This window comes from Lycorma delicatula, chromosome 11 (assembly GCF_047948215.1).
Source record: "Lycorma delicatula isolate Av1 chromosome 11, ASM4794821v1, whole genome shotgun sequence".
Classification (NCBI taxonomy): domain Eukaryota; kingdom Metazoa; phylum Arthropoda; class Insecta; order Hemiptera; family Fulgoridae; genus Lycorma; species Lycorma delicatula.
This window is the reverse complement of record NC_134465.1, coordinates 12,968,415-13,112,593: the sequence shown is the minus strand read 5'-3', so window position 1 is coordinate 13,112,593 and position 144,179 is coordinate 12,968,415. Positions and strand designations below refer to the sequence as shown.

Sequence of the window (144,179 nt, the reverse complement as noted above, 5' to 3'; positions counted from 1 at the left end):
TAGAAATAACAAAGATGGACCACTGAATGTGAAAATAGGAGGAGAAAAGATTATGGAGGTAGAAGAATTTTGTTATTTGGGAAGTAAAATTACTAAAGATGGACGAAGCAGGAGCGATATAAAATGCCGAATAGCACAAGCTAAACGAGCCTTCAGTAAGAAATATAATTTGTTTACATCAAAAATGAATTTAAATGTCAGGAAAAGATTTTTGAAAGTGTATGTTTGGAGTGTCGCTTTATATGGAAGTGAAACTTGGACAATCGGAGTATCTGAGAAGAAAAGATTAGAAGCTTTTGAAATGTGGTGCTATAGGAGAATGTTAAAAATCAGATGGGTGGATAAAGTGACAAATGAAGAGGTATTGCGGCAAATAGATGAAGAAAGTAGCATTTGGAAAAATATAGTTAAAAGAAGAAACAGACTTATAGGCCACATACTAAGGCATCCTGGAATAGTCGCTTTAATATTGGAAGGACAGGTAGAAGGGAAAAATTGTGTAGGCAGGCCACGTTTGGAGTATGTAAAACAAATTGTTGGGGATGTAGGATGTAGAGGGTATACTGAAATGAAACGACTAGCACTAGATAGGGAATCTTGGAGAGCTGCATCAAACCAGTCAAATGACTGAAGACAAAAAAAAAAAATATAGCAATAGCGAAGCATTGCCGGGTCTGCTAGTATTTAACAAAAATCGTATACAGCATGATTTACGAAGAATATAACAAACTTTCAGGAAATGTTCAGCTTATGAAGATAAGAAGAAAGTTTATTTAAACGTAGGTTCAGAAATGCTTTATTAGCAAATATCAGCCGGCCAAAGATTTTGCCCTGATTTCTGTGAGGTAAAGATTTTGCCCTGAAGAAGAGGTAAAGAAGATTTTTCAGGAGGACATCGCAAGAGGTCTGAATAAAAAAGATAAGGTAGAAAATGTAGAAGAAGAATGGGGTAATGTTAAAAAGGAAATTCTTAAATCAGCAGAAGCGAACTTAGGCGGAACAAAGAGAACTGGTAAAAAACCTTGGGTTTCAGACGATATATTGCAGCTGATGGATGAATGTAGAAAATATAAAACTGCTAGTGATGAAGAAAGTAAAAGGAACTATCGACAATTAAGAAATAATAAACAGAAAGTGCAAAAGGGCGAAAGAAGAATGGATTAAAGAAAAGTGTTCAGAAGTGGAAAGAGAAATGAACATTGGTAAAATAGACAGAGCATACAGGAAAGTTAAGGAAAATTTTGGGGTACATAAATTAAAATCCAATAATGTGTTAAACAAAGATGGTACAACGATTTATAATATGAAAGGTAAAGTCATAGGTGGGTGGAATGTATTGAAGAGTTATACGGAGGAAATTAATTAGAAAATGGTGTTATAGAGGAAGAAGAGGAAGTTGAAGAGGATGAAATTGGAGGAACAATACTGCGATCTGAATTTAAGAGAGCATTAAAAGATTTGAATGGCAGAAAGGCTCCTGGAATAGACGGAATACCTGTAGAATCACTGCACAATGCTGGTGAGGAAGCAATTGATAGATTATATAAACTGGTGTGTAATATTTATGAAAAAGGGGAAGTTCTGTCAGACTTCAAAAAGGTGTTATAGTCATGATACCCAAGAAAACAGGAGCAGATAAATGTGAAGAATACAGAACAATTAGTTTAACTAGTCATGCATCAAAAATCTTAACTAGAATTCTATACAGAAGAATTGAGAGGAAAGTGGAAGAAGTGTTAGGAGAAGACCAATTTGGTCTTCTCTTTAAATGTCAGGAAATGATTGCTGAAAGTGTATGTTTGGAATATCGCTTTATATGAAAGTGAAACTTGGTCGATCGGAGTATCTGAGAAGAAAAGATTAGAAGCTTTTGAAATGCGGTGCTATAGGAGAATGTTAAAAATCAGATGGGTGGATAAAGTAACAAATGATGAGGTGTTGCGGCAAATACATGAAGAAAGAAGCATTTGAAATAATATAGCTAAAAGAAGAGATAGGCTTATAGGCCACATATTAAGGCATCCTGGAATAGTCGCTTTAAGGAAAAATTGTGTAGGCAGGCAACGTTTCGAATATGCAAAACAAATTGTTAGGGATGTGGGATGTAGGGGGTATACCGAAATGAAACGACTACCACTAGATAGGGAATCTTGGAAAGCTGCATCAAACCAGTCAAATGACTAAAGACAAAAAAAAACAAAACAAAATAACATCCTATGGTCCTTGCATAAAAAGGACCTCCATTGACTACTCTCTTTAATGTTAAATTGCAAAGCTCATAGTGAACATTACTGAGGATGATTATGCCTTCAGTATTTCTCAAGAAAATCTATCTCCATCAAGACTGTAGAGAAACCATTTATATAAATACGGCTGTGTAACGTTGGAAGACATTTTTAAAACAATAGAAGAAGAAAAAATTATTAATATTTATCTCAATAAATTAAATTATTATGAACCAAAAAAAGAACATTAAGACAACAAATTTGGAACTGAAGGATATGCTTTTTGAAACAAAGTAGTAGTAATGAATAAATTGTAGATATATGAAGAAATGTTTGTGTGGGAAATTGGTCTGCAAGATTAAAAGATAAATGGTAGATCCGTAACAATCCCTAAAAACAAGCTGGATTCAATAAAAACACTATTTACATTAGTGAAATTTAATAAAAAAAGCATCAATGAAGATCTAAGAAAAAGAAGACATGTTAAAATAAATTTCTCAATTCACCACATGAATGTCATGTGAAATACCTGTATACTTAATCTATGTTCTGGGAAGAGTATTGTTTATGAAATGGTAAGAAAGACTAAGAAAAAGACACAGACATTTGAGAATCAGAATTGTAAAGTCTGGGTTGTAAGATTAAAGGATCTTCTGTGATTATTTTAAGAAATACATAAGATGTTGAAGGCTTAAACCAAATGCAGTTAAAATTGTACACATATTTATCTAAATCTTTTCTTTACACTATTAAATAAACCCGTTTAAACAAGTAATGAAAATAAAGACATTTTATTATTTCATCAAAATATATGAAGCATTAAGGAAAAATTTTGATTTCTTTGTAAGAAACAAAACTGTTTATAATAGTTAGCACTGTTTACCTATTTTATTTATAATAAGGATAATTTACGTAAAATTAAATTGTTGTTAACAATCTGAATTAGAAAAAAAGAGTTGTTTATCCACAACTTTCAAAAATCCTGATCAGGCTTGGCATTTTTTCACACAGTACAAAATTCATTTCTTATCTTAAAATAGAAAAAGAGGGTTGGGTAACTGCAATTGGGCTCAAGAGAAAATAAAAATTAATAATTACTATGGCTATGCTAGCTGTAGTCAGTACTCAAGGTAGAGGAATTATATTCATTTGTAAATCGAGATATCACAAGCTTAACAACCAGGTTAGATTTATATGTGCTAGTAGAATCTTAATGAATAAGCATACTGTAATAAGTTAAAATCTGATATTTTTGAACTAAAAGTATTTCAGTTAAGTGATTACAGATAATTTATTTTTATTGAAGAAATTAGTAAAAGTAATTTATTTAATTTTGGTAGATCTGATTGTGTTTTGATAGCAGGAAATATGAATTGTAATTTATACAAGTTATATGATGTAGATAAACATATTTTTTTAATACTGTACCCAGGATATCTAAAACTTATATAAAGCAATTGACTGTGAAGTCAAAATAGCACATTGATCAAGTTCAAAAAATGTTGTTTGTGTCCATTTGCACACAACTGATTGTGGTTTTTACTTATATTAATTACATATTATGTACACCGATTTGTTTTGCAAAATTTCAATCGGCAATAGATGAAAAAATAATCAGATTAAAATAAATTACATACATTTAAAAAATAATTTTTATACCTGATTGGAATGAATTTTCTTTATTAAAGATGTTGTACCGTTTCAATATTCCATTACTGTAAAAATAATTAAATATTTAATTGTATTGAGGTAACCGAGAAAGAACGGAACTAGTTATTTTAAACGTCATATGCTCATTATTATAACTCGTAGTAAACTTTTTTGTTGATAAAGAACGAATTAAAATTTTTTACCGCATTTACTGGATATTTTTTGAAAACAAAATACGTGTATATTCAGGTTATGTAAGTCGTTTACGTTCACTGAAATGTAGAAATACTGGAATAGGCTATAGCGTTAGAAATCCGTGCCAACAAAGACAGCTGATTTAGAGGTATCTTTGTTAACAGTCCGTTCAAAAAGTTTGTGACGAAATCTCTCATCACAAATCACAAGTTATCTTTCTAATTCAAGTTATTGTAGAAAGTTTTTATAAAAGCATTTATATGATACAATGATTAACTCAACATTTATTTAATATTCATAAGCATTGAAATTTTTCGATTAATTAAATAGAATTATGAGATTTTATCACTTAATATCAACTACAATTAAGTTTTATGGAATCACTTTCTGAAAGGACGGTACGTTAGGTACAATGCTGCAATGTGCGACACAATGAAAACTATACCTCTAAATCTATTTGTCTCACGTTCGTTTTCCGCTTACGTTGGGCATAGACAGTGTCCATTCCAGTATTCTACATTTCAGTGTTTACTTTGCGTTTAAAGTTTGGTGTGTTTATGAGACTATTATGTTATGTAAAAGTTTCATTTATTAGTTTATTTTATTGTATTAGTTGTGTGCGTTTTTTTTTAAATGGTGATATTTATAATACAGTAATTACAAAACCGATTTGGGATATGTTATCGGTCATAAATTCATCCAATCATTCTGATTTGGAAAGTAGGTATTAATATTTTTGCTTAGGAACTGTTTTTAATACTACCATTACAATGCATTAGATCTAATCCAACATTACTACTAATAGAAATACACATATATAATATCAAACTGGCTTACCTGAAAAGTAATTTATATTAGCCATAAATTTGTTATACTAATTATTGGTTTCTGTTATGAAACTTTTTTAACCAAAAATTGACATATTCCTATTTACGTTACCCATTTGTTTATTTATATATATAATTTATTTTTTTGGTCATAATGTATCAGTCATATTGGGTCACAGAATACTTTACTACCACAGAAATTAGAAAGTTTTTAAAAAACAAATTATTTCATGTTTTAGTGGAATGCACATTGTTTCATTAGTAGTGAAATTAAATACAGTATATTGCAAAACTCCTCCGTATTCTAAGATGTTATAAAACATGCTTTATCATCATAAAATTGTTCTGCTTGATGATCTTGTGTTTCTTAATATAATTTAAAACTCTTGCTGATCGCTTCCTTGCTCCCTCTTCTGATTCTTCTCTTGTATATATTCTTCATGTACCTTCAATAGTTCTGTATAATGCAGTTTTCTATGTTCTAAAGAAGTTGTTCCCTCTCATTTTACTGTTTTGTTTGATTCCTGCTGCCTAACTTATATCTTAATTACCTTCTTTCTCATCATATTTGCTTCCTTATTGCACTCTTCCGTAACAAAAATCCTGGTTCCCTCCAATTTATTTGTGTTCCAGAGAATTTTCATTTTTTTGTATACTCTTGAAAATAGCATTACAGTTTGCCTTATCAAAATAATCACCCTATATTTTTTATATAATTTAAATTATCCACAGACACTTGAACTGGCATTTTACCATTTAATACTGCTGAATAATATCATGTAGAATTTTTTATGCCTTAATTTTCAGTTTTTTCAATTTCATAGAGGATCAAATTTTTCTGTTTCAGTAATCTCTAGTGATTTTTTTTTTGCTCCGCTAGAACGGCTTTTAATTCCTTCAATTCCCTGATATTTATATTTTGCTCATATAGACTTGACAGCATTTTTATATTACTGATTTACTTTTGAACTCTTTGTCTACATATTTTTTTTTTGTATTTGGTTTTAAAATCTTTAAACATTCTTTCCAATACTTTAATATCAACAGCCGTAGTGAAAAATAAGTAAAATAAATAACAAAATTATCTCTTAATATTATGAAAAATCAGTTGGAAACATTATTGTACGATTATAGACGATAAAGGCAAAAGATTATTCCCTGAAAACTAGGAGATTATAAAAATTTTGTAACTGAACCTGGAAAATTAAATTCAGTTTTTTGCACAGTGGACAAAATAGTAAAAATATTTTCATTCTCAACCCCTACAACATTATGTCACAATACATTATCCCCTCAATTGAAATTGAATTAGTTTCGATTAGCCTTAGAAAATTCCTGCACACTTCCACCCTGTATTTTTCTGTTCATCAGTGAGGTTTTTTGGGACCGATTTTGCACAAACTTTTTTCATATCCGATTCGTTTGTCAAAATTTGATAAATTGCGGTACGGTTCAAATTCAATTGTTCTGCAATCATTCTGACAGTTAATCACCGGTCGTACCGTATCAAGTCTCTGATTCGCCTAACATTGTCGTCACTTTTTGATGTTAACGGTCTTCCAGAGCGTGGATCGACCGCAACTGATTCCCGGCCATCTGAAAATGCTTTAAACCACCTAAAAACTGGGGCTCATGTCAAGAGCGCCATCTCCATACGCTCTTTTCAATTTTGAAAAAGTTTCAATAGCATTCTAACCGAGTTTAACACAAAACGTTGCTCATAATTAGTATCACTCATTTTTGTAACGCACAATAAAAACTCATTTCACAAAAAGTTTGTTTACGTCTCACGTGACATCAATATTCTAAAAATATTAATACCTAATATAAATCAGTTGGTCATATAATAACCATATGTTTACTAGTAACTTTAAAGTGGTTGTCAAAAAAATTGTCTCGTTATTTTAGATCTCGTATACCTATTACATAAAGATGAAAAAGGGCTTTGTTTGTTCGGGATAAACAAAAAACCACTCGATCAAATGCAACCAAATTTTTACACATGTTTCTTGGCATAACTGAGAAGGTTTTTTATGTATTTCATTTCGAAAAATCTCGAAGAACCAACCGATCGATTGCTTTCAAATTTTCAGGATACATTCGTATTACACCAGGGAAGGTTTTAAGCCACAGACTGAGGCTCTTGCTCCCTTGAACATTAATATATGTATTATTTCTTCACCCCCAAGGAGTGTGAAGTTGTAAATAAAAGATATTCATTACGGAAAAAAAATATATTAGTTCTTTTACTTCATTATTATGGCAAAGAAATAAGTTATGAATTTTTCGTCATCAAAAGTGTATGTACTTTAGTTACCTTAGCTACTGTTATTCTAACCCTCCGAATCGGTCTAGTGGTTAACTCTCCATCGTAAATGAGCTGATTTGGAAGTCGACTGTTCTAACGTTCAAATTCTAGTAAAGGCAGTTACTTTTATACGGATTTGAGTACTAGACCGTGGATACCGGTGTTCTTGGGTTTCAATTAACCACAATTCTCAGGAATGGTCGACCTGAGACTGTACAAGACTACACTTCAAACCCATCATCCTGTGAAGTCTTTACGGTGGTTCCGAAGGCTACTGTTTTTCTGTATTTTTCAGGTTTCTATATTTTTTTGTTATTTATCAGTATTAACAGTATATAGGTCTGAATATTTGTTATTTATCAGTATTATTCTCACAATAATGAGGATAATGAACAGTGCGCAGGTCCAGGGGAGCGTAGCCTTCTAGGTAGACAGGAATGGCGACCGAAGTTAAGTTAACTCTTTGGGTGTTCAAGGCGCCGTCCCTCTGTAACACAGGAATGGCGAGCACTGCAGCCCTGGGAGGGCCTGATTTGGGTCGAAGTTTTACCTTGGCCTTGGGGGTCCAGGTTCCGACTAGTCTTTAATAAATTACTGAATTATTTGAAAGATAAATTTATATGAATAAAATTAAACGTTTTTTATCCACAAATATTGCTGTTGTACAAACAGCAATTGTTAAAATCTAATTGAAGTATAATCAACAAAAAAATAAAGAACCTTAATTTTCTTCATCTTAAAATAAAATAACTTTACATTAAATGCAATAATAGTTTTTCTCGAATTATTTTTATTAATATATCATAAATTGCAATATTTTATATTTATATATATTTTCATTCTTCAATTATTTTTTTAACTGTTTGCCAGTGGATTAAAGATATTTTAATAATAATTTTTCCATATAAAAAGCTTAATTTGTGACTGTAGGCTTATCCTCAAAGATTCAAATATTGTATCATTTTTATTTTTGCAAGTCGCTTAATAAAATATTAATGAACAAGTTTGTTGTTAAATAAAGAATTTTTGCTCAGGAAATAGAAACTGAGAGTTTTGTACTTCAAGATTCATAATGGCATGACAAAGAAATACACCAACAATCTATAAAGAACCTCAAATGCCTTTATCAGGCATGATGGGTAAAATTGCATTTACTTGTGTAATATAAATGTTGTTATAATGATACTGCAAATTAATGATCACGGTCTGTAATTCAATGGATATAACAGAGGTAGCCAAACGTCTGAATTTATGTAGTTGTAAATTCCATTAAATTAAATAAATTATTACATGAATTTTATGCAAATCTATCATTTATTCCATTGAATGAATTATTCAATTTTTATTATTATTATTTACTGTGAAGTAAATTCATTTGATAAATTTAACTTACTTTTGCCTTGTCAATAAAGCACTTTTTTTTTTCAATAGCAGTGGCCTATATAAGTTATTTGTAAATCTATGCCTATTGTGTATCACCTTACACTAAAAATAGTTAAATGAAAGAAAAAATTTATCGGCTGAGTTATATGAAAAATCCAAACTGAACAAATTACTATATTACAAAAATAAAAATCTCTTAATACAACTTTAGATAATGAAGTAAATTTCATATTGTGTGTATTTAAAATAAAATAAACATGCTAAATGGGTGACGATTGAATGGAGGAGAGTTTTAAACAATAGTGAAACTCCATACACAACAGACTCAGAATTTAAGAACACACAGGAGGCTTCATAAATCCTACAGAGTTGGCAGCCAATATGTAAAGTGATTAAGCTGTTTACTGCTGCAGTAAACATCAAAAAGAACTACAGATTTTTACAAGATGCAGTTTTTTTAAGGTATAAATAACTATTACTAATTATATTTATTTTTTTCATTTGTAGATGGCTTGGTTAAAAGAAGAAGGATTTGGAGGTATCATGGTTTGGTCTTTAGTTATGGAAGACTTCAGAGGGTCTTGTGGAACAGGAAAATTCTTCCCATTAATGAATGCAATGGGACAAGAATTAGATGGTTACACAGTAAAATTGGAATATGATGGTCCTTAGGAAACTTCTAATCCTGTTGGTGGTGGTGGTGGTTATACAACTAAAGATCGTAAGTTCTTTACCAAAAATAAAATAATAAATTATACTGTATACATTCTGTATAACGATAACCAATTTTTAATTTGCTAGTTTAATTTACTTACTTAATGTAAGAATTATCTTATTGTTCCAAGCTGTATGAAATTAGTTTAACTGTGGAGTAGAATATAAATTGTTTTTGTGAATTTTGAGTATCCAAATAACCTTTACTTTTTGCAACACGGTTAAATAATTATTAAAGAAACCATATCCTCCTCATTCTGTATGTTTAGAATTGACACATTTTTAATAACAATCTCATTATCTAATATATAAAAATAATATAATCTCTATAATCATTATGTAGAGTTATTAATGTCAGTTTATAAATATCAACTGAATTTTTTTCCACTAAATTTCTGCTCGCACATCTGTAGTTAAATAAATGATTCTTTACTGAGGATGTCCATTAGCTGCCATAACTTAATATCTGTTAGTTTGCCAGAGTGGCTGTCACAAAATTTAAATTTGAATAAGGCTTGGCATTTTTTATTCACTATAAAATTCAGATATCACTAAGAGACTGTAAGTGAGTATAAAACTGCTGTTGCTTAGAAGATGAATAAATAATCTCATCGGTTGTAAGCGACCTTACATGAAATCCAAATCGTTCATGAAAATTAGTAACGTACAAACATCTCAAGAATGAGCATCCAACACCAGGCAGGCATACTAGGAAAAGAAAGAAATGTTTTTCCATTGTATTTTTCACTTTATCAAAAATATTGTTATAAATCAAAATGGGATTTTGATATGTAACAGACTTCAGCTGTTGAGGAATATAAAAAAATATAAGTGATGTTTTTCATTGTCCATTAATTACAATAAATTTCCCTCATATTTTATTATTTATATGTGAAAACTTATTCACAGTAATTTTATTTATGTAGTTCAATCTCACAATAACTTTAAATTTATGTAATTGTAAAGCTCCATTTGTTTTATTTCTTATAGACTTTTTTATTCTTAATCTTTTATTACTTTTCCTTCATCTTCTGGAATACAATAAATCTTCATTCCCTTAACATCTCCACTTTTACAAATTATTTGAAATTCGGTGTTATTTTAAATACTGTTACTCTGTTAAAAGAAATCAACATTGTTAACAGTTTCAGTTTTCCTAGTACTTGTTTCACAATGCATTCTTTTTCCCTTGTTTGTATTTTTGAGAATATACCACTTACATTTATCTAAAGTGTCCATATCCACAGCACAGACCCAGTTAGAAATCAGATAAAGATAAAACCCATTAGACACCCCAAGGGAAGAATGGATCCAGGATCGATGAAGAGACTGAATAATTTAAAATCTAGTCCATCTATCTGTAGTGGACCACATAATAAGAAAAACAGCCCCATCAGTAGGAGTATTTCAAGCTTCTCTGTGGACACTGAGTTTTCACTTTCATTTCCTGAGAAATTATGGTACCTAGGATGGGTTCTGCGTATTAGTGATCAGCAACCTCAGCTCAGATGTATGCCTCAACTAATCTCTATTCTTTACGTATTAAACAGCTACCTGAAAACAAATTTAACCTTTCTTTATTAAGCAAACCAGTCATCCATTCCTAAAATTGTACGCCCTGTGGAATTATCTGACTGCATTATAAACCATTCACCCAGACCCCCCACTGGAGGGTTAAGTGGTGGTAATCCTTTACTTGAGTGAGTAGATAATATTCCTGATATTGATTTGCGATGCTACTACCTCAGGTTCAAGTAGCTAGCTAAAAGTAGAACTCTTAATCGATTTGAACCCCTTACATGTTACTGTTTTTTTACTTTTTGAACTGATGTAAGTGCCTAATTTTAATTGTGCCTGTATCCCTAACGTAATGTAATTTTTAAGTAAATTGTATTTGTTTTGTATTTGTAATCAGTATTTATTTAAAACAAATGAAAGTGAATTTTCTATTATTTGTGATAAAAAGGTACAATAAATTTGAAATTTAAGATAATTACTTTTTATATTAGCTTTTTATATTCTTTACTAGCAGTAATGAATTACAGTCCTTTAAGCCATACTCAAACACTAATTGTATTTAAGTGTGATTATTTACTTGTTTCTTTTAATTACAATTGTAGATATTATCTTAAAAGCAACTGGATGCAACACAATCTTCTCTATGAATCTTCTAAATGTAGACATACCAAAATAACACGACAGACATTCTGCTCATGACAGCATTCTACATACCTATATAAAACACAAAAATATTCATCCTTCCAAACCGATTATTGAGATTTTCAAGACCTGTCAACACCTTCATCAACAAATACTACAAGGCCACACAGGGGGCCACATACCTTTTAGATAATTGCTGAGAGATGGATGGAGCAATGCAAGTTCACAAACCTATCGGAGTATATCAATTTCCTTCAACGTTTCTATTCCCTGTTCTATAGTTGTTTAGCAACTATTATATTGTCTACCGGCCTGCTTCTTTCTCTTCATATACTTACAGAGAAAGCAAATTTCAGATCAGTTGAGTTGGACTCAACCGATCTGAACAAGAGTTGGACTGTAGTTTAAATTTAAAAAAACGTTTAGATAAAATAATTATATTTCTGCTAAATCCAAAAGCATTTTACGATCTAGGAGTAACTATTTCATTTATGTGTGAGTATTGTTATTGTAATAGGCAACTTAATGTGTGTCACAAGTCACTCACAAAATGACATATATAGCCGTACTCAAAAATACACCTAGTATTTCACGATGGGCTTATTAGGGATTTTCCTGTGCCTTCTTTACTTAAATGAATATACTTTTGCATTTGTCTAAAAAAAATACCGGTGATGTTCAGTACTACACATTACATTTTCACTCTGTTTACTGTGGGGACTGGCCATTGTGTATAGTGAACATCATTATTATCAGAGAAAGTTAGTCTGACAGTGTCTTCTTTATCTCAGTTGTTGCTGTATGTGTATCATAATCATAAAAAAGAATGGAAAAGATAGTATACATCAGGAAAATATGATATAATTTCCTTTTTTAAGCTGCGAAACCAGCAAAATCTCTAAAAATTTTAATATTTTTCTTCAGAGAACTAAGATTATAATGAATATATTTTTTCCACAGGAAATGCAGTGTCATGTGAAGAGGAAGACGATTAAATATCATACCACCCAGATAAAGCAGATTGCACTTTGTACTATATGTGTGTAGGTGAAAGAAAACATCATATGCTATTCCCATAAAATTTTTTGTTCACCCTGAAAATGTCTGTGATTGGGCAGAAAATGTAGAAGGCTGCATGCATCATACTCAAGCAACACTACCTGCTAAGGGGAGATAAAATAATTATTATAATAACATTAAGTTTTCCTATTTTTTTTACAATGAGCTCATTTTCTATTTACTTTACACTGGTACAATTGTTTGTTCGGTCTACCTTTTTTGAATTTTATTTATGATTGGCCATTATTTTATACTGTACCTAATAATTATTATCTTTAATTTATAAATACTATTAATACTTCTGTTTTAATTATGCAATTTTTTTTTAATGTTTTGTATTTTATGTCAAGTAATGTTATTTGGTTTAAAAAGTTATTATGATTACTTTACTGCTTTTTTTACTGTAATTACTTTACTTATTTCCTTTTATAATAACAAATAATTGTTTCTTTATTTTTTGTTTATAAAATAATTTGTTGATTTAAAAGTGTTGATTCCTTTATTGTAATTCTTTCCCGTGTTTGTTTTTATTTGCTTAATAATTTAAAAATTATTCTTAATGTTTTTCCTTTTTTTTCTAGATATTTGGTTCTGGTTTAATAATGACAATCTGTTGCTGATTACTTTACTTGTATTCCCTATTTATATAAAAATGTTTATTTTAATTACAAAGTTTTTCTGTAAATTGACAATTGATATTTTTAGTAGATCATCTGCAAAGATTCATTGCCAACATACTTAATATTCTTGTATCGCTTTGGTATATTTAATAAATCTTTTAAATAAATTGATGGTAAATTACTGGTCATTTTTTGTTAATTTCTTTTAAATATAACATTTTTATGATCATAAACTTTAAATGTGATTTATATCTTCACAATTTATTCTGATATATTTGTATATTATTTTGTATGTTATTACTAATTTTAATAATTATGGTGTCATACAGATTTTTTTTTGTTGAAACTATTAATATTCCATTTCAGATAAAAAAAATATATATATATGTATGTATACATACATGTAATGGTGTTTTTATATTGACATGGTTTTAACCGCTTACAATTACTTTGACATCTTTTGGTAATATTGAACAGTTATACTTGGATAATTTTTTTAAAAGTTATTATAATAAGCAGGCCGTAATGACATATAACAGCGAATATGATAAAAGTTTCTTATAATTTTCTATTGTAATATACAAAATATATATATATATATATATAATTGTAATTGTTATGTAATTGTTAAGTAATTGTTATGTTTATTTTAACTACAGATTGATATCGTTGCAGTTGATCATTGATATGGTGCAGGCCCCTTGGGGTGGTTGGATAGATTGATAAAACAGAACTAATTGATATGTATTAATATTTATTGATTTGTGTTACAAAATGAAATGCATTATGACAAAAGCTGTTTGTTGTGCATGGGGATTGAAAGGTATAGTTTTAACCAAAATATAACAAAATGATTGTTTTAGCTTATATTTTTGTATGGCATTTCAATATGTTAAAAACATTAACAAAAATTAAAAAATATATTAAAAAATTGCCATTTATACATAAATAATAAAAATGTTTGTATTAAATAAATATCATTGTATAAAATATTATTGTGAATGTAAAATATTACTATAATATTATAATTATTTATATAGGTTTTCAACAAAAAATAGGCATCCTATTTTGATGTTTCGGTTTTTGTATCTGATCTTTGCACTCAAATCATCCATCTCACAAAAGATTTTCTTTATTTTGTTCAAAACCAGTTTAAATAGGTTTGGTGATAGTTCATCACCTCGTCTCAGCCCTTTTTTGACCAGGAAAGGTTTGCCTATATTTGCTGTAATTTTAAATTTAGAGAATGTGTTTGTAAGAGTGAGTTTAATGAGGTTCAAATTTTTCTGGTCAACTCATATTCTCTCAAAATTTGAAAAATGTCCACAAAATCATACGCTTTCTGAAATTTTGTAAAAGATATAAGAAAGGTTTGTTTCTGGATACGTAATATTTTAGAATCGATCAGACTTTGTATTTATTCTGAATATGATCGTCCTTTTTTAAATCCTTCTTCACACCCTTCTATATGTGATCTATTTGGGGTTCTAATCTATTCAATAACATTTTCACAGTATTTTATAAGTCACTGGCAACAATGAAATACTTCTATAGTTGTTGACATCTGTCTTGGAGGTATAAATTATAAATAATAATTAATATAGCTTATTTATTTTTATTTATAATAAAATACTTATACAAATTGAATTGAAATCACAGGTATAAGTTACTATTTATTCTATAATTTTATGCTATTTTAATTCACAATAATATAACAGTTTTAAAGTGATTAACATATAATATCTGTACAAAAAAAATCTATTATTTAAAAAAAAGATGTTAAAATTTTCATAGCTTTTGTTTAATTAAATATTGTGATTTTTCCTGAATAATAAATTAAAATATAAAAAATTTTGTACTTCTGATTATTTTAATACGAATTATACCCATTTTATGTTTATTATTAAATTTAAAAATAATATTAATAAAATCTTATCTCGAGGATATTATTATTATTTTTTTGGTTATATGAGCATCAACTGCTACAGTCATTAGCCCTCATCACACTCTTTAAAATAGGGATTAAATCACAATCAGGTTTGTCATATGTAAGGGCGGAAAGGGCCCTTACATTTTATTTAAAAACACCAAACTAAACAAGACAGAAAATTTAGACACAAACACTGAACATACTTACAGGATGCAAAGGACCCCGATATTAAAATTTAAAAAGTAAATAAAACATAAATATATGTGAAAAACAACGGCTTCACAATACCATCATTCCCTTTTTTCTCCCTTAATTTTATTTAAGCACCCCTGGAGCAACCAAAACTGCCATTAAGCAGCACATCAATTGACCCAAGATCCATGGGAGTTGACTGATTACCTCTCTGTAAATTATCCTGTAGGACTTAACCCATCGGGTTCCCCCTGTGTCAGCAGAAATTAAAATAAAAAAATTATTAAAAATATTAATTAATTTAACTTATTTCTGATACTGTTTAAAGGTATTCATAGAATTTCTGTTGTGAAATGAATTTTATTTTGCACTTGGGAGTGATGTTAAGACATTCTGAAGAATTGCCAATTGTAAACAGGTGTGTATCTAAAACGGTAGGCTTATACATTACAGATTCTAGGTGTAAAAGTGAACAGGAAGTTTCTTAAGGAAAAATGTTAATTTCCCTTCGATTTTCCTTCTCTCCGTCATTTTGTATTTATTAATAAATTTATATATGAAAATCGGATTGAGAAGTGAACAATAACTTCAGAGGATGAATGAGGATGATACACACACATTTTTAACAACATTCTAATAAATAAAATATTTCATTTTATTAATTATTTATTTATATTATTTTAGTATTTCACTATATTAATGTTAACGGTGACCGTGTAAATTTTTATCATATTATGTGTTCTTAAGAAAATGCTAAACATTTTTTTTAGAACAAAATGACACCTTAGTTTTGAAAATCGATTGACAAATAACCAACTTATGACAGAAAATGTATCACTATTTTCTGCCAGATTTCATCTCCTTCTCTATTAAGTCGGTCTATAAGTCTTAAGTCGGTCTCTATTAAGTCTATTATTTATTATGTGTGCTATTTATTAATTTAATTATTTTAATTTATATTAGTAGCTTATCCCGGTGTGCCTATGGCATGCCCTCTGAAACTAGGGTGGGTTCCCTTGGCAGGCGATGTCTTGGAATGAGACTATTAGGTGTTCAAAACTGTACATCTTGTGTGAAAAATATTTTTTGAATGATGAAAATTGAAAGCAAAAATATATCAGGAAATCTTCCCGATTAAATCTGGTTTAGATTGGTTCTTAGTGAAGGTAGTTACTTTTATTTTGATTTGAATACTAGATGGTGCTGCTATTCTATGGCAGTTCAGTTTCAATTAACCACACATCTCAGGAACGGTCGACCTGAGACTGTACAAGAATATACATCATTTACATTCATACATATCATCCTCATTCATCCTCTGAAGTTATTACTTAAGGTGGTTCCAGAGACTAAACAGAAAAAGTGAGGGATAGGCGTCGGAATTTGAATTTTTTTTTTGAAGGGGGCTCAGAGAAAAAAAATCATAAAGGATAAGTTATGAAATGATATTATATAGTATAATTTAAATTTATTAATGAACATACAAACAAAAAACCTTGAAATTCTTTTATCGTATTTAATAAACTCTTCTTTTCAATAAAAAATTCACTGTTCCACTTATCGGTCTAGACCATCCAAAATTTCTTTAAAAACAACATTTTCACTCGTTTATTTCTACGCTCAGAAGACAATTTCACTTTCATTCCACTCCATGCTTTTTACTCTTGATAACGCAACAAACAACTGTCCATGCCCAAAAATTTCTCCTCTCAAATCAATACCGACCAATTCAAAACTTTTTTCATACAAAAAGCTAATTGCAGAGGAAACAAGTCTCTTCAATGAAAACCCTTTTGTACTCTCATCGATCAAAGTTATTCTTGGAATAAACATTGTTTCTCCTTGCTTACCTCCAGTCGAAATTTTGCACTTTAAAACATTATTCTCCATTCTTCTAACAGTAAATCTCATTCCATCGCATAAACCATCTTTATGCTCAAATTTCTTAAACACATGACCGTCGAATTCTTCTTTAACTGCAAAACATAATTTAAAAAATATATTAATAACATATGTATTGCGTATATTTTGGTTAAAGAAATAAATATATATTACAAGTATAAATAATAACAAGTGCAAGTAATAAATATATAATAATATAACAAGTATACACTTGACCACCACGGGACATCTACTAACGAATCGGGATTTTCCGCTAGCGATCTATACATTCCAGTGCCTGTTATCTGAGCACATTATTACTTTTTGTATGGAATGACATCACTCGCACTACTGGTGTTTTATGTGCTAACCTAAGCGGGACGGACACACTACAGACAGACAGACACACACAAATGTCAGTAGGGTAGAATTAACATTGTTAATATTATAAAAGTATGCAATTTTTTCAAAATAAAAGTAATAAAAAAATAATTGTCTAAGATAATCCAATAATTTTATTTTCAAAATAAAACTGGAACTGACAGTTGTTGTATTACATAAGAAAGAGCTGCTGCGTGAGTACCATCGCCTCATCTCCTTTATTCACACCTCTTCTACAAGTAGTGTACCATTTTAACCCGCCTACATTTATTACTCTTCTTGTTTGTTTGATTACAGATATTGTTAATATGTATCCTCTAAAACAACTCTAATTTCCCATGAACTCATCTCTTTCTCTTTAATTTTGAATTTCATTTATTTTCTCATACAACAGCACATTTCAAATCGTGTTAAAACATTCGTATTTAATTATTAAAATGACATGCTACCGGTATTAAAAAAATAATAATAACTGCTGTTTAAGAGTTACTTTTGTACATAACTGAAAAAACATTAAATGACCACCATTTTAGTTAAGAGTTACCTATTAGAATAACGTATTACAACTCTAACCTTTCCTTTAAACATTTTTGAATTGGCCCTGAAGAGGAGGGGACCTTGGGATGCGGTAGGTTTTTAACCAAAAATTTTTTTTTTTTAGGTAAAACCATTTGCTGAATCTCATTTTAAGAGTTGAAATTTATTTCAGTGTTACTATACTTCATAATACTGTGTATATAAATTCTCCTTAATTCAGTACCATGAAAAACACGGTTTGCTTAGCGTAATTTTTTATCTTATAATCAAATCAGAATAATATATATTTATACTAAAATATAGAGACAAAATATTACTGAAGATGATGCATACAGGAGAAAATAGGATTGAAATGTCTTTTTATTTTTTATCGAATCAAATGTAGATTTAAAATAATTTATGTTTTGAATGTTATAATTATAAATGAAGATTAGGTTTACGTTACAAATAAAGATTAGGTTATGTACTTGAAATAATCGGCTGAGTTTTCTATCTTGTTTAATTGTAACTGTGTTATTTGAGGATAATAAAGATTTATTTTACTTTTTGACTGGCTTACTCTTCTAACTTTAATTATATTCTGTGATTAACATGTTTGATACGATATACATATATTAATTTTTCAAATATGTTGCTTGCAACAGGTAATAAATTTATTAAGAAAACGAGAATTCTTAATAAATACACATCCTGTGTCTTCCACATCCTTATATGTCTCATCACCCCACATCCTCTGCTAATGATTATTTTAATTATAATTATTATAAATAATTTATTGTATAATTACATGCAATCAGAGTAGCATCACAAAATGCACGATTAGAAAATAAAAATTAGAAGCGATTAAAGTCCATATTATTTATTTACGTACAATATAAAATCATGAAATTATGTTTTGTAAAATGTATGAAGATATTAAATACAAAAGATAATAGCCAAATAATTCAAAAATCAAAAGGCATTAATGAAGATTATTGTAGCACATGTTTATGTGCAAGTTTAACAGTTACAGAAGATTCAGGGTTTTTTCAATTTCTAAATTAGTATTATTTAAAAATTCATCAACAGAGTAATATTGTTTCTGTAAGATAAGATTTTTTACTTGTATTTTAAATAAATTAGTCAGAAGATTTTTTTAATAGATAGATAATTTATTAGATATGGAATAAGAAGCATAATAAGGCCCTTTCTTGTAAGCCCAAGTATTGAGTTAAATACGTAAAGAGGAAAAAGGTTTTGCGGTCGTTTTTTGATAGAAACAATAAGGTAAACGATAAGTTACTATTCTTTTTAACAAGACTACACATTCATAAATATAAATTAAGGGTAAGTTAACATTTAAAAATTTATGTATATATTCACAGTTATATACTGGTATATAATTGTGAATATAAGGACTGCCTAAAAGCACATACCGTAAAACAAACAGAAGATGGTTTCCAAAAGAGTCGATAGACCACCATAAGGAGACAACACTTTGCATATGCCCAGAACTGAAACAATGGTTTCGCCCAGGAGGTGATGCTTTTTGACAGTATTCTAACCTATGATGAGATGTGGATTCACCATTATTAAGTGGAATAAAAAAAAATAGAGCGTGGATTGGAAGAACAAGAGTTCAGCTGTTAAGAACATCATGACAGTATTTTTGATTAACATTGCTGATTGCATAATTTTTCCATCACCTAATAACAGGATTTTTGAGTCTCGTACAGTAACAGCATCTCCTTTCTGGCTATTTTATTAGATGAATAATTTGCTTGGAATGAACAAATTGATTTTGTTAGTTAAAAAAATGAAACTGTATTGTTATACTTGAAGTACCTTAGTAGAATACTGAGTTTATCATCATTATTAAACATATATAAATATTTATGTATATTACTCTCTGAAGTGTAATGTCATTTCTTAGGGCTCCCTCAAAAACTTGAGTATTCAAAATAAAAAATGGCTATAAATATGGATTGTGTATTTAGAAAATTAAAAATGTTAACTAATACTTGTGTTTATAATTATGAAATCAGTCACTAACAGAAAAAAAAATCGCTTGTTAATAAAAAATAACAATTTCCAAACCAGACAAAAGAACATTTTACAGGTAAATTTTCACAATACCTCAGCTTATAAGAAAGAGTCTTACGTCTCTGTTGCCATTTTTAGTGAATTGCTGAACTATTTAAACTATCTTCCCACCAATTTATTTATAAAACATAACGAAAGGTTTTTATTTTACAGAAACAATATTACACAGTTAATGAATTTTTAAACAGTCTTAAAGAATTTAAATTTTTTGTAAGCGTTTAAAACAATTTTTAAATGTTCATTTCTTGCATTTGTTCAAGGTTAGAATTATTTTTTCTAATCTTCTACTCAAGTAACCCACCGGGTCGGTCTAGTGGTGAACATGTCTTCCCAAATCAGCTGATTTGGAAGTTGAGAGTTCCAGCATTCAAGTCCTAGTAAAAGCGGTTATTTTTATATAGATTTGAATACTGGATTGTGGATACTGGTATTCTTTGGCGGTTGGGTTTCAATTAACCACACAACTCAGGAGCGGTCAAACTGAGACTGTACAGGACTACACTCATACATATCATCCTCTGAAGTAATACCTGAATGGTAACTCCCAGAGGCTAAACAGGAAACACAAAGTCTTCTACTCAAGTAGTATTCATTAACACCTGAATTGTAAATTATTTTATAATCGTTTCTTATATTTAGTATTTTCACATTTTTTCTTATCATTTCTCAAGTTTATACATTAAATAATTAATATGGAGTCTAATGGCTTCTATTTTTTTATCTTAGAATTAATTCTGGCTGGATTGTCCCATTCTATTTAGATCAAGGTTTTATCTCGATTCATCGGGTCTAATGCTTGGGAATTTTTTTTTATCAGCAGAGTAATAAACTTAATCGTTCTTGACGTTAATGAAAATAATCTATTACTGTACACCGATCAGAATAAGAGATTAATTTTTTTATTTGATCGATTAATAATGAAAATCTCATGTGGGTGTTTGTTTTCAATTTCAGCAAGACTTATATTCATTTCAGTATATACTACTGTTTCGACAACATTGCAAATTATAAATTTATTACTGTTTTTAGCTACGGTAAAAAAATTTTATGAACATAATAAATTAACTAAAAATGTATTAACCGATGAATGCATGAGAAATTATAATAAAAAAGAAAAAGAAAGGTATATAAATTTCATCGGCTAAATTTTAAGCGAGACCTTAAAATAAAATAAAAATAATCAGAATACTTTAATAACTGCTAAAAAGGTATTTGTGTTCAAATATACAAGAGATGGAGCAAGTGTGTCAATGTTTTGTTGGTAGAGATTGAAGAATAGATCAACAAATTTATGATAGCAACATCTAAGGAGTAAATCTGTATTATACTTAAAATAAAAATGTGTGTTTTCTGATGAAATGACGTAAATTACATTTAAAAGGTATTTAAATATTTTTTCTTGTATCATTATGAAAGTGATCTCTGCTTAACATCTGTACACAGTCTCAGTGTAACGTTCTTTTCTCTACACGATCAGTTTCTTTACTCAGTGTGATGCAAGAGTAGATTTTGGTGAAATTTTTTTTATGAGAAATTGCTTTGTTTTACATTATAATCTTGTACAAAACTGATCGTGTAGTTAGGTACACTTATAATTTAAATATTTTGTTTTAACTTTAAACAAAATTAGATTTGAAACATATTAAATACAAAAAAGTTTAGTCTATTTGGTGAAAACCAATAAATTGGGGTTAAAAGATGCTGTTTTTTATGTTTGACATATAATAACTTTGTAATGGGTTATAAACACATAAAACGTGTATGTGTTACTTTTAATTTGGAAAAATTTGAAAAATCAAAATTTACTATTAAAAAAAACTGGAAATTATACAATTCTTCGTTTATTATTTAATAAAATAAATAAAAATTCATTAGATAATAATTTTTTTATTAATGACAGAAATACAATAAATTATTTGAAAAATTATTATTTCAAAGCTGGCAATAAAATAACAACAGCCGATCAACAATGCGCAATACTATGTCGGTGTTTAAATCATTACATGACAAGAAGTAAATCCTCATGTAACGGTGGAAGGAAATTTTCAACACTTATTTAGTATCAATGTATTTTCTCCTACAATCAGCGGTTTGGACCGTTCATATTATCTAGCCGCATAAATCCTAAGGTCTACTTGTACTTTCTTCAAGAAGAATTGCCACATTTGCTTGAAGATGTTCCTCTAGCATTGAGACACAAAGTATACTTCCAGCACAGTGGTACGTCTCTCTGCTTCTCTTGTGCCGATTCCACACACTAAAGTAATTCTCTGAGAAATGGATCGGTCGAGCAAGTCAACATTCCTTGCCGCAAAGATCGCCTGATCTAACACCTTTAAGTTTTGGCATCAAACATGATTGTGGGGCCGTCATATTTTTAAAAAAAATTAAAATATTATATTTTAAATTTAAAATTTTTTTTAAATTTAAAATTTTTTTAAAAAATAATTATATTTTAAATTTAAAATATAATTATTTTTTATGGTCCGATTTGGTTCATATTCATAATATATATTAGTTATTTGAAACGTGATATTTTTGAAAAACATGGACCTGCTATATGGTGGTGGCGTTGCGATATTTAAAAAAAATATTTATGGTCAGATGTGGTCCATATTCAGAATATATATTAGTTACATGAAACGAGATATTTTTGCAAAACATGGACCTCCTAGGTGGTGGTGGGGTCATGATATATAAAAAAAATGTATTTATGGTCAGATGTGGTTCATATTCAGAATATATATTAGTTACGTGAAACGAAATATTTTTGCAAAACATGGATCTGCTAAATGGTAATGCGGTCGTGATATATAAAAAAAAAATTATTTATGGTCCGGTATGGCTCATATTCAAAATAATAATTATTACATGAAACAAGATATTTTTGCAAGACACCACCTACTAGGTGGTGTTAAAGTCATGATATTTCAAAAAAAAAATATTTATGATCCAATTTGGTTCATATTCAGAATATATATTACTTTCGTGAAAGGGGATATTTTTGGGAAACATGGATTTGCTAGGTGATTGTGGGGTCGTGATATTTAAAAAAAAAAAACATATTTATGGTCTGATTTCGTTCATATTCAGAATATAGTTCCGTGAAACGCGATAATCTGGAAACGCATCTGGGGATGGATGAAAAATATTGTATACAAAACAAAAATGCATTCTCTTGAGGAATTAATTGTCTCTCTCTCTCTCCGTCTGTCTCACACTCTTTCTCTCGCTCTCTCAGCCTCTGTCTCTATCTATCTATCTCTCTCTCTCTCTCTCTCTGTCATTTCGCCTATCTCTGTTTCTCTTTCTGTCTTGCACTCTCTCCCTCTCTATCACTCTGTCTCTCTCTCTTTGTCTCTCTAACTCTCTATCACTATCACTATCCCCCTATCACTATCTCTCTCTCTGTCTCACCCTCTCTCTATGTCAATCCCTAACTCTGTCTCTCTCTCTCTCTCTCTTTGCCTTTCTGTGTCTCTGTCTCGGTCTGACTATCACTCTCTCTCTATGTGCCTCTCATTCTCTCTCTGTCTTTCTCACACTCTTTCTCTCTCTCTCTCTGTCTGTCACTATCTCTCTGTCTCTCTGCCTCTATCGCTGTCTCTCTCTCTCAATCTCTCTCTCTTACTCGCTCTTTGTCTCTGTCTTTCTCTCTCTCTGTGTTTTTCTTTCTCTCGTTCTCTCTCTGTCAATCACTCTCTCTCTGTCTTTTCGCCTCTCTCTATTTTTCTCTCTCTGTCTGTCTCTCTCTATCTCTCTCTCTTTGTGTGTGTGTCTCTCTCTCACTTTCTCTCTGTCTGTCACTTTCTCTCTTTCTGTCTCTGTCGCTGTCTCTGTACCTGTCTCACTCTGTCTATCTCTCTATCTCTGTATCCCACTTTCTCTCTCTCTCTCTCTCTGTCTGTCTCTTTCTCTCTCACACTCTTAATCTGTCTGTCTCTCTCTCCCTCTGTCGCTCTTTCTCTCACTCTCTCTCGTTCTCTCTCTCTCTCTGTCGCTCTCTCTCTCCCTATCACTCTCTCTCATTCTCTCTCTCTCTTCTCTTTGTGTGTGTCTCTCTCTCTCTCTCGCTCTCTCTCTCTCTCTCTTTCATTTTCTATCTGTCCATCTTCTCTCTCTCTCTGTCTGCCTCTCACGCTCTCTCTGTCTCTCTCTCATTGTCTCTCTATCTCTCTTTGTCTCTCTCTCTGTCTTTCTCACTCTCTGCCTTTCTCTCTGTCGCTCTCTCTCTCTCTCTGTCTCTGTCTTTCTCTCTCTTTCTCTTTCTCTCTCTGAGTTTTTCTCTCTCTCGTTCTCTCTCTGTCAATCACTCTCTCTCTCTCTCTCTGCCTTTTCGCCTCACTCTATTTCTCTCTCTGTCTCTGTCTCTCTCTCTCACTCTGTCTCTATCCCACTTTGTCACTCTCTCTCTCTGTCACTTTCTATCTTTCTCTCTGTGTCTCTCACGCTCTCTCTTTCTCTCTCTCTGTCTGTCTCTCTCTATCTCTGTCTCACTCTCTCTTCTCTTTGTGTGTGTGTGTCTCTCTCTCTATGTGGCTCTCACTCTCTCTCTTTGTCTCTCTCTCTCTCTCTCACTCTTTGTCTTTATCTGTGTTTTTCTCTCTCTTGTTCTCTCACTCTCTCTCTCTCCCTGTCTCTGTGTTACTGTCACTGTCTTTGTCTCTGCCTCTGTCTCTCACACTTTCTCTCTCTCTCTCTGCCACTCTCTCTCTATATGTGCCTCTCACATTCTCTCTGTCTGTCTCTTTCTCTCTGTCTCTCGCTCTCTCTCTGTCTGTCTCTTTCTCTCTCACACTCTTACTCTGTCTGTCTGTCTCTCTCTCTCCCTCTGTCACTCTTTCTCTGTCTCACTATCACTGTCTCTCTCTCTGCCACTGTTGTTGTCTCTTTCTCTCTCTCTCTCTGTCGCTCTCTCTCTCCCTATCTCTGTCTCTCACTCTCTCTCGTTCTCTCTCTCTCTCTCTTCTCTTTGTGTGTCTATCTCACTCTTTGTCTCTCTCTCTCCCTATCTCTGTCTCTCACTCTCTCTCGTTCTCTCTCTCTCTTCTCTTTGTCTCTATGTTTTTCTCTGACTCACTCTGTCAATCTCTCTCGCTCACTCTGTATCTCTGTCTCTCTCTCCGTCTGTGACTCTGTCACTGTCTCTGTCTTTCTCTTTCCTTCTCTCTCTCTATCGCTGTTTCTCTGTCTTTCTCTCTCTGTCTTTCTTTCTCGCTGACTCTCTCTCTCACTCTGTCTCTCTTTCACACACTCTCTCTCTCTTCCTCTCTTTGACTCAATCTCTTACGCTGACTCTCTCTCTCTCTTTCTCTGCCTATATCTCTGTCTTTATCTGTCTCTTTCTCTCTAACTCTCTGTCACTGTGTCTCTCTCTATCTCTCTCTGACTCACTCTCTTACTCTGACTCTCTCTCTGCCTATATCTCTGTCTTTATCTGTCTCTGTCTCTCTAACTCTCTGTCACTGTGTCTCTCTCTATCTCTCTCTGCCTATATCTCTGTCTTTATCTGTCTCTGTCTCTCTAACTCTCTGTCACTGTGTGTGTGTGTGTGTGTGTCTCTCTCTATATCTCTCTCTCTCTCTCTCTCTTTGTCTCTGTCTGTGACGCTGTCTCTGTCTTTTCCTTTCCTTCTCGCTATCTCTCTCTCTCTTTCACTTTCTATCTGTCTATCTTCTCTCTCTCTCTCTGTCTCTCATTATCATTCTATCTCTCTTTGTCTCTCTCTCTGTCTTTCTCACTCTCTGTCTTTCTCTATCTGCCTCTCTCTCTGTTTTTATCTGTCTCTCTCTCTTTCTCTTTCTCTCTCTGTGTTTTTCTCACTCTTGTTCTCTCTCTGTCAATCTCTCTGTCTCTGTCTCTCTCTCTGTCTCTATCCCTCTTTGTCACTCTCTCTCTGTCACTTTCTATCTGTCTCCCACGCTCTCTCTGTCTCTGCCTCTCTCTCTCTTTCTCTCTCTGTCTGTCTCTCTCTATCTCTGTCTCACTCTCTAGAGTGAGACAGAGATAGAGTGACTCACTCTCTCTCTTTCTCTCTCACTCTTTGTCTTTATCTGTGTTTTTCTCTCTCTCGTTCTCTCTCCCTGTCTCTGTGTCGGTGTCACTGTCGCTGTCTCTGTCTGTCTCTATCCCTCTTTGTCTCTCTCTCTCTCTCTGTCTGTCACTGTCTATCTCTCTCTCTCTCTGTCTTTCTCTTTCTCTCTCTCTGTGTTTTTTTCTCTCTCTCTCTCTCTCACTCTCTGTTTTTTCGCCTCTCTTTGTCTCTGCCACTGTCTCTCACACTCTCTCTGCCTTTCTCTCTCTCTATGTGCCTCTCACTTTCTCTCTGTCTGTCTCACACTCTTACTCTGTCTCTGTCGCTCTCTCTCTCTCTATATATGTGCCTCTCACATTCTCTCTGTCTGTCTTACACTCTTACTCTGTCTCTCTCTCTCTCTCTGTATGTCACTATCTCTCTCTCTCTCTCTCTCTTTCTCTCTCTTTCGCACTCGATGTCTCTCTCTCTCGTTCTCCCTCCTTCTGTCTCTCTCACTGTATCACTCTCTCTATCTCTTTCTCCCTGTCTCTCTCTGTGTTTTTCTCTCTCTCTCTCTCTCTCTGTGTTTCTCTCTCTCTCTCTCTCTCTGTCTCTATCCCTCTTTGTCTCTTTCTCTCTCTCTGTCTCTTTCTCTTTGACTGACACTTTCTATCTGTCTCTCTCTCTCTCTTTTTCTCTCTGTCTGTCACTTTCTCTCTCTCTCTCTCTCCCTGTCTACCTCTCTGTGTGTCTGTCGCTGTCGTTGTCTCTGTCTTTGTCTGTCTCTTTCCCTCTCGCTCTCTCTCTCTCTCTCCCTCTGTCACTCTCTCGCTGTCTCTCTTTCTCTCTCTCTCTCTCCCTCTGTCACTCTCTCGCTGTCTCTCTTTCTCTCTCTCTCTCTCTCCCTCTGTCACTCTCTCGCTGTCTCTCTTTCTCTCTCTCTCACTCTCTCTCTCTCTCTCTGTCTCTGTCTCTGTCTCTCTCTCTCTCTCTCTCTGTCTCTGTCTTATTCTGCAGTATTGAAAGTTTATTTTCATAAAAATTTTGCCTCATTTAATGTGTTGTAAAACTGTAAAGATGAAAAATCTTACAGTTTTTAAAGTTAACCAAATTAATGAAATATTAAAATACAGCTCAATGAAACATAACAAAGATCAAAATTATAACTCAGTGACTTACGTTACTTAGGTTCAACTTATAGGGTTCATGTTGTCAATAGGTACAGCTGGTGATTAGGTAACAATTAGGAGGATCACTGCATTAAATAGAAAATATTTGAGAATAAAAATCATATAAAAAGTCACTAATTATGCCAGTGATTTAAGAGATGGATTAACCACCCCAAGCTTTCATGTTACTTTTTTACGGATTTCAATACTAGATTGTGGATACCAGTGTTTTCAATTAACCACACATCTTAGGAATGGTTGATCTGACACTTCATTTACATTCATACATATTATCCTCATTCATCCTCTGATGAGGATGGTGGTGGTTCCAGAGGCTAAACAGAAAAGAAAGCTTCCATGTAGAGCAGCTCAAAAATGTTTAATGTAAACTTTAGATTACAACCTTAATCAAAATAGCAGCCATCTGATATTTTTCAGCTAGTTTCAAAGGTAGCCCCCACAGTAGATCCAAATAATAACTCACATTGAAAGCTAGATCGCTTTGAGGTGAAGCATTTGCTGAATTTTATTTTTTTTTATTATTTCACTGTCACTGTTTAAGAGTTACTTTTGTACATAACTGAAAAAACATTAAATGACCACCATTTTAGTTAGAGTTACCTATTAGAATAACGTATCACAACTCTAGCCTTTCCTTTAAACATTTTTGAGTTGGCCTTGAAGAGGGGACCTTGGGATGCGGTAGGTTTTTAACCAAAAAATAGATTTTTTGAGGTAAACCATTTGCTGAATCTCATTTTAAGAGTTGAAATTTATTTCAGTGTTACTATACTTCATGAATACTGTGTATATAAAGTCTCCTTAATTCAGTAGCATGAAAAACATGGTTTGCTTAGCGTAATTTTTTATCTTATAATCAAATCAGAATAATATATATTTACACTAAAATATAGACAACATATTATAGTTTAATAAAATATTATACTGAAGATGATGCATACAGAAGAAAATAGGATTGAAATGTTTTTTTATTTTTTATTGAATCAAATGTAGATTTAAAATAACTTATGTTTTGAATGTTATAATTATAAATAAAGATGTAGGTTATGTACTTGAAATAATCGGCTGAGTTTTCTGTCTTGTTTAATTGTAACTGTGTTATTTGAGGATAATAAAGATTTATTTTACTTTTTGACTGGCTTACTCTTCTAACTTTAATTATATTCGGTGATTAACATGTTTGATATGATATACATATTAAATAAATTATTTAATATATTCAGGAAATACATTCAAATAAATCAGACATAAAGAAATTTTTTTTGAAATATCACGACTCCACCACCACCTAGGAGGTCCATGTTTTGCAAAAATATGTCTTTTCACGTAGCAAAGATATATTCTGAATATGAGCCAAATTTGACGATAAATAAATTTTTTTTTTAATACCACGATCCCACGACATCGCAAAAATATCTCGTTTCATGTAAGAAATATATATTCTAAATATGATCCAAATCGGACCATAAATAATTTTTTTTGAAATATCACGACTCAACCACAACCTAGGAGGTCCATTTTAGCAAAAATATCTCGTTTCATGTAACTAATATATATTCTGAATATGAACCAAATAGGACCAAAAATAAATTTTTTTTAGGATATCATGTACCCTACCACCATCTAGGAAATCCAAGTTTTGCAAAAATATCTGATTTCACATAAATCATATCTGTTGGACTGACATACGCGCCGCCTATGTCAGTCCCAACTGTGAATTTCATGAGTTTGAGGCATTTGTGGGTAGACTCAACGATGTCATTGCCAAAACGCCCAGGAAGATCATCCTGATGGGTTACTTGAATTGTAAGGCTGTTGTCGCCAGTAGTCCTTACAAAAACTGCACGGCAAGGTTCTTTCAGACCCCATGACAGTGAATTGTCTTTACTGCTTAAATGACCACACACCTACCTGTGTGGCGAGGGGACATATCTCAATTCTGGATTTAACCATAATGGACAGATGATGGGAGCGCTCCAAGTGTAACTGGACAGTCCTGCAGGACAAAACGGCAAGTAATCACTTGGCCACACTGTTAGAAATCGAAGACCCATTGTTTTGTGTGATAGCCATTCAGAAACCTTTAAGACTGACATGAAGGCAAGTTGCAACTGTCGTTGAAAATGTTGCCAGACAGAGCAGAGATGGTAGAAATTTGATGCTTTTACTCAGTATATTTGTGGACCGTGCAAATAGTGCATATGCAAAGTGATCTTCAGAGTTTATGATGCCAAAAATAGCGGTTAAGGGTTGGAGGAGGAGATGCATATGAAGAGGCTGCGCAAAAAGATATGTAGCTTCATGACACTTACTAAATTATGAAATCAAGCAGTCTAAAAAAATAAATGGAGAAAATTCTGCAGAGAGCTCAATTCAGATCCATGAGGGCGAGCCTATCAAATCGCTATGAAGCGATTTGGTAGGCGGCTCCCCATCCTCATGGAGGAGAGACTCCCACTGATTAGATTGTTTTCTTGCAAAGATAACGGTGCTACTGAATACATCAAATGTGACAGAAAGCGCTTCACACAAGATGAGGTGACGGCAGCCATCTTCAAACTGAAGGACAAAAAAAGTCCCAGGAGTGACATAGTTGGGCCTTGTTACTCCCTCCTGGAGATTAGAGGCAGGCAAAATAAAGATCAAAGATCTGAACAGGGGGGCCGAACTGCCGTGCCAGATTTACTGCCAGTTGGCAGGTTGGCTGCCTTAGAGTAAAAGGACAAAATAAAAAAGAACAAATATATATTACCCTGGGCTCAGCTTTACTTAATTGTATGTCTGGCCCAGGGGAGTAGGGTGAAAAAAAAATGTAAATAAGTGAAGTTTGTATATATTAGAAGAGTTGCATACAGTGTACAGTAGCATGTGAATGAGATGTATTTTGTATGAATTAAGGTGTGTGGATGCACATATATTGAGGTAATGTTTTAATGGCAATTCCAACACCATATCACATGAGGGAGTGGTTTCTAGTGGGTACCACTGCAGTAGACGTTGAACCCCACACACCCAGTATGTATGGGCTGCTGGGCATTTGGGTTAGGCAAATTTCCCAATTCCAACAGGAAAAAAGTGTGGGATGAATTCAATTAGTTGGATGTATTCAGAGTATGTTGAGCACCCATGACTTTCTATGTAGAAATTCGTTGAAAAATTAAATACGCCATTTGTGATAAACCCATTTCACGATTACTGAACTAAGTGAAAAAACCATTATTCTCAAAATACATGTTTATTATTTATGTTACTGAATAGAGAATATGTTACTGTACTCCTTGAGGAGTACAACCTTGAGGTCCTCTTGGTCCAGGAGCCGTACGCAGTCGCGGATAGGGTGGTCGGCTTCCACGGGGTGAAAGTTATTCATTCTCGTGGGGGACGGCCGCTCTCTGCGATTGTGGTTGGCTCTGACGATTTGGGTGTATTCTGGATGCCCCAGTGGTCAGATGAGCAATTCACCGTCGTGCGGATCACGAGGGGTACGCTCGATGTTGTACTCGTGTCGGGATACTTCCAGCTTGGATGGAGTATCGATGACTTGTTGGCGAAGTTGGGCGGGATTCTGGACAGTCTCCCGGGCACCAGAGTGCTGGTTGCCCTGGATGCTAACGCCAAGTCTACCGCCTGGGGTTCACCACTCACAGACCCCAGAGGCGCTGGTTTCGAACAGTTCGCAGAAGCCAGGAACCTCTACTTGATTAATGATGCGGAGCAGCCACCAACTTTCTCCAGCGAACTGGGGGAAAGTTATATAGACGTCACCTTGGTGACGGGTGGTCTGCTTCGAAGGATAGGTAGTTGGACTGTCTGGCCCGAGGCCAGTGTGAGCGATCATAGGCTTACAACCTATGAAATCGCTTACGGAGGCGGTCCAAGGGCACCAAATCCAGGTCGCTACAACCTAAGGGGCCTGGATCGACACAGGCTTAGGCGGGTGTGCGATGCTGCATTGCAGGGGTTGCGGTGGAGCATGGAGTCGAGGGAGGAGGTGGAATTGATGGCGGAGCTAATCGGCCGGGCCATCAAGACTGGTTGCGACGAGGTCCTACGGCGGCCTAGGCCAATGGACGGACCCGTCACAAGCAGCCAGTCCGCTGATCTGAGCGTGCCTGGAGCCGTCATGACCCCATTTTCCGGGGGGTCGTCTGTGGAAGGCAGACGGAGGCCCGGCAAGAAATGGTGGTCCTCTGACCTTAGTGTGCTGCGCGCAAGAGTGAGGTCCGCTCGGGCAAGATACCAGCGTTGCCCCCTAACGGGGATCACTGTCAACGACGTGCGCGCTGAGCGTCTGCGGACCTTCCGGCGCGCCCGTAACGAATATGTTCACGCCATCAAGGAAGCCAAACTCAAGTTTTGGAAAGACTCCATGCGGGAATTGCAGCGCGATCCCTGGCAGCTCGCGAAGACTTGTTACCGACCGAAGCCATTGCACGTGTTGTCCAGTGTTCGGTGCGGGTTAGGTGGTCGTGACCACACATTAACATCTGTGGCGACTTACCGGGCGTTCCTGGATACTCTGTTTCCAGATGCTCCGGAGGGGGGAGCGGAAATCGGCGTTAGGGCGGGTGAAACACCATTCCCTGGCGTTCGGACCGTGGAACCCGAAGATATAGACCGAGTGGTTTCTCGAATGGCACTAGGGAAGGCACCGGGGATTGACCAACTTGACCCGGATATTTTCCATCATTTATTGCCTGTCATAAGAGAGCCACTGGGCAGACTGTTCACGGGATGCCTAAACTGGGGCTGCTTTCCGGCTTGCTGGAAGGTGGCTTTGGTAAGGGTAATCCTGAAACCTGGAAAGGATCCTGGTGAGGTCGGCAGTTATCGACCCATCAGCCTCTTGCCGGTTCTCGGCAAGTTGCTGGAAAGGCTGGTTGTGGAACGGCTCGAAGAAGGCATCGATATGAGCTGTATTCTAAATCGAGGCCAATATGGCTTCATGAAAGGGGTTGGCAACGAGGATTGCATCTTAAATGCTCTTACCGAGGTGGAAAGCGCCGACTGCAAATATGTTTTGGCTATTTTTATTGATATAGAGGCAGCATTTCCTTCTTTGTGTTGGAGTTCTGTCCTCTATGCTTTGGAACGCCGCGATGTTCCCGAAGCCATACAGGCCGTGGTACGAGACTATTTGTCTAACCGTATGGCCCTGTTTAAAGATGCGCACCTAGTTGTGGAAAAATCCGTCACCAGGGGAAGCCCGCAGGGTTCCGTTCTCGGTCCCCTGCTGTGGAACCTGGTGTTTGATGGATTTCTGGGGTTGACATTCCCAGAAGGAGTCACGGCCCAGGCTTTCGCCGATGACTGTCTCCTTTTAGTTCGTGGAAATTCACGACCACAACTGGAAAGTAGAGCGCAGGCGGCTTTGTCAACCGCCGAAGGCTGGATGGACATGCAAAATTTAAAGATTTCTGTGCCCAAGACGAAGTTTATGCTTCTAAAGGGCGCAGACAAATTATCATGCAGTCGAAACCCCCACATTAAGTATAAAGGCTGTGTAATCAGCCGAGTAAGGGTTCATAAGTACCTAGGTGTTTTGTTTGATGATAAGTTGCTTTTTAGCAACCACATTAAACAAGTTGCGGCGGACGCCGTCTCTGTGATGCACAAACTTAGAAGGATTGCTCGGAAAGACTACGGGCTTTCTGGTCGCCAAATGTACTTAGTGTACCGAGGTGTCTTCGAGACTATGATCGCATACGCGGCGCCAGTTTGGGCGCATAGGTTGGACAGAAATAGAGCACTGCTTCTAAATTTAAGGAGTGCCCAGCGCAGAGCTTTAATTGTATGCACTGGTGTTTTTAAAACAACCTCCTATGAGGCTACTACCGTATTGGGAAAGGCTCTCCCAATCGATTTAGTGGTGAAAGTTCGAGCAGCCATGTGGAAGTTGCGAAGAGGTCGGAAAACCGAGGTATTTGGGATACGGTTTCGGGCCGGGCTAGAACCGGAACGGAACGGTGATCACAATGCACCGGGTCTAAATTTCGAACAGTTGCCCATTTCCCGCCTGCGGAAGAGGCTTTGGGGCCTCGCGATGGAGGCATGGCAGCATGAATGGCACACCACGTCTAAGGGAAGATCTCTGTATAGATTTATACAGGATCTGAGGGGATGGTATGCCTCGAGTTCATTTTTAAGGGCGGCGGGTGCCCAAGTGCTCACCAACCACGTGAATTTGATGCAATATCTGTTCAGGTTTCGCCTAGCGGCTGATGAGTTGTGCGTCTGTGGGGAGGTCCAGTCGAACGAACACCTAATGTTCGACTGCCCTGCTCTTGGGGGGGCCAGAGACCGGGCCACCCTGGAACTTAGAGGTCAGGGGGAAAACTGGCCGCTCATAAACGGCGAGTCAATGTGGCGTGAGCCGCATTGTCGGACCGTGTGGGAGTTCCTCGATGAGGTTGCGATGTTCAACCGTCATCGGTAGTTTAGGTTTAAATTTATGGGGATTTGATGATTCCTGTGGCGTGTCGGTGGAAAACCTTCCTGGAAATAATGGCTGCCATCAGCCAATAAAGCTCCAAGCGCTTAAATGGTGGACAGACACTAGCTGGCAAACAGCGACCGAGGCGTGGCGGTTTAAATTGCCGTCCTTTTAACTTGTAACTTTACTGTTTTAATTGTAACAAGGGGTGCGCCTCCCCGATTTAGTTTTAGTGTGACAAGTGAGCGGTAGGGACACATAGGCGGGTGCTGTATGGCGCCCAGCTTAACCGCTCACGCAAGATAGGAGCTCATTAGGAGCAATTAGGTAACGAGGTCGCAAATCTGTTTCGAGGCACAGTAGCCGTTTATTGGCACAGTACATTTGGTCTATGCTCTAGGGCGACCGAATGGGGTGGTGGCGGGAGAAATGCCAGCTAACCAAATTATATTACTGAAAAGAAATTATATTTATAAATAAGATATTAATTTTAAAAAATGAAGAATATATTTCTGTAATATATATTCAATGCTTTATACAGACTAAGATGTAGATCAGATAATCAGGATTGTACAACAATAAAAAAAGTCAGTTAAATCATTATCATTTATTGACACTAAAATTATATATACAAAACATTAAATTCATGACTAGCTCCATTACTTATATAATAAAATATAATAAATAATTTGTTAAATTAAAATAATTAATTATGGTAATTAATAATTAATTCAATGAACCATAATTAATTTTAAATAATATAATCACTGAAGGAACAATTAACTTCATTAATTATGAATTGCACACTATCTAAATTTTAGGGCACAATTAATTTGTGAACAGTACAGTACATAAGCGTGCATTAAAATATACAATTCATTTTATATTATATAATATCACCACTAATTAACAATAACAATGTTATTAATGTTATTATGTTATTTAACAATAACATTAACAATAACAATTAAAAAATAGTTTATTACTTTAATTTTTTCTGATAAACTTTAAAAAAGCATCTGCTACTAAAATGCAATAATTTCTGCTCTTCTTATTTCATCTGCATGTACTTCTTTTATAATTTATTTAAAACAAAATTTTTGTATATCATCAATACAATTAAATATCTTTATGATTAAAATATATTATTTATTTATAGATAATAATATTTATTTATATATAATATATATATATATGTATATAATTTATTCTACGCATCATGTAACGAATAGACATTAAATAGTTATATTTAAAGTTTTCTGACACATTTTTTACTACCTTATTAACATAATATAAAAGAAAAATTACAACTTTTAAAATTAAGATTATTTACTTCTTAACAACCGACAAATGACAGTTAATCTACATTAATCACATTAATAGACGACACATTTCATTACCAACATGTTATTCTCTCAAATTAAAAAAATCAAAATAAATTATTTTTTTATAAAATACATCTAAAATACCATCAACTTTTTTAAAACAATAGTAAGATCTCTCTCAACTATTCATCTGGAAGTTTGTGGGTTTGAATCCTAGTTAGACTTAGCATATTTGCAAAACAGAATATTTCACCCTCATATTGTAACTATAGGATATAAGTTCTTTTTTTTTTATACATAAATATAAAAGTAGTTTCTTTGTTACACATTAATTTAACTGTATTCCAGTAATAAACTGTCAACCAATTGTTAATAAACATACCTACTTTTTGAAACAAGATTCAACAACTGGCAAGAATCTAGAATTATTTAATCAATCCCTTACCTTTATAATTTAATTTATACATGTCATCATAAAAATATATATATATATATATATATATATATATAAATAATAAAAAAAAAACTAGCCAATCCTTCCCTCCTAATGTTAAAGAAACTTAAACAAAACATGTCAAACAAGAAACGAAAAAATGTATCAATTTTAAATACTGACTGAAAATAAATCCTCTATGAATCATGAGACCTTGCCGTTGGTGAGGGGGCTTGAGTGCTCAGGGATACAGAGTAGCTGGACCGAAGGTGCAACCATATTGGAGAGGTATCTGTTGAGAGTCAGACTAAGGAATGATTCCTGAAAGAGGGCAGCAGCTCTTTCAGTAGTTGTTAGGGGCGTGAGTCAGAATGACTTAAACGGCCATATCAACATCACTCAGTCCTCTGAGTACTGCGCTGCTGAAAGCAATGGAAAACCACAGCCGCTTTTTTTTCCAAGAAAATGTGGCTCTCTGCATTTTCATATAGCAATGATGGAGGCGCCTTCCTTGGTAAAATTTTCTGGAGGTAAACTAGTCCCCCGTTCGGATCTCCGGGTAGGGACTACTAAGGAAGGGGTCACCAGAAAATTAAAAAATAACATTCTACGAGTCGGAGCGTGAAATGTTAGAAGTTTAAAAAAGGTTGGTAGGCTAGAAAATTTAAAAAGGGAAACGGATAGGATAAATGTGGATGTAGTAGGAATTAGTGAGGTTCGGTGGGAAGAGGAAGGCGACTTTTGGTCAGGTGATATTAGAATAATTAACTCAGCTTTAAATAATGGGCAGGCAGGAGTAGGTTTCATAATGAACGAGAAGATAGGGAAGAGAGTAGAGGATTTCAAAACGCATAGCGATAATATCATTGTAATAAGGATAAAATCAAAACCTAAACAGACAACGATTGTTAACGTCTATATGCCTACAAGCACCCATGATGATGATGAGGTAGAGTGTGTATACGAAGAGATTGATGAAGCAACTAAACACGTAAAAGGAGATGAAAATTTAATAGTAGTTGGAGATTGGAAAAGGCAAGAGGTCTGAGTAAAAAAGATAAGGTAAAAAATGTAGAAGAAGAATGGGAGAATGTTAAAAAGGAAATTCTTAAATCAGCAGAAGCAAACATAGGCGGAATAAAGAGAACTGGTAGAAAACCTTGGGTTTCAGACGATATATTGCAGCTGATGGATGAACGTAGAAAATATAAGAATGCTAGTGATGAAGAAAGTAAAAGGAACTATCGGCAATTAAGAAATGCTGTATACAGGAAGTGCAAACTGGCGAAAGAAGAGTGGATTAAAGAAAAGTGTTCAGAAGTGGAAAGAGAAATGAACATTGGTAAAATAGACGGAGCATACAGGAAAGTTAAGGAAAATTTTGGGGTACATAAATTAAAATCTAATAATGTGTTAAACAAAGATGGTACACCAATATATAAAACGAAAGGTAAAGTCGATACGATAGATGGGTGGAATATATTGAAGTTATACGGAGGAAATGAATTAGAAAATGATGTTATAGAGGAAGAAGAGGAAGTTGAGGAGGATGAAATGGGAGAAACAATACTGAGATCTGAATTTAAGAGAGCATTAAAAGATTTAAATGGCAGAAAGGCACCTGGAATAGACGGAATACCTGTAGAATTACTGCGCAGTGCAGGTGAGGAAGCGATTGATAGATTATACAAACTGGAGTATAATATTTATGAAAAAGGGGAATTTCCGTCAGACTTCAAAAAAAGTGTTATAGTCATGATACCAAAGAAAGCAGGGGCAGATAAATGTGAAGAATACAGAACAATTAGTTTAACTAGTCATGCATCAAAAATCTTAACCAGAATTCTATACAGAAGAATTGAGAGGACAGTGGAAGAAGTGTTAGGAGAAGACCAATTTGGTTTCAGGAAAAGTATAGGGACAAGGGAAGCAATTTTAGGCCTCAGATTAATAGTAGAAGAAAGATTAAAAAAAACAAACCAACATACTTGGCGTTTATAGACCTACAAAAGGCATTCGATAATGTAGACTGGAATAAAATGTTCAGCATTTTAAAAAAATTAGGGTTCAAATACAGAGATAGAAGAACAATTGCTAACATGTACAGGAACCAAACAGCAACAGTAATAATTGAAGAACATAAGAAAGAAGCCGTAATAAGAAAGGGAGTCCGACAAGGATGTTCCCTATCTCCGTTACTTTTTAATCTTTACATGGAACTAGCAGTTAATGATGTTAAAGAACAATTTAGATTTGGAGTAACAGTACAAGGTGAAAAGATAAAGATGCTCCGATTTGCTGATGATATAGTAATTCTAGCCGAGAGTAAAAAGGATTTAGAAGAAACAATGAACAGCATAGATGAAGTCCTATGGAAGAACTATTGCATGAAAATAAACAAGAACAAAACAAAAGTAATGAAATGTAGTAGAAATAACAAAGATGGACCGCTGAATGTGAAAATAGGAGTAGAAAAGATTATGGAGGTAGAAGAATTTTGTTATTTGGGAAGTAGAATTACTAAAGATGGACGAAGCAGGAGCGATATAAAATGCTGAATAGCACAAGCGAAACGAGCCTTCAGTAAGAAATATAATTTGTTTACCTCAAAAATTAATTTAAATGTCAGGAATAGATTTTTGTAAGTGTATGTTTGGAGTGTCCCTTTATATGGAAGTGAAACTTGGACGATCGGAGTATCTGAGAAGAAAAGATTAGAAGCTTTTGAAATGTGGTGCTATAGGAGAATGCTAAAAATCAGATGGGTGGATAAAGTGACAAATGAAGAGGTATTGCGGCAAATAGATGAAGAAAGAAGCATTTGGAAAAATATAGTTAAAAGAAGAGACAGACTTATAGGCCACATACTAAGGCATCCTGGAATAGTCGCTTTAATATTGGAAGGACAGGTAGAAGGAAAAAATTGTGTAGGCAGGCCACGTTTGGAATATGTAAAGCAAATTGTTAGGGATGTAGGATGTAGAGGGTATACTGAAATGAAACGACTAGCACTAGATAGGGAATCTTGGAGAGCTGCATCAAACCAGTCAAATGACTGAAGACAAAAAAAAAACAAGTTGGAGATTGGAAAAGGCAAGGAAGGAAATATAGTGGGTGAATACGGGCTGGGCAAAAGGAATGAAAGAGGGGACCGCTCTATAAGTCGGTCAAAACCGACTGTTTTATTATACAAATGTATATATACAAAATGTATTATATACAAATGTAACTGTCTCTTTACATGTGTACTTTTAAATTTAAAGATTTATAAATCTAGGTATAAATTTTATAATAATGATTTTTTTTTTCACAAAATGATTTTATTATTTACATGTAGTCTAATTTCACGACCCCCCATGTTGAGAAACACCGGTCTAGGTTATTAAAATGCTGCTGCATGTTGTTGTCTGCTGAAGGAAACTATGTAAACAAATTGTGGTTTATATTTGAATATCTCTCATAGAATGCCCTTCCTTGTTAAATATAAGTCTATGTATGTAATCAGTGAATTACAAATGGTTTTTGTGATTATCACTGAAACTAAGACCAAAGAATTTCATGCATTTTAAGCCAATGACAAAATGTTTGAGTAGAGTTTAGAAATCAAATACCAAATCAACAGAACCAGGGCACAATTTCAAATTTGGATATCAATGTTATAAAATTTCTAAGAATTTGAATTAATCAGAATATTCATTTGCTTCCTGGTAAAATGAATGATGTAAATTACCAGAGAGAGCAAGTCAAGAAAAGGTAAATATTTCAGGAACATCATTTATAAAGAAAACATAATTCCAAATCTAAAGGATGTCAACAGTACTAACAATCTAAGAAATAAAAGACATTTGTTTTCTCAACAATGAAGTCCAACTTTGTAAGGAAAATGTAACACAGAAACCACAGTGGAAAAGTGATATCGGCTGCTTCAGAAATTGCAAATGGCCAGGTGATGTCCTTTGCAGCTGAGCACTTTGGGCTTTCTTTCAGGAATCCTGTATTGCCTCTGATGATTACAAAATGCGTCAACAACTGTACTGCCATAACTCTGCTATGGAATATCTTACAGCTATTTTTCCAGACAAAGTGATAGCCGCAACAGAATCATTGCTATACATTTCATTGATAAAACAGAGAAAAAGCTATTTATACATAATTATTTACCTGGAGTCGTCGGTAGACCTGATGGACAAGTGATACAACTATGGCTGCTTTGATATGGAAGAGTAGGAGGTACTCCAACTTCACTTAATAGATGACTTACCTTTACACTATGAGCTTCAAACTCAGACATCCTGAAGAAAAAATAAATGCATAAAAAAAGAATACATATACAAGGGATGTTTGACAAGTAAAGAGATCTTAACATTGAGGTCATTAGTTAATATTAACTAATAGCTATTAATAGCTATTTAAGCTAATCAAATACAGAGATTAGAGAGAAATGGGTAAAAAAGAGTTTTGTGCAGTGACCAAACATTACTTTTTGAAAGGCAAAACATCACAGAAAATAAGCCAATCTGGATAATATAATAATAATAATAATTATGGCGAGTCAGCTCAATGATTAGTTGATTAGGAAACATTTTACAAGTAGTTTGGTTATTATTGGAAAGCTGATATGAGCACAAATGAAGGTAAATATCAACAACCTGTTGAGGTTGCAACTGCAGAAACAACTGAAATGGAGATGGAGGATAAAAACTTGAAAATACATGAGATAACTAAAAAAACAGACATATAAAATAAATAGATGCATCATATTTTAAATGGAACCCTAAAACCAAAGAACAGCCAATACAATGAGTTGTTACATCCAAGGAACTTACTCCAAAGAAGATGGAAGCTGTTCCACCAGCAGGAAACATGATATCCATTACCTTAACGATTGCTCATAACTTGATCTTAATTGAACAAGAGAAAAACACAGAAAGAGAGAAAGAAACAGGTAAACAGAAAAAGAGAGAAATTGTCTGGTAGAGAGTAAAATGATGACTGGACAATATTATCCATCCTTTGGCTGAACTATTTAAATAAAAAAATGATAAAATTTGATAAAAAGGAAAATTCTTTTTTACCAAGGTAATGCTCCAGCTCACTCTTCTGTGACTGCAATAGCAAAATTGATTTTGTAACAAAATTCTTGTGATTTCTCCTATTTGCCAGACCTTTGAACTATTATCTGTTCCCAAAAATAAAGAATTTACTACCTGATAAGAGAGCTACAAGAAATGAAGTTATTGCCAAATCATTAGCATATTCAGAAAACTTACATAAGCCACATTAAAATGGTGGAATTGAAAAACTTTAGTATCAATAAACTGTGTATAAACTTGAAAAGAGGTTATGTTAAAAAAATCAAAGTGATCTTTATTTTGGCACAGACACCTTAATTGTGTAAAAACATTTCTGTATTTAATGTTACATAATTTGGATTCATATAATAATACAATATTATTGTTTTGTGGCTGAGCACATATTCAATTCTATTCTTCATGTTCATAATCGATTCTATAGTCTTAATGAATTCAGTACACTTATTCAGAATGAGAACTTATCTTTTTTACAATAATTATTACATTACATATTATCACACATCTGTTTTATACCTATTAGAATCATATTCTTATATTAAATAATTTCATAAATATTTATCTTTTATACAAGTTAAAATTGATTTTTAAATTAATAATTAGATTAATTAACAATTACTATAAGAATCCACTACAAATTGCTTTTTCAGTAATGTTTTCGTATTGCTTTGGTATACGTTCAGCTGGATTTAAAAAAAAACTTATAAGATTGTAGATTAGAGTGTAAATTCACAAATACAGGGAGAGAATTTTTTTTCTCTTAAACATAACTTATTAATTTAGAAAACTGTAATGACGTAAATATACCATTAAACAGGTAATTAACTAATTAAAATTCACAAGTCTAAATTGTAGAATTAAAAATTATACACACACAAATGCTTTTTTAATTACATTAGATTAGTATAAATCTTTTGGGAGTATTTGTTTGTAGTTTAAATGTAGTTCTTGTATCCATTAATAACTTATATAGTTGTTAAGATAATAATTAATATTAATGGTTCTGCTAAGATCACTATAGTTTCATTGTTTAGTACTGCTTACCTTTTTTAGCTTCATCCTTTTTCCATTTGTTGATGCATTAAACTTATTGTACTGAATAAGTTTTGTCAATGGAGTGGTTCCGAAACACGTCAACATATGATAAAAAAATGAAGCTAAGAAAGGTATGCAGTACTAAACTTCATATGATTATAAATTTAGAAACTAAATTAATAATTTTAACTTCAGCTGAAAATTCAGCAAACTTTTACAAAGTTTTTTGCAAACCATTTATTCCAAATTGTCTCTGTTAACGTATTGTTTGGTTCTTTAGGGGTTATCATGCAACCAAATATTTATATAACAAAATAATAGAAAAGGCAAACAATAAGAAGCAGTTTGGGATTCATTAAATTACTGTCGTTATAAATTCATAATTCCACATTATTCCTCTTCTATTTCTACCATAAACTTTCGTTTTACTAATTATAAAAATAAAAATAAATAATTCAAATGTAATAGATAGATGTGCTTATTTCATCTGGAAGAAAAATACCACAAGTTTTTTGCCTTCCAGAACCATTTTAAATGATAATAGTGCAGACTACTCTTCAATTAATATATATAATAATTTGTCTATTCGGTTGAGGTTATGTGAATTGAGGATTTCAGAATTTTTTTTGGTAGTTTTTTGTGGGCAAGAATGTTTTGGTTGTTTTTTTGTGGGCAGGAATGTTTTTTTTTGTATTGCTTTGGTATACGTTCAGCAGGGTAATTTTATGGGTTTTTTAGATTTGAGGTCAGGAGACAGCAGAGGCCCGGATCGGTGGAGATCCGGGGTGGTTTTGGTTTGGGACGAACAGGAAGTCAGAAAAAGTGATCCCCCATTTAATTGTCTCTGTGAGGACTTTGAATATATTTTGTGTTCGAGACATCGATAGGCCGACTCGCCGAATGACACTTTAACTTGAGTATCCTGCATACTTCAGTGGCTTGGAATTCCATCTCCGCCCTTGAGCATCTCCCGACAAGGGGGAGACCACCGTGAGCCAGGTTGTTGTCTTACAGGTGAGTTCTGAAATATTTTAAGGAGTCCAGTCTGAGGGCAGGTAGTTTACTGACTTCTCTACGTGCAAGACCAAAGAAATTGGAGATTTTCAACGATTTTACAAATGCCTCGTTTGGTCACACAGCTGAACTGTGTAATCATCTGGTGGTAGTGTGCTTCCGCTTTGTGGACGAGAATCATAAACAAGAGTATTATCCTAAGAAGTCGGTCGGAACGACTTGTGTTAACTGCAGACGTCTTCAGAAGGACCATAAGCACTCTGTACATAGTAAGAATTGTGCGTGTTATAAGCGAGCTCTCATGATGTATTATAATTTCATATGGTTGGGTGGATCATAAAATTCGGCAATATTTGCGTAGAGAGCTTACATTACACAGATTGAACTTGGCGTGATCAACATGGGTAGGGTGTTGTATGTTGTCTTGCTGCAGCATCCTTTGTTGTATCCGGTGAACTGCCACGTTTGCCTCGTTGGAAAAGATTTTATTTTCGTTCTGTTAGGATATCTTCTGCACTGCGTAGAAAGGAACTTCATTCGACAGTTCGCAAACGATCATCACGTTGTTGTCAGTGTGGATATCAGAACTTGCATCTGTATGTGCAAGTTCATATTTTCAATATAGAGATCCTGCTGATCGTCATCTTGAGGTCTGGTATAAAATCCTACGATTCTCAGGTGCCAGAGTATTCTTTGTTTGTGCGGATGTAAACGCTAAGTCACTTTTTTTTTGCGTAGCGGCTTCACCAATGATGGCGGTGAATTAATTTAGGGATTTTTTGCACAACATAATTTGCAGGTATATAATGTACCTGGAGATTTGCCCACATAAGCAACTGCCGTTATATTTTTGTTTGGTTGATTGAATTCATTGGCAGCCATCAGTTGGCGAAGATACTGAAAAAGGGTTGTCCACAGGGCAGCGTGTCGGTCAGTTATTGTGAGTGGTGGTGGAGTTTGATTCAGTTCTGAGGCTGAGGTTGCTCAGCGGGTGTCGCATTCTGGCTTGTGTAATCTAATTATTGATGAACCCTGTTTTACAAGACATAGCATTTAAATTATCAAAACACTCACGCTTGGGCATAAGAATATCCCCATTTTGACTGCTACAAGTCACTTCCAACGCACTTTTTCATTTAATGTGGTGAGGTCTTCTTGGTGATAATCTCATAAGCCTTTTTTCTTATTACCAAGGCTCAATAGAGAGGATCTTGGATTTTTTGCAAACAAATCAGGATCTTTTGGAAGGTATTCTACTTTATTTACAGATGCGGTTTTACAATGACGCACAACTGCTCACTACTGTACCGAATCATTTAATTAACACATTTTGTAAGTAATGGATTGTTTAAATTGGACCAGTAAAATGGCCACCTCGATCTCCCAATTTCACACCAGCAGACTTTTCTTTAGGGCTTTAATGACTACATTATCTAAGTTGGCACAGAAGGAGAATGAGATGTTGCATAATGGAAGCTGGAGCTACTATTAGGAATAATAGCTGGAGCTACTATTGGACGTGCCTGGCTAAAATGGATTCGCCAAGTTGAACTATGCACTGAACAGAATGACTGTCACATTGACGAAATGCTTTAAAGAAATGTTTGCAGATTTATTTAGTAATAGTTTTGGTATTTAATAATTTTATATAATGAAAAAGAAACTTTATATAGTGGGCAAATTATCAAATGAAAGTTTAATCCGCAATGTAGTGCGGATTCTAAAGTAATATTTGCTCATAAATAAACCTTTATGTAAAGAAAAGAATTATCACTTATTTTGAAAATAAATATGGAAACAAATTTCTGTTTCGAAAAAGCATAGTTGAATGCTTGAACAGTGTTCAATATAAATATTAAATGAATTATGAAAAATACTTGATAGAGTCTGTTTTATATGTATATTCCTAGTATAAAATTTTAAAGCTCAAAAATCTCCAAACTACATCAGTTTCATTAAAATTTAAATATGGATGTTAAAATTTTATGTAAATTGGTTGAGTTGTTCTCGATTGATCAGTACTAGCTGATCTGGGTCGGATCACTTCTGAAGTCTGAATATTTTTATACAAGTTACTGTGGGACTTCAGCGTGCTCCAGAAAAAAGAAAACATGAATGCTAATCGAAAAACTGTTTAGCGCATAAGATTAATTTTTATTCAGGATTCGTACACGTATCGTTCTTATTTATTTAATAAAATAAATTGAATTGTTGAACTTGTGTAGTTTACATTAAGATACGAAACTGGTTATATTTACATGGTAAGCTTAAATTGAACTCCAAATTATAATTTTGTACATTTTTTATGAAATTATTAAAAATAATTTAGTAGATTAATCCTAGAACACAAAGGCATCATCCATCAGGCTACGTGTTGAGTGCCGGAATCAACCCCCACCCCCTTCCCATCAGTCACAGCTCCTCAAACTCCACGAACCTTCAGTGTGTGGCTGGACAGTGAAAGTCACGGATAGTTGCAGTCATTCATCCTTCCATTCTGTATCATTTTTAAATCACATCGTCTGGTGGTCTAGGCCTTTGTGTTTATGTTTCTTTTAACATTGTTTCCATAGTGTAGTGGATGAAGTTTTTGTAACTATTTCAATGGTATTTTTGAGTTTCATTGACATTATATTGGCAATTATTGTATATGTATAAACTCTGTGTTTTAGTTTTTAAGTTGTATTTTTAACATTTTGCAAAGTGGACCTTCAAGAGTTTCAAATTTTACAGTATTTAGAAGAATGTGACAATGACAATATCTCTTGACGATTGCACAAGTGAAAATTCTGACTGTGAAGAAGAGGAAATTCATACTGCTGATCCAGACTTCAATCCTGATGAAAAATATGTGATTTAACCTCAACTTAAATTTCTTATTCCTATCACTGCCATCAGAAAAATTTGGGGCATGTTTGTTACGAGCTGTAAGGATCTGTACAAGCCAGGAAGCTATGTACCACTGATGACTTTTCTGTATTATCTGGAGTTTTATTTTGATTACTTTTTATATTAGACATGTAATGTTCAGGAACAGTTTTAGACTTAATTTTATTCAACTCTGATGATTCAACATTTGGGAAAGATGATTTTATACTTAAACTAGTTTGTTCTGATTCATTTTTATTTGTATTTGATGAGCATGAAAAAGAATTTTTTACCATCTTTATACTAGATTCTTCTGGTTTAACAGTACCAGATGATTTAGTCGTATTTTTAATATCACGATTTTTAACAGATTTCAATGATTCTTGTAATTCTGTTATTTTATTGGATGTAGTTTTAATAATTTCTTTTGCCTTTTCAGTCTCTTGTCTTCCAACAACACCTAAAGTCACTTTATTACCTAGTAAATTTGGACTGATATCAGTTGATATTTCTTTCTTAACATTAATTATCGGCTCTTTATTAGAGACTTCTGTAAAATTAAAATCATCGTGATGTTCTAATGATAATAACTGATTTTTAATTTCTACATCATCAGAAAAGGATGATTTGGAATCAATATTTTTTGGTATATTACTCACAGTGGCAGATGTAGATGGCTGTGAAGAAGAATCTGTATCTGTAAACATTTTTTTATTAATATCAGAATTAGTTATACCGACTAAAGCAATGTCAGTCATAATAAACGAATCACTAACAATACTATCACGGCTTTCAATTTTACATGGTTCAGACGAATCACTACGCGCATCATTTTCTGGTATCACTTCTAATAATACCATCATTGATGATGCATTATTATTACAAGTAGAACTGCTATTTGATGATAATGATTGTGACTGCAATGTTTTTAAATTATTATTTGTTTTCAAACGGCTACCAATATTAACATTTGATGTAATATAATTGTCATTTTCAATGTCAATATAATTATTATCACTATTATTACTGTTACTGATAACATGACTACCATTATTATTCTGTAATTCATTTTGATAATAATTCATATTATTGGAGTTTGAAGCATTGTTAACAGCTGCAATCGATTCTTCATCAAATTCTTCTCCACTTTCACCTCCACCAAGTATTGCTACAGACTCTTCATATAACTGAAATAGAGAATTAAAAAAAAAATTAATAAGCGCAATTTTATAATAATAAAGAAAATCATACATTCAGTTTTTAACTGACCGGCTTAACTTATCACAATGTTGTATGGAAGAAGAAATATTCATAATGATAATATAAACATTTTTATAAATTACGCAAATGCCAGTTGTCAGAAAAAGGGGAGGCATAAACACATCTATGAGTTACATAAATCATAAGGTTTTCTTCTACTAGTTCGTGACTGTGGACTTAACTGCATTAGTATAAAATTCATCAAAACAGCACCACTGATCGAAAATTAATTTAACAATTTCTCTATAATTTCATATTATCAGTATTTTTAATTACCTAATATTTCCTTAATTTTAAATTTTTGTTAAACATATCATAACATGATATGTTTGTTTTACAAAAGTGGTAATGTGCATAAGAAAATATTTTTATCTCGTATTTTCTAATCCTAATTATTATCAGGAAAGATAAAAAATATATAGAAAATTTTGTTTTCTCTATTTTATAATTAAACAGTAATTTTACTTAAATAAAATAAATAATTTTTTCACCTATTTTTAATAACTTCTTCAATATTACAAGTCAATTTGTTTACATTGTAGTGGCATGAAAACAACTGCATATTTTTGTTTTTTTCAATATATTTTAATAATATACTCATTATTTTTATTATTCTACATTAAATGTTTGTATCTTTTAATGAAACTGCATTAATCCTAGCACTCTGATCAAGAAAACAATAGAGATTTTGCATGATTATTTAATCTTTGATTTTTTTTTATTCTCCTTCGATTTCCCCGCCCCTAGGAGCTGCATCCGCAATTAAGAATAAGCTCAGCTCCAACGCGTGCCATCATCTCAAACTACCTTGGAAGAGCACAAGGCCCCACCCAGACAGTTGGGACTCGATCTTTCTTGCATGCTATGCCTCAAATGAGGGGATCACAAAGAGCCACTGGGACTCCAGTCTTAATGCCTCACTTCTAATGAGGAATCCCAAAGGGATCCCCCTCAGGATTACAGTCTTACTTTGTCTACCCGATCATCAAAGCTGAGACACCGGAGTCTCCCACCCCTCCCAGATGAGGCTGTCCCTTACAGATACCACAGTATAGCTGTGCACATATTCATGGCACTGGTGCAAGTGGGGCCACCTTACATCCTCAACACACAGGTGCAAATCCTTGGGATCTACATGACAGACAGTGGGGTTCCTGTTTGCAGTCCCTCTTATGTGGCCGACCATACCGCAGTTAAAACAATGATGACTTTGGTCTGGGCCAAGACAAAACTTGTCCCTATGCCCTGTAACCTAACACCAAAAGCAAAGATCATCTGAGGCAAGTCAAGACACCAGCAAGCCACCCAGCCAATGCGAATAAGCATTGGCTGGGTGGCTTAGATAGTATCAGATAGTAGTTTCTCCGCAAGAAGAGATGGCACCACCAAAGTATGTTCCGACTCATAGACAGTTCTAAATGTAACTTCCTTATCAATTTTGACTCCTTTGCAGGATGCTGCAAAATTTTTCCATACAATAGTTAGTTTAATTTTTACTTCATAAACACAGAAATGCCTTTTTTAAGAGTATTAATTATTATATAATTTTAATGCTTAATAATTTTTTTTTTATCTTAAGTTTACAATTTACATTTTACCTTGGCTGCATCAACAGCAATTAAGTCTAATTTCTCAAACTAGTGTTTGTTTTATTGAGTTTAAATATATCAATTTTCTCAAAAATTTGTTACAAAGTTTTATTTGTTAATTGGCAATCTAATAAAGTTATTTAATTAAAAATAAAACCAAACTATAATAAAACTAAAACAGTTGTTTCTGACTTGCATTTTCTAAAATTTTAATGACTTTAAAAAAAAAAAATATTAGAAATGTAGTTCTAGGGAACTTTTACCATAATTATTAGGGTCAAAAAAATTTTTATTTGCGTTGTATTAATACACAGAGCAAAAAATATTTTGGGAGCTATAGTGTGAACAAAACATTTCTGGACCTATGATTATACTACTTTGTGAGAGTCAGTTTTATCATGTTTATTAATTTGGGATGTAGTCCAAGGTGTCTTAGAATTTTTAGCAAGGATTCTCAGTGGATGCAATCAAATGCTTTCTTCAAGTCAACAAATGTCATCACAATGTCTCGGCTTCAGTTTCTGTTATAATCCATTATTTGCTTGAGACTCATGATCTAGTCTGAACAGCTCCTCCAATGTCTGAAAACCCCTGGTATTTTCTAGTTCTTTCTCAAGTTGTAAACCAATCCTGTTGATGATGATTCTTCAACGAATTTTGTATGTTTTTCTAGGAGTGTTTTCTTCATCCAGATGTTGACAAGTTGTTGGAGAGCGATCTTTGCTGGTCTTCCTGCATGTTTATATCTGTAAAGGTCTGATCTTCTTCCACCGCTTTGTAATTCTTCATCTCAACCATTAGCCTTGGTAGCCTTATTACGGGAGGATTGATGTTTTCCAATGATGTTGCTATTGGGGTCCTGGTGTCCTAAGTTTAATTAAATTATGTTAAAATTTACCTCAGAAAGCAATTTTTTTTAAATGTAGTAATAAACATTAATGAAAATAATGAAACAGCTAACTGGAATTTTTAAAAAACAAAAATCATATTACTGCCACCAACAGAAAATCAAATCATTCTTAGTTACAAAAAATAAATACATTTTATGGTATGATACATAAAGTACACAAATACACACAAAATAAACCAAAATGAATTAAGCATATTTTGATACAAAATATTAAAAAAACTACATTAAAAAGAATATAAAAAAATTCATAATTCCATCTAGAAAAAAAAAATTAAGCAAAAACATCTTAAGTACCAGTGAGCAACTTAAAAAAAAATTGCAAAACTAAACAGTCCCAACTTATTACATTTTCTGAAAGAAAAAATAAGTTAAATTAAATTCAGATATTTAAATTAATAAAATTTTACATATTTAATCAATTTTACCATATTTTTACAAAAGATGTTTGAAGTGAATGCCCTGTGCATCAATGCACTATTGTGCTTGAGAGATCATACTGAGAGTCAACTGATGTAAAACATTGTCAATGCTGTTGCTCTCTTGTTGAATGTTCATTTTCAATTCACTGATAAAATCTATCCTTAAAATAACTCCCAAACGAATAAAAGTGAAGTAGAGAAATCTGGGGAATGTGATGGCCAATATTTAGACTTATGGTTTGTAAGTTCTTTTGAATTGTTTCACAGTTATTAAATAACATGATTTAAATCATGAAGAATCTTACAGCAAGATGTGTATTTTACACCACTTTGATGAGATAACTTGTGTATACATTTTTCCGGGCTGGCAGATTATTTATTAAATTTCAGTTCACATACATAACTAATATGCAATATAATACTATAAAACTGCAGATTGATGAAGTGGGATCAAAAAGTAATAAAATCTTAATTTCTATTAAAAACAATTTTCTTGTTCTTCTATACCGATAAAGTCCTCTTCTAAGTAGACGTGCAGAGATGTGACACACTTATGCCAGCGTTTCTTTCAATCCTAAACCATTTGTAGAGAAATGTTTTTACATATTCTTAAATTGACACAGTAATTTTTTCTTTATTTCAACTACTGTCACAATTTGCAGTCCTTAATCAGTCGGAACAAGATAGAGTTGCAGGGTGCCACGTCTGTATAATACTGAGGTTGCAGCACCAGTATGGTGTTATTTTTCATTACACAATCAGGAATTAATTGAGTGAGTGAGTTTGGAGCATTATCGTAGTGTCAAATTCAAGAATTATTTAACCATATTTATGGTTGTTTCTTCAGGCTGCCTCATATAAAAAGAATAAAACTGCTACTGTTTAAAAAATGGCATAAAACAAATACTGTATGTTTAACTACAATCATATGGAAGAATTCATAATGGACACCACTGTAATAAAAAAAAAATATATATATATATATAGTAAGGAGGAATTTAATATCGATGAAACTTAGTGTCCTTTTTTCATTTTTGGTTCTTTAGGAACTTCTACTGGGATAATTAGACCTTCCATTTCAACATAATAATTGTACACCCACAATTCAACACATATTATGCCACGTTTGAGTAATTCAGTAATGCAAAGTCATCAGCTAACAACTGCTGCAATAGCTGCAGTTTTGAAAATTTTTAGTTTTACAAATTTAGCTACTAGTTTTATATTGAAACTGTCAAAAATTCTTCCACGTGAGCTATAACAAATTCCCAAATCTTCAGCAATTTCTATAATACTGATTTGATGAATATTGATCACTTGTCTTTCATTTTATCAATATTTTTATTGGTTGCTGATGCATAAGGCTATTCAATCCTTTTCATAGTCTTCTTGAAACTGTATGTAACCAGTTGTCGACATACCATCCTGCCAAAAGCTTTTTGTAACATCTTCACCATTTCAATGTAGTGAAAAACTTCCATTTTTGCAAAATTTAATGCACATCCTTTGTTGATAAAACAAAATATTATATTAAATTATTTTCAAACAAAATAAATCTTCATATGTAGGAAAATACATTTTAATTAATTGGTAGCCAAATCTGAACTAAATGTTTTATATAGTTGAAAATTTAATTGAGTCATACTAAATGTATGGCAAATAACCATACATTATAGATATACTCAGTTGAAAGACAGCATACAGAATTGAAAAAAATACTTGTTATTTTTGATCACACTTTATATATAGTTGAAAAATTATTGCAAATGAAATATTCATGGTTATTTTCCACAGTAAAACCTTAGTATAAATCAAGCGACCACTGTTATTTCAATACAAGTAACAGAATGAGTTGGCCATTTTGAATTTCTAATAAAGTTTATACAACCCTTTTTAACTTAAAATAATATATTTCACAAAATTATTTTAACACTAACTGAATAAAATTTACCTCTGTGAAAGGAATATCAAGAAAAAGTTCTTGAAGAAATCTCCTTGATTGTATGCGATGTGATGTTGATGACATTATATTGTAAACATCATAATATACACAAACATCTCGGAATACATCACTATAGGTTTGTTTTAAGCTGGAAAAAATTGCAATAAATTAAAAATTACTTAAAAAAGACTGCTATATACATACTTTTATTTTCACACATAAATCACAAACTTATAAATTTTATAATAATTTCTTTTTTCATCAGTCATTTAACTGGTTTTTGCTTTTTCCCAATACTTCTTTTGGTTTAGCATTAGTCTTTAATCTTCTACATTTACATTCCCAAGTATGTTCTTCTATTATTTATTTTCTTGTACTTTCTATTTTCTTGAACATTGAGACAAAGAAATTTTGAGGAATTAGTAACCAGACAGGTGATTGAACATAAATAATCAATCATCTAGCTGTTAACAAGATAAAGTGATTATTGCATTCTCTAGTGGATATGTATCAATAAGGGCATATGGTTAAGAAATATCATACTGAATTTCTTCCATTTAAGCTAAGAAAAATAGAGGGCAACTTTCCCAGTTTTCTATGCTAAAAGGAAAAAAGCTTTGTTTTCATACTTTTTTCTTCATCTATCAATCTAATTTCTTTTTACTCTTCCCTCCAGAAATAAGTAATCTAACACAGGAGCTTTAGTATACTGCCCACTGATAGTTCTACAATTCCATGAGTAATTCCTCTTTTCAAAATTTTGAAAAAGAGGTCAGAAGACGACAGCACAGTCATCTTCTGACCTCTGTGCTGTAAAGGTAGAGTCCCTTCCTTTTGTTTGGAAAGTTGAATTTGAACCTACAGTTTTCACATACAAAATACTTCACAGAAAAAATACAAGTAATTGTGTTTTCAATCAGTAGTTACTTTATAATAAACGTTTTTTAAAAAGATAGAGAATAAAATTTGATAATTTAAGTATTTTTAATACACACATACTTACTGTAATAAAGCTTGTTCGCAGGTTTTATATAAAACTGGATTAGATAGTTGTTCAACAAATTTTAAAACATCTCTGCGGACCATTGAACGACTTTTTAAATTATCACTTACTGAACGCTGAGCAATACCTGTAAAATAAATAATAATTAAAGAATAATTATCTATTTACAAAAGTAATAAAAACAATGAGAAATAACTGTTAGATTGATATTTAGGATATTTGGACTATTGGATATAATGATTTCTCTAGTCATATATACTGATTATTTGATTGTATCCAGAGGTAGGTTTAGTTGTTTGCCTTCATATACTTAATCAGTGTTGACAGCAAATATTGATTCTGCACAATAACCTATTAACACAGTACCAACAATGTATATTTGGTGAAACTGCAGAATTAGAAGTATTCTTTACAAATACAGATCAACCAGATTTAGAAATTATTTACTCATGCTGGTAATGTTTTTGTTTGAATACTACATTTTAATTCTAACACTCAATATACTCAAGTCAATAAAGAAATTTTCATTCTAAGAAATACTTTTACCGCAAAGAGGTAGTTAATGTATGGATTTGATCGCTATGAGTGATTTTACCATACTGTTGTTATCTCCAAACAGAGTATTAATATCCATTTATAGATAATCAGTTGCATTTGTTCATAGTGTCTTCTAAAATAGTATCATAGCGTCTTACATACCAGATTTTATTATTAAGTAGAGTAATATTTGTATTTCAAGTACTTCATTAGAATTTTATCTAACCTTAATACAGATCAATTAATTGAATCCTGAAGTCAAAATATGAAATGTATTATAAATGTTCGGGTTACTGTACACTTCCACCAGAAACTGGATACTACTTTTACACCAGAAATGTGGGTATTTAATTTAGTTACAAGTAAAATTAGATCTTTAGTTACGTTTTAACCCAGATTTAACTAGATTACCCACATTATGCCATATTCATTATTTTGTTTATATTTAAACTAAATTTCTTCCTTAACAATCTGTCTAATATCTGTAACATGTATACATTTCTAGAATCAACAAATAAAGAATATTATTAAATAATTTTTTCATTTCCTTTTTTATTTTTCTAAACCAAAAATTAAAAATGAAGTGCCATGTACAGGGCTATATTAGTCTTATTCCATTAAAATTGCTTCCTTCTCTACATTTCTACATTTACAGGAAAAACAATTCTTGTAAAAAATGAAAACAGTTTTCCTTTTTCTATAATTCAACCTTACTCTATTTTGTTAAAAAAATTATAAAAATCATCTTTCATGTTCTAGAAATGATCTCATGCAGTTGTACCTTTATGTTTTTTATTATTTTTTTTGTATAATTAATCTGAAAATTGAATTGTTTCTTGTGTACACCTGTTCTTTTTTGAAAATAAACTGGTCTTTAACTAGTTTGAGCATACGGTACTAAGGGCAGTTATAATGCCCCGGTAACAAAACGATAATGACAAAACATTCATTATGTCAGCATTCAGATTTGGACTCTTGGAAGGGATGCAGTGGTGATTTATTTTTGTTTAGGACAGACAAGAGGTTAGACATCAAACTGTGTAAGTCTTTTTTGCCCTGATTACATTATCTTGTATTTCAAACTGATTTTCAGTCGGTGGGCTCTGCTTTGAAACCTCTATGCCAGAGTTAGTTCTAGTCGGACTGATGCAGCGGACTAGATTTTAGACTCAGACAGCCTTGCCTAAAGTCTGCAATGGAGTCAATCCTCAACACAAAGTACATCACTCACAGAAGCCTCTCTGTTTCTAGTAGCTTCATCGACTCCCTTAAGAAGGTCATGTTGGACTTCAGTTGACTTGAAATGGTGGCAATGAATAGCATTAGATCTGGTTCTGAATCGTAAGCATACACAGGTCTTTGACAAGTATCAAGGTGACAGTTATATTGAATTAATCAGATTTGGGTTGAAGGGGTGGGTGTTGCAAGTGATCACACTTAACAGGCATTTGATTGCAGTGACACAATCATAGAGAAGCATGGAGCAGGACATTTTTGGTACAGCCTTACAGAACTAGGTCTTCTTTTCTTTCATTTTGTGTTTAGCCTCTGGAACCACATAAGGTATTACTTCAGAGTATGAATGAGGATGGTATGAATGTAAATGAAGTGTAGTCTTGTACAGTCTCAGGTCGACCATTTCTGAGATGTGTGGTTAATTGAAACCCAACCATCAAAGAACACCAGTATCCATGATGTAGTATTCAAATCTATATAAAAGCCTTTATTAGGATTTAACCTTAGAACTCTCGACTTCGAAATCAGCTGATTTGTGATGATAAGTTCACCACTAGACCAACTGGGTGGGTCTACATAGGTAGGTATGCTCATTCATGATTCTATTTTCTATATTATAGATTCACAAACTCTTAAGAGTAGGCATTCTGGTCTTCGTTTAGCACAAAATTTATTCTAATTTTTTTAATCAGGGAAATGGAATTATTTTATGCTGTGGGTAAATTTCAATGAAAAATGTCATAATGAAATTTTAAGGCCAGTCTTGTTTATGCTCCAATGAAATAATACTCTTATTACTTACGTTATCTCTTTACAAACAGATTAAAAATGTAACAGATTCAACCTTTTAGAGGCAGATCAACCAAGGAAAATAAAATCAGTATTATAATGCAAGAAAATGTAATCTGGAAAGAAAATTTAAGAATTGCTTTATTTTCCTAAAATTACAGTTAAGTAACTATATACTTACCAGATTTAGTGTTCTGTGACTTTTTCTTCTTTCCAAAATTAAAAAGGGTTATTAAGGGTTTTCATTTCACCACGATGATAAATAACTGAAGGATGCAGTGAGTTGTGGATTTAGGAAACACTGCCAACATTATTAATTGGTAGAATGAGAAGACTGGTACACAATTAGGAAAAATAAATAGCTGTAAAAATAACAACTGTTTATGAAAAAATAAATATAAGCTTTTGCAGCAAATAAAATCTACTTTTATGCCATATTTGTTTCATTTGACTATCTCTTGTGAGTTATAAGTAACTGTGCATTACATTTCAGCCACCTCTTGTATGCAAGTAAAATAATTTTCTCAAAGCCTGAATGTTTCAGTATGAAGTCTATCTCAACTATCAATCAGTAAGTGTTCTGAAAACATTTATGAAAAAGGTTGATGTGCCCTTTCATTCAGGAATCATACAGATATCCATATATTATGGTAGCATAAACTGGATGGCTATTTTTGCCTTCTTAAAGGCTTACAAAGAGATAGCTATCACCTGTTAACAACAAAGGTTTCACATGATTCCTAAGAGAATTACTAATTATATTAATTAATTATAATTAAAAAATAATAAATAAAATACTTACTAGTAACGTCAGTGCTAGAACTATCAATACTGTTTACACCTTCTAAACCATCTTTTGTCTGCCAAGGCAACATTATTGGGCTTTCACCTTCACCAGGTGCACCTCCATAACTGCTTTCGGTCTCTAAATATTAATAAAAGAAAGACATAACAAGTTAAAAAGCTATTAATATATATATATATATATATACACATTGAGATCAGTGGAAAAAAAAGTTTCTTTGTTTTCTACCAGTATTTGCCTTTAGAATTGCATAACATATCAATCAAATCTATCAACAGTTGTGTTTTGAAAGGTGACATACCACTGAGTATTTTTAGAAAGTTATGATTACATTATTTAATTATTTAAAACTTATTGCGTTTTGAAAATGAGTAAAGTTAAACAAGAAATTTGATACATTCTGAAATTTTATTACAAATAGTGAAGAATGTGACTCAGGCTACTGAAAATAATTGAAATATGTATGGTCATGATATACAATCAGTACATACAGTACAAAGCTGGTTCAAGTGTTTTCAATCTGTTAATTTTGATGTCAATCCTGTACTTCACAGTGGTCAGAAGATGACTAAAAATAGCAATAAAACTGAGCAAGACTGGACAATTAGTAATTAGTTAGGATATCAGTAATAAATTTAACATCAGCCACAAAACAGTTTTAAATTACTTGAAGAAGGCTGGATACGAAAAAAATCTTGATGTTTGATGCCACATGATTTAACAATGAAAAATTTAATGAACTGAATTTCCATCTGCAATTCATTACTAAAGTGAAAAAAAAATTGAAGCATTTTTAAAAAGGCTGATTACAGACAATGAAAAATGGATAACTCACAGTTAAAATGTATGGAAAGATCGTGGTTGAAGCAAGGTGATGCTCTGCAAATGGCAGCAAAGCCAGAATTGAGGCCAAGAAAAATAATGTTTTTTATGTGTGTGTGTGTGTGTTGGGATCAGAAAGGAGTTCATTATGAGCTGCTGCCACAGGTTAACTATCGATTCTAACCTCAATCAATTGATATTTAAGATATCATTTTCCATCACAACAATGCGAGTCCATACACATTTTTGGAAAATTAAGAGAGCTTGGCAGGGAAGGAAGTTTTGATACACCACTAAATAGTCCTGATATTGTTTGTTCTGTTTGATTTCTACGTAACTCTCCTAACAGAATAAAATTAGCTTCAAAAGAGGCCTGTGAAAACCACTTATCGCAGTATTTCATTCAGTTTTTATAAGAAAATATTTTCTTATTTGATAAACTGATCTAAATGATTACTTGCATCTGTTTACCCAGACATACAAGAATAACCAAGCAATACTTGCACGATCCTAACTCTGACCGAAAAGTTCTCCATGTCTTATTTTAAAAAAGGAACAAATAAAGAAGTGTTCCTTCATAAAAAAAATTCATTTTATAGTATTTGCAATCAATAAATTATAACAAAGTTCTACTCGATGGATTTCTTCATACAATGATTTCAGAAAACTATTTTAACTCAGATACCCATTCTTACAACAATGTACTTCTTCTATTCACAAATTTTTGTTTTACATACAAGATTTAAAAAGGTGTTAAAAAGTTAATAACTAATGGAAATACATTTTACAACTTATATTATTTCATTAATGAAAGGAAGTCATAATAAGCTACAATAACGTAAACTATTATTATTATTATTAATAATAAAAATTGTAATACTTACTACTTTAATATTTTGTTTTTTGTATGAGCACTTTCATAGAGATCACGACTTCATCAGATTCAAATAAAAAATTTTTATGTTAAAAATTAAAATAGAGAAGTATGTTTCATCTTCTAAGTCGATCTAAATTCCTAGAAGAATCTAGATGAACAATTTTGAATCCGATGAAGTAGTGATCACTATGAAAGCGCCATATAAAAAACAAAATATTAAAGCAGTAAGTGTTATAACTTTCATTATTGTCACTAATTTGTAGTTATACTGCTATCACGCTTAATTACAAATTCATTAACATAATGAACTATTCATAATTACTAATTTGGTCAGTTCAACTTAAACATAAAAATTAAATTGTCATAGCAAACATGCTGCATTGATGAACAACAATCTTCTGTACACAGGTTTCCATACTGTACATGTTAATTAATCATACAGTTCCATTAAAATTCTACTTGTAGAATACTGCAATCCTTTTAGAAAACATCAATATTATCATTTTAGTGTAATGATGTGTTTATTTATTTAATTTTTAGTGATATAATCTCCATTAATATAGCGATTGCTGAATTGCATTTTTTATTACGCTTTTTCTAGTGGAAATTCTAAGTGGAAGTGTCCAAGTTTAAATGAATGATTGCAAATCATAATAGAAATCAAAAAAGAAAGAGAGAAGATTAGAACTCATTCCGAAATACTCACAAAGTTTCTCAACACAATTCTATAAAAAAAAAGAAGTAACTTTAAAAAGACTGGTAATGCAAATTCTAACAGAAAGTGCATCAAATCCTGTGTGAATATGTACATGAAGACATTGATGAAACTATATTGAAATGATTAACTGCGGCTAATGATAAACATCTGGTTCTATCAATAAAGAAAATTAAGCTACAGAAATAGCCGAAGTGAATAGTTTTTTAAAATAAATAAATTGGGAATGTTTGTTGAAAATACAAAAAATTTTGGGAGGATGAAAAATGAATACAATGCACTTGCTGAAGGTAATTGGTAAATTTGTATTATACATATAAACAGTGATTTTTTCCCCTCTTTTAGTGCACTTTCATTCATAACAAAGGCACTAAATTACATATGTTGGCCTTTTGCTTTTAACACCAGAAAAATATGGAAAAAGTTATTACAGCCATGAAAAATTAAAAAAAAAACTGAAATAAGTATGACATTTATTTTTATTCTTCCATTTTAACTATTTTTATAAAATGAATTTTCTACATAACAGATATTTTCTTTACACGCTAAATAATTTACTACCCAGAAGTTTGATTGTATTTGTGAAAAAAAATTGTTTATTTGTTCAAGACATAACAATCTGCACCAAAAATAAAACTGGTGTAACCTCCATCTATAATAATTTGAAAAAATATTAGCAATTAACAATTAAGAAATTGTAAATTGTATTGTATAGTTTTTAATGATACAAAAGGAAGTTTTTTGGAACCATGAAAAATAAAGTTTTGCCCTCTTCTTGGTAAAAATATGGTTTTTACTGATTTGTATATTCGCAGTTCTTTAATTAATAAAGAAAAAAATAAATTATTTGAAACAACTTTACATGAAAAGCATATTTAAAATTTTGAAAGGGACAGAGCTTTGAATGAAAACAAATTCTGGTTAGGGTGTTTAAAAAATTTTATTTTACTTTATTAGATTTTATAACTCTTAAAAAAAAAAAAGAAGCAATCTATGTGAATAAATCCTGAAAAACAGTAATTCTACCCTAGAATAACAAACACATACTGCTAATGGTGGGGATTTTATTTTCTTATTTTTATACATTTCTAACTTAAGCAAATATGGAAAGAAATTGGTTCTGCTACGAATGGAAGAGATAAATTTGAAAACTACAGATTAATATAAAACAGTACCAGGTAGATAAGAAAGATTCAGCATTCAAATATTTGAGGACTACCATTCTCAGAAAATAAGAACACGAAAGAAGATGAATACAAGAATTTAGGCTACAAGTGATTTTCAAAACATAAGAAATCTAACATAGCCTAAAGACAACCTGAAAATTGTAAAATCCTTTTTGTTTTGATACATACATATGCAACAAGAAAAAGATGGAGTAAAGAAAGAGTAAGAGTAGAATGGAAATTACAGTAACTGTGAACTTCAAGATCATTTTAGTATAACAAAGAGAGCTGTAAGGAATATAATAGAAAAACAGGATTAAAGTCAGATGTTGTTACAGAAAAGATGATTAAAAATGCAATGCTTCAAATACATGTTAGAACAATATAATTAAGGTTACCAAAGAAAGCTTTTTCATTAGTTATAATGAAAAGGCTGAAGATGAAATGGATAATGCAGGTAAAAGAAGAATTGGAAAAAACTGAATAAATGTTGAAAAATTTAACAGTATTTTACCTGTTCTAGTACGATGCGAAGAGCTCGCAGATACTTTTCTCCATCTACTTACTCTTTGATTATTACGATTACCACCAGAACATAAAAGACAACTATTGCGATTATGTCGCCGTTTGATTGGTACTTCCATCGGTACATTGATAACGCCGCACCCTCCAGTATCAGTACCAGTATCTGTTTCTGATTCAGCAGAACTAATATTTTCAATACCTAAAAACAATAAAATTTATTTATAACAAAATTAAAAAAAAAGATTAATAAATGAAAAAATATATTTTCTTCACAATGTTAAGTGAATGCTATAAAGTAAGGAATTATTTGTTTTGTATTATTATTTTTTAAAATTTTTATCTGAAAATCAATATTGTAAAACTGTACATTATCAATTACTTAGAATCAAATGGGCAGTGGCCATATTTCTGGTCAAGTTAACAAAACGTACACTTTTAATAATCATTACTAACTTGATCTTCATAGTTCTGAAAAAAAAAAATACTTTACATAATTGTGTATAAAACATTGCTTAAATAAAATTAACTTTTAATTAAAGTTAATAAGAAAATCCTACAGCCATTAAATATGAATATTAATTCACAAAGTTATTTATAAGTTACATACTTAGTATAAAAAAATTAAAAATTATATAGGGTTGGGGAAAAAATTTCTTAATATTTCAATGCAAAAGAAAAACAAGGGTTTTTTTTCAAATGAAGTTTATCAAACCAAATATGTGCTGTCTGACCATCTTTTGCCATTTTTTTAAGTAAAATTATAATCCTGTCACTGTAGAACTTCTTCTTTCTGGACGAAAAACTATAATAAATGATTTTCACAAGCTACTTTTGAAGCCAACTCTATACATAAGAAAGTTCAGTAAAAACTGAAATAATCTTCTGAAAAAATCTTCCTGGCCAAGCTCTCTCAATTTTCAAAAGAAATGTGTACGGTCTGGTATTGTAATTGAAGACAACATCTTTGCTATTACTCTATTATGGTTGCTTTATTTTGATTGCTTGGCATAATCTTTCCAGTTGTTGGCAGTACAGGTTAGAATCAATCATCTGACCAGATGGCAGCAGCTCATGGTGAAAAATTCCTTTCCAATCCCATCACATGCACGTGCACATCTGTAGAGCTCCACATTGCTTGACCACCAAATTTTCATTATTAAATCTTGTGAAACCCAACCATCAAGTTTTTTGTATCTAGCCTTTTTTCAAATGGTTAAAACTGTTTTGTGATATCAAAACAGCTACTGATATCAAATTTTTTCAGTTACTGATTAATGAGAGCGAGGTGGATCATTGACAGCAAAATTTCCTGATGGAAAACATTTTAACCAGCTTTGTGGCATACATACTGTTACTGTATCACGCATATAAACATTACACATTTTTTTAACAGCCTGAGTCACATTTTTCCATTTTTATACTAGAATTTTAAAATGTATCAAATCTCTTCTTGATTTTCATTCAATTTCAAGATGCAATAACTAATTTAAGTACATGATAAACTAAATAAATAAAGTAATATAACCTTTCTAAAAATATTCATGTGATATGTCATCTTACAAAAACACACAATTATTGCTAACTTTGATTAATATTGCCGGTTATATGATCCTAAAGCCATTTACCAGGGAAATATGATGAAATTTTGTGTAATAAAAAAAAAATGTAATAAATCATAACTGATTTTTCAGTCTAAGGTTATATCTGCTGTAATCAAACCATTCCCTGCATGAATATATACAGGTGATTCATGAAGAATGCAACAAATTTTTAGAATAAGTTCTACTGGTGAAAATAAAGAAAAAAATTTCATATAAATATAGGTTCGAAAATGCTCTGTTAGTGAGTGCTAGCTAGCGAAAGATTAGGGATCGCGATCACTGTGCCTTTTGTAAAATTAAAGCAGACTGTAATTCTTGCGACCCTGTTTAAAAGGTAAATTTAGTGGTTTTATATAAAATCTGACCTGAAAATTAAAAAAAAAAAATCTGTCTAGAACTGTATTTTTTGTAGTGTTTGAGAAATCTTAGATAAAAATAGGGGTAAAAAGACACACTATTTTATGTTTGGTGTAAAATAAGTTTGTTAAATGGATAATAAACATATAATCACAACTTGTAGGGAATTTTATTCTGAAACTAAAGATAAATGTTTTATTTTGAAGTTTATTAAAAACAAAACATATGAAAATGAAGCAGATTTTAACTAAATATTGAAGAAAACAAAATGTTCAATATTACAAAACAAAAGAATTAAATATTTTAGAAAGATAACAATTACTGACACAATAGTAAAACCAAATTTTTCACTGTCAAAACTGATACCATGACTGGTTCCACATAAACATTTGGTGTATAGTTGACAAAATATTGAGAACATTTTTTCAAAGAGAATGTTGCAAGTGCTTCATAGTTTAAAACTTTTTTTCAGAATAAATTGCTAGATCTATTGGAAGATATTCCTCTAATAACAAGAAGGCAAATAATTCTGCAGCAAGATGGGACAACTTCACTTTTCTCTAGCAGACAACACTTAAACACAACTTTTTTAAATGAGTGTATTGTATGTGACATGTCTATTAACTGGCCTCCAAGGTCATCTGACAAAGACCTGCGGTTTATTACTACCTGCAGTTTATTTTTAATAAATTGCTGTTTGTAGGTTAAAATAAACTGTTTGTAATTTGATTTTATTGTTTGTTTGTAACTGTTATTTTTCTTAATTATTTAATTCTTTTCTTTTGTAATATTGAAAATTTTTGTTTCCTTTAATACCTGGTTTAAAAATCTGTCAAGTTTGTTTTTAACAAATTTTGAAATTTTTATGTTTGTATTTATTTTTTGTTGACTTTATTCATATTACTTACTCAGAATCAAATTCTTTACAAGTTTTGTTTTAAAACTTTAATCTGTTTATTAGTCATTTAACAAAGTTATTTTATGCCAAACAAGTCAGATTTCATATAAAAAAACTAAATTTACCCGTTAATTTGACTCCCAGGAATTATTGTCTGGCTTAATTCTCTGAAGGCACAAAAATCAGGGGGAAATCTTTCATCAGCCAATAATCACTAACAAAAAGCTTTTATATGAACGTTTTTCCTTATTTTCAACAGAAGTACCTGTCCTGAAAGTTTGTTACATTCTACAGAATCACCCTCTACTGTATATTGTAAGGTCTTTATTTCAGTATTAAGGTCATATAAATTTTGTTTTATCAGTACTTTTTATTATTTAGTTGTAAATTATAAAATGTAACCATTATCTGAAAAGTAACTGATTATCTAAACATTAATTTATTTAGATCATATGATGTGAGAAGGAAGCTCAATTACATAGTATGTATGAAATTCATTATACTCCGAATAATTAATTCATTATAATAACATTAATTAATTTCAGTATTTTTCTTCAGATAACAGTTTAGGAGAGTAGGTTATTACTAGATTACAAGCATTTTATACGAATCGTTATAAAAATTTAATGATGAGGTTTGATCAATAAGTATCTAACATTTTCTTATCTCAAAAAGTATTTGAGTGCGACTGATAAAACTTGATAGAGCACAGCCCTAGTACCTAGAACACATGCATGTTTTTTTTTTTTGTAACCTCATAGCGTGTATCAATTTTAGTCTAGCAGCTAATGCATATATAATTACAATGAATCACATCTTTATTTTGTCAGTAATGATAGAAAAAAATTGTACCTTACTACATTAAACACTGTCAAAAAATTGATGATACTCAAAGTGAAACAATTTATAAAATTAAGAGGCTTTTGAGAGATGAAACTATTAGCAGATTTACAAATTAAAGCTGTTATAACAATTTTAAAAACTGTCAAATTTCATTTAGAATGTCCGATGTACCAGTTGGCCATCAACATGCCAAAATTGAAATGTCATTAACAATAAGAGCAGGTTGATAATGGTAAATCATCATCTTTTTAATTTTGATTAAAAAAAATTTATTATATAAATTTCACCTAAATACAAAATATTAAAACCAAATAAGACTAAATTCTAAAAAAATTAACTTGAACTTGAGGAATAACCGCAAATGCTGGCACAACATTTTTTGGTTCTAAAAAATATAACTTAAATTAAAATCACTGAAGCACTCACTATTTGACAGCCAGGATAATATTATAATGAAAGAGACAGAATAGCTGGAAGCCATTCCAGAAGAAGACTACAAAACTATTTCCAGCAGCGGTGGAACTGCTGGGTTAACAAAAATTGGGTCACAAGGGAATTTCAAAGGAGATTAGCTTGGAAACCAAAAGCTAAAAGTATTTTTTTTCAAGTTCAAGAGTTGAACTTTTTGAACACACCATGTATTCACTAACGACACTTGACTAATATTTATTACACGACTGCCCAAATATGAGTGTAATGTATTTGAGGGTGTTTGTATGTATGTTTGTTTCACCAAAGCAGTTCAACGGCTCAACCGGTTTAGATATATGACCTTGCATTGGAATTCTTGTTTCTGGGAGTGTCATATAAATAAGTGTGTGTATGTATATATATATATATATATATATATATATATATATATATATAAAATAAATTAAAAAAAAAATTACACTACATACAAATAACACAGCAAGATCAATATATTCAATGAAATGAACAATGTCACTTCCAAGATACAGGCAACAGGAAGTTTATACCAGGTGGCATTTAACCAAGTTAAATATTTTAACAAAGTCATATCGGCATAAAGCCTTCATGGATCTAACAGCAATGGTCCAAAATTTAGGGGTTTCGCACTTCTATATTACACTGTTGTGTAATGATCTGCACTGATCATAGTACTGTCCTAATGATCAGACACCCTATTTTTTTTGGCTATCATGTTTTTTTTTCATTTTTAACAGATTTAAAACTTGTTTAAAATATAATAAAGTAGATAAAATGTAAATAATTGCAAAAATATTTTAACATTTAAAGTATTATAAATAACAGAGAATTAACTGATATATAGCAATCTCCACCATATTGCGCATAGAATTGCAGTGTAAACAGACCACATTTACCAAAACAAGCAGTACATCAGTGAACTATAATGGGAAAAAACCAGTAATACCTTTTTTAAATATTACTGAATGCATACATGCAGGAAAAAATGAATAAAAGAAAAAAATTAATACCAGGATCGATATTAGAATCTGTCATTTGTCTATTGTATGTTTCTTTTGCAGCTGTTCTAGGTAAACGTGGTTCTTCATCATCATCTGGAAACAATTCTGCCAACCTCTGAGGTAAACAAATTCCCATATAACAAGGACCGCTCCATGCAGTATCATCATCTGGAGGTTAACAAAAATAAAATTAAAAGATTGAATATTTTAATATATTTCAAGAGAAGTTTTAATAAAGATTCTTTATTTATGAAAAAAAAAAGAATAAAATATAACTCTCTTGGCTAAATTAATACAAAAATAGATTCTTATTTCATAATTGAAACCAGAATTTCACATTACAAAAATGGCAGTTTCATATGTCAAAATAACAGAAATTTTTATGCTGCAGGTCCTTCCTTAAATTTTACAGGAAACATAAGTTGTTTGTTTAGAATACAACTCCATGTATTGATGAATTGTATGTATATATCATAAAAACCTAACTAGACATAACCTACGCTTGCACACCTTGCTAAATATGCAGATTAAATGATATTTAACATTAATTAGATGAGGTTGGTGAGCATAGGTTATGTTGATATACATACAATTTATCAGTACACAGGAGTCAACATAATCTGAAGTGTTTGTAATTTTTATTTTTCATTAAAAAATGTACTCTTTCTACTGTAAATAAATGTTACTAATCATTTTCTCATGAAATCTGAAGAAGTTGCATCAAAAGAAGTGAAAAAAAGTAGCAGTACAATAACAAGCAAGTACTATTTATTGTCCTCTGACTTACTCCAGTTAATATATTTTTTTTTTCATTTCAAATTAATGTTCTATTCCTTTAGCAAAATATTTTGGTAGATAATAACTTAAACATATGAAAAGTTAAATGACTTTTGTCAAAAATATTTTAAAGAACTTTTTTAGAGTTCGTTTCTGGGTAATGAAGGTCATTCAAGTATAAACTGGAATTTTGGCACAATTTCAAATTTGGATATCAATGTTATAAAATTTCTAAGAATTTGAATTAATCAGAATATTCATTTGCTTCCTGATAAAATGAATGATTTAATTACCAGAGAGAGCAAGTCAAGAAAAGGTAAATTTTTCAGGAACATCATTTATAAAGAAAACATAATTCCAAATGTAAAAGATGTCAACAGTACTAACAATCTAAGAAATAAAAGACATTTGTTTTCTCAACAATGAAGTCCAACTTTGTAAGGAAAATGTAACACAGAAACCACAGTGGAAAAGTGATATCGGCTGCTTCAGAAATTGCAAATGGCCAGGTTATGTCCTTTGCAGCTGAGCACTTTGGGCTTTCTTTCAGGAATCCTGTATTGCCTCTGATGATTACAAAATGCGTCAACAACTAGTACTGCCATAACTCTGCTATGGAATATCTTACAGCTATTTTTCCAGACGAAGTGATATGAGCTTTTGAAATCTTATACATTCATACCCTAAAAGAATACACTCTGTTCACATCTCATACTTAATGTAGATATAACCATTACTTTAACAATAATAGTCAAGTAAAATGCAGTAAGCATTCATTCCATGCAATGTTTTCTATTTAGTAAAAGATCCCTGGAAAAGTTGGTAGAGTACCTTTTGATTTTAACATGGCTGAATGTGTATGCCGCAACAGAATGATTGCTATACATTTCATTAATAAAACAGAGAAAAAGCTATTTATACATAATTATTTACCTGGAGTCGGTAGACCTGATGGACAAATGATACAACTATGGCTGCTTTGATATGGAATACATATACAAGGGATGTTTGACAAGTAAAGAGATCTTAACATTGCCTGACCTCAACAATATATTAAGAGCACCCTCTTAATATATTAACAATCAACAATAGATTAAGAGCACCCTCTTAATATATTGTTGAGGTCATTAGTTTCCCCCATCTCTATTAGGGGCACATCAAGTTTCCATAGGATACGTTCATTATATGCTGTTGTTAGTAGCTGTTTAAGCTAATCAAATACAGAGATTAGGGAAAAATGGGTAAAAAAGAGTTTTGTGCAGTGACCAAACATTACTTTTTGAAAGGCAAAACATCACAGAAAATAAGCCAATCTGGATAATATAATAATAATAATAATAATTATGGCGAGTCAGCTCAATGATTAGTTGATTAGGAAACATTTTACAAGTAGTTTGGTTATTATTGGAAAGCTGATATGAGCACAAATGAAGGTAAATATCAACAACCTGTTGTGGTTGCAACTGCAGAAACAACTGAAATGGAGATGGAGGATAAAAACTTGAAAATACATGAGATAACTAAAAAAACAGACATATAAATAAATAGATGCATCATATTTTAAATGGAACCCTAAAACCAAAGAACAGCCAATACAATGAGTTGTTACAGTCAAGGAACTTACTCCAAAGAAGATGGAAGCTGTTCCACCAGCAGGAAACATGATATCCATTACCTTAACGATTGCTCATGACTTGATCTTAATTGAACAAGAGAAAAACACAGAAAGAGAGAAAGAAACAGGTAAACAGAAAAAGAGAGAAATTGTCTGGTAGAGAGTAAAATGATGACTGGACAATATTATCCATCCTTTGCTGAACTATCTAAATAAGAAAATAAAGAAAAAAATGATAAAATTTGACAAAAAGGAAAATTATTTTTTACCAAGGTAATGCTCCAGCTCACTCTTCCGTGACTGCAATAGCAAAATTGATTTTGTAACAAAATTCTTGTGATTTTTCCTATTTGTCAGACCTAGCACCTTTGAACTATTATCTGTTCCCAAAAATAAAGAATTTACTACCTGAAAAGAGCTACAAGAAATGAAGTTATTGCCAAATCATTAGCATATTCAGAAAACTTACATAAGCCACATTAAAATGGTGGAATTGAAAAACTTTAGTATCAATAAACTTGAAAAGAGATTACGTTAAAAAAATAAGCGATCTTTATTTTGGCACAGACACCTTAATTGTGTATAAAACATTTCTGTATTTAATGTTACATAATTTGGATTCATATAATAATACAATATTACTGTTTTGTGGCTGAGCACATATTCAATTCTATTTTCATGTTCATAATCGATTCTATAGTCTTAATGAATTCAGTACACTTATTCAGAATGAGAACTTGTCTTTTTTACAATAATTATTACATTACATATTATCACACATCTGTTTTATACCCATTACAATCATATTCTTATATTAAATAACTTCATAAATATTTATCTTTTATACAAGTTAAAATTGTTTTTAAATTAATAATTAGAGTAATTAACAATTACTATAAGAATCCTCTACAAATTGCTTTTACAGGAATGTTTTCGTATTGCTTTGGTATACGTTCAGCTGGATTTAAAAAAAAAGACTTATAAGACTGTAGATTAGAGTGTCATATAATAATACAATATTACTGTTTTGTGGCTGAGCACATATTCAATTCTATCTTCATGTTCATAATCGATTCTATAGTCTTAATGAATTCAGTACACTTATTCAGAATGAGAACTTGTCTTTTTTACAATAATTATTACATTACATATTATCACACATCTGTTTTATACCCATTACAATCATATTCTTATATTAAATAACATCATAAATATTTATCTTTTATACAAGTTAAAATTGTTTTTAAATTAATAATTAGAGTAATTAACAATTACTATAAGAATCCTCTACAAATTGCTTTTACAGGAATGTTTTCGTATTGCTTTGGTATACGTTCAGCTGGATTTAAAAAAAAACTTATAAGACTGTAGATTAGAGTGTAAATTCATAAATACAGGGAGAGAATTTTTTTTCTCTTAAACATAACTTATTAATTAAGAAAACTGTAATGCTCTAAAAATACATTAAATAGGTAATTAACTAATTAAAATTCACAAGTCTAAATTATAGAATTAAACATTATACACACAAATGCACTTTTAATTACATTAGATTAGTATAAATCTTTTAGGAGTATTTGTTTGTAGTTTATATGTAGTTCTTGTATCCATTAAAAACTAATATAGTTGTTAAGATAATAATTCATATTAATGTTTCTGCTAAGATCACTATAGTTTCATTGTTTAGTACTGCTTACCTTTTTTATTCCAAATTGTCTCTGTTAACGTAATGTTTGGTTCTTTAGGGGTTATCATGCAACCAAATATTTATATAACAAAATAATAGAAAAGGCAAACAATAAGAACCAGTTTGGGATTCATTAAATTACTGTCGTTATAAATTCACAATTCCACATTATGCCTCTTATATTTCTACCATAAACTTTCGTTTTACTAATTAAAAAATAAAAATAAATAAGCAGTTCAAATGTAATAGATAGATGTGCTTATTTCATCTGGAAGAAAAATACCATAAGTTTTTTACCTTGCAGAACCATTTTAAATGATAATAGTGCAGACTACTCTTCAATTAATACATATATAATAATTTGTCCATTCGGTTTAGGTTATGTGAATTGAGGTTTCAGAATTTTTTTTGGTAGTTTTTTTGTGGGCAAAAAATGCTTTCGTGTTATCACCTGGACACGATATATTTGCTGTAATAAAAAAAAATTTATATCACATTGTATATCTAAATTAAAATAAAATTTTGTGAATATTTGAGTCCAAATCAAGAAGACACACACACACACACACACACACACACACACACACACACACACACACACACACACACACACACACACACACACACACACACACACACACACACACACACACACACACACACACACACACACACACACACACACACACACACACACACACACACACACACACACACACACACAAAGAATGAATTATTTTTAAAAATACTCACAGTGGCTTATTAACAGAATGTCTAGGGCGTACTAAAGGAGACATTTGTCGAAGATCCTGAAAAGCAATTAATTCAATAGGAGAAAGGGGAGATAATGCTGGTACTGTAGCAGGTAATGGTCTACGACCTCTATGAAGTATTCTCAGAGTAGCGTAACCCAATGCATCCTGGTGACTTAGCCGAGAATTACCTGACAAAAATACTTCTATAAATTCAAATATTTACATATTAAAAAGGGAAAATAATTTTTAAAACCATAAACAGTTAGCATGCCACTGGTTTTAATTTAATATTTCCTTTAGGACCACAATATTTTACAAACATAAAAAATAATTGATAAGAGTAATAAAAAAAAAGTGAACTATTCAATACGAATTCTTACAATTTTTAAACATTTTAATCCTTAATTTTCATTAACAAAATCAAACTACATTTACTTTTATTGAAAATATATACGGTAGGTTTAAAAAGTTTCCAAAATTTGTTTATTTTTCAAAAACTGTTTACATTAAAATATTTTAGACTAAACTTCCTTCAAAAGAGTTATTTCTTTGGCAGCTACACACTTTGATCAACATCTATAAAGTTTTTGAAAACATGCCTGGAACCCATTTTGAGACAGCATTCTCATCTTCATTGCATTTGGCCATCAAGTCACTGGCATTCTAATAACTTTCCCCTTCAGAGAGTTTTTCAACTGAAGAAATGAGTAAAAGTCAACTGGTCCAACTCAAAAGAGAATGGTGGATGCTCTAGAATTGTTACACTGTGTCATGCCAGGTACTCTTTGATCAATGAGCCAATGCATCAAGCAAAAGAATCCCAATTATTTGTTTCCCAGTTTTCAGGACTCCTTCCTTCTCACTTTATACTGTAAATGATGAGTGATAAAGACATATATTTTCTTGTTCACTGTCAGCCCATCATAATTAAATCTATAGTGAAAAATATCAATGTAAATAAAAAAAAATTGCAATATAACTTTTCCTTTACACCTTTTTAAAAGAAATTACTATGAATCTCTAGATGATATTAATTTCTATTCTGACAAAAAGTATTTTAGAGTGTGGATTGTACAAAAAATATCTCCTTTCATGATTTTTCTGTTGAAAATTTTGATCTTGATTAGCCATAGTGATAATGTCTTCTTATGGTATCATGCGAGTTTCTTGTGTTTTTTTTTTAACTTATATGCTAAAAAGTTTTTTACTTGTATTATTGTCACCATTAAGTAATATCTTCAGCCTGACTTTTTTTTATAATTTTAAGAAAAGTTAAATGATAAAAAGAGTCTTATAAACACTTTTAATGCAGATTGACTTTTAATCAGAATTTCCAGCTAATGGTATCATTTTTTCTTTTAAAATAAACTATAAATCTGCAAAAGTTATCATTTTATCTACATAAATCAGTAGAGTGATATAAAGGATAGTTACAATAATATTCATATTCATGTATAATATGGTATTGTACATCAATACTCATGCTAAAATCTAAATCATTTGATATAAAAATATACGAAAGTCACCTTTATTCAAAAATATAACAAATTCATTAATGTTTTAATATGATTACCTTCTATGTTTAGATACCTTAAATGATTTATGATATATAGAAGTTTCAGCTTTTGTTAACTTTTCTGCTTAATATATGAAGCATTGCTTCCCTAATCATTTTTTCTGCAGCCACATGAATAGCTTTTAATTAAAACTGCCATATGTAAATATACTGTTTCATTACTTTGCAGAAACAAACTTTATAACAAAACAATAATACAAAATAAACTAAAAGTAAAATCTATAAAACTTCAGATGCACTAACTCATAACTAAAATAAATTTTAATAGTAGAAACATTTAGTAGGGCAGCTTAGGGCTATTTGGGCAAATTTTTTATTAACAGGTTAATATTTTAAGTAGTGAATGGTTACTGATATGTGGTAGAGAGGATAAGGATTGTTATGTAAAAGTCAGACTAACAGACTGTTAGTTTGGTAGAGAGGTTATATGACCGATGCCATGTTGATGTGAGTTAAGGTACTACATGACAAACTGATATCTTACAAGATCATATTTATATGTGATCATTAAAAATCAATTTATTTGGATTAATATGAACATGCATGCATTTTGAAATTACCTGTGCAACCAGATGAATTTCCTAAGGCGATTTCAGTTTTCTTTTCACCTAATGATGTTAGAAGGAGCAGGATAATTCTAATAGAGAAGTCCAGAAATTGACTTCAGTCTATACTTTGCAATGATACTTGCAGAACTGACATCCTATGACAGTTGTAATTCTTAATAAAATTACGATTGAAAGCACTGATATTCAATTTACTGTTTGATGTTGTGGTTACCAGTATTAGAGACCTATGTTTTGTTGTGATCTGATCATCAGTAACTACCAGTTCACAAATTTCATATGGATTATTTGGCCAAAAGTAGTTATGTCCAGAAAAAATCACACTATAAAGGAAAATATAATGATAAAAATAAGCATGCTTACTTGCCAGCTATAAGTTGCAGCCACCAACCCTGTACACTAGTTTTTTGCTGGTGCAATCTTTGAATTTCAGAAAACAACGATAATCATTTCTGATAGATTCATAAAACATATTTAGGATTTAAACAGTTGACAGGGGAAAAGTGTATAATCCTCAATATTAACTTAGATCAAAAAATTAAATAAAAGATGTGATAATTAAGTTAGGATAACGTAAAATTAAACTTACTACAATACGTAATATAATTCTTAGTAACTTAATTTATAGGTTAAATAAATCAAATTAAATACTTACTTTTTCTTTTTGATACATTAGCAGTAAAACTAGATTTGCGAACTTGTCCATGGCCAGATGATTTCACTGTTGATAATGAGCCAGCACTTGGTATGGGGCTCAATGTCTGAACTCTTATCACTAAAACAAACATACAAAATAAAACAAATAAACGTATAATTTTTTCTTCAATTACAAATGTAAATATATAAATACCTACAAACAATAAATTATAACCCAACTAAGTTTACTCTCTATTTATAGCAAGCAATAAAAGAAGTGAATAAATTAAAACCTGCTTAATTTCAATAATTAAACACTAAAAATCAATACGTAACCAAATTTTTAATATATGATCATTTTTTTGCTTATTTCAGTACAAAATAAAAATTTTTCTCTACAGAATTAATAACAATTCTATTTAACCTTTTCGCCACTACTGGCAAACTTTGCTGCTGTAGTAATATGTTTTCCTCACAACTCACAATCTATTTTTACTAAATGATAGCTTATTTTTACACTTAAATTTATTTAAATAAATATAAATTTAAGGTAATTTATAAAATTTGAAAGCATTCTGTTTTTTAATACATATTGACTTTTTCTATATTTATCATAAAAAAATAAATTAGATAAAATTTGTTATTAAATCATGACTTAGGGTTGTTCTAACAATATGTGTAAACAGTGTGTGTAATTTTATGGGTTTTTTTGGGGGGGAGGAGTAGAGAGAGTAATTTTCAAAATCATTATAACAATAAATTTTAAGAATTATCATAATAAATGTGATTTTTATTGATTAGTTTATACTTTTAATTTTCAAATCATAAACATAAAATACAGATATGGATGCAAACAAAATGTTACCTTATAAATTCAGAAGTAATATTTTAGGAATCAAAATAAATATAAATGATATTTCTACTACATAATATATCTCCTGTTGATTATTATGGATGTAAAACATATTAACAATAAAAGCTGCCGAATCTAAATACGCGTAACACAAACAAAACTAAAAACTTTTCGTGCTTTTCAGTTGTTTCAGAAAAACTTTAGAAAAGTCTAATTACAATTCTGAAAGACTACTTTTTAGCATGTTTTGAAATAGTTAAAATGGATTAAAATTAAAATTAAGGGAATATCATTCTTTATATATAACATTTTGCAAATATAATATATAATATTGAAAATAACAATTTAAGATATTTTTAAATTCAAACTGTTTATTGTCCAATAATTAATATTTACAATGAAACTGCTTTTAATTTAATTTTCAATAAGAATATTTTCAAAATTTTATAAAAATTAAGTATTACAAATGAAAAAGTCACAAAAAAATAAATGCAACTGACCTGATAACTGAATTATGATGTTTACCAGCAGATATGCTTGATGAATCATTTAAACTAACACCACTTATATTAGAAATACCACCGCTACTACTGCCGGTTGAACAACTATCTGATCGACTTTTTCGGGTTACATCTCCTACTGCCCTAAAGGAAATATACACAAATGAATGTTTTTAATGAAATCATAAACTGTCAGTCAATAATAAATAAACATCTTGAATTCTAAAGGGAAAATAAGATTTTGCTGTGCAAGATAAGAAATTGAATCTTTTTACATCCTGATGATTCCATAACAATGGAACATCTCAAAATGTACAATCATGGGAAATAAAAGGGATGACGTATAGATAATATTCTGGAAGTTAATGCTACATTTACATCAGTTCTCATAAACCAGATAAGTTAAACAATACTGTGTTAAATAATATAATTTTCTTTTAGATAATAAGACTTCTACTTTATAAATGTTTTGGTAGATTAAAAGTAAATACAAAAATGGTATAATATTATATAGAATAATAACAATCAAATTACTAAGAAAGATTGTTGTGTACAACTAAGATAAATATTTTTATATTTTTTTCTTCTAATTGAAGAAAATAAATTATCAAATAGTTAATTTAGTACTAAAATGTGAGGAATAGTTTTTTATTTTTTTGTCTTCAGTCATTTGACTGGTTTGATGCAGCTCTCCAAGATTCCCTATCTAGTGCCAGTCATTTCATTTAAGTATACCCCCTATATCCTACATTCCTAACAATTTGTTTACATATTCCAAATGTTGCATGCCTGCAAAATTTTTCCCATCGACCTGCCCCTCCATTATCAAAGTGACTATTCAGAATGCCTTAATATATGGCCTATAAGTCTGTCTCTTCCTTACTATATTTTTTCCAAATACTTCTTTCATCAATTTGCCACAACACTTCTTCATTTGTCACTTTCTAACTTTTGGGTGTCCCACCCATCTGACTTTTAACATTCTCCTTTGGCACCACATTTCAAAAGCTTCTAATATTTTCTTCTCAGGTACGCCAATCGTCCAAGTTTCTCTTCCATATAATGCTCCAAACATATACTTTCAAAAATGTTTTCTTGAGATTTAAATTAATTTTGGATATAAGCAAATTATTTTTCTCTGACTGAAAGCTTGTTTTACCTATGCTATTTAACATTTTATATTGCTCCTGCTTTGTCCATCTTTAATAATTCGTCTTCCCAAATAAGAAAATTCTTCTACCACTATAACTTTTTCTCTTCCTATTTTTATATTCAGTGGTACATCTACATTATTTTCTACTAATTTCATTACTGTTTGTTTCATGCGGTAATTTTTACATATGACTTCATTCATGCCATTCTTTGCTTCTTCTAAATATTTTTTACTCTTTCTAATTACTATATCAACAGAAAATTGTAGCATCTTTATCTTTTCACCTTTCACTGTTACTCCGGATCTAAATTGTTCTTTAACATCATTAACTGCTAATTCTATGTAAAGATTAAAAAGTAATGGAGATAGGGAATATCCTTGTCAAACACCCTTTTTTATTATGGCTTCTTTCTTATGTTCTTCTTTTATTACTGTTGCATTGTAAATATTAGGAATTGTTCTTCTATCTCTATACTTTAACCCTAATTTTTTTAAAATGCTGAACATTTTACTCCAGTCTACATTATCAAATTCATTTTCTAAGTTTATAAATGCCAAGTATAATGGTTTGTTTTTCTTTACTCTTCCTTCTACTATTAATCTGAGTGCTAAAATTGCTTCCCTTGTCCCTATACTATTCCTGAAACCAAATTGGTCTTCTCCTAATACTTCTTCCACTCCCCTCTCAATTCTTCTGTACACAATTCTAGTTAAGATTTTTAAGGCATGAGAAGTTAAGCTAATTGTTCTGTGTTCTTCACATTTATCTGCTCCTGATTTCTTTGGTATCCTGACAATAACACCCTTTTTGAAGTCTGACGGAACTTCCCCTTTTTTTGTAAATATTACACTCCAGTTTATATAATCTATCTACCACTTTCTTACCTGCACTGTGCAATAATTCGACAGGTATCCCATCTATTCCAGGAGCCTTTCTGCCATTCAAATCTTTTAATGCTCTATTAAATTCAGATCTCAGTATTGTATCTCCCTTTTCATCCTCTTTGACTTCCTCTTTTTCCTTTATAACACCAGTTTCTAATTGATTTCTTCTGAACAACTCTTCAATATATTCCACCCACCTATCGACCTTTTCTTTCATATTATAAATCGGTGTACCATCTTTATGTAACACATTATTATTAGATTTTAATTTATGTACCACAAAATTCTCCTAACTTTCCTACATGCTCAGTCTATTTTATCATGATCATTTCTCTTTCCACTTCTTAACTCTCTTTTTAAATCACCCTTCTTTAGCTAACTTGCACTTCCTGTTTATAATATTTCTTACTGTGATAGTTCCTTTTACCTTCTTCATCACTAGCTTTCTTATACTTTCTACGTTCATCCATCAGCTTTTTTTTTCTTTTTCCTGTTTAACCTCCAGGAACTACCATTCAGGTATTACTTCAGAAGACGAATGAGGATGATGTGTATGAGTGTAATCTTGTAAAGGCTCAGTTCTACCATTCCTGAGATATGTGGTTAATTGAAACCCAACCACCAAAGAACAATGGTATCCATGATCTAGTATTCAAATCAGTATAAAAGTAACTGTCTTTACTAGGACTTGAATGCTGGAACTCTCAAAATCAGCTGATTTGGGAAGACGCGTTCACCACTAGACCAATCCGGTGGGTTGTTCATCCATCAGCTGCAATATATCCTCTGATATCCAAGGTTTTCTACCAGTTCTCTATGTTCTGCCTAAGTTGACGTCTGCCGATTTAAGAATTTCCTTTTTAACATTCTTCCATTCTTCTTATATATTTTCTACCTTATCTTTTTTACTCATATCTCTTGTGATGTCCTCCTCAAAAATCTTCTTTACCTCCTTTTCCTCATGCTTCTCTAAATTCCACCAAATCAACTGAGACCTTTTCTTCAAGTTTTTAAACCCCAATCTACATTTCATTATCAATAAATTATGGTCGCTATCAATGTCTGCTCCTGGATATGCTTTGCAGTCGACAAACTGATTTCTAAATCTTTGTTTAACAATGATATAATCTTTCTGATATCTTGTCCACCAGGCTTTTTCTATGTGTATATTCTTCTATTATGATTTTGTTGGCAATTATTAAATTACACTTTGTGCAAAACTCAATAAGTCGGTACCCTCTTTCATTCCTTTTACTCAGTTCCTATTCACCCACAATACTTCCTTCCTTGCCTTTCCCAATGCTTGCATTCCAATCTCCAACTATTATTAAATTTTTATCTCCTTTTATGTGTTTAACTGCTTTGTCAATTTCTTCATACAGAGGAAAAAATATTTAAAAAAAATTAAATCAATATGTTTCAAGCTTCTAAACCAATAATCTGGTTACAATATTAACAAAAAAAGATAGTTTTGGAGCTATTATTTATTAATTTATTTGTAATTATTTGAAATAACTATACTAATACTTATAATTTTATCTGAAGTAACTCCAGTGCAGTTGCATTGTTTTATGAGTGCCACCATTGGGATCTTGTAAACAAGGAAATATTACCAGTAACTTTAATGGAACTTTATTACAAGGAACTTTTCTACAATTTTTAAGTGTATGAAAAAACCCTACTGACATATTTGATATCTCTACCATTTTTCCAATACAGTTGCAAATCTCTTTTTTTTTAAACAGACAAACCTAATTTTTATAACTTTTTGATGCGATATACAATTCTTAAGATTTTTTAATGTACAATTTACATACAAAGGCTAAAAATTATAAAAATAAATTTGAAAGAAATCCTAAAGCATATAAAAAATTTTTATTTTTTCATACATTGGCAATAACAGTTAATTAAGTTTAGTGTCCAGTATCTGAATATTCATTTGAACAGTGTTTCTGCCGTTACTGTTCAATCAATCATTCACAGTGGGTGATATCACAAATTTGTTTTCAGTTGGAGAGTTGATGGACATGTTGTTAATTTAGTTTAAGTATATAAAAATACTTGCTGTGAATACCAGGAAAATGATCCAGATTGAAGAATACTGGATCGTAAAAAATTGAGGCTTTGGAAAGGTGAGTTCAAGAAACAGGTACGTTTAAACCACAATTTGATGCTGGTCATGAACATTTTATGAGAAATGCCAATGCTGAAGAAGCAATACTGAATGCGGTACAACTACTTCCCATTTTGAGCACCAGAAGGTTGTCACATCCCTTTCATGTTTATCAATCAAGTGAGTGGCGAATGTTATAGGAGCAACAACTATACCTATTCCATACAACACGACACAAGCGTACACATATAATCTCATAGGTCCTTTTTTCTTACCGCCACCTCAATGGCGAGCAGTACTTGCATTTTTTGCAAATAAATCTGATGGAACTCTTAGAAGATATTCTACTTGCAGATAGAGCACAGATTTCATTTTTCAATTATGGTACACCAGCTCACTACTGTTGTGATGTGATGAATCATTTTAATAATACATTTAGTAAGCGACTGATTGGTCGAAATGAACCAGTAAAACGGCCACTTCTACCTCCCATTCTTACACCAGTGGTCTTTTTCCTTTAGGATTGGATAAAGTTATTAGTCTATTCTGCTCGTATTGGTACACAAGAAGAATTGTATCATTGAGTAATAGACATAGTATATATTGACATCATGTAATAGAAGCTGAAGCTACTAATAGGAATAATAATTTATGCATTGAACAGAATGGCAGCCACATTGAGTAACTGCTTCAAAGAAATGTTTCCACCTTTATCAAGTAACCATTTAGATATTTAATAATTTTTAGAAAAAAAAACAAAAAGTATGTAATTTTTATTTTTTTAAATTCTGTTTTTTATTCATTTTTTCTGTTACTGGTGAGCTTTCTATTTGTTTTCATTTTCATTTCGTTGCTCAAATATTGATGAAAATTGTTCTATTTAAGATCGTATCACTTTACTGATCCAGTTTGTGTATTTTATTTTTTATTAAAGTTGAACTTCTCAAATTTGTGTTTAATTTTAATAGACATTATTTCCAATGATTTTCTTAGAATTAAATTCTATAAAAAGTTAATTAGAATTTTTATTTGTTAATTGGTAGATTAACAAAGTTATTTTATTCCAAACTTAAAAAAAAGTATTTTCTGACAAAACGTTTTTTTTTAAAAAAACCTAAGTGAGATAAAGGTCTGCGACCAATTTTATCCAATTTCTTAAACCAAAAATTATAAGGAAGCACCAAATTTACCCCTTGATTTGTACCCCAAGAATTTTGGTAAGGTTTAATTTCACAGAGGGAGCAGAAAGCAGGGCTAAATGTTTTACAAGCTGAAACTTTCTAACAAACCGTTTTCTGACCTATGTTTATATGAACTTTTTTTCTTAAAATTTGGCTATAGAATCACCTCCTGAGATATTTCCTTGCAATTTAGAATCACCTGTATTTTTTTTTAGAGGTAAGGATTAAATTTTAAGAAAACGTTTTCTAATAATATTCATATGCAGGTCAAGTTTAACAAATTTGCTTAAGTAAAGTTTTCTCTAAATCTAACACCCCCTTCAATAAAGACTAAAATAAGAAAATGAGAATTTTCAAAAAATCTTTCAGCATTTCAGGTCTAGTCTATAATTTCAAACAAATTGTAAACATTTTTTGATAACTCTATATGAAGTATAGACTTTCAAAAATGTCTAAAAAATATTTAAACTGAAGGGAGAGAGTAAAATAAAAAAAAAAACATAATTCCAGTTTTGTTGGTATTTATATATACATTGTAGGTAACAAATGTGTTTTAATAAAGTTTTTTCTAAAACGCTTTTGAACATACCCCATCCCCTTAAAATAATTTTGGAAAAAAATTAATACGATCGATGCCCCACATACAGAAATATTTATGTCAAATTTGAAAAAAACTGGTTTGGCTAATCCTAAGATATAAAGCCAACAGGAGTGCATACATAATGTATGCACATACATACATATAAATATAAATACGGATTTTAGTGTATATGAACTAGTTGGACACTAAAATGTTTAGATCTGCAAAAAAATATCCCATTTCTGATATGATCACCATATTTTTCCCTTTAATATAGCAATTCTGGCTACATTCGCTGGGAAAGTACAAAGGTTTAAATTATAATAAATTTTTGGTTACTTTTAAGAACACACTGCAACAGAAAATTGAATTAAAAATTAGGAAGTCATTTTTTTTATATATTTGAAGTTCTAAATCAAATATTAACAGATTATAAATATTGAGATCAAAAGGACAATCAAAAGATTATAATAAAAAATCTACAGAAAATCCAGAAACAAGCAGCACTATAATTTATTAGTCCCTAGTTGTATGCAGCAAAAAAATCCCTAACTTGCTGGCCCTTCATTAGTCAATGAAAACAGAAATACATGCACAAAACCAGTGCAGCGGTAGAAAAACAGAATGGTACCTACATCACTTACATACAAATGCGACTGAAAAACCGGATTTAACTAACTTATTAAGATGCGGTGAAAATAATGAAAAGTATAAAAAAAAAAGAATTTAAGTACTTTAATGCTATCTTTAATCATAATAAAAAAAAAATTTTAAACAATTAAGTACTGGTAATAATAATTGTGAATATCTATTTCACCTAAATACAATAAAATTAACATATTAAAACGATTCATTTACCTGATATCATTTATATCAATAGCACTTGATGCATCATAATAATATTGCGATTGTTGAGGTGTTAAATTAATATCATTTATAGTCAATACCGTATCAGCTTTACTCTCGCTAACACTTCGATTGTGGTGATACCTCATCGAACTACCCGTTCCACTACCACTACCTATGTAATGCGGTAAAGTTGCTGATTTACCAGTAATTGTCGGCATCATTCCTGATGAACCTAATAACAAGTCATGAAAAATAATTCATCACATATTTTACATAAAGAAATCAATTATATAAACTAATGTAAATCAGAAATAATAATAAATAACAATGTAACTTAAAACTTCATCCACATTTAATAGATATTTGTAACATTACAAACATTTTTGTAAAGGATTTTCCCACTTTACACAAAATTTCATATTCATTAATTTATCGTAAACATCACTCATTTTAAATGCAATAAAAATTGTACAGCGCACCTTGATTGTTGATGCAAACGGTCAATGACTTCCTTTTACTGGCAGTAAAATACAAAAATATGTTCTTTCATTTTGATAAACTTTTTGAAAAATTCTTATATTTTGGTCTGTCATCTCCCTATCATTTCTACAAACTTGGCATAAAGTGCAGTTCTGCTAGCAGGCTTCCTTCACAACCTTGTTGCATAGACTTCTGCTGAAGTCATCAATGAATTTTTTTGCAACTTGCATAGATATGCATATCACTTAGGATTCACCTTCAACTTTATCCAGTTTTTGAGTAATTTTTTTGATTTTTTTTGTCATCACTCCCACAACTTGAAGGAATACTGTGCAGACCGGTACACACAAAACTTTTCTCCTAGTGTTTAAGAAGTTACCTCTATTCCTAAAGCATTTAAACCATGTTTAATGACATAAATCATGAATAAATTGTGTTAATTTATAACTAAGATAAAGAAACATAAAATCTAATGAGATTTATAAGCAGCATTAAACCAGAATAATTTTACATGAATTATAACATCGGTTTTTAAAGAACTGCTCCAAATAACCAGTGGTTCTACTAACCGATGTTCATTGTATTTTCTCCATTTCCTATTTCTAGTACTTCAGAGGGTTTTTGTTGTCAAAACATAAAGGCCTTCAATTTTTACACAGTTACTTTCTTTAAATGGAATACTTATTCTACAGTACATATTATGTACTGCATTTGCTAGTTACCCATTCACATTCTTTTCATTGTATATAAATAAGAAATAGATTTAGTAAACAAAGTATTCAATATGTAATAGATTCAGAAAGTAATGAGATAAGGGTACAGTTTGATCCCGTTGTTTTTCAACTTGTGCATAGGAATAATTGTGCAATATAAGAACTACCAGGGTTCAAATTGGAATAACCACAAAAAAAAGAAATGTATAGATTTGATGATGAAATTGTACTTTTGGCACAAAAACAAAATAAGAATTAGAAGAAATACTGAATGGTATGTATTTATTATTGAGAAAGAAATCCAATCTTGAAATAAATTAAAGTAAAAAAAAAAAACATGATGAAATATACCAGAAATGAGGATAATAAGGAATTAAGTATTAAAACTGGTGAAAACAACATACCAAAAATTTCAACTTTTTTTTTTTACGTAGGTAATAAAGTAATACATTCATCAAAAGTAGATTGGCACAGCAAGAACATCTTTTGTGCAGAAATAATCTCTCCAATATCATATACAGATCTAATTAAAAAGAAATTACTGAAAATATTAGTGTAGAGTTTAGTAATTTTATAGTAGTGAAATATAGGTAAAAGGAAAAAGTAAAAATGAAAAACAACCTTTGAAATGTGGTTTTACAAGAAAATGCTGATAATTTCCTAGGTTGATAAAATCTGAAATGAAGACGTCTGGAAGAGGACAGAGATTTTTGGTGGTTTTATAAAGAAATAACAAAATTGGTAGATTACATATTAATACAACAAATTTGTAAATCTGATGACAGATGGATCATTATGAAGAAATTTATGAAGTAATTTTTAATCATATTACCTGGTAAATTCAACATGAATTCATCATTATCACTTGTGCTGCCAGTAGTAGTAGAGGGATCCTTTGGAAGGTAAAAGATTCCACTTTTTCCAATCTAAAATAAAGCCAAGAAACTTTTCAAAACAGTATTAATATACACTGAATCATCATAACAGAAATCTTTTAACAACAAAGCTGTGTACACAAGCAAATGTAAACACACAGGTGCATACACACAGTGAGCTTTCATGCCGGTTCCGAGTCACATTAATTTAAATGATTGCATAATAAATCTTATTAAGACCTTACTAATTAAGGATAAAAATTTATGCTTCCTGATTTTTGAAAGCTCAAATAGGAGAAATATGATTCCTGATGTGGGGGCAATAATCCCTTTAGAAGTGGTAGAGTAAATGACATGAAGTACTGCATAACAAATTCAGTAGAACTTTTCATTCTTAAAAATACAGAAAACAACCAGACTACTCCTCAGCAACAAATTTAACAGCAGTGGCTAAAAGAAATAGTTAATTATCAGATTTTTATTATTTTTATAATTAACTTCAACATTTGTTAGACACTGTTAACAGATATTAATTGAACCGGTCATAATTTTGCCTTTTAACTTCAAACAGTTGTTTGATAATGGTTTGCAGTTCATCAACTCAAACAACTTTGATGTCTTTGCAATCCTATAGAATTAGATTTTCTATGCCATCTAAAATATTTTTAAGCAAGGATATGGTTGAGATCATACTCAAACCTTTTTTAAAATTACATTATCATTTACAATTTAAATCATACTTTTTTAGAAAATTATACAGAATCTTTCCTTCAAACACATTAGTTGGGAGGGAAAGAAAAAAAGAAGGGGTGTTCTTTTTTTTAATAAGGTTGCTTGCTGTATGTGTATATACAAAGGCAGCTTTGTACCAGCCTTTCATTTACAATGAATCATTTGCTAAGTATATGGTTCAACGAAAAACTTGAAGATATACTTGAATCGAGGACAATCAAGTACAGTAGCAATCATACCCTTCAGATCTTCTGAAAACATTAAAATATAAGTACATTAAATGTTCTTATGATTATATTATAATGCAATGTAATGAAATCTGAAGGTACATCAATGAATTTGTTGGCTATGAATGGTTGGTTGATGTTGGGTGTCTTGCATTTTACAAACAAAAATATTTTCAATGTTACATGTAAAGTACAAATTTCATACACTACTTTTCATCATTTTTTAATCTTAAATGATTAAACACAGAATAAGTCAGCAATTTTATTTTAAGAGACACATTTTATATATATATATATATATATATATATCACAAAGTTAGAATATCTAGAAAAAGAAATTTATTGTAACAAGAGTTTCCCAAATTCAGTTTTTCATCTATTTTAAAAGCAGGTTAAATGACATTAATGACAAATATCCATAAGTCATTGGACAAAATTTCATAATCAGTTCATCCAGTCTGAAGATAACAAAAACAAAATCGGGCTCACTACACCAAATCCCAAAATGAAATCGCCCAAATACACAATTAGATCATCATATTAACTAACAGTATCATCTAATAAGTAAAATGTGATTTTGAGCCCAGAAATTACAAAAAAAGGTTGTTTGCCCCCACCCACAATTTAAGGATATTTAAATGAGACTAAACACCATCAAAAAGTATCTTTGCTAACTAAGGGACATTAGATTATGTGAAAAATTTACACATAATCTATTTAGTAATCTATTAATTTTTGAGTAAAATTTTGATACACCTGTAAGGGCTGAATATCACTGCCTGCTTGACAGATTGTGACTAAAATTAACTATCTGAAGTTTTATATTAGTAAAGTATATGATTCTGCATAATAGATCATCATCAATAATTAGACCCTAAGTTTCAATTGGTTCTGGTTTCGAACCTAAGGCACGCTCATGTTGTTTTAGTCCTAGAAGATGGACCATGACATAGTACCATTGAGTTCTGGTATTTCTCATGTGGAAAGGTTCAGTTGACCATTTAAGCCTATTTTTGCCATAATAAAAATGACTGATTCACCATCCGTACTATCTTAACTTTGTTCAAATGAAGTGTTGTAATCACTTTCAATAACATAATCTTTATCAATGTCAGCATTATCTACATCACTAAGGTCTTCATAAAAAAAAAATCATCCGCCAAACTATTTATGATTTCAGGATCATCAGTTAAAGCATTACTAACACAAGGATTACTATTCATCAAATACAATTAAAATAGTTCCAAAATACACAACGAAAAATGTAATTATCTTTTATGAAATAATAGTTTTTTACCACTACAAAAAAAATATAACAACTTCTAACAAAAAAAAAAGACTCATAACTTAAAAATAAAGAAAAGAGAATGAAGTAATTAAAAAATAGACTGTACAAAAAGAGGTACACAGAATCAACAAACATTAAAATATAGAAGTGTACAACATGATAACCAGTACAAGGAACTGCAGGATGACATTACCCTAACAAGCACTGATGGTAACAAATAACAATGGCAACTGAAAGAAAAGAACACACGCAAAAGGTACTCGGGTGGTGGGGGCATTGAAACAGTTTATGCGCAAGGGACACCATTTCAAAATAGTCGAGTGGTATGACATATGCCACCTTGTGAGTTAAGGGTTTTAATGGAATTGTGAATTTAGAATTCTTGCCTCAGGGTGATTCAGAGAACCACACCTACCTATCAAGGCCTTTTACAATGGTTATGTGAAAAAATCCACAGGAAGAGACCAGAATTTTGATGAGACAACTCACAATTCCTTCACCACAATAATGCATCTGCACAATCAGCTTTGTCAATTTGTCAGTTTTGTGTCAAAAATCAAATGACTGTACTCCCTCAGCCTACCTACTCGCCAGAACTGGCTCCTTGTGATTTTTTCTTATCTCTAAAATTATAATCAGTGATGAAAGATAATCAGTGATGAGTACCTTTTGAGAGTATTGATCACATTAAAGCAAATTCGTCATGGTCCTTACACGCTATTTCAAATAAAGCTATCGAAAACTGCTTTGCAAAATGGTAACACCACCTGGAAAAGTTGTGAACAGGGGATGGGAATACTTTGAAGGGTACAAGGATCAATAATATGTAATAATAATAAAGATTAAAAAAATAAAGTTCCATTATACGGTTATATTCTGAACAGACCTCCTACATACACTTCTTTTACAATCCATTAAAATAAAATAAAAAACTTTTTGGATTTATGTTTTTCCTTTTTTGGTCTCTTGATTAGCACTTTTGCAGAGATCTCTGCTTCTTCAACAAAGAATTATTATTTCAATAAATTAATAACATTTTTAAATTCTGAAGATAGTTGTTTATTATCATACAAAAAAAACACAAATTTTAAATTAATATTTTCCGCAGCTAGAATGCAATTTGTTGAAATATTTATTGTCGTTTATTTTATTAGAAATTTATTCTCTATTTTTTTTTCAGTTTGTTTTGTTTTCTATTCTTGCAAATCTGCTTAACTGCCATACAGAATACATCTCTTACACATTAAGATAAAAATATGAACATGTGATAAAGTAATTGTTAAAATAAGAGAAAAAAATTTAATCTGATAACTACATTAAGTAATTCTCAAAGCAATATTTCAATAGTGACTGTGTTCATCCACCATACACTGGAAAAATAATACATATAAGCTTTAAAATTTAATCTACATCCTGATCTACACCATCGTTACTATACACACTAGTTCGATTTAAATCCTTATCATTATCAGCATTGTCAACAAGCAAAACATCTTCCAATACATCCATCGATGCCAAAACAGGCCATTTTTCATGTCGGTGATGTCTAACAGTGTGCCAACCTACAAAAAAAAAACTTCTGATAAATGATCTATTTATTTTTTTAATGTTCTTTTGTTTTTTTATTTATTGTATTATATTGTGCGACATTTAAGTATTGTTTTATTTCAAAATTTACAAGTAAAATAATACCAATTCAGAAAAAGAACCTTTTAATTTAATTTTAAATAAATTAGTGGATAAATTTTTAAATGGACAGATAATTTATTAAAAATAGCTAAGCAACATACTTAAACCTTCTCTCATAGTGCTGTACTATGTTACTCAAAATAATCTGGCTGTATTGCAGATAGACATTTTTCTTTAACTACTTTCCTTGTAAAAAGTGTATAACATAAAAATACACAGATTCAATTATTATAATAATGGATCTATTAGCTTGATGAGAATATATATTTTAATGCAGTATAAAATTTAAAAAAAAAATCAATAAACAAATTTAATTTCTGAAGTCAGCAGATATTCATTTCACAACTGATATTTTCTTTCGAAAATTAAAACTTTAAGTAAAATTGTGTTCGGTTTTGAAGAAAAAATAGAATGAACTGGCTTTTTCTTTCATTCAGATCTACCTTACAAGTTACTTTAATACTAGATGGCTTCACTTATATATATATATATATATATATATAAATGAATTCTACACAATCCTATTTTTCCATTAAATATGATGATATTCCATTATAACTCCCTCATTAAAAAATGATATATATCGCAATATATTATGTACGTGTTTAGGACTCATCTTACCCTATACATAAATAAAAAAATGTGAAAGTTCTATGACAAACACCATTTCTAGAAGAAAAAATAAATGAACAATCATCATCCTACTTTTGCAAAAAAATAAAAACTAACCCTACAATTTTATTTATATATTGGATATATTACAAAGTACTCGTTATATAAATGTCAATAAATGATTTATATTTTCTTTATTTATAGCAGTGGTAAAAGAGACACTGTCTCACGAAGTGGGACAAGAGTGAGACATTCGTAAGAGTAGTGTCAGTGGTAAACACTGACACTACTCTTATGAATTTTCAACTTGACTTTATTCCATTAAAAAATTATATATATAAACATATTATATGCATGTATACAACTCATCTTATGCAATCTGTACACGAAATATGAACTACACGTCATCATATTTTTGAAAAAAATAAAAAATCTAAACTTACATTTTAATTATTTTTTGGATATATTACAAAATATTCATTACAGAAATGCAAATAAATGATTGATATTTTATTTATTTGTGGTGGTGGGAGAAGAAATTGATTTTCTTACTTATTTTCAAATTGTCTTTATTCTATTAAAAACTGATATATAATGCAACATATTATTTATATATATATATATATATATATATATATATATATAATGTATGTGTACGACTCATCTTAATTTTTATGTATATAAAATACGAGAAAGTTCTTTGACAACAATCATGTCTAGGGAAAAAGAAATAGGAACTTTACATCATCTTATTTTTGTAAAAAAATAAAAATCTAACCATACGTTTTTATATATTTTTTTGGATAAATTTCAAAGTACTCATTACATAAATGCAAATAACTGATTGACAGTTTATTTATATGTGGTGGTGGGAGAAGAAATTCATTTTTTTACAAAATTTCAAATTTACTTTATAATGAATATAAATAGCTTTACTATGTTCAAACAAACCAAGTCTCCAGCCTCGAATAAACATAGTTTTACAAATTTAACATTCAGATAAAATCTTATACAACTCATTGGAACTTTCTCCTTAAGAAAAATAGTAGGATGTAAACAAAGTATTCCAGCTATAATACAACTCCCAAAACCATTCCACCAGTTCATAAAACTTGAAAAATATGTTCAGATTTGTGTACTTTGTAGCTCTAAACAGATAAAAAGTAAGTCAGAAAGAGAAATTAGGTCTTTATTCAAGTGTAAACAGTTTAATCTCCCATTATGTTGAGTTTGACATTTCCTTGAGTATCATGAAGAGAGAGGTGTTGAAGTGTCCCAATAAAAAATAATTGAATTTTTTATTAGTTTTTTATATTAAGTAAAGGTAGGTCTTTAAGTACAGACCAAATTTTATTGCATTAGTGATATAATAAAATATACAATGTGTGAGTCTTAACTCACACAGGTAGGTTGATTAGGATCAACCCACAATCAATGTTTCTTTAGATTAATAGTTACCACCATTAGATAGTTGAAATAATGACCACGAGAGAGTTAAATAAAAAACATATTCTATTTTTATTACAAAATTTAAAAAAATGTCTTAACCCATTAAATAGTTATAAACAGCTTTCTTTGTAATAGTAAAAATTAATAAATTAAATATTCATAAATCTATGGTGATGATCATAAGGCCTATGATTGGATTTCCATCTTAGTATGATAGTTGTATATACGATGATTGCAAATGAATGATAGTGCGAAATGCGAATGATAGTTTTATATGATGTGTGCAAAACTGTACAACTTTTTTTTGATTCTAGAACTTATAATAGGATGGAGATTTAATTGTGGGTCTTATGAACAACGATGCTTATAACATTGTAACGAGAAAAATAACGAAAACAAAATATTAGATGAAAAAGTAACATTAAAGAAGAAGTTTTTTTTATAATTTGTTTTGTATGTTTAAAACAATGAAGGATCTAAAAATTGCGAAATACAGTGTATCTGTTCAATTTTTGAACACAAGAAAGTAAAACCAGTAGATTTTCATAAACAAAATAGTGAGGTTCACGATAAAAATGCTACGACTGATGGAAATTGAGAGACAACAGATTACAAAAGACAGTTTGACAGTTTAACAAAAACTAAAAATATAAAGAAAAATGAACACAGAAAGCCATATGTTGTTAATAACAATTTGATACGGCTCATACACAAAAAAAAAATTGTAGGAATAAACAGTTTCTAATCTCATGCTGCTGCTGCTGAACACAAGTAATTTAACATATCATTTTTGACTGGTAACAAATGGATGATCATCTTTCTGAAGCCCAAATTATCACAGAATAACTTTCATTTGCAGCCTGAAGACAATGGTGAAATCAAAAGAATTATGTAACATCAGCTGTCTTCAAAGGTAGGATCATTTTATGAAAAGGATATTCAGAAATTGGTTCCATACGTGACAAATGTCTTAATCTCAGTAGAAACTATATTGAAAAATAGTAAGTAATGGTCATTCTTGTAATAAGAAGACTGTCTAAAAATAAATTGTAATTATTTTTTAATAGTCTAATGGTGATTCCATTCTGGACATGCCTCCTGTTATAATTTACCTTTATTTGATTAATACGCAAATATTTACGGTTTGTGGTTATAGTTTATTTATTATGGATCTACACTATAAATAAAAAAACAATGTAAAAAATCATAACAGTAAGCCTGTTGTCTTATACAGTACATACATTTTTTCCTAAACTCAATAATCAAATGTAAAAACTATTCTACAATTACATCACAGTAATTATCATAGGGATAAGAAATAAAAAATAAATAAATAAAAAACAAAACCTACCAGCAGATCTTAAAGTAGTAGCTCCTTCTGGATTTGTAGCTGTAATGCTAAGCACATAAAATGCAGTAGCTCGAACAGAATACACTTGGGAGAAACGAACGGTATGAATCATCGCCATCGTAACACGATTATTTCTAGCCCATTTAGCCCCTTCTGGTGAACAGGAGATATGACCTAAAGCCCATAACGCAGCTTTCAACTGTAAAATTTCATCATCCGTACGACAATGACCGAGTATAACAGTCTGCAATAAAATATATAATAATCAATAATTAGTTGATAAAAGTTCAAAGATTAAAAATTACTACAAATGAAAAGTATATCTCCAAAAAAAAAACTACAGAAATTGAATATCTATGTACAAGAGCAAGTATATTAGCTAAGTACATTTAGTTCATTAAACTAGATTAGGTTAGATGTTCATTTACTGTCACTAAATGAATACAAAGGAAATGCATTCATGAAAGGAACGCAAAGGAATGAAAACTACTGAATGCAATGGATTGCTTTTTGTCAGCGATATGAAGTCAAGCATCATCTCGATGCTACTTATAGGCTTTATGATTCAATCACTATGGTATAATGTCTTATTTTGGCGAATATCAAAAAACCTTTTGTTGTATATTTCATGACGTATGAAAATTCCAGTTTTCTTGCTATTTTCTAGTTTAGTTTTATTAAAGAAATTTTTCCTTTTGAAGTTTCCATATCAGGCCAACATTTTTTTGTTGTTTCTTGTTTTGTTTTACAAAAATCAGAATATATACGTTCAGATCAATTTTAACAATTTTCTCATTAAAATATTCAAATAAAATAATTTATAATTCTATTGGATTTGAGTTTTTCCTTCAGTGATCACAATAGCTCACAGTAATTTTAACTATTCACTGTTTCACCTTTAGGTGTAAAATGAATAAAAACTGGACTTTCCTACAATGTAATCATCAACTTTAGTGAAAATATGTGAATTTAACATTTCTTTTCCATAGGAGTTAACAGATGTTTCCAGACTAAACTTGTTGCTTACTTTCTAGTTAAAAGTGATGAACACATATCCCATCAATGGTAATTATCCAATTCAGAAATGAATTTCCCGTCATCCTTAGAATGCTTTACGAAAATTTTCAAATAATTCTCTTTAAAATGTCTTCAGTTAACATGAAATACAATAAGCACAACCTTTTTGAAAGTTTAAAGAACCAAGGATGTTTGTACATACTGAGGTATGGCTTACACTCAACTCACAATTTCACAAACTTTAATTTGTTGATTATTGTGGACCATTTTTCTTTGCAACTTGTAATTATTTTGATGTGAAGAGAAGACGTATCTTTTTGTTCATCAAACGAATAAATCCTACCTTTATAAAAGTGACTAATTGATTCACATATGTTGCTTCCATTCAAACAATTTTCTCCATATTGCAGTTGCAGTCTCTGAATAATCTGATGGTTTCACCCTCCCTGAATTTTGAAAATGTATCACTGCTCATATCTCTTCTTCGGTGCAATCAGACATAGTACCACTCCTTTTAAATCCATTTATAAATAAAACCACAAACTGCTAAAAATGAAACAATACTTTCAATATATAAACTGTATGAAGTTATGATTTACCAGAACAATCAGTGTTGTGAGAAATATAATAAAAAGAGAAATAAAAATTTTCCTTTAGTTTTTAACTATCCCTTATATATAAAAAAATTACTATTTTAGTAACAGAATTTTATAATCTCAATCTTACATATTTAATTTTCAAATGCCTCTAATAATATTTACTATTTAATATTAATATTTATTTATTTAATATTCAAAGGCTGATTTAAAATATATATATTCAATTTATTTAATATATGGCAACCATTTAGAAAACAAGATTGTTGGTTTTATTTTTCAGTAAAGGTAGAAACATGCTTTTTTTCATTAAACAATACCATCATTATAGTAATGCATAGTTTTATAATTTTAATTAATAGTGGAGAAACGACTGAATTTCCCCTTAAAACAGCTGGAAATCTCAACCAACTCTTAAAAACAAGTTCAGTCATTCACAAAAGCATGGAATACAGTACTGAACTCATTCTTGTCTATCTAACTTTTGATTAGGTTGATTTTATTGTGATACTGAAACAACCATTAGGAAAATTTATAGACAGACTTAAATGATAAAGCTCTGTTTTTACATACATTAAACTAAAAATGTCTATATTATCTTTAAACAAAAAGTTATTAATGCTACAAAACATTAAAATTGCACTATTGGAAACACTACCTTCTATGCTTATTTTTTTTGTAATTTTTATATTTTCTTTGAATGAATAGCAAAGCACAATAATAATGTGCAAAAAGAACAAGATTTAATAGTTATCAAGTACATTTTTTTAAATCACATTTTTTGTTAAGATATAACTTCTAAGGCAATCAATCTTTTATCATCATATTTTTCAGCTGTATTAAATTTCTCTGACTGAGTATTTATCTTAATTATCTAGATATAAAAAAAATAATAATAATAAATAATAAATTAAAACTAACTTTAATTGATTTTTGTATATTTTCATCTTGTTTTAATGTGTTAAACCCAGCTTCATGTTGGGTCAACTGTCCGTACAAGTGTGGTGGTAGAAAAACATCACTTGGTGAATGTTTGGCACCACTTATTCTAGCACAATACCGTCCATCTTCACCACGTTGATGAAGTGTCAATGAATCGCATAACTGGCTTTCAATAAGACACATATCTGAAATAAAATATTGCAACAAATAAAAATAAATAACCCAAAAGATAGATGATATAAGATATTAGATAAGATAAACTTATTTTTGTAATCAGCAATAAGGAAATATCATTTATTGAATAACAAAAGGGGCAGATGGTTTGATATTTTTAAATAATTAAAATATACAAAATTCTTAATTATGCATAAGGGTCATTCAATAAACAAATATTTTTAGTAAAGGTAAAGCTTAATGCAGGCAATTGAAACTTTTTTAAATGATGGTTGGCAATCTTGGGAAGTGTTAGTCAGCTGGTCGATTAATATTTACATAAACATAACCTCTAAAGTCTTAGTTATGATGGCCTATCTACTTTTTAAGAACAGCGTTCTGTGATCCAATTTTTACTTTCAGAAAGTGTACAACCATCAGAAATATTCCCTCAGATGAACAAACAATACAGCAGTAGTTGCATGAACTGTGTGACTTTTTACGCATAAGTGGAACAATTTTAAAATGGCGGCAAAAGCATGGCTGACAAGCACAGTTCTGGGTGGCCAGAGAGAGTGTTGACTTTGGTATTAGATTCTCGTATTGATTCACTTATCCAAGAAGACTAACGACTTACAGTTAAACAAATTGTTGAAAAATGTAATAAGAATTGTGCAAGGTAAGTTCCCAGAGAGCTTACTGTTCATCACAAAGCTGAGAGATTTCACTTTTGCACTGAACTCAAAAATTGTTTCAATAATAAAGGTGACACAATTTTGAACAGGCTTTTAACCTATGATGAAATTTGGATACATCATTTTGAGCCGGAGTCCAAGCGTCAAAGCATGCAGTGAAAACACCCTGAATCACCTGTCCAAAAGAAATTCAAAACGCAACCATCAGCTGGTAAGGTCATGTTAACCATCTTTTGGAGTGCTTATGATCCGATTTTTCTTTGATTAATTGGAAGAGCAACACACTATCAACAGCTTATACTACTCAGCCATGATTGAGAACAAAGTCGAGCCTGCAATGAAGAGGAAATGCCCAGGATGGTAGAGGAAAGGTGTGCTTCTTCTTCAAGACAACATTCAAACTCATACAGAACAACTGATGCTGAAAACTATTGGCAAAGTGGGTTGGAAGCTCTTATCTGTTTGGTCTGATGAAAGAAGCTTTGCACTGGATCAAATTCAACAACAACGAAGAGATAAAGAAAAAAGTACAAAACTGGCTTCGAGATCAAGGTAGAGAATTCTTCGTTGAGGGAACAAGAAGAATTGCAAAAAGATTGGAAAAGTGCAGAGAAGTTGGTAGGGATTACATGGAAAAGTAGACAAAAAATTGTATTTATTTAATAAACCATTTTTGCTGAACAGTTATTTGTATGTTTAATTATTGAATAACCATCATTAAACATTTATTTTATCTAAATTTTTTTTATCAAAGGAGGTATTTCTATGAGAAACACTTATTCTTTATGTCTTTCTTGAAATAAACTTTTATCTTATTATAATCTACACTAAAAGCGAGATGACTAGTCCATGTGCAGAGTATACTTATAATCTATAGTTAACTTAAATTGGATAATCTCTCCCACTGCTGACTTGAATAATCTAATTTTTAATGTATCACTTTTTAAAAATGTTACTTTTAATATCATTATTATTAATTTTGATTTATAAAATGTAGAAGTAATATAAATATAGAAGTAATATATTTTTTTTTTGTCTTCAGTCATTTGACTGGTTTGATGCAGCTCTCCAAGATTCCCTATCTAGTGCTAGTCGTTTCATTTCAGTATACCCTCTACATCCTACATCCCCAACAATTTGCTTTACATACTCCAAACATGGCCTGCCTACACAATTCCTCCCTTCTACCTGTCCTTCCAATATTAAAGCGACTATTCCAGGATGCCTTAATATGTGGCCTATAAGTCTGTCTCTTCTTTTAACTATATTTTTCCAAATGCTTCTTTCTTCATCTATTTGCCGCAATACCTCTTCATTTGTCACTTTATCCACCCATCTGATTTTTAACATTCTCCTATAGCACCACATTTCAAAAGCTTCTAATCTTTTCTTCTCAGATACTCCGATTGTCCAAGTTTCACTTCCATATAAAGCGACACTCCAAACATACACTTTCAAAAATCTTTTCCTGACATTTAAATTAATTTTTGATGTAAACAAATTATATTTCTTACTGAAGGCTCGTTTAGCTTGTGCTATTCGGCATTTTATATCGCTCCTGCTTCGTCCATCTTTAGTAATTTTACTTCCCAAATAACAAAATTCTTCTACCTCCATAATCTTTTCTACTCCTATTTTCACATTCAGCGGTCCATCTTTGTTATTTCTACTACATTTCATTACTTTTGTTTTGTTCTTGTTTATTTTCATGCGATAGTTCTTGCGTAGGACTTCATCTATGCCGTTCATTGTTTCTTCTAAATCCTTTTTACTCTCGGCTAGAATTACTATATCATCAGCAAATCGTAGCATCTTTATCTTTTCACCTTGTACTGTTACTCCGAATCTAAATCGTTCTTTAACATCATTAACTGCTAGTTCCATGTAAAGATTAAAAAGTAACGGAGATAGGGAACATCCTTGTCGGACTCCCTTTCTTATTAGGGCTTCTTTCTTATGTTCTTCAATTGTTATTGTTGCTGTTTGGTTCCTGTACATGTTAGCAATTGTTCTTCTATCTCTGTATTTGAACCCTAATTTTTTAAAAATGCTGAACATTTTATTCCAGTCTACATTATTGAAAGCCTTTTCAAGGTCTATAAACGCCAAGTATGTTGGTTTGTTTTTCTTTAATCTTCCTTCTACTATTAATCTGAGGCCTAAAATTGCTTCCCTTGTCCCTATACTTTTCCTGAAACCAAATTGGTCTTCTCCTAACACTTCTTCCACTCTCCTCTCAATTCTTCTGTATAAAATTCTAGTTAAGATTTTTGATGCATGACTAGTTAAACTAATTGTTCTGTATTCTTCACATTTATCTGCCCCTGCTTTCTTTGGTATCATAACTATAACACTTTTTTTGAAGTCTGATGGAAATTCCCCATTTTCATAAATATTACACACCAGTTTGTATAATCTATCAATCGCTTCCTCACCTGCACTGCGCAGTAATTCTACAGGTATTCCGTCTATTCCAGGAGCCTTTCTGCCATTTAAATCTTTTAATGCTCTCTTAAATTCAGATCTCAGTATTGTTTCTCCCATTTCATCCTCCTCAACTTCCTCTTCGCCTCTATAACACCATTTTCTAATTCATTTCCTCCGTATAACTCTTCAATATATTCCACCCATCTATCGACTTTACCTTTCGTATTATATATTGGTGTACCATCTTTGTTTAACACATTATTAGATTTTAATTTATGTACCCCAAAATTTTCCTTAACTTTCCTGTAGTCTATTTTACCAATGTTCATTTCTCTTTCCACTTCTGAACACTTTTCTTTAATCCACTCTTCTTTCACCAGTTTGCACTTCCTGTTTATAGCATTTCTTAATTTCCGATAGTTCCTTTTACTTTCTTCATCACTAGCATTCTTATATTTTCTACGTTCATCCATCAGCTGCAATATATCGTCTGAAACCCAAGGTTTTCTACCGGTTCTCTTTATTCCGCCTAAGTTTGCTTCTGCTGATTTAAGAATTTCCTTTTTAACATTCTCCCATTCTTCTTCTACATTTTCTACCTTATCTTTTTTATTCAGACCTCTTGCGATGTCCTCCTCAAAAATCTTCTTTACCTCCTCTTCCTCAAGCTTCTCTAAATTCCACCGATTCATCTGACACCTTTTCTTCAGGTTTTTAAACCCCAATCTACATTTCATTATCACCAAATTATGGTCGCTATCAATGTCTGCTCCAGGGTAAGTTTTGCAGTCAACGAGTTGATTTCTAAATCTTTGCTTAACCATGATATAATCTATCTGATACCTTCCAGTATCGCCTGGCTTTTTCCAAGTGTATATTCTTCTATTATGATTTTTAAATTGGGTGTTGGCAATTACTAAATTATTCTTCGTGCAAAACTCTATAAGTCGGTCCCCTCTTTCATTCCTTTTGCCCAGCCCGTATTCACCCACTATATTTCCTTCCTTGCCTTTTCCAATGCTTGCATTCCAATCTCCAACTATTATTAAATTTTCATCTCCTTTTACGTGTTTAATTGCTTCATCAATCTCTTCGTATACACACTCTACCTCATCATCATCATGGGCGCTTGTAGGCATATAGACGTTAACAATCGTTGTCGGTTTAGGTTTTGATTTTATCCTTATTACAATGATTCTATCGCTATGCGTTTTGAAATACTCCACTCTCCTCCCTATCTTCTTGTTCATCACGAAACCTACTCCTGCCTGCCCATTATTTGACGCTGAGTTAATTACTCTAAAATCACCTGACCAAAAGTCGCCTTCCTCTTCCCACCGAACCTCACTAATTCCTACTATATCCACATTTGTCCTACCCATTTCCCTTTTTAAATTTTCTAGCCTACCAACCTTTTTCAAGCTTCTAACATTCCACGCTCCGACTCGTAGAATGTTATTTTTTAATTTTCTGGTGACCCCTTCCTTAGTAGTCCCCACCCGGAGATCCGAACGGGGGACTATTTTACCTCCGGAATATTTTACCAAGGAAGGCGCCTCCATTATTGTATATGTGAAAATGCAGAGCCACATTTTCTTGGAAAAAAAGCAGCTGTAGTTTTCCATTGCTTTCAGCTGCGCAGTACTCAGAGGACTGAGTGATGTTGATACGGCCGTTTAAGTCGTCCTGACTCACGCCCCTAACAACTACTGAAAGAGCTGCTGCCCTCTTTCAGGAATCATTCCTTAGTCTGGCTCTCAACAGATACCTCTCCGATATGGTTGCACCTTCGGTCCAGCTACTCTGTATCCCTGAGCACTCAAGCCCCCTCACCAACGGCAAGGTCTCATGATTCATAGAGGAGGAAGTAATATATAATATATTAATATCATTATTATTAATTTTGATTTATGAAATGTAGAAGTACATTTCTTTAGAGGTTTTAAATTGTTTTGTTTTATTCATTTACTATTTTTCATTGTCAATATTAATTAAAAATATAAATTTCCTTTTGCATTTATAATCTTTTTTCTTTTTCCTGTTTAGCCTCCGGTAACTACCGTTTAGATAATTCTTCAGAGGATGAATGAGGATGATATGTGTGAGTGTAAATGAAGTGTAGTCTTGTACATTCTCAGTTCGACCTTTCCTGAGATGTGTGGTTAATTGAAACCCAACCACCAAAGAACATCGGTATCCACGATCTAGTATTCAAATCCGTATAAAAATAACTGGCTTTACTAGGACTTGAACGCTGTAACTCTCGACTTCCAAATCAGCTGATTTGGGAAGACGCGTTAACCACTAGACCAACCCGATGGGTTTTGTATTTATAATCTACTTTTATTAATTCCCACGGTATCTACTTTAAATTAAAATTGACATCTAATATTTGATTTTTTATTTTTATTAAATTGTTTTTGAGTAATTTATATTGTTTTTAACTTCAATTAATGATATCACCTTTTTAAAAAAATGCAGTTTTTAATCAATGCAGCATTTACTAAAACCATGTTTTATGAAACTGATGAAATTATTCTGGTCGTTTCTAGTTAGGTATTTTTTTTATATCAGGCAAAAACTTAATAATATCATTATTTTAATAGTAATACATTTCAAATTCAATTTACATTATAGAGAAGAATATTTTATAATATTGCTACTACAAATATGTATCAAACCAAGTAGCCAATCACTGTTATATCAGTCTAGTTATATGGACAATCTATTTTGTAGGAACCAGATATGGGAGGTTTCGCTATATTTTTGTAGAAATACCTAAAATTTCACCAAATACAATTAATAAATTTAAATTAATGAACCACTCAAAACAGGTATTTCAGTCATTAACTGAACCTTAAAAGCAAGATTAATTTAAAGTTTAAGATAGTTAAACAAAAACATTAGTTTTGTAAACTAAAACTTGAATAAATTCATCGGAACATAATCAGTAAAAAACAAAATTATCTTTAGTAATCAAAACTAATTCTTCACCACTGGTACCATGACAAGATATAATTTTTGTTAGAGCCATGTTTTTGGAGTAATATTTTTAGTACGTGTGGGTGAACGAATCATATGACAATCAAGAATCTTACATTTTCAGTACGCTTTTATTTACTTAAGGCTGACAACCTTTTATTATGACACCTTTTGTGGCTTTGTGTTAGTTATATTACATAGGCTAGTGTGTAAAGCTAATTATAATCTGATGCCTAAAGGCATATAGGGGACAGAACTGAAAATACTTGGTATTAAAATTTTATCAATACAGCTAGATTTTGATCCATCAATCTTCCACAGATAGAGGCATATTAGAAACAACTGCACCACTTCTCAATGAATGAACCATATAACTTTGTTTAATACTATTTTTTCTACAAAAAATCAAGATTATTTTGAATTTTGAACAAAAAAGATTTAATTGTAAATAAAGTTTACTGCATACTTCTAATTATAATGAGTAGCCCAACGTTCCAATTGTGTAGAAACAAAATTAGCTTCTTGTAAATACATAAAACCTTCATTAGTCGATAGAAAACGAATTAAAAGCAACAGACCACTATCACCAAGATGTAATAGAGATGGACGTAATTTAACAATAGCTTCCAAATACTCCTAGAAAGCATCACAATAAATAAAGAAAGCATTACAACAAATAACTACAAAATATAGTACATTAATAATAACAATATATTTTAATAAAATTGATATGTCTGGCTGTTATCATGCAAAACTATTAATTTTTTTAATAAACTAAACTAAATACTTATCAAAAAATAAGTTAGATGATAAATCAATCAAATCTCATTCACTGAATATGGCTATAACAGTGATTGAAAGTAATATGATGTAAGCTTATTACTTCAAAAAATTTGGTTCAGTTTGTAATTAAAATATTAATAGTTTTAAAACATTTTCAACATCAAAAAAAAAATAATAATAATTTTTGAGAGTTTTTTAAAATTTTTTACAACTCATATACAAAAGTTTTATCTAGTTTCCAGAGTGACTGGAAATACCACATTTAAAATAAGCTGTGTATTTCATGATTTAAAATGTTACAGTATACTGTTAGAAGAGAAACATGATCGTAAGGAATAATTACCCATATAATAATCTCAGGGTTGGTAAAACATGACAGTTGATTTTAATATTGTACGCTACATCTAACTTCTGTCCCATGAACTAAGTAATAAAATAAAAACAAAAAAAAAAATCGCCTGATGACCAGGAAAATATCACCAGTAGAGAATAGTAAAATTTTATCTGGTGTAATGAAAGAGCTTAATATAGGAATGTGAAAGAAAAATAAATACTGCACAAAAAGAGATTGCTGATACAAAGTGAGCCACAATAGTAATATATAAAGGCCATTTTTTATTACGCAATAAGACATTTTTTTAAACTAATTTATTCCAGTGGATGGGCGATTGAGTAATCTATCAACTCAGACGGACGTATTTTTATCTCTTACTCTACTTCTCTCTCACCCTCACCCTTTCACTTCCTCTCTTTCTCAATCAGCTCTGTCTTTATCAAGTCGCATGATTCAACAGAACTCGAGCCCCTTTACAAACATATATGGGCATGTACTATTCTAACACATATTTTCAGTGTTAAATATGTTATTTCAAACTTTGACCCCCTTTGGAGGGCTACCCAATGTTTCAATTAAAATTTCCCAAAAGACGACCCACAAATTTTTTATGGAAAATCCAAATCAGGTCTCAAAACCCAAGGGTAAGTAGCTGGATTCATCCAAACTGAATCAATAGATTACTCAGCATCAATTTTTTTTAATTTAAAAATTAATATAAAATTATTTTTTTTGAAATTATGCAATAATCAAGTTCATTTAAATTATTTTTACTTTTGTTTCTAAGACAATTTCACCACTTAAATAAGACAGTTGTGGTTACCTTACAGTCACAAGCTTCATCAAAAGCGAGTATTGCAGCATTGACAACAGCTCTATCTTCATCATACAGTCGACCTACTAAAAGTTCGACCACCCAATCTATCATATCAGCATTATTATGTAGTGGAGTTCTCAATATGACATGTAATAATTTAGTACAATATAAACGGCATGATAAATTCTGTGATGAAAGTGCTTTACTGATAATCTTTCTGTAACCAAAAAATAGAAAATAAACAATTATTTTTCAGTAATTATTATTTCTTATGTATAATAAAATGAGTAGAATACTAGATTAAATATGCAATTAAAAGAATGAAATTTTTAAATCTATGCATCCAGAAATCAGTAATCAACAAAATTACTAATTCTGTAACTATTAGAATTGTTTGACTTGATTTTAAAAAAATTGTACATGAAAACCCGTAAAAAAATAATTCACAACCAATTTTTCAAATTTCAATAAAAGTGTTATGTAGTAAGATGAATTAGGTGCCAATATCTTATGGTTATAAATGGAAAACAAGTTACATCTGACAGGATATAAAAACTTCTAAAAATATCAAACATACCATGCTTACTTATATTCAGATTGTTCACCATACAAACTGGCTACAAATTGAGTGTCATTACAGAAAATAATTCTCACCTCTTCCTCTTGTATTTTAGATGGTTTATGCACGTCATTCATAAGAAGACTGACACAAATAGTGTAAAAGTAATTAAAAATGAGAAAACTGGATTGTGTATTTTGAATTACACATATTCAACCAATAAAAATTACACAAATTAAAGAATTTTTTTTTAATTCATCCTTAAAAAACTTCTTTAAATTTTTAATAGTTAAATTTTTTATTTTTTTTATTATCTTTGAGCTCATATCACCATTCATACAAGCATAATTTCTCAAAAAAAAAAAAAAAAAAATGAAAACATATACAGTGTATAAATTAACAAAAGTTGAAGTAAAATGTATCCTTTATAAGAGGGTAAAATTCATTTCTTACAACTTATGGTGCCATCATACATAGAATTTCACATCCTTCAACGTAACATCTTGAAAATTGAAAAGTGTAAAATAAGATAAAAGTCTAGGCCTAAACCATGTTAATAAATTATCTACCATAAATCACCATACTAATTAAATGGTATTGGTGCAGTCTCCCTATAAATTGCTAGCATTAATCTATTAACTGCCAAACCCAGGTTAACTTGATCATATTTTGCCAAACCCAATTATCTCTTACATTTAATGGCAACACGAATACCTGCCTAGAAGTATAACCAACTAGATTTTATAACTACGATTAAAGTAATGTTATTTTTTAAATATATGAATCAAGCAAGTTCATATCAGCTATTCACTAAACCTTCAGTGCGTGTAGAAGCAAATATGGCATTGTCTAATGATCACATATTATTGAAGATAAAGAAATGGACCTTTTTTTTGGTAAGAGAAATAGCTGTGCTCGTGATGAAAAAATTAATGCAATATTTAACAGTCACCTACAAAATAAAGCTGATGAGGAAAGTAAATCAAACAGCTCTGACTAAGGGTAAACAAATTACTTGTAACACATATTGTAATTTTAAGTACTTTCTTAATTTTGCTTGGAACAAATTAAAGCTAATCATAATTAAAAAATTAAGCTTACCAAAATCATTATGGTTTTAAATACCTTAAATTAGGATTTAGAAAAGCTGGTCCTGGAGATAAACAGATAAAAAGAAAGCCGACAATTAAAGGATTAATTTGTAAAAAATAATAAATAAAACTATCACAAAATTTTATAAAATGATTAAAAATTAAGCTATCAAAATATAGAAATGATCTCTAGTTATCACAACATAAAACAGTGATAAGTTATCATTTCCTACTCAAAAGAAAACATGACAGAGAGTGAATTACTATGTTAACGAGTTAAAACTGCAATAAAATCTGCACAAAGATAAAAAATCTTAAAACTATGAGGCATAGTCATAAAGTAAGGGTCATCAGCTTATATTTAAATACTAGCAGGTCTGAACACAATTTCACACATGCAGGACTATATATGGCTATTTACGAAGCCACTGCAAATGTTATTTTGATTCAGTAGTCGTTTGCCTGCCGATTAATGCAGATCGCAATGTCTGCGACAATAATTTCTCCCTCCAGTTATGAAGTGCACGCTGTGATTCGATTTTTGTGTACAAAAAGGGTCTTCAGCTGCTGAAATTCATCGGGAGTTGTGCCTAGAGTATGGCCTTACAGAAATGAGTGAAGAAAAGTTTAGACAATAGTGTCGAGACTTTAAAAATGGTCGCACAAATTTGCATGACAAAGAGCGGAGTGGCAGGTCCAGTATTCAGACCAATGAAATCATTGAACAAGTGAACCGAAAACTGTGATATGATTGGCAATTGATGATTAGTGTTCTGGCTGATGACTTTCCACATGTTGGACGCACCTCTATCTACATGTTGTCACAGAAAAGCTTGGATATCACAGATTGTGTACAAGGTAGATACCAAAAATGCTCACCAACCAACACAAAGAGCAAAGAATGTGCGGTGGGGGAGCGTTTTTGGACCGCTTTCGACAATATCGATGGAGATGATTTGTTTTCCCAGATTGTTACAGGTGACAAGATATGGATGTCCTACACCGACGCAGAATCGAAACAAGTCAGTGCAGTTGAACAGCTGCCCATCTCCTGCCTGCAGAGGAGGCTTTACAGCCTCATGATGGAAGCATGGCAGCAAGAATGGCACGATACGACTAAGGGAAGATCCTTGTATAAGTTTATACAGGATTTGGGGGGATGGTATGACTCTCTTTCGTTTTTAAGGGCAGTGGGAGCCCGAATGCTTTTCAACCATGTAAATTTAAACCAATATTTGTTTCGATTCCGCCTGGAAACTGATAAGCTGTGCGTCTGCAGGGAGTCCAGTCGAATGAACACATGATGTTCGAGTGCCCAGCTCTTGGGAGGGCCAGAACTCAGGCCACCTTGGAACTTAGAGGTCAAGGGGAAGACTGGCCACTCACAAGTGGTGAGTCAATGTGGCAAAAGCTGCATTGTCGGACCATGTGGGAGTTCCTTGATGCGGTTGCTTTGTTCAACCGACATCAGTAGTTTACTTAAGGGAAAAAGACTCCTACTGCGCTGTTGTAGGAAGCTAACCGAGAGATATGACTGGTTACCAGCCAGATTAAGGCTCCAAGCGCTTTAATGATGGACAGGTACTTGCTGGCATTCAGCGGCCTGGGCATGGCAGCGAATTGCTGTCTTTGACGAGATAAATTTAATTATTGACAGTCATACATGATTTAGTAGTTGGCGGAGTGTGCCTATCCATTTTACTGATATATGACAAGTGGGCAGTGGGACACAAAAGCGAGTGGTGTGTGATACCATGCTTATTCTGCTTACGCTTTTAGGTTAGCTCTAGGAACTAGTTAGAACACTGGTCACAAAACTGTTTCAATGCTCAGTAGCTGTTTGTGGCACAGACATTCGGTCTTATACTTTAGGGTGACCAAATGGGGTGGTGGCCGAAAAAATGCCAAGCAAACCAAAACAGTCAATGTAATGGCACAATTCAAGTTCCCCAAAACTGAAAAAGTTTAAGCAACCTTCATACTTGAGTCAAAAAATGTTAGCTACTGTTTTTTGGGGCAAAAAGGGCATCATTTTCATTTATTTCATGAAACATCAATCAACAATTACAGCTGATGTGTACAGCAAAACGCTCACCAAACTGAGATGTGTGAACAAAAAATGACAGTGTGGGAAACTGTCATTCAGCATAATCCTCTTTCACAACAACCCATGTCCTCACACCTCTGCCTAAACCAAGAAGATTCAAGATTTTTGTTCGGAACCTTTTGACCACCCTACCACCCACCATATAGTTCCAACCTTACACCTAGCGACTACTTCCTCTTCTTGTATTTGAAGAAGTGGCTTGGTGGACAACGATTTGAAGACTACAAGGAACTCAATACTGCCATTGTCAACTGGTTCAATTCCCAGGCGGCAAACTTTTATGCAGGGGATTAAAGAAACTGGTACAGCGTTAAGAAAAGTGCTTAGAACTGAATGGCGATTATGAGGAAAAGTGAAGTAGATATATAGTAAACTAAAACTGTAAGTAAAAACCTCTTCTCATGAGTTAATTTTTTTAATGACCAAACGATCCTTACTTTATGAATATGCCTCGTAGATTCTGTAACAATACATACAGTCAGTACAGTGCAGAAGTATTAATCCAAAGATTATGAATTCAAATCTCAGTCAGACCTTAGACAATTTTTGTAACTTAATAACTAAATGGTTAATCAACCAAGCCAAGTTACAGATCCATCATGACATTTAAAGTAAGTAAGAAGCAGTCAGCCATGGTATTAACATGTGTGCTGTTACCATGTGAAATAACATAACCCTGTTATGTTATCAGTAATTTATCTTTTTAGGAAGAGAGCCTTAGGCTCTGCAGATAACATCTTCCAATCTTAATTATGAACAGAATAACACTTATGTCTCTGAGTTTAATAATTTTGTCTATTATTAACTAAATAATAATCCCATAAAAGTTAATAAGAACCAAGAAATAAATACAAATAAAACAAAGAAAGAGATAAATTTATGCATAAGGGAATAAAATATAAAATTAATAATAATAATAAATTTTACCTGGTTAAAGTATCAGATGTGTAGTCAAGTACAGAAACAATTATCTTGACGTAACATTCATGATTAGTTGTGGACATTAAATCATACAACCTGGAAAAATCCACACACAAGTATAAAATATTATGACAGATTAGTCCAATATTTCAAGTGTTTTCAGATATCTAGTGGAGCTTTATTGATTGTGGGCAAGAAAAAAAATAGCAAATAATGGTAAAAAATTAAAAATGCAGCAATGTTTTAAGAACGACAACTCTTGAAAGTCAGGCAGATGATGTGAAATGAAACAAGTTTAAGTGTATTTTATTCATTCAAACTAAGATCGAAATAAATTTTTAAATTATTTATTTAACTGATAATACGATTAAATTTAATATCGTAAAATAAAGTTTTATAGGTATAAAAAAAGAAAAAGATTTTATAAACTACATTTACAAAGTTCATTTATGTAATATAATGGTAATAAAGATTAAATTAAATAAATAAATCTTAATTCTGGTCAGAACATAAAAATACAATACATTACATAAATCTCATCAATGTAAGATATAATATAAAATCAAAATTTAAGATATAAAAAATAAACGTTTAAAGTCCATATGAATAATTTAAACACAAGCACATGAATTAATGTTAAGATAAATACATTAAATTTAAAAATTACTATAAAATAATTCACAATTCAGTAGCCACTCAAAATGTCAAAGCACATTTTTAAATACGTTATAGAGTAATGTTTTCATAAAAATGTTTTTAATTTACTTTAAATAATTGGTGAGAAGACTTTTGAAATAGTTCAGCGATTTATTAAAAATGGTATGGAAGCAAAATAAGACTCTTTCTTGCAAGCTGAAGAAGTATTGTTTTGAATTATAAAAACACAGTTCCATTGTCTGGTTTGGTAAAGATGGAGAATCTTATTTCATAAAAATAACTGATCATTCTTTTTACCAAAGATTGTATATTCATAAATATAGATGCAAGTATAAGTAAAATATTAAATTTTCTGAATATAGGACTACACAATTCATCCTTATGAGTGCCGAATAATGATCGACAACAAATTTTTTTTATTTTAAAAACTCATTCTTACTTTTTGAGGGAGCCTCAAGAGATGACATTATACTTCATACATGAATATATGTAGGCATAATAAATATTTAATAATGATGACAACTTGGTGCAAATAACTGTAGGCAGCTCCTCGATATCATAACTACTAAGAAGAAAAAATCTCTTCATTTCTATACAGAAGTCGGGTAGTTATAATGGAAAAAGTGTTAACCCAATTATTGGAATCGCGAGATAAATGAATAATATTTTTCCAGGATAAATAAACACCATTCTCCATGTTTTTACAGAATAATGAGTATATATTGCTGTTAGCTTACTTGGCTGATGTATTTTCGCATTTTAAGAACTTAAATGTGAATTTATAAGGATGTGATAAACATATTTTATTAATGACAGACAAAGTTCATGCTTTCATTAAGAAGCTTCATATCTGGATTATTTGCCTTCAGAGCAAAAATTCTGTTATATTTCCAATCACTTCTGATTACATTGAGAAAAATTTAAATGAAGAAGACACTATTATTCACCGCAATTTAGATAGCATGAATTTGCATTTGCATGAGCTTTGGAAGTAGGAGTACTTCCTGCAAGATAAAAAAGATTTCTCAAAGTGATGGGTACTGAATCCATTTAATGAAAACGTTGTTGCAGCTGCTAAGTTACCAGTTGAGATTCACAACCAACTCATCAAAATGTCTGCTGATAAAACATTACAACTAAATTTGCATCTGAAGATTTAGATACGTTTTAGCTTGCTTGTAGAAGTATGGAAATTTAGTCACAAAAGCATTGAAAATATTAATCACATTCGCCACATCTGTTTTTGTGGCAAGTTTGGACCTTTAACATCTTGTTAGTTGCACCGAACATCATGACCTAGGACAAGTTTAGTTAGTTGCGCCAAACACCATAACAAAGGCTAAGAGTTTAGTTTTCTTTAGTGCCTTTGTTAGTTGCATCAAACACTATGATGTATGGTGTGATCATACATTATGAAATGTTTTAATTTGATATTTTAGGTTTCTTGTACCCCACCAAGGGAACAAAGGCCAAATTTTTCACAGAACCGTTCATAGGTTTTTTTTTTTGTATGGATTTGTTAATTGCACTGTGTGCTTGACTTGCATTTTGGACTTGTGTAGTTGCATTGAACAGGGTCAAAAGCCAACTTTATAACAGAATCATCAGTAGAATAGGGATGCATCTTCATGGCCAGTTCAAGGTCACAATGCTGGAGCAGGGGCCCAGACACCTCAGATGTGACACTACAGGCGGGGTGCCTTGAAACAGTTTATCTCCCTAGATCTAGATCTAAATCTTGTACCTTGCAAAGATCCGATGTTAGGATATATCATGGTTATGTGACATCAGAGGTGTGTGTTAGTTAGATCACAATCTCTCTTATGTAGGTTCAATTTCAGCATAGAATTTAATGATCTAAATTTCATATTTTATTAGATCTGATGTTAGGACATCTCAAGGTCATGTGATGTCGAGCATTTTTCGCCTGCAGCCGGGACTAGAGATGGGGTATTTTACTGGCCTCGTGAGATAAGGTATGAAAACGGGTGTCTGTCTGTTGGTATAGCCAGTCAAGTTGCACAACATTAGACTGGTAGTGGTTGCCAAGCAGTATCGGCTTAGTGTTGGCTTTTCTTTCTTTTCTTTTCTTTTTTCCTGTTTAGCCTCCGGTAACTACCATTTAGATAATTCTTCAGAGGATGAATGAGGATGATATATATGAGTGTAAATGAAGTGGTCTTGTACATTCTCAGTTCGACCATTCCTGAGATGTATGGTTAATTGAAACCCAACCACTAAAGAACACCGGTATCCACGATCTAGTATTCAAATCCATGTAAAAATATCTGGCTTTACTAGGATTTGAACGCTGTAACTCTCTGACTTCCAAATCAGCTGATTTGGGAAGACGCGTTAACCACTAGACCAACCCGGTGGGTTGGCTTAGTGTTAGCTGGCAAGGCTTATCCGCACTCCTATAACAGCAATACCTTTTATGCGCTGGCATCATTAACTAGCAAGTTTAGGATGATGGTAGTTGGACTTAATTACAATGACCAACACAAAAGAAATCTGTCAGCTATTTAATGCTAAACAGTCTTGTAGACAGACATTAAAGCTAAGCAAATTGGAACTGAAAGAGGAATATGCTGTTACAAAAAGTTAACACTAGATACGGACGGGTGTTCGTTGCAATCTTATCAAATAACCAAAATGAATTCAAATGCATCCTGACAAACCATTATGTGACTTGATTTACTGTTTACCAGCTGGAAGAAATACCAGAGTTAAAAGTAAAACTAGTATATACAGGAAAGATTAATGGAAGATATGATATCGAATTGTTACAGAGTGAATGAATAGTATGTAATGTATCTTTGTTTGTATAAATATAAATAAATATTTATAACTACAATATATCTGTTTTATTTATTTTAGTTTACCTATCCCAAATCAGTTAGAAATGTGTCAGAGCTTTTGCCAGGTGTACAGGAGAAGAATGGATAGCCATCACTGCGTTACAGTAAGTAAAAATTTCATGTGGTCTTGCTGTGAAGTCTGCAAAGAGGATGAAGCCACTTATAAAAAAAGCCCTAAATTTATTAGCGAAATAGAAAACCGAAATAAAATGCTAGTTGATGATTATGACGGAGGTTAAATACTTGTATATTTTTTATCTCTTGACTGTCTACTTAAGCAATTAATAGTACAGAAATATAGTAATATGTCACAGATTGTGTGATCTGTAGATGGTATCTTTATATATCAACTTCATTTCTATGGTTTTAAACCGCTGCTATTTCTCATCTGTATAGGTATTAGCATAGTTAATCAGAACAAATACATCAAACTGTCCTCCATCGAAGTAATCTTCTTTAGTTGCTAACAGAGAACGTCCATGTCGAGTCCTTACTGCTATCATTTGCTAAGATTAAGTATGGCTCATTGACAATCAATTCATTAGATTTCTCGTCAGTAAACCTTTCTTTAATTTAGCGATAGCAACAAAACAACTCACAAAATCTCACTTTAGATCAGCCATTACAATCACATTAGCAACAATCATTTAGCTAAACTTTTTCGTCCGTAAACGTGGTTTTACCTTGCTTTTTTTCTTAACGATTGCATCAGAACTGCTAGAGAAGTCTATCACTTTTAGATCACTAATTGTATCCATCTTATTATACTCCTACAATATGCAACATGTATTATTTATACATAACAGTATTCAAGTTACGTTACATCAAGGTAAAGCATGAGAGGTCATACTGGCATGACACTATCTGATCCTATTTCATAGGCTGGACCTCATCAGTCAAAGGCGCTTACTTCAAGACCGTTTTGTAGATCAATAAACAGTAAGCTGTAATATTCACTGTTATAGTGATCTACATATCAGTCACCATTGATCTATATCAGTCACCATTGATCTCAAAGGTGACTTTTAAATCGATAGGACCCAATTTCAGCGATTTGTTTTTGTGAGAGCAATCAGCCATGTACAGAGGTACATCCTTTCTGAATCTGCATAATTGTATGCAGGTTCACTTTCTTCTCTGCTGTAATACGATCTCCGGAAATCTATTAACATCCTGTACATCTTACTAGTGTCGCCTTTTAAGTCATTGTAAAGATAGTCAACTGAATTGAGTGACTTTCAAGTTTTTTAAATTGCAAGAGTCAAATTTTGATTTCTCTTTGGTCACTTGGTTTTTCCTATCTGTCTGGAAATCTCGTATTACATATCTCAGTTTCTTCTCTTGTGACGTAGTCTGCACTGTCCATGTATTGGTATCGCTTTGAGTAACACCTGACCACTAATGTGTATCCCATGTGTGGAAACCGATCATCAGTTTCTTGTTCGATTCCAGCAGTGTGTTCAAGATGATGGCCACTCTTAATCCTAGCATTACATACGGAATTATCCATGAGACTCTTGTGATCGATATTTCAGTTTCATGATTCGCTTCAGTATAAACTACCGTATTCGCATCATTATTGGCTCTTATCAGTACCAACTCCTGTTTCACTCTAGTTATGACTCGCTTGTAATCTTCAGCAAAACCTATGAAAATCTCCAGCGGTATACAGAGACTACACTTTCTAGAAATATGTTGTGATTACCAAATACCCAGCTGACATTTTTGACCGCTTTTCTGTGACTGTCTCTCAATGACAGAATATTCTTTATGAAGCTAATTACTCCTAAATTCTTAACCCTTGTGATTTCTATCCTATTCAATTTGTAACGGATCTCGCTGAAGAGGAAAGCGAACATGTTGTTCACAAACTTAGTTTTAGTGGCTTTCCTGTTATCTGCACCAGGTGGGTTCTATCAAGAATTGTCTACAATCTTTTAAAATTATAGACCTGGAGCTATAATGCAGAAATGTTTTTAAAGATTTTTATTTTCTTATTTTACCCTTTATTGAAAGGACTGCTAGATTTAGAGAAAACTTTACTGAAGCAAATTTGTTAAGCTTGACCAATATTTGAATATTATAGAAATTCTTTTCTTAAAATTTATTTCCCACCTCTCAAAAACATATATTTTGTTTTTTCTGGAAAAAAAATTCTTTTAATTTGTATTACTAATGGTCGGGAAAATCATACAATACTTTGCCAGATTTTTTCAAATACTTTAGAAAATACAGACAATAACAAAATAGGCTAATAATTATTTATTTACAGCAAACCACAAATAATTATTTAACATTTCTCATCATTATGATCCAGTTATAAATCAAATTCAAAAAAAGTTTGATTGTATTTTGGTTTTTAAAGTTACATTATTAGTGTTAAAATTTGAATATTTGAAGTTCAAAGGGAACATTTTCATTTAAATATAATTTGTTAAAATAATATTGCATCAAAAGCACTTTTCCACTGTATAAATAATTTCCATGAACTGAGTTTCTGTCATAAGAAATGAAATTTGATGTTATGTTTTGTACTTTTCAAACCAACAGAAGATAATTCTTTTTAAATTTTTGGATGTAATTCAGAAATTAAGATTACTTTTACAATAATTTTTGTTTCATAAAAAAATTTTTAATCTCATGTGTTAATTTGCTTAATTTTAAATAGTTTTCATCGAAAACTCAAATTTTATAAGTTCTCAATAAATACACAATGTACTGTTTAATCAGTACTGTACTCATATGACACAAAATGATGGTAGATATATCCTAAGTACATTTTGACTTGATATTTAGACTCCCACACAGTCAACATTTATCACTTTTAAAAAACCTATTTTAAATTCAACCGTTAATCATAATTAGAGGTTGATAATAGCACAGCTGGTGGTATCACGATCCTGACAGTCTGGTTGTATGATCATGAGTTCTTATTAATAAATAATAAGAATATGCTCAAGATCGATAGAAATATGGGTTGTGTGATCAAATAAAAATCTTTAATACATTTACCAATAACCAATGCAAACATTAAAGATGAGTGATGACTTAAAAAATTGCCTTTATTTATAAAAATCTGATGTGGGCACTTCCTTGTGCGCCTACTAAATTACACATATACATTTTTTTTTAAAAATAAAAAGTACATAAAATTTTATTTTATTAATAACTTCTGATATTTTTTCATTTTTTTTATTGTTATTATTGGATTATTATTTATTGTAATTTTTTTTTTACAATCAAAGGTTAATAATTATTAATAAATCAATATATTTAAATTAAAAAAAAAAAAGTTAAAAAAAGGGAAATGAAGTCTGACTCGAATCGATGTGCCTTCCCCTTGATCCAAATATTTCATTAATTAAAATTTTATTTGGCTATAACTCTAGAACCAATGAAAATAAGTACCACTTATGATATATTGTTGAAAAGCTGTCAATGAGGGCTTATTACTGCAGTAAAGAAACAGTCCAAAATCCAAATTTTTTTTGGATCTTGGGCTTTTTTGGACACTCTTTCTTGGTTCAGTTGATTGCAATCAAAAAGGGAGGTGCACAACTAGATGTTCCAACAGTCCTAAATCCAAAATTTTAACATCCTACAGCTAATCGTTTTTGCATTATGCTATACATACGTATATACAGACGTCAGACCAAAACTAGTCAAAATGGATTCAGAGATGGTCAAAATGTATATTTTTGTTGACATCTGAAAACTGAAATTTTTCATGAACACAATACTTCCTTTACTTTGCATAATAAAGTAAAAATCAAATGGGATAAAAAATATTTAAATTCTATTTCTAACAAAATATTTAAAAAATATGATGCAAAGCAGTATTTTTTTTTTTTTAATTTTATGATAAATATTTTGACAAGCAACTGGTATTAGGTCGTTTGATAATGGCAAAACATTATAAATATTTTTACAATTATAACTTCTAATATGCACAGAGATAAAAGTTTAAAAAATAAAAATATATTACTTACTGTTGCATAATACCAACTCTTTCAAGCACTTTATAACCAGCTGTTGTACGACTAAGATGACCAATATAAAAAAAATAGTCTCCCAAGTAATGTGTTTAAAACATATTGCGGACTGAAGAGACAATTATGAGCAGATTTAGATGACAGCAGAGAACCAATTTCATTTGATATATCAGTTAATAAATCTATCAATAATTTTTCACATTCAGACTGCAAAACAGGGAAAATAAAAATACAAAAAATATCACATAATAATGTAGCTTTCTTTTACAAAATCTGAATAGTGAATAAGGTATTAAAATGAGACATTTGGAATATGTAACAAATAAATTGAAACAATAATGAATTTCTATTTTTGAAGTACAGAAATCTATTTATTATTGTATATATAATAATTAAATTAACACGGCACAGCCAAACACTGGCTATACACAAGTTAAAAATAGATAGAACTTCATTGTATATCTAGTGGCAAGATAAAATGCCAACTTACACACATTACAGTCGTGTTGGGCTATTACCACAAGACTGATGGTGAGACTAATGTTTTTTAATGTATCAGTGACTGTGTAACCTTATATGTGTAATTACAAATATATACTTCTAATTAAAAGTAAGTGCCATTCATTAAGATTGTTAAAAATAGCTACTGCATGTTAAAAGTAAAACTATTTACACAATTTCTTTTGCATTGTGTGTATATTTTAACAAACACACGTGTGTTCATATTTCTACATACATGTATGGAAATACTGAAGTATTTTAAGCAAATTATTGATGTGCCAACTAATTTTAATTTTAAAAAAATATAGATTTTGAGAAATCAGGGGTGAAAACTAATAAATTAGGGTAAAATCACTGTTTTTTATGTTTGACATATAATAAATTTGTTAAAAATTTAAACAAAACTTATAAAGAATTTAATTTTGAACAAAATGGTATAAGATATGTTGGATAAAACAAAGAAAGAAAAGTTAGAAAAATTTGAATATTATTTATAAATAGTACACAAGACCAAAGTGGATTATACATACCAGTTTATAATAAATGTTCAAAAATGAGCCCGCCATTTTCAACAAATTTCTTGGCACGCTTCTGTTTATCTTTTTATTTCTTCAGGGCTGTCCTTAAGTTCCTCAGCCAAACTATAATGCAGACAATTAATTCTTCACAAGATGTGGACCTCCATGGCCAATTCATTTCTCAGAGAAATGATTATACAAGTAAGTCCAATTAACAAGTGACGAAAAAGTATGGAGGTGTGCCATCGAGCTTTTAGTATACTTTGTGTCTCAGCGCTAGAGAAACATCTTCAAGCAGCTGCGGCAATTCTTTTTGAAGAAAGTGCAAGTATACCTCAAGCATTTAAGTAGCCAGGTAATATGAATGGTCCAAACAGTTGATTGTGAAGAAATCTCTACCGTACATTAACACTACATCAGTACTGAAAATTGCTTTCCACAGTTACATGAGGAATTACTTCTGCCCATGTACGCTCATTGCATAAGTTGTTGAAGTCATCTCGAATGAAATTTGCCTTGTCGGTAAACAAAATATTCTTGTAGAGTTGTTGATTTGTATTCCACCAGTTGCAGAACTCCAAGCAAAGCTTGGTAGACAGAATTGATACACATTGCTGAATCCGATATTAGGTCATGTGCATCACATTTTCACAAGCGGAATTTTATTGAACAAAAATAAAAGCTTCATCAAAACATTTTATATTAGACAAGCCAACTGCCTGGGGAATTATTATGATAAAGGAAGGGTTAATTAAAATATTACAAAAATGTGCAGCAGAAGGTAAAAAGAAGAAGTGACAGAAAAACTAAAACTTAAAGATAAACTAAAACAAAGTGTAAACTATAAACTCAACAGTTCAGCTGTAAATGAAAGAGAATGGAGATGAAAACACAGTAGTGTTTATCTACAGTGTTAAAAAAATAAAGGTAACCATGTGATTGCTATAAAATAATTTAATAGTATCAACTACAACGCATGTAAATTAATTTCTTAAATAAATATTAAAATGTATTACCTACCTCTTCTGGACTTTGTAGTAAACAGTCAATGAGTTCAAATCCAGTTAATGTATATATATTGACAGCTCGTCTATCGATTCCAACATCAATCCTTGATAATTGTCGACTTTTTGGCAATAAAAATTGAACCAATTTACGTAAGAACTGCCGTTGACTTGACTCATAAAGGCAAGCTGCTTTACTCTGAAAATAAAAAAGGCCAGTTTCATAACTTAAGAATATCCTGACTTTTGATTGTTTTAATTATGCAAGAATAATTTGTTATGAAATAAAAATATACCAAAATAATAATAATCAAATGGCTTTTTGAAAAATTATATAGAAAACATCTTACATCACAACAATGTTAAAAAAAACTAAGCAAAAAAAAGGTCAGACTATATTACTGCTCAACTGACATCAAAGGAGTTGCAAAATAATGAAACCACAACTTATTAAATATCAGTAATAAAAAAAAAAAAATAATACAAAACAATTTTAGAATGAACAATGTAAACAGAAACATACCAAAAGATACAACATTAACAGGGGTTTAGTCCATTCTTTTTTATTTTATAAGATGAATCACATAATCCTATTCATTTATTATAGGAAAACAACAAGCTCAGTCACAAGTAAATTGATGTTTTATAACACCAAAGAGAAGGAGCTAAGTCCACATGTCATTCTCTGTACTCTGAATATTTATCCTATTTTCATAAAGACCATCATTACTCATAATACAGTTTAATTTCAATCACCTTTCATGCATCGACCGTTTGTTTTAGTTTAACTGTTACATTGTGAACATATGCTGCTATTTTTGCTGTAATTCAGTTTTGTTTTTGAAAATAATTTTAAATGTTTAATTGTTTTTAAAATAATTTTTATTTTATAAGTAATATGAGTAACAGCTATATCAGATTAACTTACATTAGTAAAAAGAGTAAATTATCACTTCATAAGTTTAGCAATGATTACTGATGCAAATGAATTAAATGTTTTGCAGCTGTTACCAGCTGAAGGTGGAAAACAGATCCTTAAACAATTTACGATAAGTAACACAATAAGTATTACAGTATTACGATAACAGTATCGATTACAGTATTAAGTATTACGATAAGTATTAACAGATAAGTAGCAATGACGAGCAAATTTCTTATTTATGTCAACTAACAAGTAACGTTAGTCAGTGAAAACATAATCTGTTATGTAAAAGTTTAAGAGATACAAATGGTGATAAAAATAATATTTAACACGACAAAATTTTAAAGAGACTGAAGTCCACAAAACAGAATTTATTTCAATTTATGGAATATGCTGGATAAAACAGAATTTTTCAAAAATCAATTAAATTTACTGATACAATGAAAATATAGTACAATGAAAAGTGTTTAAATTGCAGTAACGTGTATAAAACATGTTACTGTTATGGTGAAACAGTTTAATTCAGGCAGAACAAGTATGACTGATCTCAATCGCTCTGGAAGACCAGTTGAAGTTTTGACCACTGCGCTGCAGACCGCATAAATGGTTTTTCTTTTTTTTTTGCATAAATGGTCTTATTTGGGAAGACAAGCGAGTCAAAATTTTCTGAATTGCTCGTTTGTATAATATTAGTGTTAGAACCACATATTCAATCATTCATGATGTGCTGAATTATCGCAAAATGTGTTTGAGATGGGTTCCAAGACAGTTGACTCAAGCACATAAAGACACCCAGATTTGGATTTATTCTGGGCTCAATGAACAGATTGAAGTCGAAGGTAATCACTTGTATCTCTGATGAAATGTGGACACACCATTTTGAGTCTGAATCCAAACAGCAAAGTCTTGAATGGAAACATCCGGATTCATCTACAAAAAAAAATTTGAAACTCATGCATCAGCCGGTCAAGGGATATTAACGACCTTCTGGGAAACACGAGACCAAATTTTTAGCGATTATTTAGAAGAACAACATACCATGAACAGTGAGTACTATTCTAATATGCTCAAACAGAAAGTGAGACTCGTGATAAGGCGAAAAGGTTAGGACACTCTCTCAAAAGGTGTGATTCTCTTGCACGGCAACGTGCATCTCCACATCATTCAGGGAACGGGATAAACGCTCTAGAAGTTGGGTTGGGAAGTGTTGCCACATCCTCCTTGTAACTTAGACCTCTCCCTATCCAATTTTCATTTGTTCAGCTTACTCAATGACTTTTTATGCAGTAAAAAGTTTGACAACAAAGCGATAAAAAAAGCAGTACATGAATGGTTCAAACAGCAAACTAAAGACTTCTATGCTGTAGGAATCAGAAAGCTGACAGAATGATAGGACGAGTGTCTAAATGTTGCTGGGGACTATGTTGAAAAGTAGTATAAAGTTTCATTGTCATTAAATAAATAATTTTTTTTAATAATATTTTAATATTACCAAAAATGTATTATTATAATTTAATTATATTAATAACATTTTTCAGTGCTATTTATGATATTTAAATTATTCTTTCATTTTATAACTAACATGTAGTTTCAATTATTATAATATTCAAAGGGGAAAAATTGTATAATTTTAGCATGTAAATTTTGTATCAAGGTAATAAAAATATTTTATATTTTTGTTTTTTTAATTTTCATTTTTTTTGGATTTGATATTTAAAAAAAAAACTATTTATTTACAAGTTACCTTTAAAAAAAAGAACTTCTTAAACGTGTTATCATAAAAAAAGTTCTTCTGTAAAATTGACAAAATGTGACCTAAACCCCTTTTTGATGTGGACCCATCAGTTATAAAATGAACTACAAAAATAAAACGCTATAATTAAGTTGAAAAGATACTGAACACTTTAGAAATAACCATAAAAATAAAATCCATGAAAAATAAAAAATGACTTAATGATTTAAATTATAATTATGGGTATATATAAATAAAAGAAGAGAAAACACAAAAACAAAAACTGAATATTGCACTTATAAAATAAAATTTAATTTATTATGTTACATATCCAAAAAATAAAATGAACACAAAATGACAAGCTATGTTTTTTCTCTTAAAGTTAAAAGAAAAAAATAACATTAAATGCATATAAATTGGAAATTTTAAAATTAAAAACGAATAAAATTTATGTTAATCAGGAAACTGTAACAGAAGGTGAATAAAAAATAATCAATAGTTTAATTCATAAACTAAATCTAAATTACCAGACACATTTACAATGCCAACTTAACTTTAACCAGTTTGACCCATTAAGACACTCAAGTAGTTCATTTTTAACTAAAAAGTGTTTTTAAAAACTTTTCTATGACTTCAGTCAAAATCAGGCAAAAATTAACAACAATCGATGATGAAATGAACCATATCCTCCACATCCCTACTATATAACAGAAATCATAGTTAATTCAAAAATGAAACTTTTTTATGAAGAGTAATATAAATATTTAACAAACAAAAAATCCTCACACAGTACAAGGAAAACCTGAACCAACAGAGACTGATTAAATAATTAATCTTTATATATAACTCAAAAACAACAAACATAAGCTATAGGTAAATACTCAATATATAAAATTACTGTAAACAAAATAATCAAGAAACACTTCTTCTTTCTTTACTGTTTAGCCTCCCCGGTAACTACTGTTTAGATAATTCTTCAGAGGATGAATGAGGATGATATGTATGAGTGTAGTCTTATACATTCTCAGTTCGACCATTCCTGAGATGTGTGGTTAATTGAAACCCAACCACCAAAGAACACCGGTATCCACGATCTAGTATTCAAATCCGTGTAAAAGTAACTGGCTTTACTAGGACTTGAACGCTGGAACTCTCGTCTTCCAAATCAGCTGATTTGGGAAGACGCGTTGCGTTCACCACTAGACCAACCCGGTGGGTAATCAAGAAACACTACACAGACATTACTTACAAGGAATGACAGAAAACTGAATCATCTTAATTTATGTGCAATTATTTATCCCAAACGTACAAATAAAATTTAGTTACCTTTAATATAGCTCTAACTGAATCCCAGTTCCAAATGAATGGAACTGGGATTCCATTCATTTGGAACCATTCCATTCATTTTTGTCTGTTATTAACAGACAACACACCTGATTCCTTTATTGCTTCATCACACTCTTTTGTTAATAACTGTAATTAAAGAAAATAATAAAAATAAATATAAGTTTAAGTTGTAATGAAGTACAGACAAAGATGTCAACACTTTTTTTTTCATCAATCATTTAACTAAATGAATTAGCTGATATGATATATACTCATTTTATTAGCTGATATCCATATATCAGCTAATAAAACTCAACATAATTCAAATGTTCAAAATTCACCCACAAATGTTTCCGCTCTCTCGCCTGTCTTAAGGTTTGTTTGTTTCATATAATCTTATCACAATTTATATTACATATTTTTTGTCAATCCAGTTAATTTTCAACACCTTGTAAAATCATATTTCTAAGAGCTCTTTTCTTTGTTTTTTTTGTTTTTCCTATTGCTTGTGTTTTGCTCCATATAAGAGAGCTATCCAGAATGTAGCTTAAGTTTTCTTGTTTGTGAATGAGGGTAGCAGCATTTCGTGTTAGTCTGACTCATACACATGAAGGTCCGTTATGTGTAATTTGACACATCTTGTTGATATTTACAAGTGTTTAAAATAGATTGTTACAGAAAATTCCACCGGTAGTGAAGCGAGATCAGGTATTAGATTACTTTCATAAAAAAAAAAATTACAAACTCATTGAGATTTAAACAGGAACTATATGATGCTTGTGGGAAAGAAATAATGAATTAACATGCAATGAAGCGGTGATGTTACACCCGTGTGTGATTGTATTTAAAAATGGATGCTCAAATGTCCACGAAAAAATCATATGGCGGGCCTAGTATTCTGTCTGTTGAACTGGTAGCAAAAGTTGATGAAAAAAATTCATGCTAATCAGTGCATTACCATTACAGAGCTTTCATTTCATTTTCCAACAATTTCATTTAGCCTTTTGCATTATGTTTCAGAACAATAGTCTTCTGGGACAGAAAAAAGGGTATTTTTATTACATTTATGAACCCTGATGCTACAATAAATGCAGGAGTGTAATGTAACACCTGAAAAAAGCTATGAAGAGCAATCCAAAACAAGCGACAGGACATGTTGACATCCAGGATTTTATTCATCTACAACAATGCATGTCCACTGTACTCAAGAACCACTGATGCAGACCACTGTACTCAAGAACTTTTGGGGCAGTTTGGATGAAAACATTTTTGATCATCCTGCATACAGCTTAGATCTGGCACCGTGTAATTACCATTTGTTTCCTTAAATGAAAAACTGGCTAAACTTTTTTGACTATGTACAAAAAAAATGTTTTTTGTACCATTCATAACTGTTTAAAATCTGAAAATAAAATTTCTTATCAATATTCCTAAAGTTTATTAATGACTGTTTAACATTCAAAATGCCAATTTAGTTTTAGATTTTAAATAGTTTTTGTAAACAGTTATTAAAAAATTTTTCCAATTTAAAATCATGTACTACTTTACAATCAATCACCTTCACATTGTGATTTTCTGAACATAATATTTATTATTTTACCAATTAATTAAAAAAGTAAAAATTTTACAATATTTTTAATGAAAAAAGTAAATAAATTACCTAATAAAATGGTAGCTCTGACAGATAAAAATGTGTGATCAGATACAATCACTTCTACGATTGCATCTAATAAACCAGCTTCCAAAAAACAGTATAATAATAATGACAAATGAACTTCCACAAGATTAACTCTGAAAGAAAAAAAATGAAATTTTGGATATTAAAGAATTATACAATCTAATCTTTCATGGAACCTACTAAAAATAATTTACAATAGTATATTGTAAAAATAATACTGTCCCAAAGAAACAAAACTACAAGATCAGCCAATTTTCTTTATCTTTCTTTTTCAACATTAAATGGGAATCAATAAAATAGAGAAACTGACTCACTTAATTTGTTCCTAGTTAATAATGCATATTTTCCATTTTGTTTTCAATAAGATAAATAATAATTTTGTTATAATTAAGAAATTGTCCCACACGCTCTTTCTTCTTTTTTGTTTTTAACCACGCAGAGATCTCTACCGCTTCAAAATTTAAACTATGATTTCAGGAACACTTATAAGCAATACATACAATAAACAAACATTTAGAAAAAGGAAGTTTAGAGAACTATATTTGAGTGTTATTTACACTTCATAAGGCAGAAATGGCATCAATTTTTAATGAAAATATGAACATTCAAGCACAATAAAAAGTAATTAATTATCAATTAAATAAAAAAACTTCACATGTTCTAAAAAAGAAAGAAAAATATTTTACTATAAAAAATATGCTATCTGGAATTGGCGCTAAAAGTATCATATAAACGTAATTTTTTTCAGCCACTGAGGCTCCAGTAGAAAGAATAAAAAATTTGTACATTAAACATAAAAAGAGAAGATATCTTTATTTTATATGTAGGTATACCTTGCAGTGCATCAATATTCTCAAAAAATTAAGCTCATATTTGAACAAAATCAAAATGTTGATGAGATTAACAGAGTGCAGAAATTTTATTATGATCATAATGATAAGCTCTTCATGATTTACTGAATAAACAATAATGAATAAATATATAAAAGGAGAAAAGTACACAAAAGTAAAAACTAAACCATCTAATAAAACTTTTACCTCAATTTAGATATATGAGGTAGAACAGCTTTACCCTCTGCAGCAACAAATCCATCAGATAACCTAAATGATTCCTGATATTTAGAAGGATCAACTGCATCTAATGCTACACTAATTTCATCACTCCATTCTGGTTGAGCCAAACATAATAAATCATACAATAAATCCAACACGGCTTTCTGAAATAATACAAAAATATAATAAATATCAGCAATGTTATATAATTTAACTAACAAGAATATAAAATAATAAATTACAAATAAATCTTAGCTAATATAATTGTGGTAGAGGTTCAACTGTTTATAACTGTCAAATGTACAAGTGTCTGTTGTCATTTCATATTATAATTAATTTATGAATCTTATCTCTGTTACATTAGTACTGCAGTTCAAAGAACTAGGAACATGTTGCAGTAAATTACTAGTCTGTTAACCTAGATACCAATTTATAACTGCCATGCATTTCGTTTGTTCTTGGTCATAAGAAATGATGTCAGTATAAATGATATGACCACAAGTTAAATTTGTCAAATTCTTTCATAGTAGATTGTAACAGATATTTGTGAGAAGTATGTCTAGATATGGTAGGGTGTCAAGGGAAATGAAACTTACAGAGTCCTAGAACAATGACATTGAAGAAACCAATTGTGTTCATGGCAAATGGGTGATCCCTAACAAGAGGTTTTTGGAAGTGCATGTTACAAAACAGACAAGAGTTTCCAATACAATGCAATGAATTCATTGCATTGTCAATGATGTCATTGCAAGTCAATCATTACCTTAATCATTTTGACTGCAATGATAAAAAATGTCATGGGATGACAATATATTGTAATTCATGTCATGTTTATAACACAAATAAAATTAAATCTATGGTATCCAACCATTTCAATTACAATTTTATAGATACTCAAACATGCACTCTCGTACAAATGAAAAATTATGAAGTGCTAATGGCTACCCCTGTTTTCACATGAATTACTTGGCATGTAGCTTGAGCCCTTTAATGTTCATATGTTTGGTCTTGGTAGCTCTGGATACTTGAAGTTCAACCTGTGGGTTATTATATGTGTGTAGCTTATACATTTTTCTATAAAAAAATTCATCAAAATCGGTGCAGTAGTACTTTCTCAAAGAAGAAATTTACTCATTTCACAAACTGATAGATTTGTTCAAAATTGCATAATTCTTTATTTTTTTAAAGATTAATGTAAATCAGTTTTTTTTAGTCTATATGTTTCTCAAAAAAAAAAAATAATAATAATAAAAAAACATTCAAATCAGTGAAAGTTTTTGCATGATTGGGAAAAAACTTCAGATTTATACATAAGTACGATGAGAAATTTCATAATAAAACATATTACAGCATAGCAGTGTTATAATGTAACATGTACTATTTTATTATACACAAACTGCATTTATTATACCCAACCTGGTCTACCTCTACCAGTTCTTATCTAACATAAAAAGAAATCTATATTAAACATTCTAAAAAATGTTTCTTATTTGAAACATATTTCATCTGCTTTAATTCTTCTTTGACATATTTTATCAGAAAGTTATCAATAAGGATTAATTTTTTTCACTTACTGCTTTGTTTTTTCCTTACATTTAGTACTTTCACAGAGATCCACAATTCATCAGAAAATTTTGTGGAGATTATATTACACCCCAACCCCATAGGGAAAGATACCCACCTTGTGACGTTACCGGTTGCCACACATCCCCCCTTCCAAGGGGCCAGATTATATTACACTGTTAAAATATGAAAAATAATAATATGCCTACCATCTTGGTTAATGATATGAAACGAAACCATATCTATTAATTCAAATAATAAGAAACAGCAAAAACACTAATGATCAAGTAAAATTGAACATTACAAACAATACATTTAAGAAAACAATACATTTAATTTAAATTATTCAAATTTTGAATTAAAAATATGTAATCCAATTACAATATGAAAAACAAGAGTTCCACTATCTGCAACAGATCAGATCATAGCAGTACCAGAATAGTTAATTTTATATCAGATACCAAGACAGTAAACATAAAGAAAGTTTTTTTTATTCTAAACTCTACATAACGAACAGACAGTAAATGTTTAAAGAAATAATCATGGGATAAAACAACATGCAACAAGATAAAGTGAAAAACCTTCCTGTAAAAAATTTAAGCACATTTAAATATTAACTGCAGCCAGCAGCAGGATCAATTTACAAAGCAAGGTTAACATCTCTTAGAGCAACAGTTAAGTTAAATAACTTAACTCATTAACTTATAAAACATTAAAGAATAACTTACCCTAATTTCACGTTGATTTAAATAAAGAGTATTAACTATTGATCTTAAACCATCTTTCTCAGGATGACAAAAATTTAGAACACCAGGCCAAGATCGTAACAACGAAACAAGTACAAAATGCGTCCACTGCAGCTGTGTTTCAGTCGAGAAGTTAGTTTCACTAAAATAATAAAATTATAATAGGAAATAAATGTATAAAAATATTTTTTATTTTAAATATACACAAAAAATTACACTGTTATCATCATAATTGAGGCAGAGGGATCTGGAAACCTCATTACTATTTATCTTTAACACTGTAGTCTGCCAGCTGAGTGACTCTTAGGATAAGGGATTTTCTCTTACTAAGTGACAATGGCATGTGAGGGCAGATGGAGTTGAGGCACTGTATTATCCTTCGAATGAGAAAGAACTCTTAAAGGCAAACTACATTAAGGACAAAGATGGATATCCTTAAGAAATAACATGGCAGTCCAAAACTATGATAGACAATGACAAATAACAGTTACGCACATGAAAAATATCAATATAATTATACTTATTTACTTATACTTATTTAATTATACTCATAAAATTACGAGGTCTGTTCAGAAAGTAGCCAAACTTTATTTTTTTAATCTTTTTTATTAATTTTACAGATTACTACCGGTCCTTGTCCCATTTTAAGTATTCCCCTCCCTTACTTACAACTTTTCCCAGTGGTGTTTCCACTGGTGAAGCAGTCCAGGATAGCTTCATTTGAAATGGCCTTTAAGGTCAGCGATGAATTTGCTTTAATGTCATAAACAGTCTCAAAATGGCGTCCTTTAATCACTGATTTTAATGTCAAAAATAAGAAAAAATCACAAGGAGCTAGGTTTGGCGAGTAGGAAGGCTGAGGAAGGACAGTCATCTAAATTTTGGTACAAAATTGACTAATTGACAGAGCTAAGTGTGTAGGAACATCGTTGTGGTGAAGGAACCATGAGTTGCCTTGCCATAATTCTGGTCTCCTTTTGTGGATTTTTACACATAACCATTGTAAAATGCTTTGACAGTACACACAGTTCACTATTTCACCTTGAGGCAAAAATTCAAAATGCACAATTCCATTAAAATCAAAAAATAAACAGAGAGCATCACTTTGACATTGGATTGAAACTTACATGCTTTCTTGGGGCATGGAGATCCTTTACCAATCTATTGTGATGATCAAACATTTTTCTTGATGTCATAGCCATATCCTAAACCCAGCTTTCATCTACCGTTATGATCCTTTGTGTGAATGTTTCATCATTAGTGGCTTGTTCAAGAAGTTGCCAATAAACGTCTACTCGATGTTCTTTCAGCTGTTCGGTCATCAAACTCCTCGTTTGATGACCGAACAGCATGCATCGAGTTGCAGCAAAGTTTGTTCCTCACAAACTTTGCTGCAACTCGATGCATGTTCAATTTTTCAGTCAAAATGTCATGTCATGATCTAATTGAGATGTTAACCTCTTCCGCAAATTCTCTGACAGTGAATCAGCGATTTGCATACACCAGATCGTTGATTTTCTGAACATGGGTGTCATCAGTTGAAGTCGAAGGCCTTCCTGGTAGATGGCCATCTTCAATTGACTGACTACTACTTTTAAATCATGAAAACTATTTGTAACATTGCATACAACCTACAGCATCATTTTCATAAACTTGTTTCTGTGAAAATCTTCTCCAGTTTCACGAAAAATTTTACATTCTATTGTTGCCCCTGAAAATCATTACAAAAATTGTTACAGACACTTAAACACATTGCACTCAAATAACAACAACATGAAAACTAAATGAGATATCAACAATCCAAGAATATGTGATTACAGAGAAGGTTTTGCAGAACACAATGCTGCCAACCGCACATCAATAAATATCTCCATTGACATGCAATTAAAAATGTTCGGTTATTTTCTGAACTGTAATGTCTGTCAGCAGTGATTGCTTTTAATTATTTTTATTTTAATCACAACTGTCTGGTATAATTGGACAGAAAACATCACATCTGCTGATTCCTTTCACTACACTTGAAGTAAATTCAGATGATAAAATTATTTTTTGTAATATTAAAAATAAGTAATATTTTATTCGCCGATGACAACAGGAATGGGAAGAATACTACTCTAGAATTTGCCTGGATGGATTAAAGGAAACACCATTGTAATATCTTGATAAAAACAACAGTTACAAATGACAAAATTAATTTTTAAAAATACTAAGAAATTGTAGTAAAAAAATATGTAAATAAAATAAACAAATAAAATCATTATAAAAAAATACCAATTTTTAAGACACTAAAAATTGTCTGAACGTGTATTTTATACATATTAAACGATAACACAGACTTCAGTCTAGAAAAAAAAATTGTATTAATTAGAAACTCATCCTAAAATTGGTGGTTCTGTAAGTTAAAATCAAGTTTTAATTTAGATTTTTTTTAACTTTTACAATGATTCATATATTTAAAAAAAAACAATGGAAGCATAATAAACCCTTTTTAAACCCAAAGTATCTAACTGGGCACAAGTAGATATTATTATAGCTTTTTTCTTTATCTTATAAATCATTTAAAGTACTCATTACATCACTGAAAGTTTTAAAAGAGATATTATATTTCCCATAATAATATACATAGGTATAAAGGTAAAATAAATATTTAATAATAGTAAGTTTAACTCATTATTAAAATAATTTTAAGAAAAAGAATATAGTTTAATTTTATTGCGCAGAAAATCAAATTATGTTTGTTGGAGATGAGAAAAAATTTGATTATCCTAAGAAAATTAATCAGCTAACAAGTTATCCAGAAATTACATATTATGAGCAGCAGAAATTTTATTACATAGAAAATAAATTACATCGATCAATTCATATGACATTCCACAGGTCACTGGACATCTAGTGCAGATTTACTGATTCTGGAAGCCAAATCTTGTTCTGAAAATTTAATTTACTTACAGCTTATTCACGGCCACCATGTTACAATCTGCTGTTAATTTAAATCATCTGATATCAAAAACAAAATAGTGGCTGGAGACATATTACAGACAATATTTTAATAAGCTAAATCAAATCCAATTAATTAAAAAAAATTTAATTCATGTAAGTCTCATCTTGAGTAAGTCTCACTATTTATTTATTTTCCTACTTTTTAAACTATTACTGTTATAAAGTATAATTTTACTTCATTAAGTACAAGAATAATTTACTTATATACTTATATACTTTTATATACTTAAATTATATTTAATACTTAAATTATATTATATACTTAAATTATATTTAAATATATTATATTTATATATATTTAAATAATTTAAATATATAAACTATAAGTTTTTGAATTATAATAATCAACACAGATGCCCTGGAAACATTTTTTAAAAAATAAGAACTCCTTTCATGCAACCTCTTAAATAAAAATAAGTAACCTTAACAATAAAAATAACTCTCCATTAAATTCTTGACTGATATATAGCAAATAAAAAGTCTTCTAAGGTTATACTGGTTGTTTTTAAATTGATAAAAAAGATAATACATTTACCTTTTTATTCTACTAACAAAAGTTAAATGGAAAATAAACTGAAGTAGGGATATAATCAATTACTTATATAACAACCTATGTAATTATAATACCAACAACTATAATTAAATAAATTAAAAAATAATAAACTGAAAGAGTGAAATAATATACAGAAATTATTTTATACACTAATAAAATGATTGAAAACATAACTAACACTTACAATAAAGAAACATTTAAAACAATATGCAAACCTAATAATTAAATAATAAAATATTCAAAAAAACAAAAATAATAATAAAAAAATAAACAATTTTTGTGGAATTTATAAAATTAAATGAAATGATAGTAATAGTATTTATGTAGGAAAAACAAATAGATCCTTTAAAACTAGATTTCTTGAACATTATAGAAAACAGCTATTGCATGTCATCTATGGATTCATGTGATGTAAATAAATAAAAATCAAAAGCATTTTTAGAGAGTTTTTAAACTCACCTAGGTCTTCCAAGTTATGTGGATCAGTATATGGTGAAGCTAAGCAATCAAAACTTATCATTGCTTTTATTCTTGTTTCTGGCTTATTAACTAGATATAGCAAAGCTCCAATTACAGTTTCACCGATGCGAGATGATGCTCCGACATTACAGAGTGCTCTAGTCAATGCCTTTACGCCACCGCTACTAATAAAAACTTCAGGATTCAATACACCTATAAAAAACACAAAATGGAAAACCTATAAACAAAAGATGGCTTAACAATCTTTTTTCAACGGGTGATCAACTCTGCAGTATTAAATAGTGAAGTAAATACTTAACATAAAAGTTTGAAATTATTGTACAAAACTGCTTATAACCTAATTTTAGTAATAAATCACACAAGACAAGTAAAATAATGAAAATATCAAAATTAGGCTGATATAAAGGTAGAGAGAACTTACTTGGATTAATGTACTGATAGAGCTAGAAATTAAAAAAAGCATCTTTATAACACCGTAGGAGAATTATTTTATGGTATGAAATGTAGAAAACAAGAAAATTAAAACAAAGGAAAAATGTAACTTTGCAATATAGTTACTAGATAATAATCTTAAAAATTAGATGACTGATAAATCTAAAAGATATTTTAAAATGAATTAGACAAGAAACAGAAATTTATGAAAGAACTTATAAAAAATAGACGTGGTTGCAGGATAATGTAGCATTACATTCTTGGCGAGTTAATATTTTATTTGTACCAACAGATTCAATGGTTAAAAACTGCAAACTGAACAAAAAATACAATATTTATAAAACAGATAACTGAGGATATAGAGAAGATACCAAATATTTTTAGATCAACCCTTTTAGTAACAAGATCTTAAAGTACATACATATCGCTGTCACATTTAAATCACAAAGTAAGCTTCCAATGAAAAATGGAAAATATGAAATGACAGCTCTACTTAAAATACATCTCCAGATGGTAAAAAAAAATCTATTCCAGCAGTATAAGGAAAGAATCCCTTTTTGAAATTTCAGGAATAATTTTCAACTGTTATTTTTCATTAAATGCATCCTAAGCAGGTAAATCATAAAACCACTTTGTAAAAAAGTGGGTGAAACATCTTGTACCCCATTCAAAATGAAAAAGAAAACATCCAAGTAAAGTTGTTTCTAATATTACTTTTTAACTGGTGAAATTTTTTATTAAATGCAACTTCAGTATCTAAATTTAAAAAAAATCACCATCACCAGGACGGTGGGTTTAATTTTTTAATCAATACCTTATTTTTAAGTACATTATGAGTAAGTAAGTAGTAAAAGCATATTTTTCATTAAAAATGAGCTGTTCACTGATAAATAATTCAAGTGAAAATATAACAGACAAGTAGTAATTCAATTATGCAAATTGCTAAGTTTGGTAAAAATTAGTTTATTTTCTTAAAAGAGGTTCTGCTATTCATTGCAGTCTCATATGAACTGAAAAACAGATGCAAATTAAAATAATGATGATAATTTTTCTTCAATTTGTATAAAATGTAAAGAAAATATGAAATTAAAAAAGCACTGTAACTTTAATTTCATACAATAAAGAGAGCATATATGATGAACCTATTATTACATCATGGCATTTGCATACAATGTAATTTATTTGCCACCAAATGATGAAATCCAAGGTCTATGTGCCTAAAAAAATTCAGTAAAAGGCAATTTTCTTGTTTTTCACCCTCAAATGAAAAAAAATGAAAAAAAATAAATAAATAAAGAATTATTATTTTACATACATAACTCAACGAGTGTACCCAGAACTGCTCGAATCATTCGATCACGTATATCAGGAGGTGTCATAGTAAGTGATACAAGACATCGTGCAAGACTGATTGGAAACTCAGCAGCATTTAAGGAAAGTAAACGTCATACAACACGTAGTGCTTGAGTCCTTTCACAATCATTATCCAGTAACAAATCTAAAGATCTATGGAAAAGAAAAACAAGCTTGAAATATATATATATATATATATATATATATATATAAGTTTTTCCTCAATAAAAATTTATTTTTTTGTTACATCAAAAAGTTTTATTAATATCAAATAATAATTTTTTTTTTTAATTTAAAAAATTATGATGATGAAAAAATAACCAGGTCTGTTTAGTAATAAATAAATCTATTTAGACATATATAACATGTCTACTTATGCAGCATAATAAATTTTACCTCTATTATATGTAAAAATTATACACTTCTTAAAGTTTTAATTAGTCTTATTAAAGAAACTTCATATTTTCTAATTCTCATGTGTAATTTTTAAATAAATATAGTTAAATGCAAATAGTAGTTTATGGCATTGGTATGTGCTGAAAGTACACTGCAGAATGCAACAGTTTAAAGGGTTACACCACTTTGTATATGATTATAGCGAGCTGAATTCTTATTAATACGAACTGTCCTCCAAATCAGATAATTAATATATTATGTTGAAAGGTTAAAAACATCCATAAATATAAAATTTGATTAGAAATTAATTAGGGACTTAAGAGGCAATAATGAGTAAATTACTTTATAGTTACTGTACAACCATGTTACAAAGTTGTTATTGTCTCCCATTAGGCAGTTTATTTAGAAACATTGCTGCCAAGTCAATATGCAGACACTTACTGTCAAAATATAAGAAAACCATACTAAATAACAATATAGGATGATTTTGAGCATAATTCCAGATGAGTCTACTTGTATACAACTCTACCACATAAAGCTTTATCTTAAACTTTTTAAGATACATATACTCCTAAGCTGGAATATCAAGAGCTACAAAAAGAGACTGCAGATTTGTCACTTAAGACTGTAATACCCCTCCAACTATAGTACATATGCAACCTTACAATACAACATCTCATAACAAACAGTTTGGCGAGAGGTCAAACCTAACAAACATCAATTGGTGCACTCTCAGTTAATGACGATAAAGAAGTGCACCTTCATTTCTGCATCAAGTATTGAATAATTTAACAGTTTTATAGAATTTCTTGTCTTTAGTGATGATGCAACTTTTCAAATATAAAGAATTATGAATCGCCAAAAAAACATGAATCTGGAACCAGAAATTCCCACAGTTATTGAACATCTGCAAGAATCCCTAAAGGTGAACATGTTTTGTACTATTCAAGGTACACAGCATTTAGTTTTCTTTGTAAAGTCAACAGGAATACTTAGACAGATTGAACAGCCTGTTGCTACAACTTTATGAAGATGAATCACCCACAGATGATGACTGGTAGAATCATATCTACCATTATGATGACTGTCTTTCCAGTTACTACAAGATGTGAAGATACTTTAGTGAAAACTTGCCAAAATGTTAGGATAGGGTTCGAAAATTGCAATGATGAGGTATTAATACAGTAGCAACAATGATTTCCAAATTTTATCAGTGTAGATTTATAAAGTATATTGTTTCCTTACTACCATTCCCCTGCTGATCTTGTGGAATTTTTAATCCACTGCTGCTGTAACAGTGATCAACTGGATGATGTCTCACATGTATATGAGACATATCATCAACAGTATCACCTACATATCCATTTGCAACTGTAAAGAATACACTGAGCAAATGAAAGAATTGTAAATAAATTTAGGGAGTTTATCTTCATTTTATTGCAACAAAATTTGGAATCTTTTATTTTGAGAGGGAATAACTGAACAGGTTAATGTTGCCCAAATCAGAAGAGCAGGAAAATGCCTTACTGCATTCAAGTATATATCAAATTATACAACTGCAAAGAGAAATACATGCAGAAAATCTTTTTTCATGTGATGACAATAAACAGAAACAAAAAGTTGCTAAAAATGGACTCTAGAGATTATAAAAATAATATTAATCAGTAACAGTAAAACTATTGTGAAATAGAATAAAAAAATTAAAATAAGTAGTAGGTACCCATACATATACAAGCAAATACTTATACAGTGAGTAAATAATAATAATAATAATAATAATAATCTGTATATATATATATATATAGAGAGAGAGAGAGAGAAAGAGATAGAGAGGTAAAACTGCTGAACATATATATTTTTTTTTTATCATACCTCACTAACAAACATGGATACTGTAATTTTATACAAGAAGCAAAATCCTGTTTAGTTTGAATAAGAAATTTAACGACTCGAAGTGCAGCTGCTCGAACAAGACTAGATTCATGTACCATAGCAGGTCGTAAGCTGAAAGCAAAAAAGAAAAAAATGAACAGAATGAAAAATAAATATTTAAAATGAAAAAGAATTTTTTCAAATGGGCATTCCACCTGGTTAAGAAAAATAAATGTTTTAACACTCACAATATAAAATTTTTATAAGACTTGTTATGTTTTATCCTTTCATTTAGATATATAACTAAATTAGATATGTACCTAACTTTTTCTACTCAATTCATTTGTGTTTTAGTTTATAGCTATTTAAAGTTTAGTTAAAAATAATATTTTTTGTTTTTCAAGACCACCGAAACAATTTTTGCTTTCCTTATCAAAAATTATTTCTCATCTTATTAAATCACTCCAAATAAATCTTTTTTTTAAATTAACCATTAAAAATAAACATTTCAGAAAAACTTACCTAACACTCAAAGCATTATTAAAGTGTATAAGAAGTTTGTTTTAATATTGGAATTTTTGTAGGCAACGGAAAAGAGTTATCAAATACAATTTTGCCACATGATCCTTAATTATATTCACCACAACTAACAATAATTCATGGCTTTTTCCTTCCCAGAAAAATATTGCTTTTATTCAGAATTCTTGGAAAAAATTTGTTCAGAGAGTTATACAAACTTACCGCCTGGAAACAAGTGTACATAAAACATACATTTGGAACTGAACATTAATTAGTGAATATTGTTGCTTTTGAAATACTCCCACTGTGAATTTAAATCCAGGTTTGAATTCACATTTCTGAAAACAGGCTTGAAACCCTTTTTTCAAAATACTCTTGAGTTTGTATATCACATTATGCTGGATTCCAATAATGTTAAAACATATTCCTTCTCTTAGTGCATCTTTAAATTTGGGAAGAGCCAGAGATCATATGAATAGTAATATTAGGGTAATTACCTATTTAACAAACAGCAGAAAATATCTCTTTGGCAACCTTTAATGGCATTCTTACTTTTGTTAAACTATAACACAAAAACAACAAAAATCTCACATACCACAATAATATATCTTCAGTTGGAAATCCAAAATCTTTATCACCATTTTCATCAGTTATAATTTTAACAAATCCATTTAAATAACTAATTTGATGACTTTCTGAAACACCATGTTTTTTTGATACACTGATCAATATCTCCTTTACATTTTCAGCAACTCCTAGAGAACAAATAGAATTGATATTTATAAAACAAAATTATTTATACAATATTAGGTAATTATTGGTACTCATTTATTGCGAAGTGAGTAAAACATTTTTATTTTACCAAAGTATTAATTTGTACACAGTTTGTTGTTTATGAATATATTCCTGATGACACACAAACTTATTCATAATACCTAACCTGTTATACCTACCTTGTCATGAGACCTACCAACCATATCATATTCCTGATGACACACAAACTTATTCATAATACCTAACTTGTTATACCTACCTTGTCATGAGACCTACCAACCATATCACCCAAAGATCAAGCAGAACTTAACATTTTAAGATTCATATTAATAGATACACAACCCGATCACTGACTTACTCCTTTGGTAAATAAATAGAAATAAAAACAAGAAATGAAATGAAATATATGTTACCTAAAATATAAGAGAAAAATACACTTAAAAATATAAGTACACAATTCTTGAAAGCTTGGTACCTAGCCTTGTAAAAAGTGGAGAGAGAATATGGATCAAGAGGAATGAAAAAAACCATGAAGGTTTTGAAATTTGGTTATAATAGGAAAAGGAGAAAACAAAATGAAATTATACAATAAGAAATGAGAGAAGCATTAAGGAGAAGTAAAAATAAGAAGGAAGTATCTGTTGAAAGATATTAAAAAAAGTAAAATGTTATTTTCAATCATATGTTGTAGAGGCACCTTTCAGAGAAGAATTGTAAAAGGGGAAAGAGAATGAAAAAGGACTAATACCAGGGTCATTTGGAGAGTTCTCAGCTTGACAAAGAGATGATGCCATTATGACCAAATCACTATGTCTTTATCAAGTATGATCCTTTAGATGGTGGGCTGCAATGTTTCAGCAGATGCATACGTTTCATCTTTGTAGTGAATAAGCAATGCAAATAAGTTCTGACATTTACTAAAAAATGGATAAAATTGATGATCGAGTTGCTATAAAGAACTTTTATAAAAGATTTAATCCCAACAGACATATAAAAAAAGTTCATTTTTACAGGATTCTTCCCCTTTGTTTTCGTTGGTAAAAAAAGCAAGCTTCTGAATTTTAATGTGGTCCGTACATCTGTCCAAGATGATGAATGATCAGGGCAACCAAAAACAGTTACCAACAAAATGCCTCAAGAAATCACAACATCATATTAAATGACTGATGACATGACTGAAAGTATGCAAGCTGGATGACATTGCAAATATCTAAATAGACTGTGTCTATTTATATTTTATTAAATATTTTGGATATGAAAAAGCTTTTTACTCTATGGAAAAGTTATTTTAGGTCAAATTTATTAACAGTTGACCAAAAAACCAATTGACTGAACACTTCTGAAAGGTGTTTAGACTTATTTAAACTGGATTTTGCTGAGTTTCTTCATTTTATAACAGTAAATAACTGATAGATACACCATTACATGCTAAACACCAAACAGAAGTCAAAACCGGAGTGCGAGTGGGTGAAAGTGCGCCAAAGAAAGCGAAAACGGGTTTTCCAATTGTGGGAATAGTTATGGCTACAAGTTTTGGTTTTCTTATAGAGTGGTTCTATTAAACTTCCTGTAAAAAGGCAAGACCATCACCAGGGAGTATTATGCTTCACTATTAGACCAATTGAAGGTTGTTATTCAGGCTGAACAGCCACATCTTGCAAAAAAGAAAATGCTCTTTCACCATGATAATGGGCCTGCTAACATGTCTCCAGTTGTAGCTGCAAAATTTCATGATTTACATTTCAAATTGCTTCCACATGGACCATATTTCCCAGATTTGGTTCCCAGGGATTACTTCCTCTTTCCAAACCTGAAAATATGGCTCCCTGGACAAAAATTTACATTAAATGATGAGGTCAAAGCTGACATGCGCTCATTTTACAGAGTTGGACAAATCCTATTACATTGAAGGTATTAAAAAGTTGGAATGTCATTGATCTATATATATATAATTGCAAAATGGCTATGTTGAAAATCTTTTTTTTTAATTTCTGATAAATTTTGTGTTTTCTTTGTCAGGCCAAGAACTTTTCAAATGGCCCTCATATACACATATAAATCAAAAATGTATTAGATTGTTTAAAGAATTTTTTTCTGATGATGAATACTTTGATAATTGTTTATTATTCTATTTTATCTAATATTCTTCTTCTATTTTTTCTAATATTTTAAATTATCAAAAATACCTCAGTTTAAGAATATATAGGTAGTTTAAGTAAAATATATATAGGATAATACATTTAGTAAGAATATTTAAAAATAGTTTAAAGTTCACAAAGACAAAATAATGTTATTCCTGTGATCATATGCCATTATTATCTATCAATATATCTATGTTATAGCACTTCAGCAGAATGCTCACAATTGGGGGTTATTATTTCAATATCAATCATAGCTTCATATTCTAATTATAATTAGAATATGAATACAACTAAAGACCCTACCTAACTAAGCACTAACAGGGGTCAGCTACACAACAACGTGATTGTCTCCCCAGTACTTTACTCTTCTTTCACCAGTCAAACAAGTGCGTATCCAGTTACTATGCATAGTTAATTTTGTTGGATTATACTATTATGAATATTAACAAAATATTAAAATTTTGTTCTATCTTTTCTTCATACAATATTGTATATCCCTTTGTTAGATTTGCGTAATTTTTGTCAGTATTCACGTAAATTAATTATCTCAATAATAATTCATTAACTATATTTACTTATCACTCGTCAGTATTCAGTAACATGATATACACAATTAATTGTTTAAAAATGTTGTCCTTATGATTTACTTGTAATAATGAAAAAGGCATAAAAAACTAAAATCATATAGAATGATATAAAATGTGAATACTAATTTACTACAGACATAGATCTACTTATAATTACAGATAACACTGATACATTTGCTATAGGAAGTTTACAATGCTAAGTGGCTAGCAATCAACATTATTAACTAATAATTATAAATTACATATTACTAGCTGTAAGTTATTTCAAAACATTCCCAAGTTTAATTAAACTCATACATCGAGGTTTAAAAGTAATTATACACTTTTATTTGATTTTCTATTAAGATATTAAAAAAAGACAAAATAATATTAAAGTAACAATATAACTTTTAATCATATAGATCCTTCTGATGACTGCTGGGTAACAAGATGAAGAAACAATAATGTATTTTTAAAAACACTAAATATACTTATTTTACTTATATCTGTTGACCCTGGGTTTCAATCATTGATCGTGCACCTAATCTTATACCTCAGATTCAGTATTTTAGCATTACAGAAACTCAATCCTTTTTTATTTCTTTTATATGAATATTTTAATGAATTTTTACATTACTTTGACTTATTTCAGGTACATTAAATGTAGCAGACAGAGTATAATTAAGAAAAATCTCAGTTCAGATGTTAAAAAAATAAAACAGGAAAAAGAAAAATTAAGACTGTTAAAATACTGACGCAGCATATTTAAACATAAACTTGAAGACTAAGATGTAAGTACTAACATTCATGAGTACATAACCTTGTGTTTTTATATAATACTACAATGTATAGGTTTCTGTACAAAAAACCTAAAATAAATAACTCTGCGATTTAATAATGCGAACAATCTACATTCCAGAAATAAAACATCTTAGTTCCACATCCAAAATATGTTTTTCCGTAGCTTCACACAACTAAACACAGTAAAACACTAAAATTATTGAATAAAAATAAAATTACTACCGCTGATGTAATTTTTAAAGAAAATCTATTAAAAAAACCTAAGAATACTAATTGGTTAGGCTTGTGTAACCAACAAAATTTAGTATGTTATTATAGAAAACAAACAGCAAATTCACATCTAACATTCAAGAAAACATTGAAAAAAACCAACATACCTCTACTAGGATCCAATTTTATTCCTTTATCGGTGCCAGTGGAACCTGAAAAAATACGAACAATATAACCATACTGAACGAAACACAAAAAGAATACTTTTAATCACAGAAATAACAAATAATTAAAAAAATTACCTCTAGTTCCACGACTAGAAAGAATATTTCTAACCATCCAGCTGGAAACCCCCATAATTCATTAATTATACTATCGATTAACAGAATAAAACAATTGCATTCCAATTACAAGAAAAATTTGTCAGTAAACATACTGAAAGATAAATTGCTCATAAATGAATCGTTTCTTTCGTGACGTAAATGACGAATGATAGGATTGGATTGATAGTAAAGGTAGTTTACTTTTATTCGGATTTGAATACTAGATCGTGGATACCGGTTTCTTTGGTGGTTGGGTTTCAATTAACAATACATCTCAGGAATGGTTGAATTGAAACTGTACAAGACTACAGTTCATTTACACTCATACATATAATCCTCTGAAGTAATACCTGAACGGTAATTCCCGGAGGCTAAACAGTTAAAAGAAATGGTAACTACTTTCATCCGGAGGCCCTGGGTTCTAATCCCGGTCAGGCATGCCATTTTCAGACACACTACAAATCATTCATCTCATCCTCTGAAGCAATATCTAACAGTGAACCTGGAGGTTTAAAAAAAAAAAGATTGCTAAGTACGCAATAAGTTCTATTTTTAAGGCTAAAACTCATTATTATGCTCACTAACTTCCGTGTAAAATAAAACTAAGAATGATTTTAGAGGCAGAAAATGATGAAAAGTTGTAACATCGTTATAACTTATTTATTGGGAGCAATTTGTGATATTGTTGTCAACTAACATGAATTACATATACTTCTGAAAAAGACAAAAGTAATTCTCAAGAATACCAAGAATCCTGTACTAATTATAAGTGGAAAGTGAGGACAGATGTGAGGACTTTACAAAATATTTTTAGCTTTCTTAATTAAATCAAATATGCTGTCACACAACAGCATATCAAGCTCACCAAAGTAAGATGCTACTTGTCACCACAAGCCACATCTCCACTCTTTTCAATACAAAGATTGCCTGGGTATTTAATATCATCATTGTCAGAGAATGCATCACAAAAATACAAATAGTCAACAAAAAAAAACCAAATAAACTGAAGATACCAACATAATAAACATATGGGGTAAAAAAACCTATTTTTTATGTTTGAATAATATTACCTATTGTTAAAAAGGCAATAAATACATAAAATGTTTAACCGAAGCTAGTAACGAATTTAATTTTGAGCAAAATGGTGTAAGATAAGCTGAATAAAACAAAGAAAAGTTAGAATTTTATTTACAAACAGTACATTATTATATTTGTCAGAAAAGTACTTATTTAATGTAAACAAAACCCATCCATATAAGCACGGACAAACGGCGACTCCACAGCGGGCTGTCTATCCTCCCTTCCTTTCCTTCTCTTTCTCCCTCAATATCCCCATTATGTATTTTGATATTACCTCGAAGGTTTTGGTCCCGGAAGTATTGTAGACACTATATCCTGTGTGTTTAACTTTCCCGTCTTCCCATCACAGTCATTCCTTTGCTCAATCCAACTCTGGCAGTCGAAGGCCACGTGCTCCAGAGTATCTCTTCACCGCAATAAGAGCAGGTATCGTCTTTTACCCTCCTCCTACTACGCAGGTATACCCTGAACATACCATGGCCGGTCAGGAATTGGATGAGCCAAAAATTTAGCTCATCGAATCCCCTCTCGACCCACCTCTCTTATCAGCTGATACGTCCACCTACCCTTACTTGACGTGTCCCAACTTTTCTGCCAATTGCTCTTCATTTCTTCCAGTGCTACTTCACTCGTTCCTCCTTCATACAGAATTGCTCTCATTCTCGTCAGCTGCTGTAGGGGCGGAATACCATATTACAATCACATATTTTAAATTGTCTTATCTACACTGGGGAGGAAAAAAATTAAAAAATTTCACTATTTTCAAATTTTAATTATGTATTCCATAAAACAATAAAACAGGAAACATCTTTTGCCTTTTGTGATTTTTTCAAAAAATTCATTTTTTTCTAGATATAAGCAAACAACTTGCTCAGTAAAAGTTAGCAGGAATGCATCACAGCTAGTACATACATACATGTGTTCATTTTCATTCAAATTTATATTTAAATAGCACGTTACTAAAAAAAAATAAAAACTTATACTAGCATCGTACCTAGGTGATTAGATAATATTGAATGACAAGTTATTAAAACAACAAAAAAGCTTTAAATAAAATAATTTAAAAAATTTACTACTAATTATACATACCTACGTAGAATAATTATGAGAAGTGAACAAAAACTAGTTAAACAAGTTTTTATTTCTTTTCTTACAGACAATTTTTTATATTAGTAGTAATACATTGTGAGGACTGTAGGGATAGATCTTCAAAGTATTGCAATAAAGTTAATTCAAAATTTATTTTTGTTGAATATAATAATAATTTATTTGATGATGAATTTTATTCTTTTTGAAATGATTGTAAAACTCTTTGGTGCTTTGCCATTTAAAAATGAACATCAAAATTCATAAGTAGTACTATATATTGCTGATAATATACATGGAATGATGTTATAAACAATAATTACATTGAATTACATACATGAAATAGGTACAGTTAATATTTCATTCGTTCAGTTTTGATAAATCTACATAGGGCTGTAATATTAAATATTTGTAATATGATAATATGAAAAAATTTGTATTGGAGTTCATAGAAAAATGTAATGAATTAATTAATTCTCTGCAATTACAAAACAGAATAAAAGATTAAAAAGTTAAGAAGCATATTTTCAATTGTTTTGTGATTATTTTTTTATCACGTAGGTTTATTATAATTAGCTAATAAACTAACAGGTTATGTATTTGTTCAAACTTAAATATGTCCCAAATGCGACAATTTTTCTTGTTTACATACCTACAAAAGGTGGAAATGTGCTTTGTTGCTATTGATTTTCTTACCAAAATTGACATCCATTTGTCGATTTTCCAGTACTCAATCAACAAATATCTTGCATTTCAAATGGTCATCTAGCTTCAGTTCCTGGTTCAGCTGAATTTTAAACATGTGCATATCTTTCTTTAAAAAATTGCACTGTGCTTTTTGAAATGTCCAGATGCAATGACCAATGGTACATTGAGGTTTTGGGATCCTATACCACAATATTGCTCAAAATGTTAATGTTTTTGAGCAATACTACAGAAATCACGTTGCCCCTTTTGACATGGAACAAAAGGCTGATAAGAAATAAAATAGGTTTCATATTTTAATAATAATTCACTTTATTATTATTAATTTTAATAATTTATTTGTATCCTCTCTTATAAGTGCAACACACATATTTTTAATTCTAATTCTATTTTTGTTTTAAAAAATAATTAAAAAAAGAAATTTCTTCATTCAAATTTAATTATATATAAAAATTTTCTCAAATATGTTTTATTAATCCCTTTTGCATTGTTGTTATTTGTTTAATGCTCCATTATATATGCATTTTGTAACTGCAGAGGGTTCCTAACTAACAAAAACAGTACATAAAATAAGGCAAAATTCTTATAACAATAAAAACAAAATCACAAAAGGATTAGTGTTTTGTGGTATAACTATGACTAGTAAATTAAACAAAGCTAACAAGGATGTGAGGAATTCTCATTTTCATTAAATAATAGATATGAACTAATACGGTTTAACAAAATATAGTTTGCATTAGAGAATATGCCTTAAATAAACAAGCATTCTATTTATCATGTTATAGTCATCACCAACCAATTAGCTTAGAAAAGGAAAGTTGAGTTACCTCACTATGTTATCAGTATGAAAAGTAAATTTCAAACAGCAAAGAGAGCCATCAGGTGGATTTCTGAGAACCATAGGAATCTGTGGGTCAAAAGATTGTATCCTACCTTTAACTACTTCCTAACATCTATTACCTCAATTTGACCATTGCTAAAGTAAAGCTATGTCTTGATATAGTCACAAATTTATGTGAAAGCATGATTAAAGTAATTGGACAATGCTAACAGAATAGTGAGAAAATCGATGCTGAAAATCATTATTGTCTGTTGATGATGAAATTATTTTGAGTGCTTTATAACTCTGCACATAAAACACTATGAAAACGAGTCAAAACATTATGTCATGCTATCTACAACAAATGTAGAAGTAAAGTTGTTAAATCTAGATCTGTCGATATTAAAAATAATATTTTGTTCAGTGCTAATAATAATTTCATGAAACAGTTTTTAATATGAGATTAAGGATGTTCAGTCACTGTGATAAATTAACAATGAAAAGTTGAAATAAATATTAGTTACTAACCACAGTGGATAAACTCTGGGTCAAAAAAGGTGAAGTGAAGATGATTAAAGATTGAGTAAATTAATGGCATTATCAGCCCTAACACTAAATGGGGGTGGAGGGGGTGATGATCATTGTTTTGTGGTCAATTGAAAAGGGCAGTATAAAAAAGCAGGTGATCAGATCAGGGCAAGTTCTTCCACTAACCAAGAAAGAATAGATTCTATATTTCTAAAAATTTAGAAGTTGTAAGGCACTGTCCACTTATATACTTGATAAAAAGTGAAGTCTAAAGGTGCTGGTTGAAAATTGAATGAAGAAATTCTGGGTGAAATCCAATATCCTCAAAGCACATAGTTTAAAAGAGAAAGCTGCAGCCCCATAATTTACATATAACTGCCTTCTACTGCTGAATACAAGTATTGGGAGAAGGGAAAAAGTTTCTTTGTATTTACACAGTAGGTGGATTTAGGATTGTGTAACTCTGGCAGTACTTCTATGCTTTTGTAATGTGACATATCGCTGAGTATTTTTAGAAAGGTTATGATTATAGAAGCTTATATAATTAAAAGTTACTCAATCTTGAAAATAAAGAAGAGATTTGATATATTTTGAAATTTTATAATAAAAGGGGAAGAATGCAACAGGCTACTAAAAACATTTGTGATGTTTATGTCATGAAGTAGTATGTGTGGCATAAAACTGGTTTAAGAATTTCCAATCTGGAAATTTTTGTCAATGATGCATATTTCTCTGGTCGGCCAATGACTGAAAAAATTGGTGAAATCGTGAAAAAAATTGAGCAAGACTGGCTGATTAGCAGTTAGTTACAAATTAAATATGGACCATGAAACAGTTTTAAACCATTTGAAGAAGGATGGATAAAAAACTATATGTGGGTGCCACATGATTTAACAACAAAAAATTTAATCGACAGAATTTCCATCTTAAAATTACTGCTAAAATGGAATGAAATTGAATCATTTTTAAAATGGCTCATTATGGGAATAAAAAATGAATCATACAACAAAATAATTTATGGAAAAGATTGTGGTTGAAGCAAGGTGAAGTTACACAAATGATGGCGAAGCCAAGAAAACCGATGCTTTGTATGTGTGGTGGTATTGGAAAACAACTGTGAGATGCAGTAACCTGGTCAAACGATTAATAGCATACTATTACAACAATGGCAGATCCCAAACATCTTAGAATTGAAAGAACTTGGCTGAGAAGTTTAGTTGCATCACTGTATAGTTCTGACCTTGAACTGTAAAACTACCATTTGTTTCTAGCTCTAGAGGATTTTCTTAACAGTATTACGTTGGCTTCAAAAAAGGCCTATGAAGATCACTTGTCACAGTTTTTTGTCCAAAAAACACAAGTTCTAAAGATGGGATAAGATTTTATCTTAAAAATGGCAAAAGATGGTCGATCAAAACTGCACATATTTGATTTAATAAAGTTCATTTGAAATAAAAAAAAATTGTTTTACTTTTATATTAAAATACAAAAGAAACCTTTCCCCCAACCCTTTATAACATTCATTTTGGTTTGTCCTTCACAGATGACCACAAATTACCAAATATACCTGTAATTTTAACTTTAATGTATGTTAAAAGTTAAAACCCGCACTGTAATGTGTTACTTCTCATTACATTTATCATTTATATTAATAATATCATTGTCTGGCAAGGCATAAGACTTTTTACATACTCAAGAGGAGGAATCTTTAATATTTTTAACAGTAGATTTACCAATTAATTTATCTACAATTAATTTTTTCCATCTGCAATGAGGTCATTATGAGTACTAACTTATCTAACATCCTGACCCACATACGGAAAGACATCTGTCTTGTGATGATCCTGGTTGCTACCCAAACTCCTCTGTTGCTAGCCTTGATGAGCTTTACTGGAGGTTATCTTTTAGAACCTCTAAACCAGATAACACATCAAAGTCATCAGTTTGGCCTCTGTCAGGATGCCATCAATGCAAATGCCTTGGTAGACATTTCCATTAGTGCGCTTATACTACTTATTATTGCCTTTGTATGGCTTCTTCCAAGCACGACCACCTACTGTTATAACCCTCAACTATCAAATTAACCAAAGTTTTCACACAAGAACTCTGCCCTTATCTATCTTCAATTAGAC

The 144,179-nt window shown here is 30.9% G+C and overlaps 3 protein-coding genes across 3 annotated transcripts; 1 reads left to right on the top strand and 2 right to left on the bottom strand.

The window, feature by feature from the left end:
- Positions 1-4,111: 4,111 nt before the first annotated feature.
- On the top strand, positions 4,112-18,612 carry LOC142332467 (endochitinase-like). Its single transcript, XM_075378915.1, has 3 exons — positions 4,112-4,129; positions 9,096-9,309; positions 12,423-18,612. Exon 2 carries the CDS (start codon positions 9,096-9,098, stop codon positions 9,258-9,260), a length of 165 nt encoding a protein of 54 aa, XP_075235030.1. The 5' UTR covers positions 4,112-4,129; the 3' UTR covers positions 9,261-9,309; positions 12,423-18,612.
- On the bottom strand, positions 16,884-39,832 carry LOC142332466 (uncharacterized). Its single transcript, XM_075378914.1, has 2 exons — positions 39,703-39,832; positions 16,884-17,239 (listed from the first exon to the last, which is right to left on the bottom strand). Exons 1-2 carry the CDS (start codon positions 39,830-39,832, stop codon positions 16,884-16,886), a joined length of 486 nt encoding a protein of 161 aa, XP_075235029.1.
- A 5,083-nt stretch (positions 39,833-44,915) lies between these two features.
- On the bottom strand, positions 44,916-137,935 carry LOC142332465 (uncharacterized). Its single transcript, XM_075378912.1, has 30 exons — positions 137,808-137,935; positions 137,673-137,717; positions 133,609-133,768; positions 132,495-132,626; positions 130,325-130,379; positions 129,130-129,181; positions 128,421-128,633; positions 126,044-126,119; positions 124,391-124,550; positions 122,085-122,263; positions 121,030-121,160; positions 119,503-119,516; positions 115,402-115,588; positions 113,364-113,442; positions 105,863-105,952; positions 101,185-101,395; positions 99,715-99,880; positions 92,967-93,172; positions 90,433-90,676; positions 86,735-86,893; positions 74,256-74,291; positions 72,922-73,041; positions 70,123-70,312; positions 67,455-67,567; positions 65,300-65,458; positions 60,133-60,342; positions 56,036-56,158; positions 52,672-52,798; positions 51,678-51,816; positions 44,916-46,735 (listed from the first exon to the last, which is right to left on the bottom strand). The coding sequence occupies exons 1-30, from the start codon at positions 137,860-137,862 to the stop codon at positions 45,599-45,601; spliced, it is 4,968 nt and encodes a 1,655-aa protein (XP_075235027.1). The 5' UTR covers positions 137,863-137,935; the 3' UTR covers positions 44,916-45,598.
- Between the last annotated feature and the right edge of the window lie 6,244 nt (positions 137,936-144,179).

Bases quoted from the DNA above. Each gene is read 5' to 3' on its own strand.
- LOC142332467 (XM_075378915.1), top strand. From the start codon at position 9,096: ATGGCTTGGTTAAAAGAAGAAGGATTTGGAGGTATCATGGTTTGGTCT.
- LOC142332466 (XM_075378914.1), bottom strand. From the start codon at position 39,832: ATGTCTGAGTTTGAAGCTCATAGTGTAAAGGTAAGTCATCTATTAAGT. The intron at 17,240-39,702 runs GTAAATAATTAT...TATGTTTTGCAG, and splicing joins AGGTCTACCGACGACTCCAG to TTAAAGAAGAATTCGACGGT.
- LOC142332465 (XM_075378912.1), bottom strand. From the start codon at position 137,862: ATGGGGGTTTCCAGCTGGATGGTTAGAAATATTCTTTCTAGTCGTGGA. The intron at 137,718-137,807 runs GTAATTTTTTTA...GTATTTTTTCAG, and splicing joins TTCTAGTCGTGGAACTAGAG to GTTCCACTGGCACCGATAAA. The intron at 51,817-52,671 runs GTAAGTATGTGT...AATTTTTTCCAG, and splicing joins TGCGAACAAGCTTTATTACA to CTTAAAACAAACCTATAGTG.